The sequence below is a fragment of the Pelobates fuscus genome, chromosome 4 (genome assembly GCF_036172605.1).
Source record: "Pelobates fuscus isolate aPelFus1 chromosome 4, aPelFus1.pri, whole genome shotgun sequence".
NCBI lineage: Eukaryota > Metazoa > Chordata > Amphibia > Anura > Pelobatidae > Pelobates > Pelobates fuscus.
Genome location: NC_086320.1, coordinates 113,048,738 through 113,175,687, shown reverse-complemented (window position 1 = coordinate 113,175,687; position 126,950 = coordinate 113,048,738). Strand labels below are relative to the sequence as shown.

General features: G+C 44.3%; 1 protein-coding gene across 2 annotated transcripts; it reads right to left on the bottom strand.

The window, feature by feature from the left end:
* Positions 1–28,401: 28,401 nt before the first annotated feature.
* Positions 28,402–95,063, bottom strand: ABHD3 (abhydrolase domain containing 3, phospholipase). Of its 2 annotated transcripts, XM_063451488.1 has the most exons (9): positions 94,781–95,063; positions 88,411–88,574; positions 72,988–73,170; positions 62,639–62,684; positions 41,207–41,319; positions 39,070–39,243; positions 37,458–37,506; positions 34,291–34,456; positions 28,402–28,951 (listed from the first exon to the last, which is right to left on the bottom strand). In XM_063451488.1, the coding sequence occupies exons 1-9, from the start codon at positions 94,937–94,939 to the stop codon at positions 28,773–28,775; spliced, it is 1,233 nt and encodes a 410-aa protein (XP_063307558.1). In that variant the 5' UTR covers positions 94,940–95,063; the 3' UTR covers positions 28,402–28,772. The 2 variants fall into 2 exon arrangements, with proteins under 2 accessions (XP_063307558.1, XP_063307559.1); XM_063451489.1 differs by lacking the exon at positions 39,070–39,243.
* Between the last annotated feature and the right edge of the window lie 31,887 nt (positions 95,064–126,950).

Below are 126,950 nucleotides of genomic sequence, written 5' to 3'. Positions count from 1 at the left end.
AACAGACACAGAAACAAACACTAACACACACACACACACTAACAGACACACACACACACTAACAGACACAAACACACACTAACAGACACAAACACACACTAACAGACACACACACTGACACACACACACACACACTAACAGACACAAACACTGACACACACACACACACACACACACACTAACAGACACAGACACACACTCACCCACCCACATTAACACATTTTTTTAAATTTATTTTTAACACATTTGTTTTAATTTTTTTTTTAATTTTTTTTAACACTTTTTTTTTTATTTATTTTTTTAACACATTTTTTTTAAATTTATTTGTAACACTTTTTTTTAAAATTTATTTTTAACACATTTTTTTTTTTTTAATTTAACACCCCCCCCCCCAGCCTCCTTACCTTTGGGAATGCTGGGGAGGGGGGGTGTCTCTTCCTCCCTGGTGGTCCAGTGGCTGCTGGGCGATCGGGCGGTACTACCTGGCGGGCGGGCGGCCGGCGAGGGAGCACTTCCCCTGAGCTGTCTGCTCAGCTCCCTCGCGCGCCTCAGAGTGAGGCTGGGAGACGGAATATGACGTCATATTCCGGCTCCGCCTCCCAGCCTCACTCTGCGGCTGGCGAGGGAGCTGAGCAGACAGCTCAGGGGAAGTGCTCCCTCGCCGGCCGCCCGCCCGCCCGCCAGGCAGTTCCGCCCGATCGCCCAGCAGCAGCCCAGCAGGTCTGTTAGCCGCAAGGCTAACAAGACATTTGCCTTGGGCATTTGGGGGCGGCTTTTTTTGCCGCCCCCTGGAAAATGCCGCCCAAGGCAAATGCCTTGTTTGCCTCGCGGCTAATACGCCCCTGTATATATATATATATATATATGTATACCTTACCCCCCTCTGTAAATTCATATTAAATAAGTTGTAAGCTTACCTGCAATCCAGCACCAGGCAAAGATCTCTGTTTTTCACGCCCCCGTCAGATGTCACAGCCTCACCCACAATGTTTAGTCAAATGCTTCTCACAGCATTATCAACTCACAGCATATGTGTGCGTGCTCTGAGCTGGGGAGGGAGTCGTGGAGTGGACAATAGAGAGAGGGAGCATTAACTATTGCAGGAAGGGCTAAACTAAAGATGGGAGTGCATAGTGAGGCTTCCCCTTCCAGGCACTTACTGCAAACGTCTGTCGCCAGTGTGCAGTGCAAGGTGATGAGAGATATTTTATATTTTTTGTGCACTGAATTGATATACAAAGTTCTGGGGTGCAACTAGTACAAAAGTGCAAATATCTCTGTATGCGCAGAGTTTCATGCACATACAGATCCCTACCACCATTACCACTTCTAAAAACAGTAACTGTTCCAGTAAAAGATACACGTCTCCAGAATAGGATTCTGGAAAGGAGCATTTCCTATCCCTTCTTAGGAAGATGATGGGTCATCTTCAGAAGGCACCACTGCAGATTCACCAGACTAGTAATACAAGCTATAAGAAATGCTCTTTGTATGCATGAACCCACCAGGACCTTCCACATTTTTTCAGAGACCTAAAGAAAGAATATCTTCCCTTTCATGGATTAATTGAATGGTGTTGTCTTCTTGGAAGACTACTTTGAGGGTAGTCTCCTCTGATGCTTTGCCACAACATCTAGAATACCAAAAGTTGCCTGCACCTGCTTTATCTGATTCCAAACACCAAGGAGCAGTGCAGCCAGGCAACAGGCCCTTAGAATCTGTGACTGGGGTCCTAGAAAGGACCAACATTTAGACACTGTTCCAAAAGGATCATCTGGATCATCCCTTTATTTTTAAACTGGGACCAACCTTCAACAGTGAAACTTTTAACTTATTGTGAGGTATTTAAAAAACAGTATAAAAAAACACAGATGATTCATAAAGACAACAATAAAATATATAACTGTCACACAAGGAGGCATTCAAATCACAGAGCATTCTACCTGAATTTCACACATGCAAATCAGTCAATGCACATAACCAATCTTTAACCAACAGATGGAGCTTTAGAATGTGTTTTGTAAGTTATATTATTATTTATAAAGTGGGAACAAATTCCGTAGCACTGTAGAACTGTTATATGGTTACAACAATATTATTTAAAAAAGCTGTGAAGAGGGGAAAGATGTATTTCTTCCACAAGAACGTCACCCAAGATGCAGACAAGGAACAGATACTTTAAGAAATCCGCTTCCTAACTGCCCTGGTAAGGAATATTCCGTACTTCAGGCATGAAGAGGGGAACAGACTTGTTCAGTGAAATCAAGAGGCAAGACTTCCTCCTCCTTTCATTGGTTAGTATGTGAATTCTGAAGGCGGTTCTACTCAGGGAGCTCATGTGGGAGCAAGGTTGTCTCTATTTTTAGATACCTGGGCAAATCTCATGGAGGACCAATTGGTTCTATTAGTCCTAACAGAAGAATATTAGCTGAATTTCCTATTTTCCCCCTCACAGAAATGTTTTTAAATACCCAGAATCTGGCTTATTCAGACAAAAGAGAACACCCAGTTCTAGCTGAAAAACCCTTTTCCGGAATCCATTCCTCGTTCCAAGTGCAACATGAGGTTGATATCCTGTTTTACACCATTCCAATTTAAACAAATGTCTAACACTTAAGACATATCACATGGAATGCCTGGCTTCTAGATTGTCAGTAGTAACTCCAAACTTCTAGCTCCTGACTCAACACCTATTTCCATATCCATATTTTTCAGTTTCATCAAAGATTCTTTAGGTTTGTCATAACTGGCCTACACTTCCAGTTCAGGGCGATGCCGGTTTGGGAAACTGAACATGTAATATGAAGTGCCTTTCGTGTGTACATTTGGTTATATACAAGCATACTGAAATGAAAGGCTTCCAAATGGAACAAACAATTTTCCCACTTTGTTTTATAATTATTTTCCTCTATATAAAATATATTTGCCAATAATGTCATCTGTTGTAATCCTGGTTTTGCAACATGTCATTGTTTAATTGCACCTTATGAAGCACAATTTTACATTTTAACAATGTATTAACTATAATGTCACTATTCCAGTTGTTTTTTTTTTTTTCTTGTAAACTCTTTTATAGCATTAGTTTTTACACAAAACTATATAAAAACAGTGCAATGCAGTAAATTATGTTATAGCATAGACCATACCCAAAGTGTAGTGGAAATAAAGGAAACTAATATACTAGAGGTCAAATTTCATGCCACTAAATCAATAACATAATAATAAATAATTCCTACCAAAGGCCGATGAAAAAAAAAAAAATAGGAAATTATAAAAAGAAACACGTATTTTCTTTTTATGATGGCTGTTAAAAAATGTATATTCTAGATCCTGTTGATTACAGGATAGAGGTTAGGAACCATGTTTTACAGTAAAACCATTGCGATGCCTGTTTTTGTTTGTGCATTCTAACATTTTGTAAAGGGGTTACTCCCACTTCCAAAGTTTCCCTATGAGAAGCATTTGATTGGACCACTGAGAGGGAAGAAGTGACCTCAGACTTTTACTTTAAAAAAAAAAGTGGTTGGCAGTGGCGGATCCAGAACCAAATCTCGGGAGGGGCACTGGTGGTGAGATCTAGCGGGAGGACAGGGGATTCTAGCGGGAGGACAGGGGGCTCTAGCGGGGAGCAGAGTACTGTAGTGTAATGGTTTAGGGGCTTAAGTAGGGGGTTTGGGCCTGTAACTAGCAGGTTTGGGGGCTGTAGTGGAGCATAGAGGGATATGTTGGGTGGTAGGGGATTATAGTGGAGGGATGGGGCTCTAATTAAATGAAATGGCATTCACAGACACATACACTGGCATACACACGCACACAGATACAAACATGAACCTACACAGACACACACATACCTACACATACGCACAACAGCACATACAGATACACATACACACACACACATTTACAACACACACACTGACACATATACCTTTACATACACACATTGACACACACACAAACACACACACAGGCACACAGATACACACATCTACACATAAACACACTGGCACATGCACACACAAACACATACCTACACACACACTGGCACACACAGATACACACACATACACTGGCATACACAGATACACATACGCAGTTTACACATAGGTACAGATTACACACAGATACACACACACACACACAGATACACACTGACACTCACAACTACACACACCGATACACATACCTACCCATACACACATACCTACACAGATACACACATACGCTTACTGGCACACAAATACAGACACACATACATACACATTGGCATACACACACAGATACACATACCTAAACATACACACTGAATTGCCCCACCCCCCTCACCAGATCCGCCACTGGTGGATGAAGTAACCCTTTAAATATGATCTTCTAAAAAGTATAACGAGAAGAGAGCAAATATATTTCCTTTTTTTTATATAAATATAGTGGCAATTCACATGCAATTAACTGGCTAACAGGATAGGTAAAAAAATAAATGTATATCTGATTCATTAAAGTGTCTCTGCCACACCTTAACCCCTCCCACACCCCAAAAAAAGATTGTGTTTTAAAGATCAAATCATCATGGAATTATCAGAAAGACTATGTTCGAATATAAAGCAGAGACTGCTTTGTCCTATGTATTTTTCCTACGCTAGACAAAAGCTGCCTTTTATCAAGCCCTCGGCCGCCACTAGTGATGGCTGAGGGGAAAAGGAAGATCGCACATTGTCCTACATAGATATATCTGTGTTTTGATTCTTGCACATGCACGACAACGCAGCATTGATGTTCACTTCTGGAAGATGAAATGCCAGAAGCTGAAGAGTATCTCCCGGAAGAAGATGGCAGCGGCCACAAAGGACAAGTTTATGTACGTTTAAAAATTACTACGCACCCTGCGGCCATCAGAATGCAACAGGAGCGGGGGGTGTGGCTTGACCGGGTATCGAGCTGGACGTGCAAGCCTAGAGCTCCGCACCAACCTCCTAATATAAAGCTAACTTTAGCTTACATCCAGCTTCTCCACACCAGTTTAACAGTTCCTGAGGCAACATGGACAAATGCACTCCCCGGAGACCACACAAAAACCTTCAGAGATGGTGGCGAAAACAACTTTTTCACACCGGACTCCCCTGCAGGTTCCGAGGTCTCCTAACCCCCAGGTACCCTATCTGAGAATGCACCGCAGATATTAGCTACATTGGCAGAGGTGAGAACTTTCCTAGCCCGGGAGATCGAGCGGTCCTTCAGGGCTGTGATTGTGGAGATACACTCCCTGGGCACACGGACAGCGGCCCTGGAGCAACGCCTGGAAACTGCGGCTGCGGCACACAATATGGTCGTGGACCATGTTACCAACCTTACCACCCGGCTGGAGTCCACATAGGCAGCACTGGAGGACCAAGCAAACCGATCACGACGCAACAACCTTCGCATCCGCGGCCTACCCAAGCAGCGAAATGAAGGCCCAGTAGCTGAGACCATCCTTTCCATATTGCGGCCTTTGCTCCCAGATATGCCTCCTGATCAGTGGGTAGTGGAACGGGTCCATAGGGCTCTCCGGGCATGGAAAATAGATAACCTGCAACCACGCAATATAATCATGTGCTTCCTCCACTTCCAGACCAGGGAGGCAGTGCTAAAGTGGCCTTCTACCAAGACTTAGCCCCTTCCACTCTGCAGAAAAGGAGAGTGGAAGCCCATTACTGACCTTCTACGGGCCAATGCTCTCAAGTACACGTGTGGCCACCCCTTTAAGCTCATGGTTTTTAGGGACGGCCGTCCTCACGTGCTCCTACCGGGCGCCGACCCTCTTCACTTCCTCCAAAGGAAGTCAAGGCCAAAAGATAACCGCAGCACTGCCGACCCTTCCAAGCGACTGGAATACTGTAGTCGACTAACTCGATGATCCATGCGGGAAATTACTAGAGCATGGACAAGCTCCTTGGTAGTATCTGGTGCAAGAAAGGGGCGGATGCGGGCTATGTTTTTAAGATGGAATCTACAGGATTTGGCAACATGCTGGATGTGAGGCTCAAAGGTGAGACCAGAGTCAAGTATGACGCCAAGACAGCGCGCTTGGCATAGTTCTATCCCTTGACGCCGAAAAGGCGTTCGATCATGTGAGGTGGCTATATATGTTCGAATTCCTAAACCATCTAGGTTTCCCACCCCCCTCCATTACGGCAATACGAGCCTTATACACTAATGTCAGAACACACATCAATATAGCAGGAGCCCCCCACAACCCTTCTCCCTCATGAATGGCAGCCCCTATCCCCCTTGCTATTCATCCTTACATTTGAACCCTTACTCCTTCGTGGCGATACGTGAACATCCCCAGATCCAGGATGCAGACATAGGGAACCAGCAGTTCCTTGTATCAGAATATGCAGACAATGTACTCTTCACGTTGATCAACCTGGTCACATCCATGCAAGCCCTCATCCCCCTCCTAACCTCCTTCGGGGCCATCTCAAGCTACAAAGTGAATGTGAGTAAATCCAGTGCTCTCCCCCTAACCCTCGCCGTGGCGGATATTGCACAAACAGCAAGTTCCTATCATATCCAAATATCGTACACCTCCATAAAATATCTCGGGATCAACCTCCCGGCCAACCCTTCCCAACTCCACCAACTGAATTATATTCCCATGATCAACTCATTGATCTCAGACATGGAGAACTGGGCAGACAAACCTATATTTTGGATGGGTAGGATTCATTCCATTAAGATGAATATCCTCCCTCGAATACTCTTCCTTTTTCAGGCCTTGCCTCTCATTATTACGAAAAACGAACTGGCCCCCTTCAAAAAGCCACAGGCCATATTCAAATAGACATAGAATCTCTCACAATATCCTCTATAGACCAAAGGACAGAGGGGGACTGGGTCTACCCCACCTCCATTTTTACGACCTAGCGGCGCAACTAATGCAAATAGCCCTCTGGCATTCCCCCCCTGACAGCAGATGCTGGGTAGAGCTGGGATCCCTATTGATGGGATCTGACCTCCCACAATTCTATATCTGGACTCCCAGAGACCAACGAGGGCACCTGAGGACTGCATGCCCTTCTGTGACTTACTTTGCACAGATATGTGATAAATTTGCACGTAAATATGGGCTGATCTCTTCCCCTTCGTCACTTACCCCTACTTCCCAAAACAGGGCTTTTGTCTGGCATGAGGGACAGAGACTTTTGGGGCATGGAAATAGCGGGGCTGCAGAGGGTATGTCACCTATACCAAGGGGGAACCGTAGTCCCCTTTTCAAAACTGCAAACTAGAACTACTCTGAATCTATCAGATTTCTTTAGATATCTCCAAATTTGTGACTTTGCAAGCCAATCTGCTGTCAGAACGGCTGCACTCATCCAATCTACATTTTTTGAACGCATATGTAATACTGAATCCTACCAAAAAGGCATGATCACTAGACTCTACTCCAACCTCAGCGCTAATACCAAATTTTGGGGTGACCGCCACTACATAGGTAAATGGGAATGCGTACTTGGTGACTCCCAGGAGGGGGTAGACTGGCAGGACATATGTGAAGCGAACTCAAAAACCTCTATATAGGTCACAATGCAAGAACAATCTTATAAAACTATGTTTAGATGGTACACCACTTCAGTGAAACTTTATCACATGAAAAAAAATCCCACGGATCTCTGCTGGAGAAACTGCGAGTCTAAAGGAACCTATGTTCATATATGGTGGGACTTCCCAAACCTTTGGCTGGAGGTCAACTCACTCATCTCCCAAATCCTACCTAAGCATATCGACCTGAATCCATGGGTATTCCTACTCACTAAGCCGCATGACATTTGGACCAGAGCGGAACAACTACTTTTTAACAAAATTACACTAACGACTAGGCGGGCCTTAGCACAAGACTGGTTGAAACCCACTACACCTCCCATGAATGCAGTTTTTTTTTTTTTTTGTCAATCTGTATTTTATTGAGGCATGGTAATTGGGATACAGAATAGAGAGAGGGAAATGTGCATTTAGAATACAGTATAGGGTTCAATAACAATGGTAGCTAACATTTCCTTAGTATTCGTACCTCTTTTTTATATGTTATGGTTTAACTTTGACAGGTAAGCAAAACAGAAAATAATATTAGCAGAATCAGGCTGGGTCCTGGCTAGTCAGTAATAGTGAGCATTTCAGTCGTTTAGTTTCAGTAGCTGAAGGGTAATATATGTGTTGAATTTGTCGCTTTAACATTTGTCGCTTTAACATTTGTCGCTTTAACAAGTGTCGCTGTAACATGCGTCGCTTTAACATGTGTCGCTTTAACATGTGTCGCTTTAATATGTGTCGCTTTAATATGTGTCGCTTTAATATGTGTCGCTTTAATATTTGTCGCTTTATCGTCAGATTTTTCAGTAGTATCAGAGCTTTAAGTAAAATAATAACATAAAGTCATACGAGTAGGCAACATGGGAGGCATATGCACAAGTGGGAGTCCAGCAAGGAGAGTCCATGGGGGTCATTCAGGCTAGATCACTGCAGCCATCAGCTGAAAGTGGTGGTGGTGGGGCCGCCAGTTAGTGGGGCCTGTTCAGCCAATACCTCTGCTGGGCAGGGTGGGGAAGTTGGCACCGTCGTTCAGTACGAGCCACCGGGGTACGGTATGGTGCGAGTTGGCGTCCCCAGGTCATTATGAAGGCCTTCAGCTGTGGTCCACCGACTCGGTTGCTCGGAGAGGCCGGGTCGTCCCTTAGTCGGGCGCCATGTGGGGCTCGGATGTTCTGCCGCCGCCAGCGGCGGGCAAGCCTCCGGCGGTGTGGTCGGTGTCTTGGAGTCGGACTCCATGCGGTCTTCGGCCTGGGAAGGCGTTGTAGACGGCCTATGGTAGGGGCTTCTGGTAAGTGAGTGAGTCGTCGGGCAGTCCGTCGTAGTGTGTTAGTACCTCGCCCCTGCTGCTGTGGGTGAAGCTGTGGGCCTTGAGGTAGGACTTTGAGCCTGGCTGGGACACTACTGACTGCTCCAGTCGGTTCTGTGGTAGCCCTCGGGCTCTCTTTCTTTGGTAGAGGTTTCATTTGAGACTTTGTGTAGGTGTCAGGGTACCTGTGGTCTCTACCTCCGAAAGAGGTAGAGACTTAGCTGTTCCTCCATCCAGACGGTCTGATGGCTCCCTTCCCCGCGGTCTATCCGGTCATGCTAGGCCGGCCGCGAGGGAGTGACTGCCTTTTACAGCATCTAGGCAGGAAGTAGTCATCAGGACACTCCCCCGGAACAACCTGTCAGTCAATGGCTGCAGGACCAATCAGGACGCCTTGGAGGCGTGGTTACTGCTCTGAACAGGGTATTTAACAGAGCTTCTTTCATTAGCTCATTGCCCTGTCGTGGTTCTAGCTTGTTCTAGTCACTCAGTGCTTGTGTATTCTATTATCCCTTTTGGTTTTGACCCGGCTTGTTTACCTTACTCTGCTTATCTCTGTTACCCTTGATTCGGCTTGTCTCTCACTTACCTGTCTTCTGTTACCCTCGACCTCGGCTTGTCTTTGACCATTCTATACTGTACTACGTACGTTAGTCCGGCCATTCTAAGGTCCGGTATACGTATCTGGCTACTGTTTGTACTCTGCGTGTTGGATCCCTGTCCCGATCCTGACATTACGACAGGGCCAATGGATCCTGCAAGTACAAACAGTCAGCTGGCTGCTCCTGATCCTAGGTTTGAAGCCATGGATCACAGAATGGATCAGATGGCGCTTGCGCTACAGGCTCTATTAGCTTGTGCCAATAACCCACCAGAGGAGATACGTAATACCCCTGTTTCTCCTGTCGGTTCAGGTCTAGAGGTAGCCACAGTGGGTGCTTCTTCTCACATTACCCCCCCAGTACGCTATGGTGGGGCTCCTGAGAAGTGTCGTGGTTTTTTAAACCAAATTAGTATCCACTTTGAATTGCAACCTCGCTCTTATCCTACAGATAGGGCAAAAGTAGGATTTATTATCACCCTACTCATTGAGAAAGCTCTGAGATGGGCCAACCCACTATGGGAGAACGATAATCCATTAGTTTATAACTATAACGCATTTGTAGCTGCTTTTAGAAGAACATTTGACCCTCCAGGTAGAAAGGTTAATGCAGCCAGATTACTGTTGCGCCTGAGACAGGAGAACCAAACACTGGTGGATTATGCACTAGAGTTCAGGTCTCTGGCGGCAGAGATCAAGTGGAATGAGCAGGCGTATATGGATGTATTTTTGAATGGTCTATCTGATGTAATCCTTGATGAGGTTGCTACCAGAGAACTCCCTGAGAATTTAGAGGATTTAATTTCGTTCATCTCTCGTATAGATGAACGTCTAAGAGAGAGACAGAACACTCGAGAGAGGAACCAGAGACCTTCTTTTAGGTTAGCTCCCGCTGTTCCAAGTCCTGACTCCACGATATCTTTGCTTACTGAACCTATGCAGATAGGGTATACCCGCCTCTCTGAGGAGGAAAGACAGCACAGGAGAAGAGAGGGTTTGTGTATGTATTGTGGAGCCAAGGGTCATTTACTCTCGAACTGTTCTAACCGCCCGGGAAACGCTCGCACCTAAGTCTCTCTAGAGGACAGGCCTTGGGTGTTTCTATTTTGTCCTCTACTTCTGATTATAAAGATCACAGGCTTCTGCTACCAGTTTCCTTAACTTGGGGGAAGGAAGTAGTAAGGGCTATGGCATTGATAGATTCCGGTGCTGCTGAGAATTTTATCGACCAAGCCTTTGCTAGTAAGAACAATTTCCCATCCCAGCTAAGGGAGACACCTTTGGCCGTTGAGGCCATAGATGGTAGACCACTACTAGACCCTGTTATCTTTCGTGAGACCATACCCATTAATTTAAATGTGGGTATCCTACACGTGGAGAATTTATCTCTTCTGCTCATTTCGTCTCCTTCCATTCCCATAGTTCTGGGGTACCCATGGTTGAAAAAACATAACCCTATTATCGATTGGGAGTTAGGGCTGCCAGGATCGGTGTTTGTGCAAGGTTTCTCCATTAGCTAATATTAACATACCGGAGAATCCTACTCAGTCCACAGAAAGACAAATACCAGACCTTTACCTAGACTTAAGGGCAGTGTTTGACAAGAAGAATGCCGATTCTTTGCCTCCACACAGGTCATTTGACTGTAAGATTAAGCTTCTACCCGGCACTATGCCTCCGAGGGGCCATGTATATCCTTTGTCTGTTCAGGAAAACTCGGTTCTAGAGGAGTATATTCGGGAGAATTTAGAAAAGGGATTCATCAGGAGGTCTTCTTCTCCGGCCGGGGCTGGGTTCTTTTTCATTAAGAAGAAGGATGGCACGCTGAGACCTTGTATCGATTACCGAGGCTTGAATAAAATAACTGTCAGAAATGCCTATCCTATCCCACTGATTACCGAGTTATTTGATCGTCTTAAGGGCTCCAAAATCTTCACCAAGTTAGATCTCAGAGGGGCTTACAATTTGGTTAGAATCCAGCAAGGTCACGAGTGGATGACGGCATTCAATACCCGGTATGGCCATTACGAATACACTGTTATGCCATTTGGACTATGCAATGCTCCTGCAGTATTTCAAGATTTGATTAATGAGGTACTTAGGGAGTTTCAGCATGATTGTGTTATTGTTTACCTGGACGACATACTAATACACTCTAAGGAGATTGAGACTCACCATAGACAGGTCAGAAAGGTATTACACAAGCTGCTGCAACATGGTCTATATTGCAAATTGGAGAAGTGCAGTTTTGATCAGTCTCAGGTAGACTTTCTTGGATACGTGATTTCTGGGGAGGGTTTTAAAATGGATCCTGTAAAACTTCAATCTATTTTAGACTGGCCCTTGCCCAAAGGACTCAAGGCTATCCAAAGGTTTATTGGTTTTTCCAACTACTATAGGCGCTTCATTAAAGGATACTCCTCTATCATTGCGCCTATTACCAATATGACCAAACAAGGGGCTGATACTAAGTTCTGGTCTAAGGAAGCTCTGGGTGCTTTCAAGACTCTCAAGGAACTTTTTGCCTCGGCTCCCATTCTAGTCCATCCTGATACGACTCTGCCTTTCTTGCTCGAGGTCGATGCCTCTGAGACAGCAGTTGGGGCTGTTCTGTCTCAAAGGTTAGGGGTGGATAAACCGTTACACCCTTGTGGTTTCTTCTCTAAGAAATTTTCTGGGCCTGAGAGCAGATATGACATCGGGGAAAGGGAACTGTTAGCAGGAGTGGAGACATTTGTTGGAGGGGAGGAGTGGAGACATTTGTTGGAGTTAGCAGGAGTGGAGACATTTGTTGGAGTGGAGACATTTGTTGGAGGGGACCCTACACCCTATTACGATTTTGACGGACCACAAAAACTTGTCCTATATTGGGGAGGCTAAGCGCTTATCCTCTAGACAAGCTCGTTGGTCCTTATTCCTGACTCACTTCAATTATGTACTGACTTACAGACCTGGTTCTAAAAACTCTAAAGCCGATGCATTATCTCGCCAATATGAACCTTCTACTGTACCTGAACCAGTTCTTTCTTCTATAGTTCCGAAATGCAATATCATTGCTAATACGAATCTCAGGATTCATTCTCCATTACTGGCCGAGATCATTAAGTTGCAACATCTAGCACCTAAACAGACTCCTGCGGGCCGTCATTTCGTTCCTCCTGCTCTTCAACTGGAACTTTTACAGTGTTTACATAATAGCAAGATGGCGGGACATCCTGGTATTCGCAAAACTTACGCGTTGATCTCTAAGGACTTCTGGTGGCCTGCTTTACGGAGGGATATTGAGGAGTTCATCGCTGCATGTGAAGTTTGTACTAAAACCAAACAACCCCATACGCTTCCATGTGGATTCCTGCAACCCTTGGAGGTTCCAGAAAAACCATGGTCCTGTTTGGCCATGGACTTTATTGTCGATCTACCTATCTCTAAAAGACAGACTGTTATCCTCACCGTGGTTGACAGGTTTACTAAGATGGCACACTTCATTCCCCTGCCTAAACTCCTGTCTTCTCCCGAATTGGCAGAGATATTCGCTAAGGAGATTTTTCGCCTACATGGGATACCCTCTCAAATTGTATCGGACAGAGGCTCCCAATTTGTTTCCCGCTTTTGGAGGTCCTTCTGCTCTCAACTTGGTATTAAATTAAACTTTTCTTCTGCCTATCATCCTCAGTCTAACGGAGCTGCTGAACGTACCAACCAGAAAATTGAACAATATTTACGATGCTTTGTTTCTGAACACCAGGATGATTGGGTCGGTTTGATTCCTTGGGCGGAGTTTGCACACAACAATCTCGTTTGCGATTCTACTCATTCAAGCCCCTTCTTCATGAATTATGGTTTTCATCCGTCTATTCTTCCTTCGGATTCCCCTTCCCAGGGGGTGCCGTCGGTTGATGTTCATGTTGCCAATTTGAGGAAGTTGTGGGATCAAACTCGACAAATCCTTGTGCACAACTCTATGTTGGTCAAGAAACACGCTGATAAACGTAGAAGGGCGGCTCCGGTCTTTGTTCCAGGTGATAGGGTATGGCTGAGCACGAGGAACATCCGTTTAAAAGTGCCCTCCATGAAGTTCGCTCCTCGTTATATTGGACCCTACAGGGTGCTGACCCGTATCAATCCGGTTGCGTATCGTTTAGCTCTTCCTAATACCTTACGCATCCCGAACTCGTTTCATTGCTGAAACCACTCATATGTAACAGATTTTCCTCCACAATAGCCCCTCCTCGCCCCGTTCAGGTGGAGGGTCAGGAGGAGTATGAGGTTAACTCTATTATTGATTCTCGAATCTCCCGGGGGAGAGTACAATATCTGGTTGATTGGAAGGGATATGGTCCTGAGGAGAGGAGTTGGGTACCTCAGGAGGATGTTCATGCTCCCCGTCTCCGCAGGGCGTATCACTCTCGCTTCCCATCTCGTCCCGGTTCATTCCGCCCGGTGGGCGTATCTGAGAGGGGGGGTACTGTCAGGGTACCTGTGGTCTCTACCTCCGAAAGAGGTAGAGACTTAGCTGTTCCTCCATCCAGACGGTCTGATGGCTCCCTTCCCCGCGGTCTATCCGGTCATGCTAGGCCGGCCGCGAGGGAGTGACTGCCTTTTACAGCATCTAGGCAGGAAGTAGTCATCAGGACACTCCCCCGGAACAACCTGTCAGTCAATGGCTGCAGGACCAATCAGGACGCCTTGGAGGCGTGGTTACTGCTCTGAACAGGGTATTTAACAGAGCTTCTTTCATTAGCTCATTGCCCTGTCGTGGTTCTAGCTTGTTCTAGTCACTCAGTGCTTGTGTATTCTATTATCCCTTTTGGTTTTGACCCGGCTTGTTTACCTTACTCTGCTTATCTCTGTTACCCTTGATTCGGCTTGTCTCTCACTTACCTGTCTTCTGTTACCCTCGACCTCGGCTTGTCTTTGACCATTCTATACTGTACTACGTACGTTAGTCCGGCCATTCTAAGGTCCGGTATACGTATCTGGCTACTGTTTGTACTCTGCGTGTTGGATCCCTGTCCCGATCCTGACAGTAGGTACTTCTTGGTGGTTTCTTCGTTGTCGCTTTGAGTGAGGAGCGCTGCTTGATCCGTCGCCATATTGGGGCTCTCTCCGCCAACTGGGCTGGGAGCTTGGTAGGTGGACTCCGCGGCTTGCGGCAAGTGTCACTGCCTCTTGGGGGTTGTTCTGCAGCATGACTGCTTTTGTTAAGTCTGCGCTTCTGTCTGTGTGGGGGCTGCTGTGGGTGAGGGATCTCGCTAGCTCGCTGCCTGGATGGGCTGAGCGTGTGTGGCTGAAGTGCTTGGTCAGGGACTGCGCCCGGCGGGGCCTCTTGAACCCTATCACGTTTGTGCCTCTGATTGCCGCTCTGACTCCCCTCCGCTGCGTGTGTACATACCTCCAATTTCTGCCATAGCTTGGCAAAGAACTCATTGAGATGCTGTGTCATGAGGTCCACCGCTGCACACCCGTTTTGCTTGCCTCGTGGAGAGGATGCGTCCGCCATTTTGAGTGTAAGAGTTATTTTGCGGTCTCACTCTATGTCCGCAGCCCCCGATAGCAGGGTGAGTCCCATGAATGCAGTTTTAATCAATATTAAAAAACAATACCTCACCCTGTCTGGGGGACTACGAAGTCCTTCACCAAGATTTGGCACCCATGGGAGACATACGCAGACTCCTAATGGGTGTTAACCCCTGCGCTCTTCCCTCCACCCCCCCCCCCCCCTGTGATGCTCCAGATGCTAGCCCGAACCAGAAACCCCTACCCTCTTCTTCTCTATATTCTCTTCTTTCCTTTTTTCTCTTCCTTCTCCTGTCACCTCGACTCTCTTCTTATATTCCATTCATTGGGATTCTTTATTTTGTTCTAAAAAAACTTGAATCTCGGGATAGATCGTAGTTTTTTGTTTGCATTCAGACATGACTACATACCTGGTGAAGACAAGCTCTTGTACTTGGAGATATCAGTCTGCATTCAGGTAATCTACAACATAGACATTACGCTGCTCCCTCATCCGGAGCAATCGTAATGCAGCCTCATCTCTGTCACACTTGTATCATTAGTGATCAATGTATAACCTCCTCAGATGCCTATGGTAGTACACCTCTGTTCTATTATAATGCAATCCTGTTTGTGTCATTTTGTATATGCTGAGATGTATACCCCCTGTAATGTCTCCTGTGTTTTTTCAGAGTAAAATAAAGAATTAAAAAAGAATGTAACAGGAGCAGTCGGCATTGGGGCTTTGCAAATATGCACACCCCAGAAGGTGATAGAGCTGCTTTCAACTGGAAAAATAAGTGCTCATAAGATATCTGATACACACAACTATTTTATTTTCCACAAACAATGGTTTAGTCTGCTACAATTCAGTATTTAGTCATTAAACACTGAATTGTAGCAAATTGTAAATTAAATTGTGTTTTTTTTGGCTTTATTTATTTGCTTCTTCAAAATCCAGATGTTTTTGCCTACATCCTCAGTTTAATTTACTGCATTTAAATCCTGTCATTTCCATCTCAAAAACATTGCGCGCATCCGCCCCTACTTAACGCCAGATGCGACTAAGGTGTTGGTCCATTCCACTGTCCTTTCTCGCCTTGACTACTGTAATCCGCTTCTCAGTGGTCTTACGTGCTCCCAACTTGCGCCGTTACAGTCCATAATGAATGCGGCGGCGAGGCTCATCTTCCTGTCCACCCGCACCTCCCATGCCTCACCCTTCTGTCAGTCCCTAGATTGGCTTCCTATAAAATATAGAGCTCAATTTAAAATTCTGGTTCTTGTGGAACTCGCTTCCCTCCTCCGTTAGATGCTCCGTTAGATGCTCCTCCTTCAAAAAATCGTTAAAAATCCACTTCTTCATAAAAGCGTATCAATTAAACTGTTAATAGCTCCCAACTGATTCCTCTTCTGCAACTGTCACTAGTCTAATACTATACTTTCCTTTTGTGTCATTTTACCCCACTCCCTCTAGCATGTAAGCTCATTGAGCAGGGCCCTCAACCCCTCTGTTCCTGTGTGTCCAACTTGTCTGTGTAACCCCTTCTTTGCCTACCCTCCCCACTGTAACCCCTTCTTTACCTACCCTCTCCACTGTAACCCCTTCTCTGCCTACCCCCAACTGTAACCCCTTCTCTGCCTACCCCCCACTGTAACCCCTTCTCTGCCTACCCCCCACTGTAACCCCTTCTCTGCCTACCCCCCCACTGTAACCCCTTCTCTGCCTCCCCCCCTCCCCCTCACTGTAACCCCTTCTCTGCCTGCCCTCATCCCCCCCACTGTAACCCCTTCTCTCCCTGCCCCTTCCCCCACTGTAACCCCTTCTCTGCCTACCCCCCCACTGTAACCCCATCTCTCCCTGCCCCCCTCCCCCACTGTAACCACTTCTCTGCCTACCCCCACTGTAACCCCTTCTCTCCCTGCCCCTCTCCCCACACTGTAACCCTTTCTACCCCTGCCTGCCCACTGTAACCCTTTCTCCCCCTGCCCACCCACTGTAACCCTTTCTCACACTGCCCCCCACAGTGTTATCAGTACACACACTCCCTCCCACACTGTCACCCTCACCTCCTGTCTCTGCGTGTCAGTGTGTGTATCTGTGTACATGAGTGTCTGTGTATCTGTAAGTGGGAAACTAAGTGTCATTGTGTGTATCGCTGTGTCAATGCATCCACTACACACACTGCAATCAAACGCAAACATTACATACAAACACACCCCTGCATTAAAACACTAAAATGATCTACAAACACCCCTTCATTCACACACCAACACTACACACAAAAAGCACACCTGCATTTAAAGTCCTACACTACATATACAAACTCCCCTGCATTCAGACGCAAACATTACAAACAAGTACACCACTACATTCCAATAGCAACAGTACATACAAATACACCCATACATGCACACATATACTTAATACAAAAACATGCTTACATTCAAACACTGCTCACAAATATAACCCTGCAATGATGTGCAAATGGTAGATCTCCATCTGGCATATTATTGTTAAAGTTCTCCGACAGATGGAGATCTACCTTTTGGCCACACTTTCACTAGATGGGGGCCCAGAAAACATACTTCCACCAGGGTCCTCTCTACATTAGTTCCACCACTAGGATAATCAACGTGAGGTGCCTGGATGAAAGAGCAGGACAACAGCATTTCTGATTCTGAGTCTGTGAGTAAGCAGCTGTATGTCTCTAAAACCGATTGCCATGATGTGTAAAGTTTCTGCCTCTAAAACTGCCATGATATTTCAAAATTATGCCTCTAAAACTGCCGTCATGCCAATTTTATGCATCTAAAGCTGATTGCCATGGTGTGCCAATTTTATGCATCTGACTGTTTGCCATGATGTGCCAATTGTATGCTTCTGAAGCTGATTGCCATTATGTGCCAAGTTTATGCATCTAAAAGTGATTGCCATGATATGCCAAGTTTATGCATCTAAAGCGGATTGCCATGGTGTGCCAATTGTATGCATCTAAAGCGGATTGCCATGGTGTGCCAATTGTATGCATCTAAAGCGGATTGCTATAGTTTGCCAATTGTATGCCTCTAAAGCGGTTTGCCATGGTGTGCCAATTGTATGCCTCTGAAGCTGATTGCCATGGTGTTCACTATTTAAAATACGCATTAAAAGCAAGTGGGTCGTTTGAACTCGAACCTGAACGGACGCCATATTCCAGAGCTCTCCCTAAGTGATCCTTAATCTGCCCGATATCGGCCAAATTACTACCGATCCGACTTTGTAACCCAAAGAACCTGAGCAAGCAAGCGAGGCTGAACCGGCTGATGCCTTTTTTCCAGCCGCAGAAGCTACAGAAGCGGCGCCGCCGAATTGAGTCCTACCGCCCGCTGACAACCTCGGACCTTGAGGCACTCCTGAGGAGCAGCTACGCAGGCCACCCGGAGGAGGCAGAGCCGGCACACGACACGGCTATGGGCCGACGGTCACAGAAACCGACTGCAGGTCCCGACACCAGGGATATCGGGTCCTTGTTCCAACGACCGGCACAACACCAGACCCATGCACCCTCGGAGGAACCACAAAACGAGGCCGAAACCGAGCCATGCGGCCGAGAGTCAGAAGCGCTGCCAGCCACACGGGCACCAATGATACCAAACGCAGACGCCTCAGACGACTCCGCTCCGTCCACTAAGGGCGACCTGAAAATTCTCCTTGCAAACATACATAAGCTGCTAGAGGCGGACTCAGCAAAACTGAAAACCGAACTCAAAGAGGTCAGAGAGAAGGTGGGAGAGATGGAGGAGGGGGTAACGGAGGCACACAACAAGATCTACGCGGTGCAAGACACGGTCCTCCAGCTACAACAGTCCCAAAGAATCCTGATGGGCAGGCTCGCAATTATGGAGGACCGACACCGCCGGCTAAACATAAAAATCAGGGGAGTCCCGACCACAGCGTCAGCAGAAGAACTGCCCCACTATACAAGACGCCTCCTCGCAACCATATTGCCTCCAGCAGCAGCCCGCAAAATGACCCCTGAGGGGGTATACCGTCTCCCCTCGACGACCCACACGAAACCTTACCTGACCCGGGATGTCATCCTGAGATGCCGCAACGTCCAGGAAAAGATTCAGATCATGCAAGCCGTGAGGGACAAGACGCCACTTACCTTTGAAAATGCAGCACTGCTGTTCTTCCAGGATCTATCCAAGGCGACGCTGCTGTGGAGAAAATCCTGCAGCCCCGTCACCGCTCAACTACGAACCGCAGGCATTTCATACCGATGGGGAGCAGACAACTGTATTCAGGTCACACGAGCAGAGACCACGCATATCCTGCAAGCCATGGGAGAAGCCACATCATTCCTCCGGAACCTGGGACTGCCTGATAAGACCATAACCCCTGGACTACCTACAGACACCTGATCACAGCGACACCTGTCGTGCAGCGCTCCAGAGCCGCACTGACACCAGACCGGTGAGATGCCGTACTGAGAGCTGTTACTGGGCCATATTGGCAGGACCCAGCTACCCACACCGTATAAACACGGTTAGAACTTTGGACGATCACTCTCTGGACTGGCTCACATAGACCGAGCTGTAAACGTTTCATGTTTCTTTTCACATGTTTTTCTCATGTTTTCACACTTGTTAGGCCTACATACCCCTCCGGCTATGAGGACACCCTCCCCCCCCCCCCTCACCCCACACACAGAGGCACTTACCCTACATGAACATGGAAGGGGAACAGGAGGAACACACAAAAACCCAAGGCCTAACGACTACACGACCACCCTTACAAGGGTCTGACCGAGGGCCCAGTCCTTAAAGAACGTCAGCACCTTCCCCCCGTAGCCCCCCTAGGTTAGGGGCATTGAACTAGCCCGCATTGGTAACCTTTTCTGTCAAGAAAATCTAGATAGTCACCACATCGGATTAGCACACACACAATGGCTATACCCCACGTCACTCTAATCCCGGCTTCAAGAAGCTGAAAAGTACCTAGCGGCTACTAACCTTCAGAAGCAACATTAATATAACCCCTTAGCATGTGACAAACAGTTTTTCCCACGTTGTAATTATTGTCAGCCTATATGCTTGATTTCTAATGTACATATTTCCCTCTCATTGTCTGACATAATATGTTCCTACTTGTATGCTACCTTTTCAAAAAAAAAAAAGTGCAGTTTTATTTTTCTATATGCTACTAAGATATCTCATGTGAAACACTTGTACTCTATAATGCATAATGACGTACCGATAACTCTGCTTGTTAAACCACTGCACGACGAAAATAAAGAATTTTCAAAAAAAAAAAGCAAGTGGGTCTCGAAAAATTACCGTTTTGAAAAGTGGGTCTCGGCCCATAAAAGTTTGGGAAGCCCTGATCTATAAGATTTGGTAGAAGAGGCTAAGCAAGTTATAAGAGCTTCCAAATCACACACAGAATAGCACAGTAAAAAAAAAGAGGGGGGGGGACAAAACATTTTTAGATACATAAATGAGAAAAGGAAAGTAAAACAAGGATTAGTTAGATTAAAAAAAACAAAAGAAGGAAGGAATGTAGAAGAGGATAAAGGTCTAGCTGACTGCCTCGATTAGTATTTTTGTTCAGTATTTACAGATGAAAATGAAGGAAAGGGGCCTCAGTTATGAAAAAGGACAAATTAGTAATTTGTTACATGTGAGTTTACAGAGGAAGAGGTTCTATTTCAACTGTCAAAAGACAAATAAGTCAATGGGACCTGATGGAATACACCCAAAGTTATTAAAACTTTATGTCCGTGTCTGCACGGGGGATGTTCCGACTTTACAGACGGCTCGTCCGATGAGGGGGACGGGTGCTTCATACCGACCAGAGCCCCACCACCGCCAGACAGGCCGCGGGTGCCCGCACCAGCTACCACACCGGTGACCATGGAGGCCATCAAAGAGCTCATGGCCGCCCATCATGGCAAAATCTCTGCAGAAGTGGCCACAATAAGGGATGACCTGAAAGGCCTCTCAGCACGGCTCGGGACTGTGGAATGCACCTCTAACGGACATACGCACCAGATAGAGGAGCTCAAAGCGGCAGTCCACGACCTGAAACAACTAACTTCACTTCATGAACAGCAACTGGCTACTCAAGAGGATAAACGACGCCAAAATAATCTAAAGCTCAGGGGGGTCGCTGACTCCGTACCAGAGGCCGAACTTCCACATTATATCAGGCGGTTGCTAACCACACTCTTGACCCCGAAAGTGGCCAAATCCATAATATTGGACAGCATCTTCCGTTTACCGCGGCCAGCTACAGCACCTCCAGCAGCCACAGGGGACATAATCCTTCGTTTTCAAAACATGAGGGACAAGAGGGCCGTTCTAGAAGCCACCAAAGGCCTAACAACTTACCCCTTTGAGGACATGACTCGGTCCTTTTATGCAGATCTTTCAAGTGGCACGCTGAACTGGAGAAGATCTCTCAAACAGCTCACAACCTTCTTGATGCAACAAAAAAACAGGTACCGATGGGGCCCAGGCCGCGCCCTACATATAGAAGGCGCAAGCGGCCCTCTGGTGGTGCGGAACCTGCAGGAGGCCAGAAGGACACTGGAGGACCTGAGACTGCCACAGCTGGCAATGGCTGCCACAACTCCACCGGCCAGCACTACAAGTAGCCTGGGGAAGAAAGCGGCAGGAGCACCGATCTTTGTGCCATGACAACAGCCCGCAGGGCCGCATACAGCCGCCGCAACCTGAAATAGGGCAAGACCTACCGGGACGTTTCTCCGCACTCCTTTTTACCGGGCAGCAGCCTAGCCCGCTACCCAACGGCTGAGAACATTCATACGCAGAGAGAGTAATCAAAACTGTCCGTTGACACTGTCTCTCGTGCGCTTTTCCTATTTTTTCTTTTTTGTTCCCTTATCTGTTGTATTGTTTTACTTGTGTTTTGATGCCGATTTGTTTAAAATGTCTCGACACGACAGTATAGGCGCGCACAATTACAACGAGTACCCTGACAACCAGATCAGACAAAAGTTTAATAACTACTTAGCTTAATTGCCTCCCCAGCTGCCTCAAGAGAGGAAGCCCACTCAGACGACTAATCAAAGCCTGTAACAACCCTCATCTACGTGGCATGTAACACTCCAACTTCTAAACATTAATATACAGTGGTACCCGCAATAACTTCTCGGCTACCGCTTAACACACCGCCTGTAACCACTTAAAAACACCCCAGCCTGCACTTATAGAGCTCTCAGCCTATACATACACGAAAAGTACCCTCCTGATTTGACTGACGAGTACTACACGTGAAACCCTACTAACCTTAACTTATATAAAATGGTTTATTTCCACCCAATATGGTAAAGCAATAACTCTCAAGTTACAACGTTTATAAAGTTTGATATATACCCTAACTGGAACATACATGCAAAGCCGTAGCTATACCAATATTTACTTTTTATTTCGTTACCAATGGGCAAAGTCTTAGTCACGACAAAGCTTATCCTTTTTAACCACACATATGCAAAGTTTTAGTTATGTCGAAGAATGTTACCACTGTTACCTAAACTGTGCAGTCTTAGCCATGACAAAGCCTATCCATGTAACTAACGATTACCGAGCCTGTTACTCACACGTCATGAATATGTCATACTTCCCCAATAACAGGCACCCAGCCAGTTTACTACACGATGCAAGCTGTTCACTTATTACTGCTAACATCTCCTTAACCTGACTACTGCAAGATACAATCTTGTAATACACTAGTACTGACACATGCTCAGCCTGGTAAACACGAGACACTAGTAGGAACTTCGCTACGGCTTCTTGTTTAGATTAAACCACTTAATCAAATGCAACAGTCATATTAAGCCTGTTTTAAGCAAATATAATAATAATGTGCAAATACTCCCGCCACAGTCTATCCTGTATGCTTCTATGTACGCTGTTGTGGCGTGTTGACTATGCTCTGTAATCACCTGCACAACAAAAATAAAGAATAATAAAAAAAAAAGCTTAGTGGTGTACTAGCAAAACCATTAACAGATTTATTTAACCAATCATTGATAACAGGAGTAATCCCAGAAGATTGGAAGTTAGCAAATGTTGTGCCCATTCACAAGAAAGGTAGTAGGGAGTAGTCAGGCAACTATAGGCCAGTATATCTTACATCAGTAGTGGGAAAAGTAATGAAAACCATGTTAAAGGATAGGATTGTTGAACATCTAAAAACACATGGATTTCAAGATCAGAGGCAACGTGGGTTTACTTCAGGGAGATCATGCCAAACTAATCTTATTGATTTTTTTGATTGGGTAACTAAAATAATAGATCAGGGTGGTGCAGTAGACATTGTTACCTAGATCAGTGTTTCCCAACCCAGTCCTCAAGGCACACCTACCAGTCCAGGATTTAAGGATTACCCAGTTTTGTCTAAGGTGTTTTTTCTTTTTTTTCTAAAAACACCTTAGATAAAACTGGGTAATCCTTAAATCCTGGACTGGTAGGTGTGCCTTGAGGACTGGGTTGGGATTTAAGGGTGATTATTTCTGATGACTTAAAGGTAGGCAGACAATGTAATAGAGCAGCAGGAAATGCTACCAGAATGCTTGGTTGTATAGGGAGAGGTATTAGTAGAAAGAGGGAAGTGCTCATGCCATTGTACTGAATACTGGTGAGACCTCACTTGGAGACCGTATCTCCAGAAGGATATTGATACTTTAGAGAGAGTTCAGAAAAATGCTACTAAACTGGTTCATGGGTTGCAGGATAAAACTTACAAGGAAAGGTTAAAGGATCTTAACATGTATAGCTTGGAGGAAAGACGAGACAGCGGGGCTATGACAGAAACATTTAAATACATAAAAGGAATAAACACAGTAAAGGAGGAGACTATACTTAAAAGAAGAAAAACTACCACAACAAGAGGACATAGTCTTACATTAGAGGGGCAAAGGTTTAAAAATAATATCAGAAAGTATTACTTTACTGAGAGGGTAGTGGATGCATGGAGTAGCCTTCCAACTGAAGTGGTAGAGGTTAACACAGTAAAGGAGTTTAAGCATGTGTGGCATAGGCATAAGGCTATCCTAACTATAAAATAAGGCCAGGGACTAATTAAAGTATTTATAAAATTAGGCAGCCTAGATGGGCCGAATGTTTCTTATCTGCTGTCACATTCTATGTTTCTATGTTCCTATGTATTAACCGGCAGAATGATTCTCTAGTGCTTTGCCTATTAATAATCTACACACCTTAATGAGAAGCTACATCTTCAAAATAAGCCAAGTGTAAATTGGATTACATGCTGTAAATATAGCCTATTGACAATCTTTGTATGAATGCTGTTAAAAGTGCTCGATTGTATTATTAAAATCAACTCAGTAGACTCAATTAAGACAAATTCAAAATATATTACACACTCAGCAAGTTTAAAAGTGCATTATTTATTTTAATGTAATAAACCAAAAATAGATATATTATAGTACATTCTAAAGTAGCTGGTTATAAAATAAATCTGTAAATAAACGTGATTTAGTAGGACATAAAATAGGTTATCCCCTCTACGTCAGAGGATATAATAAATTAGTGAGGAACAATTTGAATAACGCTATACTCCATGCTTTCTAGTCAAATGCATCGAATTAATATATGCAGTTTTATCTTCTTCATTTCAATATTTTATTGTTTTTTTTTTTTCCCACATTGCCCTCATGAGCTTGCATTACATTAAAACAAATCAGGATTTGCTAACCCTTCAAACTGTCATGTGGTAATGCTTGCATTTCTAGGCAAAGCAGAAGTTAGTCTGTATGAAAACCCTGAGGAATGTAGTTCTGTGTATTATGGTTTTGGTTGAGTGCAATACAGTATATGTAGAGCCTTTTTTCCCATTAAAGGGACACTATAGTCACCTGAACAACTTCAGCTTAATGAGGTTGTTTAGGTGAGTGCTACAGCTACCCGGAGCCTTTTTCTTGTAAGCACTGTATTTTCTGAGAAAATGCAGTGTTTACATTGGAAGCTTGGAACACCTCTTGTTGCAGTCAATCAGACGGCCACCAGAGGGACTTCCGAGTTCAGAGGCCCTAAAAAGGCCTCTCGTCCGATGCATTCTGGGTGAATGCATCAGACGGGCTATCAGCACACAAAGCACTGTGAACGCGCTTTGTGTGCTGACAGCCTGTCAGCACTGCTGTGGGCGTGGCTTCAGCTGACAGCTGAAGCCCGAACCCACAGGGATGCTGTCTGGCCACAATAGTGGTTGAAGGGGGGGGGGGGGGGGGGGGGGACGGACCTACTCTCCTCCCCCCCCCCCCCCGGCCCCCACCCCTGAGCGGTGAGTGGGGGCCCTAAAAATAAGGGTGGCACATACTGCCCCCCCGGCCCCCACCCCTGTGCGGCCGGTGGGGGCACTAAAATTATCAATAAGGGGGGACCTATTGTCCCCCCCCCGGCCCCCACCCCTGTGCGGTGGGTGGGGGCCTTAAAATAAAAAATAAGGGGGGGACATACTGCCCCCCCCCCGGCCCCCACCCCTGTGCGGCGGGTGGGGGCCCTAAAATTCACAATAAGGGGGGGACCTACTGTCCCCCCCGGCCCCCACCCCTGTGCGGCGGGTGGGGGCCCTAAAATTCACAATAAGGGGGGGGACCTACTGCCCCCCCCCCGGCCCCCACCCCTGAGCGGTGGGTGGGGGCCCTAAAATTCACAATAGGGGGGGACCTACTGTCCCCCCCCGGCCCCCACCCCTGTGCGGCGGGTGGGGGCCCTAAAATTCACAATAAGGGGGGGACCTACTGTCCCCCCCCGGCCCCCACCCCTGTGCGGCGGGTGGGGGCCCTAAAATTCACAATAAGGGGGGGGACCTACTGCCCCCCCCCGGCCCCCACCCCTGAGCGGTGGGTGGGGGCCCTAAAATTCACAATAGGGGGGGGACCTACTGTCCCCCCCCGGCCCCCACCCCTGTGCGGCGGGTGGGGGCCCTAAAATTCACAATAAGGGGGGGGACCTACTGCCCCCCCCCCGGCCCCCACCCCTGAGCGGTGGGTGGGGGCCCTAAAATTCACAATAGGGGGGGGACCTACTGTCCCCCCCCGGCCCCCACCCCTGTGCGGCGGGTGGGGGCCCTAAATACAAAGGGGGTGGGGACCCTAGTTAACCCCCCCCCCCCCCCCCACAAAAAAAAAAAACTTATCTCCCTACCTACCCCCCTCACCCTAAAAATAATGAGGGGGGACCATTAACTAAAAACCTGTAAAAAAATGAGATAAAATCAACTTACCATTTGATGTTTTCTTTCTTCTAAAATCTTCTTTCTTCAGCCCCAAAAAAGGCCAAATAAAAATCCATAATAACCGACGCAATAAAAAAAAAAAAAAAAAAACCCGAGCGCAAAAAAAATAATCCATCTTCACCCATGGAGGGCTCCGCGCAGACTGAGCTCCGCAGGGCGGGGGAAGGCTTATAAAGCCTTGCCCCGCCCTGCAATTAGGCTAAGAACACTCTGATTGGTGGGTTTAAGCCAATCAGAGTGCTCTTTGTCATTTTACAAGCGTGGGAAAGTTCTTTGGAATTTTCCCACGCTTGTAAAATGACACAGAGCAATGTGATTGGATGGCTTGAAATCCATCCAATCACAGTGCTCTTTGTCATTTTACAAGCGTGGGAAAGTTCTTTGGAATTTTCCCACGCTTGTAAAATGACACAGAGCACTGTGATTGGATGGATTTCAAGCCATCCAATCACATTGCTCTGTGTCATTTTACAAGCGTGGGAAAATTCCAAAGAACTTTCCCACGCTTGTAAAATGACACAGAGCACTGTGATTGGATGGCTTGAAATCCATCCAATCACAGTGCTCTGTGTCATTTTACAAGCGTGGGAAAATTCCAAAGAACTTTCCCACGCTTGTAAAATGACAAAGAGCACTCTGATTGGCTTAAACCCACCAATCAGAGTGTTCTTAGCATAATTGCAGGGCGGGGCAAGGCTTTATAAGCCTTCCCCCGCCCTGCGGAGCTCAGTCTGCGCGGAGCCCTCCATGGGTGAAGATGGATTATTTTTTTTTGCGCTCGGTTTTTTTTTTTTTTTTTTTTAATTGCGTCGGTTATTATGGATTTTTATTTGGCCTTTTTTGGGGCTGAAGAAAGAAGATTTTAGAAGAAAGAAAACATCGAATGGTAAGTTGATTTTATCTCATTTTTTTACAGGTTTTTAGTTAATGGTCCCCCCTCATTATTTTTAGGGTGAGGGGGGTAGGTAGGGAGATATTTTTTTTTGGGGGGGGGAGGGTTAACTAGGGTCCCCCCCCCCCTTTGTATTTAGGGCCCCCACCCACCGCTCAGGGGTGGGGGCCGGGGGGGGACAATAGGTCCCCCCCCCTTATTGATAATTTTAGGGCCCCCACCCGCCGCTCAGGGGTGGGGGCCGGGGGGGGGACAGTAGGTCCCCCCCTTATTGATCATTTTAGGGCCCCCACCCGCCGCTCAGGGGTGGGGGCCGGGGGGGGGACAGTAGGTCCCCCCCCTTATTGATCATTTTAGGGCCCCCACCCGCCGCTCAGGGGTGGGGGCCGGGGGGGGGGACAGTAGGTCCCCCCCCTATTGATCATTTTAGGGCCCCCACCCGCCGCTCAGGGGTGGGGGCCGGGGGGGGGGACAGTAGGTCCCCCCCCTTATTGATCATTTTAGGGCCCCCACCCGCCGCACAGGGGTGGGGGCCGGGGGGGGACAGTAGGTCCCCCCCCCTTACTGATCATTTTAGGGCCCCCACCCGCCGCTCAGGGGTGGGGGCCGGGGGGGGGCAGTAGGTCCCCCCCCTTATTGATAATTGTAGGGCCCCCACCCGCCGCTCAGGGGTGGGGGCCGGGGGGGGGACAGTAGGTCCCCCCCCTCATTGATAATTTTAGGGCCCCCACCCGCCGCACAGGGGTGGGGGCCGGGGGGGGGACAGTAGGTCCCCCCCCTCATTGATAATTTTAGGGCCCCCACCCGCCGCACAGGGGTGGGGGCCGGGGGGGGACAGTAGGTCCCCCCCTCATTGATAATTTTAGGGCCCCCACCCGCCGCACAGGGCGGGTGGGGGCCCTAAATTATTATTGATAATTTTAGAAAGCGAGCTGAGCTGTCAGTCAGACAGCTCAGCTCGCGAACGCGCATTCCGCGCACATGCGCGGTAAAGCGCTCAGGTTCTTCATAGGGCGGCATTCAATGCCGCTCTATGAAGAACGCGATTGGTCCAGCGCGAAGCCGTCCCATTGGGCCCCGCGATTTCGTCATTTTGACGAAAAAGGGGGCGCGGCCTAGCGGGGAGCTCGGCGCTGGAACGGAGGTAAGTTTTTAATATAAAAACACCGATTTTTTTTTTTTTAATGAATGAAAGTTCATATAAAAGCAAGAAGGAAGGCTGGGGGACCTGTCTTTCTTGCTTTTATATGGTGACTATAGAGTCCCTTTAAGGTCTTTCTTGGTAGAACATACAAATAATAATAATAATAATTACAAAAGGCTAACCTTCCTACATGTAAGGTCTGGCTACAAAACAGTATGTGCAAGTTTTTGAATGCCAGATGCTTACACCTAGTTCACTGGCATTTTGGCTTTTTTGTTAACCCCAATGCATCTGTAGACGCTTAACCTGTTAAATATCAGAGGGTTGTGTTTTGCCGTTAGGCAACTCTCTCACGTTCAGAAGGGTTAATCCCAGACTCATCAACAACTCGTGGGTTAACTTGTGCATAAGCTGATTTGCTAGAGCAGAACCTGATGCTATACATTAATGAACTTGACAAATAAAAACAATTAAAAAAACAACAACCTTATGTTACATATTGTAGATTTCATTGCCATGCTCAAATATAGCTTGGACAAACTGCTTAAAGACTCTATCCATGTATGTTTGTTGACGTGGCCAGATTCCTTCAAGAAAACCAATATGGCCTCCATACGATGTAAGGACGAGTGCTACATTTGGATTTTGTTTGGCACTTTCCACAGGGATTGCTGGAAAATAAACAGATATTTACATTTAAGGTAACATTAAACACTAAAATGTGTTAATTATCCAAACTAGGTTCTTGTTTTACAGAGTGTGACTTTTAAATTAATTACTTTTTTTTCCGAATAATTCCAGTCATATCATTTCAAAATATGGAACATTATTTTGAAATGTTTTTTTATCCATAACCTGTTAGTTCTAAATTGCAATACAGATAAAGCTACAAATATACATATATACACATATTCCTATAGCAGGGAGATCATCATTTGTATTGGTGTATTATAGCAATGATGACAATGTAACACCAGGTTAAATACATTATTGTGAAGATGACATCATCACTGTGAATTACGTTTGAAAACTAGTTTTAATTACCATATTCCCTTTTCCTTGGTATTGTTGGCAGTATTCACAAGTGAGTATTCACCTTCACAAGTGGACAGGCACTAATCTGCTCAATCTGGAAAATTCATAATCCTAGGTCCAACACCTCACCTTTAGCCATAAAACCACCAAACTCCTAAATTAAATAATATCTGCCTGTTGGTGTAGAACAAATAATACAGTATTATTTAGTGCCTATTGGCCATCCCACTCAGAAGCTATGTCTAGTGTCCCACCACCATCCTTCTCTAAGGAAAGGTTCTTCTTGACTCTTTGAAATCTATTTTTTTTTTTTTACAATCTTTATTGTAGGTTTTTCATTATTCAATGATATGTAATCAATGCAAACCTCATGGTAGAAAAGCAAGAACAGTATACAGCATGGTTTCTGACTCTACATGCATATGGGGGAAGTGTCAACATTACAACATGTATGTTAAATAAACTGGCAGTAGACCGTTTTGTAAGTCCTAAATATTGTACACTTTTAGTTCTCATAACTCGAACATAATGTAAATCTCTGTTCTAGTATTCCTTAATTTTATAATGTATTAGTGTAACAGTGCCAACCAATAACACAGTAGCACGCTTGTATAACTTGCACTATGTAAAAGGAGTAGTTATATTAGGGCATGGTAGCGGCCCACCTGCCCATCTAGTTGGATCTGAGATACAGGACTGATAAGCGCTGTACCTCTGGGTGTCAGGGCAGGGGGACCAGAAGGTGACAGAGTGCCAAGGGGGATGGGGGAGGGGGGTGTGAGAAGAAATATCAAGAGTGAGAGAGAAAGAAAGAGAAAAAAGGGGGAAGAGAGGGGAAGAGCAGGTACGTTTGTTCCTTGTGCCGTCAGCGGACAGGAAAATCAACCATGTGGTCTATGTCTATGTGCATTTGTCCGAGGGACCCTTGAAATCTATTTTAAATTTTTTTGGATTAAGTAAGTATTTCTAATGTTTGTATAGATATATCTCATCTGATATGACAGGTGAGAGGGTTAAGGATATTTCTAAATCCAAACACCTGGCATGTGCACTCCTAGATGGCTGCAACAAGAAACATTACAAATAAATTTTCAAGAGGAGTGTTGGCAAAATCTCAGCAGTAGATGTCCTTGCTCATGTCTTGAAATCAGCTGCTATCCAATCCGCAGATTGTTACCAGCCTGTGTGCCGACAGCCTAGAAAAAATTCTAAGAGGGCACAAATTCCATCTGAAGCTGAGCTACTGTAAGATGATTGTTCTGTATCTACAGATGAGAATTTCTCAACTTCAAGTGTACCGATTGATGAATCCTTGGAATTTTCCTCGGAGGAAATTTACAAGTTGATTAAAAAAGTGACGAGGGTAATAGATGAAGATAAAGGCGTTTGGAAACCAAAGAGGCCTAAAGAATTCACTTCCCAACCTATTTTTGTTCCTATGATGCAGAGAGAAAAGAGTATACATTTCAAAACATTTTAAGAACCTTTTTACATTGCAAGATGAAGAGTTAACAGAAAAGGTACCCAATTCTGAACTTTTAAAGAAATCATCCATTCCTATGGAAAAAAACAAAACCTTTTAGAAGGATTGTTTAGGTCACTGCATGTCATTGCATGTCTTTGCTTACAAGCAGCTAAAAATGTACATATATTGCTACAGTTGATGGAAAATGCCTCATCTGGAAAGTCATCTAAGAATCAATTTTGTAGCTTTACTACAAAAAAAGAGCAAGTGGATAAATGTATTTGTGATTCGGCTGATGAGAGACTCTTAAATGATCTGCCACATAGATGAGGTTGGCATCTGTAAACCATCGGGCCATCTGGATAAAATCCTGGTCCACTGATGCAGCATTTTAAAAAAATCTTTAGATTGTAAGCTCGTTTAAGCAGAGTCCTCTTTCTTCTGTGTTGAGCTTATTTGTGTGTCTCGTGAACGCCATTGTATAATGCTGCCTAAATGTTGGCAGTTTATAAATAATAAGAATTTATGAAAAGTAGCCTTTGAGACGGATAGATTGATTGTTGATTTCTGTGTTAAATGACCTAAAAGAGATATCAGAATGGTGAGAAGCTCTTCCCCAAGAAAAGAGCCTTCAGAAACCTTTTCTTTCACTAGAAAAGGTGGAGATGGAGTCAAATTGAAAAGGAACAAGGCTTTCAAATGTTCTTGAGGGCAACAAGCAGGTTTGGAATGCCTGTCATAGTTTTAATTTCAGCAAGGAAGAATCAAAAGGTCAATCAAAAAGTTGTATGCCATACTTTCTCAATTGGAAAAAGTTCTGCGAAATCAGCCAGTATCAGAAAAAGTCCTCTGAACGCTCAATCATATCCCTTAGTATTGTTGGCAGTACTCACAAGTAGGTATTTGCCTTCACAAGTGGACAGGCACTAATCTGCTCAATCTGGAAAATTCATAATCCTAGGTCCAACACCTCACCTTTAGCCATAAAACCACCAAACACCTAAATTAAATCATTTCTGTCTGTTGTTGTATAACACAAGTTGTATGCAACACTTTTTTGGACACTTTCTCTATTGGACAAAGTTCATCGAAATCAGCCAGTATCAGAAAAAGTTTTCAGAACTCTCAATTGTTTACTCCAAATGCCTTGATGAGGATGTGGTTGACATCCTTCTGCAGTTTACTCTGACCTCTATGTGCAAGATATATAACAGAATATGGAAAAAAAAATATTGGCAAGAAAAAGTCATTAATTAAAAATTAAGAGAAGGTTTTGAGACCCTGTAGTTCACAGGGATGATGACATCTTCGTGATTAATATAAAAATAATTTAACCAGGAAAAGTGCATGGTATTATTGCCTGACTTAACGGCATTCATGTTCGCATACTATAGAAAGGTGCAAATTAAATATGGAAGTACATTTAATTTTTGTTTATACAAGCAAAGTTTAAAATATATAAACTCACAAACTCAGGCATTTACATATAAGCTAGAGTGAATCACAAACGGCATAGGGCTGGGTTGAAATATTAATTGCATTAAGCTTCAATTTAGCTGCACTGGAAAATCCTAGCACAGGATTCGGCATTCCTAAATTTATGTAGATTGTCGTCGTCCCCCACCCCCGCCCAAGGGAGACAGGATGGGAGCAGTCAGACGGTGCTACATTTAGAAGTTGATGGGCCTTGATGTGAAAGATTTGGTGAGTCTAATGAGATAAGTTTCCATTTCCACTGTCATAGTAGTTATGACCCATATGTGTACATAGAGCAAACCTACCTTTCCTGGTAAAATATTTTATAAATAAAAAAAAAACAAAAAAACTGCTGGTCTATATGGCCTCCGAACTCTCCCCCCAGGGTTATTGCAATGCCATTTATTTGAGGCTGCACAAGGCATGAATCTCAACCTTATTGCACACTACAGGCACAGGACTAGAAAGCAATAAATAAATAATGACGCCATGAGTGGATTGCCACTGTAATGACAAAAGCAAATTTCATTAGAAAATAAAACACCTGAAAATTCACATTGTGGCTGCATTTGCTCTATTTAAAAGCATGAGCCTGAATATTTTAAAGGGACACTATATTCACCAAAACAACTTTAGCTTAATGAAGCAGTTATAGTGTATAAATTATACCCAACGCAATCTCACTGCTCAATTCTCTGCCATTTAGGGGTTAAATCACTTTAGTTTCTGTTTATGCAGCCCTAGCCACACTTTCACTGGCTGTGACTGACACAGACTGCATGGAAACAAATGGTTTCACTTTTTAGCAAATTAGATGTAACTTACTTTCAAAGTTTGTATCTCCTGCTCTGTAAATTGAACATTAATTACGTACAGGAGACTTGTGCAGGGTCTAGCAAGCTATTAACAGAGCAGGGCATAAGAAATTTTAAATTAAACATAATTTTTAATAAAGGAAGTGTCAACGTTAGGTGACTCTTTACAGGAAGTGTTTAGGAAGGCTGTGTAAGTCACATGCAGGGAGGTGTGACTAGGTCTGAGTAAACAAAGTGATTTAACTATTAAATGGCGGATAATAGAGTAGTGAGACTGCAGTAGCATGATATATATCCCAAAACTGTTTCATTTAGCTAAAGTGGTTTTGGTGACTAAAGTTTCCTTTAATCTGACCCTGCACTCAATTTTTTTCCCCTTACATATACTTTTAGTTTTAAAAACATATTATCCTATGATCTTTGTTTTTTGAGTTTGTTTTACATATTTGCATAGCCCTGAGGGGTGATCCACGCCAGTGGCGTAAAAATTGTGAGTGTGGATTTGCTACCCCATTTTCTTCACGTGTTGCACATTGCACATGCACTTTTAACAATAATATTGAGAATTATTATTGTATTGGACACTATTAAGTTATTTAAAGTCATAGCGCACCTTATTTTTCCTGCAATGTATGTATAGTGGTGTTTTTTGAGCTATTTTACACTTTAAGGTGCAGCTTTTTAATATTGCTTCACTTGTAATAAGTAAATATTTGTGTTCACTATCACTAAATATATAGCGCCTACTGTTTGCCTGTAGATATTTCTTTTATACTGACCCTGCACTCAATGCCAATCATGCAGCCAGCGATTGGGTGCATATTATTTACATACGTCATGGTGCTTAGGGTTGTGTGTGAGTTTGATAGTTTCTTTGGATACTATCGGTGAGCTATTGGAGTATTTCAGAGTAAGAACCCTTGGTGTAGAGATTACAGAGTCAGACAGGAGATGAAAAACAGACACATTTGACACACTGTGGTAAGCTCAATTGCAAGTGTGAGCAGGGATGGGAATACACTTTATTTAATGTTTTTGGGTTGTTTTTTCATGATCCTTCACCTGGTAACAACTGCATCCCTGACATATATTTCAATAGCAAATTTAAGTGATGCTTTGGTGGTTTTGCTTTATCTCAACTGAGTAGGTATGACCACTAAGCCCTAATACTCCTGCTTTATTTTAGGCCTGGCTGCATGGTTTACATTCCTCTACTCACCATGCCCAGGTGAAAACACATCATCCACAGCATTTAGGCACAATACTGGTATCTCAATTGATTTCACTCGATGGCACGGACTTGCATCTTTATAGTAGTGATCATTTGTAGGATACCCAAACATCACAGACGTGAATCTTGTGTCAAATTCTCTGATCGATTTTGCCTTTGAATCAAATGTCAACAGAAATAAGTCAGATTTATTATTTTTATTCTGTATTTTTGTTGTAGAATTATACAAGCTAGTCAGGCATGGTCAAATCTAACACATTGTTTGGCATTAAACTAAATCATATAACCTTGCAACACATAACAATATTTTGTATCCTAGAAAATTTAGCATTGATGGACTCAATGAGAAACAACAGACCAAAAGACACCAACTCACACGCATTTGGATTCATACTCTCTTTCGTTCACACTCTCGCAATATATACACTTGTGCTTTTACATCTTAATTACGTCTTTATCGCGATCACAGGCTATGTATCAAGGCTAACTGGCATAGAATGTGTGTAGTTGTAACGATACCTTACTTTCCCCGCCGGACCCACGTAGCGCAGCGTCCTCTTCTCACATCCGGGAGGCGGCTCAGTCTTTCTGACGCCGCCGCTCGCAACACGCCCACTTTTATGACGCGCGCATGCGCGCCGACGTCAGCAAAATAGTGCCGCCAAAATTCAAACGTGACATTGGCCACACTCCCAGACCTTTTGGGGGCGTGGTTTTAAAGCAAAAATCCCACACTATAAAAAGGCACCCATGGCATTTGTTAGGCGTTCTTGTTTGAGTCCTCAAACGCTCTTTATATTCTGACTGATTTTTTGGTATCTAACTCTTAGCTTCCCTTCGGACTATTCTGTTCTCTGGCTTCCCATTATTTTGGCTTGGATTATCGTGTGACCGTCTTCTGTACTCCCTTGACCTCTGGCTATTCCTTTGACAACTCTCAGACGCAAGTCCGGCCACTCTAAGGTCCGTTAAACGTCTTCCTCTGGGTTTCACTCTGTGTGAAGGGGTCACCGTTCACTTACACACATAGAGTCACCCTCTGTCGCACTCACAGTCCCATGAGTCATACATGTGCATACTTAATGCAAAGCTGTAAAACAGACGTAACTGGCATGGACTGTTTGTAGGTATCAGGCATGTGTGGCTGAGATAGGAACACTAAAATTACTCAAAACATGAAACATGAGCAAGGGCCCCGTCATAAAGCTATCATGCATAGAGTCTCGATGGGCCGTGTAGAGTTTTTTTTGTGTTTTTTTGTAAATGCTATGTTTTCATCTAACTTTTACAAATAAATACAATACACAGGTGGTGATGGTAAAGTAGGATAGGACCATATTGTTTTATATTATTTTTTAAAACATTGCCATAATAAAAGTTGTCAAAGTTACCTACTATTTGGAGTTTTGACTGGTTCCTAAATAACAGTGGTGACTACTAAACCAAGAAGGAGGTTAAAGCCCCCCCCCCCCCCCCCCCTCTACGTCGGGGGAGCACCATTGGAGCGGTATTCATTTCACATGCTTGTGAGTGCCATCTATCGTAGTGTGTATTTTTTTTATTTAATTGTATAACACTATGTTTTGTTTATTTATTTATTTTTAGATGATAATCTAGGGAATTAAGCATTTCCCAATATTGTGCTAGCCGGCAGCCATACCGAACGGACTACATTCCATAGAAGGACTGAGGGAGCTAAGTGACACCACTTTGGTGAATTTTAAATTATGAAGATTTGCTGAAATTAAAGAGTTTTTTCGACCTGCTGCCGTCTTGTGATCCTTGGCTTAAAGCATATAAAAAGCGGATACAGTTAGAGCAGACTCATCTGCTCTCCACTTGTGAGTGCAATTATATATACTGTCTCCATATTATATTTGTAGTACTGTATTACACTATGTAATTCCTTTTGTTTTTCATATATATGTACATATAATTCGGAGCAACTTGATCTAAGGTATATACAGCTGGACATTGTAAGTGCTCCGTTTACTTTATTTATTCTATTTCTCTTTTATTTTCACTATAGCACTGGTATATTAGTGGAATTTGCACCTTCACACTTTTTTGTACTGACACCAGTGTATGTAATATCAACACACTTTTATATGACAGAGGTTGTGAATTGATATAAGCACCAGAGTGTTTTTAAAGGAATATTGAAATTTTTTGTCTTAACCCCTTAAGGACCAAACTTCTGAAATAAAAGGGAATCATGACATGTCACACATGTCATGTGTCCTTAAGGGGTTAAAGACACAGCGCACCCTTTTTCTGTATTATTGTATTGTATTTTTAGTGTTTTAAGAGCTATTGCACTTTATAAGGGAGCTGCTTCTTATGTTTTAAGTTTTTTTTTGTATATTTATTCACGATTTTAGACGTGTATTGAGCGCCATCTGCTACTTGTTTTTTTCTTTGGTGTACATATATCTATATCTATCACACACACACACTCATACAGGCTGTCACTTCCTCCCAGCCGGCTGACATTACAGGGGCGCGGTCGCGGTCTTAAAGGCACCCGACCAGCCCCTGCTCAGCAGTTATGTTTCCCGCTGCTATAATCATAGTACCGGGGAAACATTCCGCGGCGCCCCTGTGTGAGCCCCTGGGGCGCCGTGGCACACAGTTTGGGAACCGCTAGGATATACTACAATATATGGTCATTTTGTGTTTCTGTTTCAGAAACCACAGACTGCCAACTGGAACCAAGGGACACAATAATCCTTGTACCACAAGGATTGTACCGCATCTATGCCTAGAAGTGGAGCTCTTGATAGCTCCATCAATCTGTAAGTAAATTTCTTTCTTCATTTTTTTTTGTTCCACATACCACCTGAGAACACGGTAAGGCGCTACTCCCACCTTCTTACACAAGCACACAATATGTTAAAATTAGCAAAACAACCTGATGAGACAATTGTAGACTGGCCCAATCTAACTTGTGTTCCCACACTCAGTCTGCAATACTTACATACATTTCAAAACAAAAACCAACATTGACTCACATAATTCGAGTCATACATACATTTTATCTACTGAAGACTGAGGGATACTGTTATAAAATAATATTTTACCGTTTCTTTTCACAGCTGCAAGTCTAAACATGTGAAAGTAATGTGTTTTTATTTAAAAAAAAATAAAAATCATACCTTCATAATGTTATCAATATCAAATTGTTTCTCCAAAATGGCACGATGTCTAAAAAAATTGAGATATGTTCAATTTCAATAAGTGCATCAAACGTTTTACATAGTGTTTTTACAAATCTGGTTAAGAGGACAATAAAGTTAAATAACATGTATACTGTGCACTAGTTAAAGGGATACTGTAGGTACTGTAACTGCTCTTCTCTCTACAGTGGTTATAGTGTCTGGAGTCAAATTACACCATCCTTCTGTTCAGTGTTAAACCATTTTTAATGTTTTAAAGCTAATCGGGAGTTCCCAGCAGCTCAACCCCTCCGTGCAGCTTGGGCTGATGAGGAAGCTTTTCCTGAGCAACAGTGGGCAGTGGTGATTGGCTGAAAGTATCAGCTGATCACTTTTAGCCTATTACAGATGCCATTGCTGGTATGAATTGGTATGGCTAGAAAGAAGTGTATAAACACTGCTTTAACCATAACTTCACTGGTGTCGGAGCTATTGGTGGCTACGGTTCCTTAGTCATTTAACTGCCCAAAGATGGTTTAACACTTAGTGGACGGACAATGCCGGGGGACTCCAGGTACTAAAACCAATTTAATGAGGAGAATTGTGACTACAATGTCCCTTTAAGAGTGCATATATGTAATTCAAATCACACTGATCTATCATATAGGACTTTTTATAGCTATCTATCTATATATTAATTATTTTCTCAACACTAATCTGGAACTGAACAAATAGATTTTTTTCACTCCATTTGGCATAATTAAAGAGCTTATTTCTTCTATTTATTTTTTATTTAGTGATAAGTGATAACATACATAAAATCATACACACATACATTATATTAATTTAATAGCCACATTTGAATACACGAGTAAACTGGGGTTCCAAGATAAATGTACCCTGGAAAAGGCAAATCATTACCTTGGGTGAAACCTGTAGTTTACTTGTGCTGCATTTCAGCAGTTTTTGTACAGCCAAACTTAGCATAGAGGCATACAGCCTACATTTCTGTACTTAACTAGGCTGAGCCTAGTCTGTTGCCCACTATTCAATCGATACATCAGCAGAAACCCCACAATTGGAATGACCAGCTTTAAGCAAGTTAGCTCTTCTTAATATTATGCCCCATGAAAGAGTAAAAAAATTACAAATATTTCAAAATCTCCTCTCCTTGGCATCGGGGAAACGATCGTAAGGTAATGCGTGTCTTGGGTATTGTAATTCTATGCCAACGAATTCTGTTAGGTAAATGCAATTTTTGTTGTGTGTTTGTGAACTACTGTATAAATGTTAATGATAAAAATAAAATAAATATTATAAGAAAAAATAAATTCTAATTCTTTACATCCAATCAGATAGATGCCTATATTCAGCACAGAAGCAAAAGAAAAGCAATTAAACAAATATGGCAAAAAAAACGGCAAAAATAGAAGCATAAAAGCTTGATTAGATGTCCTGTACTAGAATTATTGCACCATTGGAAAATGTACCACTCTTTCTCTTTCAGCTCCCCTATAGTTTCTAGTAGCAGTTAGGGAGGTAAAAATCATTAGCGCAAGTAAATCTAATAGCTATAAATTATGTGATGCTGCTTTAAGAACTGCAGTCTCACCTGATAATTGAAGCCTGGAGACAGGTTGTTAAATAGTAATTGAAAAGTATCCAATTAATAGGTTTCTCTAGGACAATAGCAGATTCAAAAACTTCCCAGCCAGCTGAGAACACTGCAGCACCCCTTAGTGGCGTCTGTCGCCCAGTTTTACCTAGGTAATTCAGCAGCAGCATTCTAAACAAAGTAAATTAAAGCAAAGCAGAATGTTAGAACTATGCAAAAAAAATAATATATATCTACATATTTTTTTTTTTTTTTTTTTTTTTAAATACTGGGTTTTTTTCTCATTAAAGCAGCAAATAAAATCTAGCTAGAAAGTCATGCTCAAGAGATCATGCATATTGGAACTAGCCATAGCAAATTTCTAATGCATGGTTATTCATTGAAGTGTGAATTTTGTGAACTCAATGTGAATTTTTTAAATTTTAGGCCAATAAAACCAACCTGAAAGCCTGGGTTATTTGGAGATTAATACCAATTCTGCTGCTATACTCTAAATATGAAATTCTGTTTGAATTCACATTGAATTCCTGACAATTCACACTATTGTGAGTAACCCTAACTAAATGTAAATGCTAGCACTATCCATCTTATCTTATGTCATCTGAAAACATAGCCAGGGTATTAACCCCTATTCAGCTTACACATACATTAATAGACAGTACAGTGCCTGTCTGTATTTCAAAAAGCCGAACTAGTAATCTGAATGAATGAATGGCACATTCATTCGGTACACATTCGTTAGTTCGACTCACTCCCCTTAGATTTGATGGGAGTGAGCAGAACTAACGAATGGGCACAGAATGAATGTGCCATTTTTTCATTCGGATTACTAGTTTGGCTCTTTGAATTACAGACAATGTAATTTATTTATTTATAAAATATTTTACCAGGAAGAATACATTACGATTTCTCTCCTTTTTATATATGTCCTGGGTAATGCAAAAGAACGAACGGATAAATGAATCGCTCATGGAAGAATTACGTTGGGCGTCCATTCATTTGTTCGACGAAAATGCAGATATTTGTCAGAAAATCCATTTGTCCGTATACAAATGCCCAAATCTACCTTACATATCCCATAAGACTTCAAGGTAAACTCCCAAACAAATTATATTTAAAAAAAAAAATCAAATAAGCTCCTCACAGACACATCTTTCTGTAACAGATGAAATTGTGGGAAAAGTCAGATTTGAATAGAGGGCGAAAATGTAAACATTAACATTTGAATTTAGTGGTGTTAATTACACGATCTGAAGTTGATTGTACTCACATTTCAATGTTTTGAGAAAACTATATACATTATATACCATATTTATTGTAGCCTAAAGACATATGACAGCAAGTATTATTTTGAAAATGTCTTTTTATACAACTCAGAAATATGGGCTCCTACCAAACAGGAATATTATAAAAGAGGGTAAACACAAAGTTTGAAGTGGCCAGGGGCGTCGTTGGTCTGAGTAATTTCAGGTGATAACAATTCATGAAACAAAAATTTAATGCCATGTGTCTTAGTCACACAGACTCATACATGTTTTCTAAAGACATATTACTATGAGTCCTGTTGTATACAGGTAAAAGATAAATCCAAAAATATATAGCTGCTAGAAAAGAGGGACATTATGAGAAAAAAGATGGATTGTGGGATTTGGGTCAAAAATAGGGACATATGGTACTAAATAGAGATACATGAAAGGTGTGGACTTGAGGGCAACGTTCTAAATATCAAATGTTGTGCACTAAAGAGGGAGACCTGGGATTTTCCTTTTTTAGAGCAAGTTTGTCATCACAGCAAGGCACTTCACTGGAATATATACCCATATTTTTAATTTGTTTGAAGGTTTAGTCATTTTGTATTTTAACTAATGCATGAGGAATGCATACACTTGAACTTTAGTATAAAATACTGTTATATTCATGTATTATGCTAGACTACCAATTGAATCAACCATTTTTCACATGTACAATATACAATATACATAAAGTGTTTTGAAGTACTTTCATACTACTATGTATTAAAAATAAAAATAGTAAAATACGTAAGCCATGTTTTCTATTATTATTTTAATTATTGATTTTACAATGTGTGGTTTTGTTTCCAACAAATAAAAAAAAAAAAAGGAGACCTACTTACCCTCCCATTGAAACCCCAGCAGCCATAAGTGGGGCATCAGGATACATATTGTGTACATGCTGGATGACCGTCTCCAGGTCCTCCGTGTTTGCCGCACAGTATGTCCTTGGGGTCTGCAGAGGGAATTTACAGCAATAAGTCATGGTAAGCACAATGCAGTTCATGAAGGAGCAAATTACATTACAGGTGCACCTGCAGAACTATCTGGACATACATTCTTTCAAAAACCAAGTTGTAATATTCTCAAGATATCACAATTCATTGTCAACAACAGGATCTCCGTAAGAGGGAATTACACAATTTTAAGATCAAGGTTACTGAATCTAAAATTCAGATTTTAATTTGCTGATGAGTTATTGACTCATGTTGTAGTTGTGTTTAGACACATTTAATTTGCAGCCTTTGTTTTTAAATTTTTATAAATGTAAAAAGTATTTTTTTTTTGTGCATTTGGCAGACATATTTGCTCTGACTGTACACTGTTCCTAATAAAAAGTTCATCTGTTAAAAATTTTTTTTTTAAATTGCACCATAATTAATATGTGAATATTCTCTATACATTTGTTACATTGTATCATTATACAAGACATATGTATCCGGGAGGCAGGCAGAAGAGGGGCGGCACAGCCAGTGGGGAGATCAAAGACCTCACTCACTGGCCAGTCCTGTGTGGCCTGCATGGCCAGCGCTCAGATTGAGAAACCGTAATAGGTCTCCATCACATGCACTGTATTAGAGCTTTGCCGCAGCAAATAGAAAACTCAGATTGAGAAACCGTAATAGGTCTCCATCACATGCACTGTATTAGAGCTTTGCCGCAGCAAATAGAAAAGATTGACACTGGCCGGAAGGTGGTGTCTGCAGACATGCTCATCTCTCACCAGACAACCAGGGCTCATGATTCCTGCCCTCTCTCGCCCAAGGTAAGGCTCAAAAAGGGGAGGGAGTATATGGAAAAGTGGAAAACATTCAAGACAGTTGCCAATCTTGGAGTTGCCAAAAATGCAGTGGACATCACAGCAAAATGGAACCCATGGTAAGGCCTTCCAATTCTCAGAAAAATTGCAAACAAATCCCAAGAGTTACATCTTAGACTCTACAAGCCTCAGTTAGCATGTTGAATGTTAAAATGTATGACAATACAATTAGAAAAAGACTGAACAAGTATGGTTTGTATGGAAGGGTTGCCAGGAGAAAGCCTCTTCTCTCTAAAAACAACATGGCAGCACAGCTTAAGTTTGCAAAGTTGCATCTGAACAAACCACAGGACTTGTATAACAATTTAATTTGGACAGATGAGACCAAAGTGGATATGTTTTACCATAATGCACAGCGCCACGTTTGGTGAAAACCAAACACAGAATATATGGTGGCGGAAGGGGTGATGATTTGGGCTTGTTTTGCATCAACAGGACCATGGAATCTTGCAGTCATTAATTCCACCATGAACTCCTCTGTATAGCAAAATATTCTAGAGTCAAATGAGAGACCACCTGTTCAACAGCTAAAGCCTGGCTGAATTTGGATTATGCAACAGGACAATGACCCCAAGCACAAACTGAGAAAGTGTTGCAATGGCCCAGTCAAAGACCAGACCTCAACCCGAGTGAAATGCTGTGGAAGGATCTTAAAAAAAACAAATACCAGCAAACCTCAATAAACTGAGGCAACATTGTAAATAAGAGTGGGCAAAAATTCCTCCACAATGATGTAAGAGGCTAATAAAGTAGTACAGAAAACGATTACTTCAAGTTATTGCTGCTAAAGGTGGTTCTACAATCTATTGAATCATAAGGTGTGCTTAGTTCTCCATTTTGGCTTCATTTGTGTTAAAATCAGGGATGTCGAACATGCGGCTCCCCAGATGTTGCTGAACTACAACTCCCATGATTCTTTCAATGAAACAGATAGCCAGGGAATCATGGGAGTTGTAGTTCAGCAACATCTGGGGGGCCGCATGTTCGACATCCCTGTGTTAAATAAATCAAGACAGGGTGTAATAGGTCATGTGTTGTTGTTCATTTGAGGTTGTATTTACCTAATTTTAAGATATACTAAGAAACAGATGTAAAACCATATTATTCAAAGTGGGTGTACTTTCTTTTGCCCATGACTAAGGTTTTTTATTTTTTTGGGGCAGCCTTTTTTATCTTGCTATACTAATATGATGCTTAACTGCACCAGTCCACTTATAGATATGCCAAGATCTCATTACTGAAGGAGAGTGCCATGTTCAACTGAGAATACAGCAAAGATAGTTTGTTTACAGGGAAACTTCGCAGTAAAACTTTGTTTTCTCCAAACGCAGTACTAGAGCTAGCTATGCTTGGTATACTGTGGTGGAATCTCGGTAAAAATAAATTTAGTAGGCCGAGATTACCACGTGGCATGTGTACGTGCATATGCTGACGTATCGATCAGTTGGTTGCACGAGGCAAGATACGATCAGTAGTGTACGGAGCATGTGCAAGAATACAGGATGTAGTATTCCCCTCCTCCATTGTGCTGGACAAGCAATGCGGTCAAGCAGGAAGTTAATTCTTATTTGTATTGATTGGTCAAGAGAATGTGCGGGTGGAGCTTAATATGGGAGGAGTTATGTGCCTATATAAGGAGCCTGCACTATTGTCCGGGGCTCAGAACTTGTGGTATTTTGGTGACGTTAGTCCCTCTGAGTCCCGATCGGTGATCCAATAAAGAATCTCTTCCTTCCTGAAGAAAGCTGTGTCCATCTCTCTGTGCTTCGCTTCCGTCAGTTTCTCCGGTATCATTTGGTGCATTGGCCGGGAAGCTCATCGTTCAACGGTAGCTGAGAGGCAGAGGCGTGAGACGGTCTATCTTTGCCCACGTTCTCTACGGCTGCACCCCTGAACTTCTGCGTGGACCTCCCTTCGTCTCGGCGCCACTGGTCTGTTGTCCAGGAGATCATCGGCCTCTACGTGAGAAGTGCTGGGGTGTCCCCGTCGATGAGTGTGAACTCAGGTTCAGGAACGAGGAGGTAAGACAACTGCTGTTTTAGACGGCAGACCCACTAGGGGTATACCGATTGTGCGGTAGGCCCATCAGGGGTTTGAATTGTGTATGGAATCTGCCCCCTCTGTCGGAGGGAAGGAGCGAAGGCGCACCGCTCGATCGAACGCTCTTTAGTCAGACCGTTTGATTTTGTTAGTCAGGCGGGGCTCTGGTGTAAATAGCCCTAGCCGGACACCGGTGTCTTATCTAGACTAGCGTTCTAGGGTGTATATTTTGTTCGCTAGGTCGGAGGGACCGGGAGACTAAGCGGCGTCTGTGTAAATTCGGTTCGCTAGCTCTCAACCTATCTTGGCTAAGTGGGAAGGCGTGTAAATTTGGAACCCACTAGATTTTTGATAGTAATCGACTAAGGCGTCTGTGTAAATTCGGTCCTCTAGCTCGCTATATGTGGTGCTTGGGCAGTGTGGCTAACCAAAACGTATGTAGATTGTTTTTAGGTAGTCCATTCAAGGTACTGGCCAATAGTTTAGTTGGGAATTGTAAATGTGATAAAGATTGTTTAGTAAAGTGTATATCTTGTTAGATAGCGCAAGCTCAGCCGTCTAGCGAGAGTGTTAATAGTGTGTTGCTGTATTATAGTGCACGGTACCATAACCCTGTATATTTACTGACACTGTATATAAGTACTAATCATTGTCGTCCATTGCATGTTTAACACCATAACCACTAATAATTGTATTGTGACCTTAACTTGTGCTTTGACCTATGCTAACCGTACTGTAACCGCTATTTGTAAAAGACGATGTTACTGGGGTGTGTTATAGACGGGTAATTCGTATATAGAGAATTATAGCGTGGGTGACTGTATAGTTTCGCCAAAGGGCATAATATTGATTATCTAGTGACTGGTGTAACAGCTGTGTGTGTACGGGAATTCCCTGAGTGTTTATTGTGTTATTGTATACGTTTCACTTGGTAACTGTACCACGTGGTGCTGTTGCCAGAGGAAACGGGTGTGATTGTTGAATAGTACGCGTGCATAGTATTCGTTGTCAACGACGTTCCATTGATAAGTATGGGCGCGTCGCAGTCAACGATTCCGGATCCCTTAGGTTGTATGGTGAAGAATTTTAAAAAGGGATTCAAGACTTGTGATTTTGGGGTTAAAATGTCTCCTGTACGTTTGGTCACTTTGTGTACTAGGGAGTGGCCTACTTTGGTTGCGACATGGCCGCCACGTGGCAGTTTGGATCCAACTCTGGTACAGCGCTTACACGTGGCTGTATCGGGTAGGCCTGAACTTTACGGCCAGTTTCCTTATATTGATTGTTGGAGACAGGCCGTAAATGACTCGCCAAAATGGCTTCAGACATGCCATGAGGAGCAATGTCGCCTCATGGTAGCTAGGACTTGTTTGTCCACTAGGACTGGTGTTAGGCCCATTTTGGACACGCCCCCTGAGTCCGAGATCCCTTTGCCGCCCCCTTACTTTCCGTTAAGAGGAAGTGACGCAAATGCAGGAAGTCCTGCAACCCTACCCTCATTACCCTCATCCACTTCCGCTTCCTCCTCCAGTACAGAATCCACCCCCTCTCGTACTAAATCTCCCCTTCCGGAATCGGAACCAACCCCCATTAGATCCGAATATCCTGATTTGGCGCCACTGCAGACTTCCGGTCAAGCTTCTTCTAGCTCGACTCGAAGTGTTTTATTTACAACCTTTTCCCAAAACCAAGCTCCCACATCCCCATACCCTATTTCTCCCCGACTGGAACCCATAACTGACGCCCCTCCACGTAGCCCCATACAGACCCGACAACTGACCGGTACCCAACAATTAAAACACTATCAGATGCCTCTTCGTCTGAATCCTGGGTCAGCCTATATCGATGCCGCAGGCCAAATGGCACATGCTGACCCAGTCTTCGTATATGTCCCGTTCACGACAACCGATCTCTTAAATTGGAAGACCCACAATTCCTCGTATACTGAGAAACCACAAGCTATGACTGATCTGTTCACCTCAATAGTACAGACACATAACCCGACATGGGCTGATTGCCAGCAGTTATTAATGACTTTATTCAACAATGAGGAAAGGACAAGAATTAATCAAGCGGCCATTAAAGCACTAGAGGATAAAGCCCGTACTTTAAACCAAGCCAATCCATCAGCATGGGCCGCAACACATTATCCCAACACCGATCCCGATTGGAATGTAAATGGTGCTGATATGGTTCAACTCAGAGCCTATAGAGACGCTATAATTGCTGGCATGAAAGCCGGAGGAAAGAAAGCTATTAATATGTCGAAGACAGTTGAGGTGATTCAGAAAAGTGATGAAGCGCCCAGTGTCTTTTATGACCGATTATTGGAGGCATACCGCTTGTATACCCCCTTTAATCCGGAAGACGCAGATAATTCCCGAATGGTGAACTCCGCCTTTGTCAGCCAAGCTTACGGAGATATTAAGCGCAAGCTACAGAAGTTAGAAGGGTTTGCAGGTATGTCCATCACCCAACTAATGGAGGTAGCGAATAAAGTATACATGAACAGGGAAACAGAAAGTAAGAAAGAGGAAGAGCGCAAGATGCGTAGAAAGGCAGATATGTTAGCGGTAGCGATCGCAGGCGTAGATAGACGGGGCCCAGATAGAGGCGATAGTAAGTGGAATGAGGAACCTCTAAGTAGAAATCAGTGCGCATACTGTAGGGAAGAAGGGCATTGGAGAAATGAGTGTCCTCGAAGAGAACAGTGTGAGAGAGACAGACCTAGGACAGGTTATGGAAACTTTAGAGGCAGAGCGAGAGGTAGAGGAGGCCCCGGAGGGAGTAATGGTAATAGAGGGAGCAATGGGAACAGAGGAAGTGTTAGGGAAGATAGGTATTTCCCAGCAGCGCAAAGGTCCCGCGATAGAGAAGGCAGGGACTTTGTAGGATTGGCTGACACGGTCATGGAGGACTATTGATACCGACCGGGCTCCATCCCCCTTGGTCGAGCGGAGCCTATGGTCGATGTATCAATAGGGGGAAAAAGGAGTGCGTTCATGATCGACACTGGTGCTGAACATTCAGTGGTGACTAATCTAGTTGCTCCTCCATCTGGAAGGACTATTACTGTAATAGGAGCAACTGGAAGAAGTGCTGAAAAACCGGTTCTTAAAAGTCGACTCTGTACATTGGGAGGCCACGTAGTAAAACATCAATTCCTTTATATGCCTGAATGTCCAGTCCAATTGCTGGGACGTGATATGCTATCAAAACTACAAGCGCAGATTACGTTCCTACCAAATGGAACAACATCCTTAAAGTTTAATGGACCTTCAGGTATTATGACATTATCCGTACCAAAGGAAGAAGAGTGGCGACTTTATACAGCGTTGATTAGCCAAAACCCTAGGAGTGATGAGTCATTATTCAACATACCAGGAGTTTGGGCAGAGAACAACCCACCAGGACTGGCCCGCAATATTCCACCTATTAAAATTGAATTAAAACTTGGGGTTTATCCAGTAAGCCTAAGACAATACCACATCCCGCAGAAGGCTAAGAAGAACATCCAATCTTATCTGGATAAGTTCATACGGTATGGTATCCTAAAATTCTGTACTTCCCCCTGGAACACCCCATTGCTGCCTGTTCAAAAGCCCGGTACAGATGAGTATCGACCTGTGCAGGACTTGAGAGCAGTCAATGATGCGGTTGTTAGTATACATCCAGTTGTACCCAATCCATATAACCTGCTTGCTTTAATTCCGGGCGGGGCTACTTACTTTACAGTCTTAGACCTCAAAGATGCCTTCTTTTGCCTCCGAATTGCCGCAGAAAGTCAATGTATTTTCGCTTTCCAATGGGAGAACGCTGTAACGGGCTCAAAACGCCAAATGACCTGGACAAGACTGCCCCAAGGGTTTAAAAATTCACCTACCCTATTTGGTTCAGCTCTAAGTCAAGATCTACTGGATTTCGAGTCCATCCCAGGAGAGTGTGTATTGTTACAGTATGTAGATGACTTGTTGATAGCAGCAGTTACAAAAGAAATCTGTCAGCAAGCAACGCACGATCTACTACACATTCTCTGGAAGGCAGGATACAAGGTGTCTAGAAAGAAGGCTCAGTTGTGTTTGCCAACTGTCAAATATCTGGGATTCCATATCTCTGAAGGTCAAAGAATTATGGGGCCAGAGAGAAAAGAAGCTGTGTGCCAAATACCGATACCCAAGAATAGAAGACAAGTGCGAGAATTCTTGGGGGCAGCAGGCTTCTGTAGGATATGGATTCCCAGCTACGCGATACTGGCAAAACCTCTGTATGCAGCTATCAAAGGTACAGAGCACGACCCCTTCTTATGGACCCAAGAACAGCAAACGGCATTTGAAGATGTGAAGAAGGCTTTGATGAGTGCCCCAGCATTAGGTCTACCTGATCACACACGACCATTCTACCTGTATGTACATGAGCAAAGAAGAATGGCTGTGGGAGTATTGACACAGTACTTGGGAGCATGGCAAAGACCTGTTGCCTACATGTCTAAGCAATTGGATGCAGTGGCCAGCGGACTTCCACCTTGTCTAAGAGCCGTAGCTGCAGCCGCCCTGCTAGTAGCTGAAGCCGATAAACTCACTCTGGGTCAAGAACTTTATGTACGAGTCCCACATGCAGTACAGACGTTGTTGGATTACAAAGGAAATCATTGGTTTAGTAACAGCCGCATGACCAAGTATCAAGCAATGTTGTGTGAAAACCCAAGAGTGCATTTAGAGACTGTAAACACCTTAAATCCAGCTACCCTTTTGCCACAACCTACTGAAAGTCAACATGATTGTTTGGAAGTAATGGATGAAGTATTCTCAAGTAGACCAGATCTTCGTGATTTTCCCATCCAGAACCCCGATGTTCAATATTATACCGACGGCAGTAGTTATGTGAAAGAAGGGATCCGCTATGCAGGATATGCAGTAACAACAATAGACAAGGTGATAGAAGCTCGGCCACTGGCGAAAGGAACATCAGCACAAAAGGCAGAATTGATAGCACTGACACGAGCGTTACAATTGGCTGAAGGTTTAAGAGTGAACATCTACACGGACTCCAAATATGCGTTTTTAACCACTCATGCCCACGGAGCTTTGTATAAAGAAAGAGGACTACTGAATTCAGAAGGCAAAGAAATCAAGTACGCAGCTGAAATCCTACAACTATTGGAAGCAGTGTGGGAGCCGAAAGAAGTCGGTATCATACATTGTCGAGCGCATCTGAGAGGAGATGGTGATGTAACCAAAGGAAATCGGATGGCAGATAGTGCAGCTAAGCGTGCTGCTGAATCAGGAAGACAGGAATATGTGGGGCATATAGCTGCTCTTATACCAACTCCACTGTCCCAATGGACTCCAGTTTATACAGCTCAAGAAGAGGAGTGGTTAAAGACTGAACAATGAAAGTATTTGGAGAACAAGTGGTATCAGCTAGAAGATGGAAGAATAGTCATACCAGCATCACTAGCAGTAGAAATTGTCCAAAATTATCACAACGGGACACATTCTGGGAGAGACAGCACAGAAGAATCTCTCAGAAAACATTTCTACATACCAAGATTGTCCAACTTGACTCAGGCCATTGTACGAAGATGTGTAACGTGTGCTAAAAATAATGCAAGACAAGGACCAGTAAAGCCACCAGGAGTCCAGTTTATGGGGGGACTCCCCATGTCCGATTTACAAATTGACTTTACAGTGATGTCGGGTGGACATCGTTACCTGCTGGTAATTGTGTGCACCTATTCAGGCTGGGTAGAAGCATGTCCTACTCGTACAGAGAAAGCAGGAGAAGTTGTGAGATTCCTGCTACGAGAAATAATACCCCGATATGGACTACCCTGTTCTATAGGATCGGACAATGGTCCAGCTTTTGTTCATCAGTGCCTACAACAACTGACTCATATGCTTGGTATAAAGTGGAGGCTTCATACAGCATATAGACCCCAGAGTTCTGGTAAGGTAGAGAGAATGAATAGAACTATTAAGAATCAGTTGGCTAAAATGTGTCAGGAAACCCAACTTAAGTGGAACGTTCTCTTACCCATAGCTCTATTGCGAATCCACAGTACCCCTACCAGAAGGATGGGCCTCTCTCCTTTTGAAATCATGTATGGGCGACCACCTCCCGTACTCGGTAACTTAAGGGGGGACTTAAGTCAGTTGGGAGAAGGAATTACCCGGCAGCAGGTTGTAGAGTTGGGTAAGACTATGGAGGAGGTACAGAAATGGGTAAAAGATAGATTACCTGTGAATATTTATCCCCCAGTTCATAGTTATCATCCAGGAGATCAAGTGTGGATTAAAGAGTGGAATAATGTACCGTTAGGGCCCAAGTGGAGAGGTCCTTATGTTGTTCTTTTGTCTACCCCTACAGCAATAAAAGTAGCCGAAGTGACTCCGTGGATACATCACTCCAGGGTTAAACCAGCAGCAGTCGATTCTTGGCAAGTTACAGCAGATCCAGAGAATCCCTGCAAGATCCGGTTAAAACGCACGACTCAGTCGGAGTAACGAGGAACTATTGTGGATTACAAATTTTATTATTTTTGGGATTTGGTGCGTGAGTGAGAAGGCCATAATAAAGCCTGTCCGCCCACCGACGTATAGTATATAAGCCAGGGAAAGTCTCGAAGGGACTCCTGTGAAGACGAGCAGAACTCCATTCCCTGCAGCCCTTACATCCTGGAAGCTGAGGTGCCTTCGCACGGACGAAGACTGAGGATGACGGCGAAAGATGTGTTGATGATAATGTTTATTTATGTGTATTTTTATATTCAGGAAGGTAGAGGTACCGACACTCCTAGCTGTGAGGTATGCATTAAGACTACAAGAACAGGTAACCATATTTCCCAAACCCTAATTTGGCATTCACAATACGAGTGTAAAGGAGATGTATCGAGATGTAGATACCTAAATATAGACTATAGTGTGTGCCATTTAGGAATAGGAGAACCTAAGTGCTTCAGTCCAGAGTATCAACCCCGTACAATTTGGTTGACTCTCAGGAATGGAGATCCTCAGGGGACCCTAATTAATAAGACAGTATTAGAATCCGTACATTCTTCGGGTGTTCTGCTATTTGATGCGTGTAAGGCGATATCAAGTGGTAGAAAGCCGTGGAATGTATGTGGGGATCTTAGATGGGAGAGGACGTATGGGTCTAATGATAAATATATTTGTCCCAGTAGTAAAAATAAATATGTGAGTCCTAGATGCCCAAATAAAGACTATAACTTTTGCCCATATTGGTCTTGTGTGGGGTGGGCAACTTGGGGACAGACAGTAGACAAAGACATGATAGTGACTAAGTTGCCTACCAGCCCATATTGTAAGTCTATGGAATGCAATCCCATACATATACTTATAAATAACCCCGATAAGTTCTTAGACAAATATGGTAATTTATTTGGGTTTCAAATATACGGGACGGGTTTAGATCCTGGGACAGTATTGTTTATAGGGATAGAGACTGATACGGTATCCTCCCAAACTCATCAAGTATACCATTCCTTTTATGAAGAGATGAGCATAGATAATAAGATCCCCCATAATGCTAAAAACCTGTTCATTGACTTAGCTGAAAGTATTGCCGGTAGTCTTAATGTTACCAACTGCTATGTGTGTGGAGGTACTAACATGGGAGACCAATGGCCTTGGGAAGCAAAGGAGGTAATATCCGGTTCTGAGGCAGTTGACCAACTAATATCTACACAAGCCGATTATCATAGGAGTGTTAGAGGTAAATCTGAGTGGAGATTAAAGACCTCCATCATAGGTTATGTTTGCATAGCAAGGAAAGGAATAATGTATAATACTTCTGTAGGAGAATTAACTTGTCTAGGGCAAAAAGCTTATGATGATGATACAAAGAATACAACTTGGTGGTCGGCTTCAAATGTCTCAGAACCATCTAACCCGTTTGCTAGATACGCCAATTTAAAGGATGTGTGGTTTGATTTATCCATCACATCTACCTGGAGAGCCCCAGCAAATTTGTACTGGATCTGTGGTAAGAAAGCCTATTCGGAGTTGCCACAGGACTGGGAAGGGGCATGTGTGTTGGGTATGCTCAAACCATCCTTCTTCTTGTTACCTATTGAAACAGGTGAGACTTTAGGTGTTAAAGTGTATGATGTGAATCATAGGAAGAAAAGGGGACCCATAGAGATAGGCGCCTGGGAAGATGATGAATGGCCTCCCCAGCGTATCATAGATTATTATGGGCCAGCCACGTGGGCAGAAGATGGTACCTTTGGTTATAGAACCCCTATTTATATGCTCAACCGTATTATAAGATTACAGGCGGTGGTTGAGATTATTACTAACGAGACATCACAAGCGCTCAATCTTCTAGCGAAGCATAATACCAGGATGAGGACAGCAGTCTACCAAAATAGATTAGCCTTGGATTACCTTTTGGCAGTAGAGGGAGGTGTATGTGGGAAGTTTAACCTGAGCAATTGCTGTCTTCAAATAGATGACGAAGGGCAAGCAATAGCTGAGCTTACTAGCCATATGGTTAAACTAGCGCATGTGCCTACTCAGGTATGGAAAGGGTATAATCCAAGTAGTTCGTTTGGTAGCTGGTATGAGTGGTTTGGAGGGCTTAAGGCAGTGGTAGGTGGAGTCCTACTGATTTTAATGTTGTGTCTACTCCTGCCGTGTCTTATACCCTTAGTAGTTAGGTCTGTGCAAAGCCTGATAGAAAATATAGCAGAGAGGAAGGCTGCTGCACAGATAATGGCAATTTATAAGTATAAGGCTCTAGATCAGGGAGAACCAATGCAGGAAGATGAGTGTTGAAGATTCACATCATAAGTTAAGTCTGGTCTGGTTCAAGGTAACTTGCGGTGTATGCAAACTAAGGTTAAGTGATGCCTCAAGTAATTGTGAAATATCAAGAGGCATCAAAGGGGGGAATGTGGTGGAATCTCGGTAAAAATAAATTTAGTAGGCCGAGATTACCACGTGGCATGTGTACGTGCATATGCTGACGTATCGATCAGTTGGTTGCACGAGGCAAGATACGATCAGTAGTGTACGGAGCATGTGCAAGAATACAGGATGTAGTATTCCCCTCCTCCATTGTGCTGGACAAGCCATGCGGTCAAGCAGGAAGTTAATTCTTATTTGTATTGATTGGTCAAGAGAATGTGCGGGTGGAGCTTAATATGGGAGGAGTTATGTGCCTATATAAGGAGCCTGCACTATTGTCCGGGGCTCAGAACTTGTGGTATTTTGGTGACGTTAGTCCCTCTGAGTCCCGATCGGTGATCCAATAAAGAATCTCTTCCTTCCTGAAGAAACCTGTGTCCATCTCTCTGTGCTTCGCTTCCGTCAGTTTCTCCGGTATCAATACGATGAATTCACCTAGTGTTGGTAATTACATTTTATTATATCCTAACACTATGATGCATGGTTCAGTTCTGTATAAAGGAACATCATTGGGATAGGCAAGGAGTTCAGGATGCAAGTAACAAAACACATTTTTCTTTACAGGAAACAGTCACTTCTCAGGATATCTAACATTTTGTTTTATACATTGTTTGTTTCTCTGTCTTTAATGTAATGTGTGCCCTGTTGTGCCAGGACTGAACAGGATTGTGATACTAGTTGTTTAAAAGAAAAGGGATCACTACATGAAAATCATGTTAATACAAGTTATAAGTGATTTTTCATGTTTTAGTCAGGGGTATAAATTCCTGAGAAGTGAACGTTCTTCTTCAAAATGATTCGACCATCTTTAAAACTTGGGTCTCTACAATTTTACCTTCATAGTACTTTTTTTAAATCTGTGCAATGCTTTTGTAGATATTAAAGGATTAAGGATTTAACATTACACTGAGGATCAAAAGTAAGATGCTAATGTTCTAGCTAAATTCGGATTAGTCAATGCTGCGGTACCAGAAAATTGAAATTCAAGATTACACATCGTCACTTCAAATGATTTAAGAAAGAAAGAAAATAATTAAATAAATAAAATCCAAATTTAATAGAAGATTAGCACCTTGGAACAGTACAAAATTAAATGCCAACCAGGAGCTTAGCATACCAATATAGTTTAAGCTGATTATACAAACATAAAGTCTCACACTGGAGATGTATTTAGTTAATGGACCCGAGCAGTATTTGTAAGGATTTTGTGTAGTTTTCCACAAAACGACATTGTGGTCAGTGCCACAAGGAAACAGAGTTAATGGTTTTCATTGACAGACATTAAATTAAATTTGCATTTCAATGGATAGCTAAAGAATAGAGTGATTTAGGGACAGTGTCCAATCACATACCTCCTATTTTGTACATAAATAAGGTTTTTCTTTTAGTTTGATGTGTTTTGGACTTCAGACAAGTAACGATTACTGTAACCAAACATGCCCAGGCTGCTTTTTACACTTTATAAGATGGATTCACAAACGCACAAAGCTATTCTACATCATAAAGTGAATATTATGTTACATTAAATGTTATGTAGCATTTAATCTGCAGATCAGAAACAGGTCTCCTTGTTGGGAACATGTTTCTATTAAGCATATTTAATTGCTGTCCATTTCATCGGTATGGCAAAATGTATTATATATCTGTGAAGCAGGAGTGTTCGTATAACAGAAAGGAATTTCTACCTGAGATTTAAAAATGATCTATACTTGCCATTTTTAGAAAAAAAACTGTCAAGGATGGTCCAACCACCACATGAAGCCTTTAACCCCTTAAGGACACATGACATGTGTGACACGTCATGATTCCATTTTATTCCAGAAGTTTGGTCCTTAAGGGGTTAAGGGAAATTTTTCAGGTATACAATGAAATAATCTGTGCAAACCAAGAAATAGGAATATATATTTTATGCAGCTAATCTTCCCAGGCAAGTGTATCCCTACGGATAATTCTATAGCCTTGGATGAGACAGAAAAACATCTGACAAATTAAACTTTGTCTGTCGTCAATGATATGGGTATGTGCTACAACAACCCATCTCAGAGTGAAGCAGGAAAAGACATGGTAGAACAGAAATAAATACATAAGTCTCAAATATATGGTCTTATTGCATTTATGATAGCTGTCTGGACTGTCTGATGTGCTTTGTGCAGCTACTGTCCTTCAGACCTACCATCCACACCAGATGTGTCATGTGGGAACTTTGGTCTAGGATGTGAGTGTGGGGCTGCTTCAGATATATGTCACCTTAAGGCATCTTCTTCTGTGACATTAACATAGTCTCCCAGCATGGGAATCACCACCCGCATTATATTCAGGCATGAGTCGAATAGAAGCACCTTAACTTCCTCTTTAGATATGTAGAATATTTATCTTCCACTGAGGACACGTTATATAGCCTGAACTTTGCCATAAATCTGCCATGAGCATCCTCTTCCTCTTCAGGTCCTTCTGAATAGGCAGACTTAGCAACCTACACAGCCATAATATTAGAAAGGGGCATCTCGGAGCACATGTTAGAAAACCTCTGACATGTTGGCAAATGTCATCGTTTCTAAGACAATCTACCTATTATGTAGTGAGCATTTGCAGATCTGTTTTGTTTTGTTTGTTTTTTCTGGATTTTTAAAGCATTTTTTAAAACATTTGCATTACAAAGAAAAATGAAAGCTTGAAAAAAATACTCGTTTGGAGACAATATGTTTCCTTTTATTGTCCAATAAATCTGCCTTGGACTTCTATAACGTTCCCAGTCTGACGTTTTTTTTTTTTTTTTTAAAAACATCATAATGGTTACAGTGCAAGAGTTGCACCATTCCGAGGCAATTAGGCTCACCACTCATACTTATCCATGTGCTATGTAAAAGGCTGCTTGCCACCCAAAACACAACACAGAAGGGAGACAAGATGTGCATCAGTGCAGTGCTTACAAGTTTGTGCATACAACCTGGACGACATTGAAAGGAGTACACATACGGTAAACTGCCACTTGGACATCTACGTCTCACAGGTGGAGTTTGGCTAGTGCATTTTTTAAGAAAACAGGGGCACTTATCAGGTCATTGTAAAATAAGAGTTTATAGAAGGACTTTATAGGAACTCCCTGGGCCTGGTTGATAAATCATGAAACGAAATGCTTAGCTCCAGATTATCACAGCTGGCTTTATTTCATTTCAATATCGTTAAAGCCTACCTTTAAAACTAACTGCCACACAGGAGCAGTTGGTTTTACTGTTCATCCAATGAGGTACACTGGTAAATATGTGTCCAGTAGTGATGTCGCGAACATAAAATTTTCCATTCGCGAATGGCGAACGCGAACTTCCGCAAATGTTCGCGAACGGGCGAACCGCCATAGACTTCAATAGGCAGGCGAATTTCAAAACCCACAGGGACTCTTTCTGGCCACAATAGTGATGGAAAAGTTGTTTCAAGGGGACTAACACCTGGACTGTGGCATGCCGGAGGGGGATCCATGGCAAAACTCCCATGGAAAATTACATAGTTGATGCAGAGTCTGGTTTTAATCCATAAAGGGCATAAGTCACCTAACATTCCTAAATTGTTTGGAATAACGTGCTTTAAAACATCAGGTATGATGTTGTATCGATCAGGTAGTGTAAGGGTTACGCCCGCTTCACAGTGACAGACCAAACTCCCCGTTTAACGCACCGCAAACAGTCCATTTGCACAACCGCAAACTCCCCATTTGCACAAGGTTGGATACCAAGCTAGCCATGTCCCGTTCCTTGTCCTCACTGATGTCATTGAAGGTCTCTTCCTCCACCCAGCCACGTACAACACCAAGGGTCCCCGAAAGGTGACAACAAGCCCCATGTTTTTTTTTTTTTAAATGTACACTACTGTTACACCAGATATGAGTTGCTCTGGTGTGACACTGTGCCTTGGCAGGCCCTGAAACGCACAGGTGTGAAGGAAACTGACTGCTATTATATTACAGTCAAAAAAGGGTTGTTGTTTTTTTTAAATGTAAGCTATTGTGACACCAGATATGAGTGGTGGCACTGGGACCACCTTAAAAATATTGGATATCGCTAAAAATCATGATCACTATATACTTTCTCTACAAACCTCTAAAACGAACCAAACTACTCATCCATCCGCTATACCACTTTATCCCACCTAGAACTAGTGCCCAGTTAAAATACTTGACTCTTACTTACCCACGCTCAGTCACGCCACACACATTTCACCACTACTCTCATTGAATCCCTCTGACTACGGCTAAATTCATCTTCTACATCAGAACACTACTCCTAAGATTGGGTTGTATCCATGTCTCGGGTCTTTCATTTAGAATAGGGGCAGCTTCGGTCTCCTTCAACACGGACACTCCAGTGCATATTATTAAAAGATTGGGCAGATGGAAATCCTCAGTCTACACATCCTCAGTGTACAAAAAGACTGGCTGCTTCCCAGCAACATCTAGTGAGGCAGCACATTTTTGCTTAAATTGCGTATTTTAAAACTATAGATCTTTTCCATCTCGCTCCATGAAATATCTTCACTAAGCTGTTCTGTAAACCACACCAGCCATTTAACAGCGGTCACTTAGGAATGCTCGAGCTGGGGGTCAGAATATGCTTTTTAGAGCTGGGGGTCTGAATATGCTTTTTAGAGCTGGGGGTCTGCTTTTTAATAGTCATGAGTGGCTGGGAACAATGGAGTGAATTAATGATATAATTATGATAAAGTCTTCTAGGCACTTATATTATTATTTTATGTTTGTTTGAATATTTTTATTGTTTCACATAGAAATGCATGTTGCGAACTGGTTCGAAAAAGGCAAGCGGTTGCCCACGCAGGGGCTTAAGCAGTAGTTTATACCAAACATTAAGGTGAACAGTCGTCTTCGTAGAGGCTTAATTGTTAGCGTATAAGAATAGATGCAGATTATCGCCTGTGCAGAGGCGTATTGATCAAAACATATACTTAAACACATACTAAACTTTGTAAGGATACGCTTGTAGGCATTACAACATGAGCTGTATAGACTGAGCTAATGCGCTATTTGTTTTGATTTAGGCGACATGGTAATATGCTAATTAATAAGGTCTGTAGCTAGGTTTTAAGTTAAATCTGTGAGGTCACGTATTCATTTATTAGCAATACCTCGCTGCATTATAATCGGAGTAAGGCCCGGGAGGTAACGTAAGCTTAGGTATGAATAGGCACTTTAAGCGTCTACTCAGAGTGTCTGGGAATTAATGTAAAGTACAGAACGCACGCATTTCCAGGCTGAGGCGCAGCCATGTATATAACCTTTGTATAAAGCAGCCATCCGGCTATTAGGTAAGCAAGAAAGGGATATACTCCTTCTACTATAAGCTCATAAGTTGGCTGATATCTATCTACCAGGTCGGCTTAGTTAGAGGCTGGCAGGTAGAAACCTGCAATAATGCCATAACCAGAAGTTAAGGTTTTTGTTACGTGATCCAAGTTTGTCAGTAATAAAAAAGGTGTGTCCCTTCTCTGGAGGTGGTTGATCAGCTCCGCTGTGGGGGGGAATCCCTCATCCCTTGCTTCTCGGGTGGTCTCTTGCGCTTGAACTGGTTGCTCACAGCTTGGGCCCCCCAGCGTCCCACATATAGCAGACCCCCTCAGTTCCACCCAGGGCTTGCCCCCGCTGTGCACCAGAGAGTCTTTCAGCGTTGTGGGCACTCAGGGTCGGGAGCAGTCCGGCAGCCTCCCACCCCTGAAAAGTCCGCGGGCCCCCCGTCCCCTGCACCTCCCCAACTCCTGCTGACCTCTGTTGGAGCTCCAGTCTTTTGACGCCTCACCCTTCTCCGGCCACATGCTCGGCTCCGGTGCGCACCTCCCCAGCCACCGGTCCGCCGGGGGTCAGCACACCCCGGTGCCGCAGGGCTCGCAGAGTTGAGGGCGACAGCCCCTGGACCACCACCAAATCCTGGGGCCCAGACCGGCTCCTCGCCAGGCAGGTCTCCGCCTCGAGTGGTCCCTCCATAGGATCTGGTATCCTGGGGGTCTAGGTGGCCCAGCGTGGCTCTCAGCCGTGTGTGTGCATCCGCCATCTTGGTTCCTCATTGAGGAGGGGCCCCGCGCCGTGCGGGCCTTCGCCCCCAGCCTCTGAAGGTCTGACTCACGGGCCGGGATTACCCCCACCGGCCGGGTGGGGGGAGCGGGACCGGGCCGGCGTCTATCTCTCTCCTTTGCCTCACAAGCTCCGCTGCCTCCACATATGTGTAGGCCCTGTGTCGGTCATTCAGGCTTCACGGTTGCAGCGTGTGGAGCGGCTGCTTGTACATCTCTTGGGCTCTTCTCTTATGCTGCCCCGGCTCCCGGTGCTCGTAAAAGGTAATATTTCCTATGTTTTTTGGGCTTTTTTACAGCTTGTATGCCGTTTAAGATTGGAGCTAGCGCGGGTGGCTGCCGCTCTGCTCGGCGGCCCGGCCCCGCCCCCATTTAATGAGGTGTTTAGAATGCATGGTCAGATTTATTTTTGGTATTAAAAAGTCAATGACTGCTTAATATTTTCTTTTCCCTTATTTATTATAAATAAGCACCTTGGGGTTCGAAAACACAAAACACATGATTAATTTACCTCCGGGCAACATGTTTGCATCCTCTTTTATACACTGAATTTTAATCAATGAAAACAAAAGTCACATTGCACATGCCTTTGCCCTGAGAATCTATTTGTAAACTTTTTTTTTTTTATATAAACACATGTGTAATTTAATTAATGATGGATTCCCTTTTATTTCTTGTTGTAAATATGATAATTTGGTGGCCAAGCCCATGGGGGAAATACATAATTTTCCCAAGTGAAATTAATGAGATTTTACCTAGTAAACAACATGTAAATGCAAACATAATTTTTACATGTCACCCAGCATAGTAATGAAATACTCTGATTATTCCCAAAATATCTATCTACTAGATAGATCGATATTATTCTTCCATAGTTAATTACCACAAGAATCATTTATACCCTCTGAAAAAATGTTTAGCTGCGAGATTCTTGAAATGTGTAGCTGCTGTCTGACTAAAGGAAAATCTGGTACAAAACTAGCAAAACCCAACAAAGGACTGAAAAGGTGTTTTGCTGCCAAGTGCTCAGCGTCTAAGAAGTTCTTAAGTTCTGAAAATAAATTCCTGGAAGTTCTTGAATGATAAACTAGCTTTAATGCAGTATTAAGAGTTGCCAAAAAATAATAATGATAGTTGAAAATAAATTGAGCAAATAAATGGAATGTATTATCTGTCTCAAGAAAGGATATATAATCTGGACTGTGAAAACCCCTAACAGATTTATTCACTAAACAGTAAATTGTAGCGAATTTAAAAACAAATTGCAACATTTTGGTTGAAATAGTCAACCTTTGACCAAAGCAGAATTTGAGATTTTTTCCACGTCAGCTGTTTTGACAGTTTACACGCTGATATGTCTCTTGAAAAATTTCTCTGCCTCTTTGTCCCCTGTCTATCATGATTTTGGTCTTTTATAGGAGATTCAATGAAATCATTGCAGATATTCCTTTGTTCAAATTCCAGAGAAGCACATCTTTGACACCTGTGTGCACCATTGGACCCAGCATCTAAATCCTGCTCCTTCACAATGTCTACCTACTTCTTATCACATCCTGGATATTTCACGCTCGTGACCAGGTTATCGTTTTTACCTGTATTTGTTATATTTGTGAATGTACATGATTGAGGATACACTAATCGCCATTAGAGGAAGTAGTTCTTTATAACTGGACACCCCCAGGACAAGCAAGGAAGTCTATACAGGCAAAAACAGGATGAATCTGCTTAAATACAGAAACACCTCCTCTGGTTGAGGTATAGAAGGAATCCCACAACTACTTACCTTCTCTACTTCTGCCAGAGTCTAAAGTTCCTGCTTAGGAGCTTCCGTTAACTCTCCTGAGCTAAGCCCCGCTCAATAGAGATAAGCCCACTAGCTCAGAGTGTCCATTACGTACTCCACAATAGCAAAATACAAACAATTGTTTATTACTGAGCACTTGCTTATACAAGATCATGGATTTGTGTGGGCTTATAAGCACTTTTGTGCTACTTTGGTGTTAGGTTTGAGAACAGCTGCTGCTCCTGGTGACAATAGAGTCATTGAGTACCCTGTATCTGAGTCTGTTTGGTGTGTGAAGTCTACTCTCTCAGTTTTGGGAATTTACCAGTGACCTGTCCTGCACATACAATTCAGAGATACCCATACAGTACAAACACCCAATGCAATATGGAGATATCAATACAATACATGGAGCTGAGCATAATACAGAGATACCCATAGAGTACGCAGAGCTGCACACAATAAGACAATAACCATAACTATCCCACAGTGTGATGGATTACACTGAGCTGCAGTACAGAGACCCCCACACAATACAATAGCTCTGTATAATGCTCCAGCTCTTTCTGTCCAACTCTAGCTCTCTAGCCCTCTCTACGTCTCTAAATCTTTATTTTTTGTTTGCATCTCTACTAGTGATCCTGCTACGACAACTTTAGCTTTCTAGTAAATGTTGCTGCTGCTGTTAAACATGACGGCCAGTCCTGATTCACTATTAGCTCTCAGCACACAGTGTGCACATGGTTAAAGCAGTAGGTTACTGATAGACTCATTATTTGCAGCTGACAATATGATCATACGAATATGACCCTATGGACATATCTCCACTGACTGGGAGATGGTCCCAACTAAAGCACTTTTGCCTACAATATAGTGGCTGTCTGAAAACAGCTGAAAAAACTGTTTGCTTCTCAGAGGACAAAATGTAATTATTATTATTATAACTATTATAAAGTTCAATTAAAAAATTCATGATAAAGAAAATCAAAAAATTAGGAATCAGATCAATGAAAAAAAAAAACATTTTCCTGCAGAAGGTGGATTTGCTCAGTACTTTCAAGATCCATAGATAAAAATTCAGAAACAATTTGTGTATTTGTATTAAAAATGTTATTCAGATAAAAAGGCTTTCTTCCACGTGGACTGTTATTTCAGTCCCCCCCCATCCCAGTCTCCATTCTTGCAAAAAAAAAAATCTAATAATTTACTAATTCAAGAAGGCATATGAAACTGTTAATACCTTCTCTTTCCTCTCCCCACAGTACACTAACCAGCATCTCTTCCCTCCCTCCAGTTACATTATTTAACATTAATTGCGCTTATTTTTGTAAGCTCAGATTGCAACCATTTTTTGCAATGAATGAATGCATTTTACATTCAGCTTATGAAATCTAGTTTAGCAAAAAGCTTTTACAAATAGCTTTTCTGTCTCACATGGAAATACAGAAACTGCAATGTGTGTGTTGTTGTTGTTGTTATGGCTCCAAACACAGGTTTTATATATTTTTGTTTTGTTCTGTAAAAGTGGTCATGTAATCAGAGCGTTCATTCATACCAACACATGTCAGTTACAAAAATAAACATGCATATTCAGAAATATATTCAAAATCTATGTAGCTTTATGAAGACTTACCAAAAGATCTTCACCAGCGACCCCTCGATTGTTGAACACAACACACCTAGAGGAAATTAATTTGTTTGTGAATGATCATTTACACATCCAACATGTGACAAACAAATTAGCGATCTGCATTATTGCTTATAAGTGTAATGTCCCCAAATACATACAATCTTGAATGGGTGTAAATAAATATATACTACAAAATAAATTAGTCCCTTATATGTACAGTATCAACATTTAGTACTATATAGCTTGACGAATTTTGACACTTTCCAAGATTTTGAATGTTTTGTATTCTTTTCTCCTATATTTACAACAGTAAGGGATTAATGTAGAGAGTCCCAGGTGCAAAAAAACAAACCAAAGCAACTAAAACCATTTTGAGCCCCCTTGTAGAGAAGGAGAGGTCAAAAGGTAGATCCTCAACTGTTGTACAACTCTCACAACGCTTTGCCAGCTGTTTATCTATTATCTACCACTTGCTTCTGTAGGAATAAAGGTGTGCTTTGTTTCTTTATTTTTGTTGTTCATAATATAACAAAAACGCTTGCGCTGCCACGACAGCAGGAGCAAGCACAATAAGATCAACAGAGCAAGACATAATCATGGCATTAAAATAACAGCACCATTTTTAAAAATAAGTTTTTAAAGAAACATCAAAATTTAGGCTAGAATACTGAACAACTGTAGTAAATGATGTTATACTGCATATTATAGTCACAATGTATTAGTACACAAGAGTCAAGCTATACTGAACTGGCAAGTGTGTTATCACAGCTGGTTAATAGTATATAAGAAAGGTGCAACATAAACTATGCATTGATAAACAAGATGAGGGAATCCACCAAGTAGACATCTAAAATATATGCCAGTGTTAAATGGCAGGCCACCGTGAGACTACAAAAATATGGTGTGTTAGCCAAGTGATAAAAAAAAATAAAAAATGTAGGCATCTGATAGCAAACGGTAAAAGAAAACGAACACTCTAGCATAGAAACACTGCCAGGTACATGCTTAATGTTAAATAACGTCAACCGTTCATCCGATGCCACAAGCGTCCTTCAACTGGGAACTGGTACAGCAGTTCTCTACAAGGCGCCCGGTGTCACTGCTCCAGTATCCTCTCGGATGTAAGACCACGGAGATCTAAGAAGCAGCGTTTCAACCCCTCTGCTTTCCATGCCCAGGCAGATTGATGAGCCGATGTCTGGTAGCCACTGGACCCTCCAGCTCTTGTAGCAGGGTTGGCTTCCCAATGGTTCTCCATTGTGCAGGTAGTGTACTTCCCTCAGGGCGTGGACGGCTTATGGGTGTTGTGTCCATCATGGCTCTGAGCCCAGAAAGGTAGCGTTGGGCTGGAACGCTGGCAGGGGCCTTCTCTGCCAAAGATAAGTTGAGTAACTGTGCTTCCTGACAGGACTCCAGTCAGCTCCAGAAAGCAGCACAAACCACATCAAAAGTTGCTTCGAATCTGGCTACCCAGTCGCCCGTGGGGAGATTAGTCATTGTGGCGGCCATTTTAACTGCGCCACAAGGTTTTGCAGAATACATCTGCACAAGTTGTAGCAATTCAGAGTCCACAGTGATTGCACCCTTGGTGGGGACAGGGATAACCCCCACCGGTCCAGAGAGGGGGCAAGCAGGGCAGGCAATTCAAGCTTCGTATTCGCCAGCAGGTCTAGGCTGGGAGATCGGCCGTTTCTCCCCTCCAGGAACCACTTTAGGCTTGTAGTTATAGTTTTGAGCGGTTTATATCTGGAAGTGAGGCTCCAAACAAGCACATCAAAGCTCCATTGCATACAGGTTTGAACGTGTTTAGGAGTTGTTTGGAAAGTTAATCCCACTTCAAAAGTTGATTTTGCAGGCCTTTAGTGTGGAGCTCACATTCAGCATGTCTGGCTGCCATGCTGGAGGACTGGCAGCCTTAGGCCTGGGGGGCAAATCCAGTCAAGTGGCCCATTGCACCAAGAGTAGAGTGAAAACACCTTTCCCATGTGAATGAAAGGGGGCGGGGGGCCCCCCTTCCTCAGCCCCTGTCACCCTTCCTCAGCCCCTGTCCCCCCCTCCTCAGCCCCTGTCCCCCCCTCCTCAGCCCCTGTCCCCTTAGTCAGCCCTTGTCCCCCCTCCTCAGCCCTTGTCCCCTTAGTCAGCCCTGTCCACCTTCCTCAGCCCTGTCCCCTTAGCCAGGCCCTGTTCCCCTCCTCAGCCCTGTCCCCTACCTCAGCCCCTGTCCCCTACCTCAGCCCCTGTCCCCTTAGTCAGCCCCTGTCACCCTTCCTCAGCCCCTGTCACCCTTCCTCAGCCCCTGTCACCCTTCCTCAGCCCCTGTCACCCTTCCTCAGCCCTGTACCCCCTCCTCAACCCTGTACCCCCTCCTCAGCCCCTTGACCCCCCCTCCTCAGCCCTTGTCCCCCCTCCTCAGCCCTGTCCCCTTAGTCAGCTCCTGTTCCCCCTCCTCAGCCCTGTCCCTTTAGCCAGCCCCTGTTCCCCCTTCTCAGCCCTGTCCCCTACCTCCGCCCCTGTCCCCTACCTCAGCCCCTGTCACCCCTCCTAAGCCCCGGTCCCCCCTCCTAAGCCCTGTCCCCTTAGTCAGCCCCTTTCACTCTTCCTCAGCCCTTGTCTCCCCTTCTCAGCCCTGTCCCCCTAAGTCAGCCCCTTTCCCCCCACTACAGCCCTGTCCCCTTACTCCTGTCTACTCCTGTCTACTGGTTTTAAAAGTGTAAGGTTTGGTTGTATGTGTGTGTATGTATGTCTCTGTGTGTGTCTCAGTATGTCTGTGTGTGTGTGCACCAGTATGTCTGTGTGTGTGTGCACCAGTATGTCTGTGTGTGTGAGCGCCAGTTTGTCTGTGTGTGTGAGCGCCAGTTTGTCTGTCTGTGTGAGCGCCAGTTTGTCTGTCTGTGTGAGCGCCAGTTTGTCTGTCTGTGTGAGCGCCAGTTTGTCTGTCTGTGTGAGCGCCAGTTTGTCTGTCTGTGTGAGCGCCAGTTTGTCTGTCTGTGTGAGCGCCAGTTTGTCTCTGTGTGAGCGCCAGTTTGTCTCTGTGTGAGCGCCAGTTTGTCTCTGTGTGTGTGCCCCAGTATGTATGTCTGTGTGTGTGCAAGTATGTCTCTGTGTGTGTGTGCCCCAGTATGTCTGTCTGTATGTGCGCCAGTATGTGTGTGTGTGTGTGTGCGCGCCAGTATGTCAGTATGTCTGAGTCAGTATGCCTGTAAGAGTGTGTCTTTCTGTGTGTGTCTGTGTGCCTGTCAGTGAGTGTGTGTTTTTTAGTTTGTGCCAAATCAGCAAGTGTGTGTGTGCGCCTGTCATTGAGTGTCTGTTAACGTGACTGCCCCCCCCCCCCCTTCCAATCACATGGGAAAGGTGTTTTTACTCTACTCTTGGTGCAATGGGCCACTTGACTGGATTTGCCCCCCGGGCCTAAGGCTGCCAGCCCTCCCCTGCGGCTGCTGGTCAGGCCCCGCCTCCATAAAAGGTGTGTTTTTTTTTTAATGTATAAATGTATATGTGAATTTTTGTGTAGAATGGTGACGTTTGCATGCTGGAGTGTATTTGTATGTAGTATTGGTGCTTTAATGCAGGGGTATGCCTGTGCATAATGCTCGTGTTTAAATGCATGTTTGTTTGTAGTGTTAGTGCTTGCATAAAGAGAGGGGTGTTTATGTGTGTATACATGCATGGCTGTTTTTGTGTACAGTGTTAGCATTTGAATGCAGGGGTGGATTTGTGTGTTGTGTTAGCATTTTAATGCATAGGTGTGTTTTTGTAGTGTTAGTATTTAGTGGTGTATTTCTTTGTAGTGTTTGTGTATGAATGCAGTAGTGCAACGGTATCCAACCCGCGGCCCGAGGACTACATATGGCCCGGGACTGCTCGCAGTGCGGCCCGGTTGCTGTCTACACTCAGGGCTGTCTTTCTCCATATGCTGGGGCCGACAGGGGAGATAATTTGATCTCCACTGCTGGCCTGTGAAGAACAGTCTATGCTCACTTGCTTTGACGCCCACCCTCCTTCACCAAAGGTAGGAAGAAGGGGCGAGGAGGGGAGAACATGAAGGTTTTAAGAAAAAAAAAAATCCCATATCCCTATGCACCCCACTCACACACACACACTGAAGCCTTTAAACACTGAACCCCTCAAACACTCAGAGCACCCCCCTCACACACCACCCTGTGTATATTTTTGATTGTGTGGATAGATCAGTGACTATGTGTGTGTGTGGGTCTGTGTATGCAATTTTGTGTATAGGTCTGCGATTGTATGTATGTGTGGGTCTGTGATTGTGTGTGTATAGGTCTGTGATCATATATGTGTGGGGGGGGTCTGTGATCATGTGTGTGTGGTTATGTGTGCATATGTATGTGTGTATATATGTGTGTGTGTGTTTAGTAGATAGCTCCCTAAATTTGTGTCCTTAAATATGGAAATCTCATGTAATGATAACAAGTAAGGGAGTCATCTACTAAACAAATTTAAGAAACAGGCTTTTGGAGTTTATTATATACACATTATAGATTTTATGTGCAGCTCAAGGCAATTCCTCTGTGCTCAATTCGGCCCATGGAAGCCATAAGGTTGGACAATGGACATCCATACAGTAGTGCATTTGTATGAAATGTCGGTGTTTGCATGCAAGAGCGTATTCCCATAAATACATACATTATCACGCACATACAGACTGCAACACACAGAGATGCACATAGACACATATTCTCAGATATACTCGAAGACACAAATAGACACTGTCATACACACATGCAAAAATCCACAAACTCAGATTCTCAAACGCTGACAAACATGCACAGATTCACACACTGGCACACATGCACAGATCGACACGCACATGCAGACATCCACACGCATATTTACAGACATGCAAAGATCCACACACTACACACCTGCACCAATTCACACACACAGATTGGCACACACGCACAGAAACACACAGATTCTCCTTGTACAAATGTGCCGTGCCAGAAATGAACAATAATGTCAATTGCTTAATATACATGTAAAAGAATATGAAGCATCACATGAATAAAGGTTAACACAAGCTATAGGTTATTTTTAATTTTTATTGAAAAGTGTAATTTCTCCTTTAAAGAGGGAGTGATACATGTGTCCTTCCTTGATAAAAAGTCTGGTAATATTCAAAATGGGAAATTTGTATTCAAATAAAGCTAGAAAGTAACACTTTGCTTGGAATGGATGTAGTTTTTGCATTATTCTTACACAACAAATAAGTGGGAGTAACACAAAGCAGTTTATTCGCTAAACTGTGAATTGTGGTGAAAAAGTAACATTCCAGACAAATAAAGCACGTCTGCTTGTTGAAGTGCTTTATGTGTATGGATTCGGTCATATTTGTGACCGTTTTTAAAAGTGCTGATTTCTATACTGTAAAAATCAACTCTTTTTTTAAAACTTTGCTAAAACACCTTCCCAGCTGTCAGACAGCCAGGAAGATTTTATTCCATGTTCTTTAGCCCCATAGAAGTGTCAGGTGCACTGGGCTAGCACATAGCTGCTTCTCCTTTTTCTCAGTGGCCTGTGCTTTAGCATATTAAGAAGCATAGGAAATCCACGAGCATGTATGCACTTGTGGCTCCAACAGAGAGGCTTCAAAAAGGAACACTCCGGACACCATAACAACTTAATGTTACTTATGTTGTTATGGTGCCAAGAGATCCCAGCCGCTGGCATACCTTTAGGAGTTAAATCTTTAAGCTGACGCTCTTAGTCCATCAGTGGCATTACTGGATTCCTCTTTCAAGTTTCTGAGTAGTGTAAGGACAATTCATGCATTGTTTAACCTCTAAAGGTAAGCTAGTGCCAGGAACCTCCTGGTGAAGTTGTTATGGTGCCAAGAGTATTTCTGCAATGAGAAACCTCTAATTTGAGTATTCCCCAAGCTGCATATTTTATTTGGGGGTACAGTTACTAAATTGTTTGAAAAATAAAATTTATAATACAATTTTCCATTGAGGCCATATCTATTTAAGTGCAGAGAATTCACTAGATTAGCAGATATTGCACAAAGATCTGGATTACCACATTATCTAAAAAAGATTACTTATGAGCAAGGAAACATGGTGTTCATTTATCAGGCACTTTACAGTATCACGGCTAATTGCTTAGCAAGCATTCTTCCAAATGTGGCAGGTGTAAGCAGAATATACTGCAGTAGCAGCTGGTCAGGGGGTAATGGCTTTATAAAGCTTGTATTAACCATGGCCTTGTGCAAAAACATAATTCACAATGTCACATTAAACAAAGATAACTATATGTGAAGAAAATGGACTTTTATTTGACATTTTCTTCTTTATTCGTTTGTTTCCTCCATTCACTGCATGGATATTGAATATTAGTTCGGTAGTTTGAAACTACCGAACACCGACCACCCTCCTGGCTCATTAAGTTCAAAAGAACCGACTATTAAGTGCTCCCTGGGCGGCCGCTGTTCATATAGCCGAACGCCACGTGGAATAGAAAACGGTGGCCATCTTGTTTGTTAGCACGAGGGTAGTCAGCGGGACTTGGTCGTCGAGTGTCTGGAACTAAAATCGGACACTCGACCTCATGAACCACCGCTGAAACTACCGAACGCCGGCATCTCTTAATTACTGAACAGCCAGAAGAGCGCCATTCGGTAGTTTTGTTCATACAGACAAGGGGAGCAATCGCTCCTATGAGCCAGTAGGATCCATTCGGTACTTTGTTAGTTTTTTACCTTTTTCTTAATTGACCGACCGCACACGCTGAATTTGTGGAACTGTTTTGGGCAGGAGCCTCGTGTGTGGTCGGTAAAACATGACTTCCATACTTTTTAAGAACCCCTGAACCGATCTGGGTGAAATTTGGATATGTTTGTCCCCCAGATCGGGGCTATCAGGGGATATGTAATTTGTGGGGATACCTTGTGGGGAAAGGGGTGTTCCAACTTTTGGGGAAATTGTGTGCCCTCTGCCTGGAGATAATTGATTTATTCCTTAACTTATCTCAATATCTCCCAGGCAGAGGGAAGGCGTGTATTACTGTAACACTGTATGATGATTGGCTAATGTCTTTGTTTGCTGTGGGAGGTCCTCTTGCAGGAGGATTTCTCATAAAAGCCAGTGTGTTTTCAATAAAGATCATTCCTGTTACACCCTTCATGAAGTCTAGGCTCATGTTTGGGGAATATTCTATTTGCTGGGGAGAATCGTCTTGGAAGCTGCATTCATCTACACTATTCCTCTACTCCCTGCTGCAGCTATAATCACTTATGCTCAGCTGTTGGGAAAGGAATAGAAGACCGCAGTACCATAACCACTGCAGGTCTTAACACTATACAATATTATTTGGACTAGAATTAAAAGGGGCCTTTTTTACTTATTTCCTTTTTAAATAAATACGTGAATGTAAAAAATATATTTAGTTAGTGTTAGTATAGATTCAGAGCTCCCACTTTGTGGTGTAGTAAAATTTTTCTTGAAAAATCCACCAAGAGACTCATTACAGCAGGCCGATCCACCAGTCTAAATGATCTTTGGTCCAACCTGATGCTTCTCATTAAGAAGCATGGAACCCAATGCTTCTCTGTGAGGAAGTGTTTTTTAGCAGTGCTCTGTATGAAAGCAACTAGAGGTGTGCTTTTGGTCAAAGTGATCATTGTCGTTTTACGTTGTCCAAGTAAAGGTACAGCGTCTGACCTAAAACCACTACAATAAGGTGCTTAGAGTGTCCGTTTAAGATCTAAGATAAATAATAATATGTTTCACTTTCCACATAGTAAGATCGTGGTCCTTGTAAAAAAGAAAGGTTAATGTGCAAAAGTTGTCATTAAATGACTATAAATGTTCGCTTATTTTGTGATCTTCTCAGCAAGAATGTACATTTCAATAAATTACTTTTCTTTTTTAACAATATTTCAGTTTTTGTATAGGATTTTTTTGGGTTTTTTTTTTATGTTTGCTTGCTTTTTGTATTAAGAATCATAAACTAATAGCAGTTGGCTAAATGAGACAGAGGAAAGCACAAGGGGACATTGCAAAATGTTTTCAATGACTTTTTGGGTTGCTTTACACAAACATTTATTTGCATATTATTTTTAATAATAAATTAAATAATATAGGAGAATTTTCACTGCAACACTATCTTTTAATATAAAAATCTTTTAATACAGTCTTGAAATAAAAAGCATGCTTTGTTAAATTAAGTTTATGTTAAAAAAATAAATAAAAATTTAAAAACTCATCTCTACCATTAGTATATGGTAGTACCCTTCAGCCATATACATACCCAGTCGGCCAGACAATGTTTGAAAACCATAAGTACCATTTCCTTTCAAAACCTACTGAAAGTATTAGTACATTAAAAAAGAATGTTGAGGTGAGAGTTGTCCTTTGAGTATCACAGCAAAAAAAAAAAAAGGAAGTACTATTCTGCATAACTGGCTCATAGCCATGCTGAGAAATAAAGCTATTTTTAAAGGTGATTGGTCTCCAAAATAGACTTTATCAGCATACATACCCTCCAGGGGCTTCTACTTTGCTGCATTTTTTCAGTGTTGAAATAGGAGCAAGTCTTCTTGACTTGTTAAATTAACGTTAACATTTGTACACACTTTCATGTTGCCTCACATCCCTTCTCTAAGATTTAATCTTTGTGCTGAGAGCAGTACAGAGACTCGTGTTTTTTAACTGTGACATTCCCCTTTTCCAAGTAAATTTAGAAGACTTTTTCAATGTCAGGATAAATGATCTCACCATTGATTCATTAATTAAATGCATTCAGGTTTAGATGCATTTGAGGTTTGTGGTTTTTTCCCTTAGTTTTTGAGCAATTTTGTTTTTCCTTTTTTCCCTAATTTTCTCTTCTTCTTCAAATACATAATTATATTTATGGAGTTAGAGGTACCATTTGTCATATTTGTTTATTAAAAGGACTCTAAGCACAGAAATCACTTAAAGGGACACTCCAGGCAACCTGACTTATTTTGCCCATTGGAGTGGTCTGGGTGCAAACTCCCATCACCCTTAACCCTGCAAGTGTAATTATCACAGTTTTTATAAACTGCAATAATTACCTTGCAGGGTTAAGTCCTCCTCTAGTTGCCGTCTATCAGATAGCCACTAGAGGGACTATCAGGTTCTTAAAACACGAAAAGTGTTTTAAACGAAGCTGGGCTACCTCACGCTATGCATGAGGTCCTCCAGCATCGCCAGAATCCCCATAGTAAAGCACTGAATAATGCTTTCCTATGGAGAGGTCTAATGCGTGCGCAGCCATTGCTGCGCGTGTGCCCTACGTCTCCCCCGCAGGCTGACGTCGGCGGGGGAGGAGTGTGGGCGGAGCCTGACTCAGTGCCGTGGGACAGCGGCGCTGGATTCAGGTAAGTCACTGAAGGGGTTTTAATCCCTTCAGCAACATGGGGGGTGGGAGGGAGAGGGGCGCTGCAGGATTCTGCAGTGCCAGGAAACGGGTTTGTTTTCCTGGCACTGGAGAGTCCCTTTAATGGAATGAATTTGGGGCATAGATGTTGCCTCTTCAGCCTTGCTGTTTTTTCTGAGAACAAGCACTGTTTATATGTTGCAATAGCCATGTCTCTAGTACCTGTCAGACAGCTACTGCACTCTTGGGACTAAAATAGATTCAGTAAATTAATGTATTTTATGTCCGGCGGTGTCGATGCAAAGTATGCGGACACTGGGTGAGCATCCAGTGCTGGATTCAGTGCCTCTCCTACAGACTCATTGGACTGTCGAATAGAAACCACTACGGTGCAGGTGTCGTACGTCGGTAATTCTTATATATAAAAGCATTTGATTGGACAAATATAATTCATATTGATGACTTCAGCGAGGGAGGTTTGAGCTGCAGTGAGGAGTTTGTCTAGGTGTTGGATTATAGGAAATTTTAGGGTTATTTCTTAACTTTTTTTTTTTTTTTTTAAGTGGAAAGGATCTCATTAATTGAAAGTAATTATTTATTGCTCCTATGAAATCTTTCAAGCACTCCATCAAATGTTCACTTGTCAAAGCTCAGCAATGACTGAGAAACACACAGAGGGTTGTACACTAAAGCAAGAATTGCCAGGAATTCAAAGTGAATTTCAAATTTAAGATCAAAATAGCCAAATTGAAAACAGAATTTACTTTTTTTCTAGTTTGGCTATTTAGCAATTCTCACTTTATTGAATAACCCTGACAGTTTATTACAAGATAATTAGCAGTAATGGGGTGAAGCATTTAATATGGCAATGCCCCCCTTGCTTCAGCTTTTTTGAGTATATCACCAGTGAGATATATGAATGATTTCACTTTGTGTCCTTGTGAATTTATGATGCTATAAATAAATATTTTTATCTCAGCAAAGAACTGTACCTGTATCCGAGTCCTTCACTATGTGTAACCATGTGGAGTATATAGGATTCTCGACTTGTTCCCGTGAGACCAGGCAGAAGAAGGATTGTAGGTCTCATACTGGCGTCTGGATAAATTGCATTACCATCATTATTAAACCAGTCCAGAGAAATCTGCCCTCCATCTGCTGTTTTAATAAGCTCGCTGCAAGACACAATGAGCAAGAAAAATATATAGAGAAAGATTAGCAAGACTGCTGGAGAGAACATTTTTTTAATTAATGATAATCTCATCAAATATGGTTTAGTAAGTAAAAACGAAAAATATTTTTTTTTTGGAAAGTAATACATCTGGTTACTAATAACAGAAATTATAATAATTGTTTTGTAAAATAAATCCCATTATCTACACTATTGTATTAATAGATCATTGGACGTATTGCATCAATCAGACCCAAGACACTGAGAAACATGTGGCAAGCCAGCTGGACTCCTGACTGTCAATCCAACAACATATCTCACACGTCAATGTTAGAAGATAGCAGGTGCATGTACTGAATGATCTACAAATGGCAAGAAACAAGTGTGTATGTTCCAGGCCTGGATGGCCATTGGGCACACCTGGCAAATACCCGGTGAGCCGCGATGTCCATGGGACGAGGCTGGCAGGAGGAGATCACTGGATCTTACCGGCCGGTCCATGCAGGGCCAGTGCTATCGGAGCGCCTACCCTGCTGTGTGCCTTCATGAGCCAGTGGGGAGATCAAAGATCTCCCTCACCAGCCCACAGGCAGTTACATGATGCTGCCGTCTGGCAGAAAGGGAGGCAAGAGAGGACCCGGTGGAGCGCTGTCATGGCAACGCTCGGGGTCTCACGAGAGTGAACTATAGTCCCACAGGCTAGAGTTCACTCACCACTAGGACCACCAGGGATGGCAGCAGCACAGTCCCCCCTCTCAGGCATTAGGTAAGAAAGGAGGGGGGATACAATCAATGCAAATTTTTAAAATGTATTAATATATATTAATAATAATCTGCTCCCCAAACACACAAGCCCTCCAAACATATTCACACACCAGCACCCTCACTCACATACACACACGGCACCCCTGAAACACACACACACAGCACCCTCACACACACACACACACACAATGCACCCCTGACAATTACAGCACCCTCACTTACATACACTGCACCCCTTTTGCACACACACACTACACCCCTCACACACACACATACACACTGCACAATACTCTTGCCTGGCATTTTTGTCTCCTGGTATCCCATCTATGGAGACAGAGATACATTTCTAGCAAACACGGTGCAAGAATGTTATTAAAGGGACACTAAAGTCACCAAAACAACTACAGTTTATTGAATTTGTTTTGGTGAGTAGAATCATTACATTCAGGCTTTTTGCTGTAAATACTGTCTTTTCAGAGAAAATGCAGTGTTTACATTACAGCCTAGTGATAACTTCACTGGCCACTACTCAGATGGCTGTTAGAGATCCTACCTGGGTCATGGTTGCCTAAAATACATCCATTCAGTATCTCCTCCCTCTGCATGCAGAAACTGAACTTTCCTCATAGAGATTCATTGATTCAATTCATCTCTATGAGGAGATGCTGATTGACCAGGGCTGTGTTTGAATTGTGCTGGCTCTGCCCCTGATCTGCCTCCCCTGATCTGCCTCGTTGTCAGTCTCAGCCAATCCTATGGTGAAGCATTGTGATTGGATCAAGCTACCACTTCTGATGATGTCAGCAGGCAGTTCTAAAGGAAACAGTGACAAAGCCAGCAGCTCAAGACTTGAATACAAGTAAGATTTTACAATGTTTAGGGAGGCATGAGGGGACCAGGGTGGCTAGATGGTGGTTTTAACCCTATAGGGTCAGGAATACATGTTTGTGTTCCTGACCCTATAGTGCTCCTTTAACCCCTTAAGGACCAAACTTCTGGAAAAAAAGGGAATCATGACATGCCACACATGTCATGTGTCCTTAAGGGGTTAAATTTGCTTGTGATGTGCAGAACAAATACAAGGCCTTTTACTCATGCTAGAGGTCTTCAGCAGAGCTCTGCGCATAGTCTGCCATGGAAGAGCATTGAACCAACATGCTCACTTTGTGATGAGGCGTGCTTGTCATTGGTGATAACAAAACACACCCTATCTGGCCCCGCCCCCTTTTCAGTGGCAGCTGTAATTAAAAAATGCCCGGGCCGACTTTTCTTCCCAATCCGACCCTGGTGTGTTCAATTATAATAATTATTTGACCTCCAATACATTAGGCGTTATGGACAAGCACTGCCAGCAATCCTGATGAATAACTGATTAGTCAGTTTCAAATAAGAACCCTTTATCCACTGAACAGATTGTGGGGTGGGAGAAATTTCTTAATTTTGCCTGAGAATGAAGACAGGATAGAGAGAGATGATATCAAGGGCACGGCCAGAATTCCCATTAGGCAGAGGAGGCACCTGCCGGCAGGCACATGTTTTATAGGAGAGCAGAGCACCTTTAATGTGCCTTTAGAGCTTAGGTGGGCTGGAGACATACAGTACCAGAGGCCAGTTTCCTCAGTGGTTTAGTCAGCCTCTTATGCAGGGCCGGTGCTTCCATTAGGCATCGGACCCTCAAATGCTGCAGCAGCCTTAGCCTCTATAGAGAGCCTCAGGTGGCTGCAGCACTGCCTGGGACAGGAGGACAAAAGGGAAGAGAACTACGGGAAAGGGGGCGGGGAGATCACTAAGGGACAGGGGGGCAGGGGAGAACACCAAGGGACAGGAGGGGAGAGCTCTAAGGGACAGGAGGGGACAGTAGTAAGGGACAAGAGGGGAGCAGGGCCGGCGCTTTCTATAGGCGACTTAGGCAGCACCGGCCCCTCAAATGCTGCAGCCTCAGGCGGCTGCAGCACTGCCTGGGCTGGCGCGTCCATGAGGGAGCACCAGCCCAGGCACGCAAGAAAAGAGGGAACGGCAGGAGGGAAGCGCACAGCGCTCCCTTCTGTCAGTCCCTCAGTGTAGCGTGGCCGAGCTCCGGTCCGCGGTACAGGAACATCAGTTTCCTGTACTTAGCCAGACTGACAGGAAGTACTCACTCAGCACTGAGCACTTCCTGGCAGTCCGGCCAGGTACAGAAAACAGAAGCTCCTGTACCACAGACCGGAACTCAGCCATGCTATAACAGAGGTAGGAGAGAATGAGGAGGGGGGGGGGGGGGGGACAGACCACTGAAGGAGGGGAGGTGGGGGGAGAGACCACCATGTGGAGAAGAGACTACTAATGAGGGGAGAGGGATGGAGGAGAGACCACTAGTGTAGGGGTGAGGGGTGAGGAGAGACCACTAAGGGTGATGGGGGATAAGAGACAATGAGAGGGGAGGGAAGAGACCACTAGGGCAGGAGGGGCGGTAGGAGGGGAGAGACCACTAATAGAAAGGGTGGGAGGTGAGCAGAGATCACTAAGGGGGAGAGGGGTGAGGAGAGATCACTAATGGAAAGGGAGGGAGAAGATATGCTTCCCTATACATACACAAAAACACACAATGCATCCCTACACACACAGAAACACACCATGCTTCCCTTACATACAGAGAAACATACAATGCATCCATTACACACACACACAATGCAACACTTACACACAAATCACAATGCATCCCTTGCACACATACACACGCACACTGCTTCTCTCAGAAACACAATGCATATATTACACACACACTGCATCCCTTACATACACAGAAACATACCTTGCGTCCCTTAAACATACAAACACAGATTCACACAATGAATCCCTTAAACACAACCAGAAACACACAATACATGCCCTACACACAAACACACACTGCTTTCTATCCCTTACACAAAAACTGGCATCCCTGTACACTACATTCCATACGCACACACTTTAGATCCTCTATACTAACACGTAACACATCCCCTACACACTCCACTCCCTGTGAGCGAACTCGTGGGTTTAACATGTAGGTGGACTAATGGGTGGGCCTTAGGGCATACTCACCGTCAGGCCCTGGGGGCCCAGACATTGAGCTATGTAAGGGGCCCAAAAAATGGAGCTGCTTCCCATTCTCTCAGAATATTGATTTTTGTGACCATAGTTACAAACAGCCTCCAGGGATCCTGTTCTACACCAGACCAGTGGAGCCAGACTGCAGCTAGAGACCATCATCATCCTCATCTGGTTTTAAGTAGGGAATCTAGCATATTATTCGTGGCACTAATCTCTAATTTACCTCACATTAAAGAAACACTATAGTCCCCAGAACCACTGCAGCTTAATGTAGTGGTTCTGGTGTCTATAGCCTGTCCCTGCAGGCTTTTTAATGTAAACACACACTGTGTGCAGCAGTGGCGTTAGTTCATATGACAGATCATATGCGTGGGGCATTGTGATGTCACATGGGGGGGGGGCAAGTTTTTCTTTTGCCTACGGTGGAAAAAACCTTGCACCGGCCCTGCTCTTATGTTTTATGGCAGAAAGCTGCAGGGACTGTTACAGAGGGTGTAAAACTCAGAGCTGTCCCAGCTCTTCTAGCATCTGTTTGTGAAGCTGGACAGGCAGTGCAAGAACCACTTCCCATCACCCTTTTACACAGAAAATGAGCTGCAGGAGGAGTGGTGAGAGTACTGAATGATGCACACTGTAATATCTACTGCATCTCACAAACCGTAGCAGGCTGACTGGACTACAGAAAAAATACAAACAAATAGCCCTTCGGGGGCGGAGCCAACAGCCGAACAGAGCGGTCGCAACTCCAGCGAGCTCCGTACATTTACAAGCTTAAATCCACAAAACTACGATATATTACCCCCAAAATCGCAAGAAACAAGCAGATAGCCCCAACACCCTAGACAGCATGGGGAAGAAGAGCAAAAAACTTAAATCGGACGGAACACGCCCGGGCGCAACCATCGGGGACCTGTGGCGGAGAGCGCAGGGAGCCCTGGAGCCCAACATGGCGGACTATGCTGGCTATGTGGACGACTTCACAAACTCTGACGACCCATTTTCGGACCAGGAAGAGGTGACCTTACCTGCCGCGAAACAGCCGACACTGCCCAAGGCACAGGCAGATGCAACACCGGTCACGAAAGTGGAGATGAGGGAACTGTTGGCGGAACTCAGACGGGGCATCCAGGCCGACATGGCGGACATGAAGAGAGACATCCAAGGCCTGTCGGACCGTGTGGATGTCATCGAACGAGATACAAGGAGCCACGCACAACAACTTACCGCTATCCAGAAGGATGTCGCTACTCTACGGCAGCAGCACATGCAAGCAGAACACAAAATGGCGGCAATGGAGGACACGCGGCGAGCCCAAAACCTCAAGATTCGGGGCGTAGCAGACTCAGTCTCAGATGCCGAGATGCCTCACCTCATTCGGCGACTGGTAAGCACAATTCTCCCTGCGAGGCAAGCCAAGGGCATAAGCATAGACGGTGCATTCCGTCTACCCAAACCCACGACAGCCCCAAAAGCAGCACCCAGGGACATCATCGTGAAATTCCATAAACGCCAAGATAAAATGGCAATAATGGCAGCCACCAGGGGAAACACACCTTATGCCTTTGAGGACATGTCCCTTTCGTTCTATACGGACTTATCTAGGGGAACAATGCAATGGCGCGCAACCCTCAGGCCACTTACCACCTTACTCCGCGCACATAACATACAATACCAATGGCGCCCACCCCGCAAACTACAAGTGCTACACGGAACTGACACATATCTAATTACTGACCTACCAGAGGCAAAAAAGCACCTGGCCGCATGGGGCCTCCCTCAAGACGCCTTACAGCAGCCTGACAAGCCCTCCAACTCCCATACGTGGAATCCGGCCACCTCCGAGACATTTGTCCCGAGAACCTCCCACCAAACAGCAATATCGATGAACTCTCGTTGAGACCACAGACGAACTTTAAAACCATCACCCCTCACTTTGCTGTGGTCCTCTGGACTGAGTGGTCTAAGGCGAACACAGCCCTAATCGGAGATCGCCTCATAAAGCCCACATGGAACATCGACTACACGACATCTATGGCCCTCACCTCGGATACCTACCTACCGGGTTGCGCAACGAGACACATGAAGCTATGGGGGAAACGTAACTGAATGCCCACCCAGAGACTTACACTCTCTTGATATTTGTTTTATTATTGCTATTTGCTTTGTTGCACGTTTGTTTTTCAGAATCTACCCGACACCACATTGCATATGTTTAATTATTGAGCCTTCTCTCCCGACCATTCATCAGCAGGTCGGATACCTCTTAGGCAGTTTACCAGAGAGCAGGCCTGTTGTGTTGGCCCGTTGACTTAAGGGAACTCACAGTACCTTCTCCCAGACCTCTAATTAAGCTTTGCGCCCCACTGCAGGTACATATGCTAACATTTCAGTCCATAATTCACAGGCCTCCCAATTTGAAAGACAGCCTCTAGTTAACCCTTGTATCGCAATGGCTTTAGAGCAGTTCCGAGGCTGCGTAGCCAGGTAATCCCACAATCAGCGATGGTACCGCAAGCTCCCCACCCACTTGCTAAGCCCTCGACCCACTACAACCTCGGCACGGCGCTTGACCGTTAGTCACCGGCATAGATAGTTTGCTGGATCGAAACACCCCCCTCAAGCCCTTAGCGTAACTTACAAGCCCTGGCAGACAAAGCAAAGTCTGTGCTCTCTCGCTTCCCTATCTGGTAAAGCAGTTTTCAGACATATAACACATTGTTTAAAAACCTAGCACTACTCTTCTGGTCGTTTAAATTGTTATTATTGTTGTATATTCATGATTCATGGTCAAGCCTGTATTCCTCTTATTCAGCTGAACTGAAAAGAACGAACAACCTGTTAAGTAACGTTCATTTAAAAAAAAAAAAAAAAAAAAAGGTGCAGAAACCTCTGAACGCCTCACTATGGCAACACTACGACATACTGTTTATGCATACATGCTGTTGTGGCAATGTAATTATGTTATGGTTTTCCATGCACAAATAAAATAAAGAATTTAAAAAAAACAAATAGCCCTTCAAACTTAACCGTTTCCAAAACCTTTCATTAGTCCCAAATTTAACCACTAAACATGCAAAACCCTTTACTTTTATCCTAGGTTTAGCTCCTCTTAAAAACTAAACACCCCCTGTGGCAAAACACTATTTTTTCCCCCCACTCGAACAATAAAAGGCAGTTATCAAATATGGATATATGTTTTTTTTGTTTTTTTTTAATTTTCAAGCCTGTCTCGGTTTGTTTTTTGTGTGTGTGTGGTTTTTGTTTTTTTGCCATTTAAATCTGACCCTGGAATGAGAACAGGTCACAGACTTATGGATACTGAAAGAGTTGGGGATCTAGGTGGAAATACATTCCAATATTGAGTAAGAGAAATTACCTGCAATGAGAGAGTCTGTATAAATATATCACAGAGTTCCAGAACAATAAAACTCACAGTAATGTACAGTGTGTGTGTATCACAGAGCTCCGCAGCAACGTGCTGTGTTTATGATTGTGTTACAGAGCTCTAGATTGTATCACAGAGCACCACTGCAATGTGCTGTGTGTATAATTGTGTTACAGAGCTCTAGATTGTATCACAGAGCTCCACTGCAACGTGCTGTGTTTATGATTGTGTTACAGAGCTCTAGATTGTATCACAGAGCTCCACTGCAATGTGCTGTGTGTATAATTGTGTTACAGAGCACCACTGCAATGTGATGTGTGTATAATTGTGTTACAGAGCTCTAGATTGTATCACAGAGCTCCACTGCAACGTGCTGTGTTTATGATTGTGTTACAGAGCTCTAGATTGTATCACAGAGCTCCACTGCAATGTGCTGTGTGTATAATTGTGTTACAGAGCACCACTGCAATGTGCTGTGTGTATAATTGTGTTACAGAGCTGTAGATTGTATCACAGAGCTCCACTGCAATGTGCTGTGATTGCATCACAAAGCTCCAGATTGTATCACAGAGTGATACCAATGATCAATAGAATGCACTTTTAACTGGTCCCCGTAAAGAAGAGATCTCAAATGGTGATACCCTACAGCTCCCATAATTCTTCGACTTCGATAGATGGCCAGAAAATCATGACAGTTGTAGTTCGAAAACATCTTGGGGGAATAAAGGCTGGCTGAGTATTAATGAAAGGCAGTTGGTTAAATAGTTTATAGAAAGGACTCAAGCGGCACTATCTCAGAGTGCCTGTTTTTTTTCTACACCAGGGTTCTGCGTGACTCAGACTTTCATCTTTCTAAAATCAATACAATGTGTTTACCTGAATATCTAGACTTCGGGATGTATTGGGAATCTAGCAAAGAGCTAAATGTATGGTTTCTGTTTAAAAATAATTTGACATTATTCTTAAATGGAGTTAACAAACGTCTGTCTGCTCAAGCAGAGTCATTGCACTCTTCTATTGATGTAAACAGATTGTTAACATACTTTGTATCTGGGGTAGCATATTTGCTCTTTCTTATTAATGCATAGTTCATATTCTCCTGGGTTAGGAGCTATTTAGTGGTTTATTTTTATTTAAAATGTTCAGTCATTTATCATTGTTATTCTTTAGATCCATGTACAGGAAGGCTGTAGAGCAAGTTAAATGAGCTATCCCTGTTATGTTTTAATGTTCAGAAAGATTAGGCCACAACTCTTGTTTTGCAATCTACACAAGTAAGTGTTTCACTAGAAGGAAGTTGTAACTGGTACAATACAACTTATTTTAATGCTGAAGGTTCTATATGTCTACATGTCCCTGGATACCTCTTATGTGTTTTCTATTTTTGCCTTTTCTGTAAAAACTGATAATATTTAGGGAATCACAGCTTCCCTGTTCAGTTGTCCAAGAACCTGTTTAGCATGAGCACACACTGCCTGCAGCAAGTGCACTATTTGTGAACACACACAACACTGTTCTCTGCATGGCTTATTAGAACATAGCTCTGTGATCTGCTACTATATCTCCGAGTCAGGTAGAGAAAATTGTATACAGAGCAGAAATGGAAGAAAAGGGAAACTTGGTTGGGTGGAAGGAAGAGGAAAAACAGAGAAAGGGGAAACAGATTAGGGGACAAATCTAGGAAGAGAGAGATAAAATGAAAGGATGAATTCAGAACTATGTAAAGGCAGAAGATATAATAGTAAGGGGAATTTATAATCTGTGAACAAATAATCGTCACCTACCAAACATCTCTCCAGGAACATGCACTCTGACCATTAGCGGGCTAATGTTATAACAGTATGATGGCATCACTTTCCTGTAATAAGAGTCACAGTGCTGCCGCCCACCCTATGTGTTTTCTATTAAGTGTTAATAAGTGTGTAGGGGTTTAGAAAAATACCCCTTTCTGTCTCATTAGAGATTTTTACTTGTTAGCTAAAGACACCAAGGTGAAGTGTCAGCGTGAGACTCACCTAAGACGTTTTGCCTTCACGTGGCAGGAGATCTGACACTTGAATGGTCATAGTGATACTAAAAAACTTCCAGTTATTTACATATGGATCGGTATTTGGGATAGTGCGCAAATAACTTTTTTAATGTGACCTGTATGGTCTCTGCCTTTTTTTTTTTTTTAGGATAACTATAGATGACTGGCCATCTCCAGTGTAAAGTTCGAACCAATAAACATATTGAAGCACATGAGAACCAACTCCAAACAGCCATTGTAATCTGTTTACAATATACAACAATTGTAAGGGTATTATATAAAATATATTCCAAGACACGCAAGGATAAAATATCTATATATAACGGTTGTAAAAAAAAAAAATGTATTGGTCACAACTGTAAGACTATTGCAACAGCTGATACGCTTTAAGAGCTACTCATGTGACAAAATAAACCTCAAACATTTTGGACACAATGTCAGCAGTAGCTACACTTTGGAAGGAAGAAAGTTAAATGATGTCTGGTGGGTTTTGCAAACACAAATAAGGAGAAAATAAGAAAAAAAAATTAAAGGCACACACAGGTAAAATGCAAAAAAGACATTAGCAGTCAATAAAAATAAATTTTTAAGATGCTTACTTCGTTATGAAGAGCTTACTAATGCTGGATGAATTGGAAATGGTCCTGCTAAATAGCTAGGATTCCTCTGCAGTACAAGCCAATACTATAGATGTCTTATTTGATAACTGAGAAGGGTAGACTCTTATGAACAGCTGGTGGGTAGATTAGCATGTGCATGGTGATTGCACTGTAAAAGTATAATTTCTACATCTTGAACAGTCTCCAACAATAATTAAAAACCATTTGTTCGAAAGAATGCCAGCTTGTTTCTACAATAGAATAATGCTGACCTTGAAAAGCAGCTCGCATGGAGGCAGCATATTAACTGGACTACACTCCTTGTCTTCTGGCATGCATGAGTTATCCCACGAAAGCAATGACCTTGATGAATCTAAATAGTCATCCTGACCATGCGAAAACCTACATAGTGTTTTTTCTAATCACATTAGTATTTTACAAATCTGGGATGGTGTGACTGACAATGTGCAGAGCAAGGAAAGAATCTGCTCCAGAACATCATGCAATCTCCTGGTCTTGTGTTTTTTTTTTTCCCATAATGTCTTCAATGACATTCTCATCATGTTATAAATATATTACATGATGCTGTGCTCCTCAAGACACACCTAACGGTCCAGGATTTAGGGATTACCCATGTGAGTCTAAAGTGTTTTTTTTTTTTTCTAAACACCTCAGACACACCAGGGTAATCCCTAAATCCTGGACCGTTAGGTGTGTCTTGGGGAGAGGGTTGAGGAGCACTCACACGATGTTCCTGTTATTTCAACGGGTACACCTATTTTCTATCCAAGTAATGCACATATAGTGAAGTAATCCATTTTTACTTGTAATGAATGGATAATAATGCTCTGATCACCTGTGCAGTCCAGGGCTCTAATCTCAGGCAGAACCGGGACATACATGTCCTGGTCTGTCTAAGTTTAGTGTGAGTTACACTACTGAGGGGTAACTGCCACAATTCTAACTCAGCTTGTTCCTTAAAGGGACACTATAGTCACTAGAACAATTACAGCTTATTGTATTTGTTTTAGTGAGTATAGTCATTCCCTTCAGGCTTTTTGCAGTAAACACAGTTTTGTTTTAGATAAAAGGCAGTAGTTACATTACAAAATGATAAAAACACACAAGTAATATTATGGCACTGAATTATAAAACAGTAATTTGTTATAAGCAGCACTACATACAGTGGAAAAAAGCTCAATCACCTATAATAACACAATATAAACAAAGTGTGCTGTGCCTTTAAGACCCCAAATTTTGTATAAGTGGGATCAATTAGTGCAATATTATATAAATAAAGTGACCAAGTGCATCTGTGTAAAACACACTTATAGATGTATATGAATATCAAAATTATGTTGAATAAAAATCTGTGCAAAAAGTTTTTTTTTGCATATAGCATTACACACATTCAACAAATTAATCACTCCTCGCTCACTGCAGGCTGTACCTGACTCTTAAAAGGCCGATCCCCCCTCAAGTGTCAATCTATCAAAATGTCTGCCTTGTGTTAATGGAAAAGCATAGGATTATAGATAGAACGATCAAGATTTAAAACTTACATAGAAAACAAATGAACATAGAGCTTCCCACAATTTAAAAAATAATTTACAGCAAGAAGTGCGGAAACTCAGTTCCCTCTTTAAGTGTTTTAATAGAACTGTGTTCCCATTGATCTCTGCTGCGCTGCAGCTATGGCTTTATACAAATCAAATTACTAACATTCACACTCTAAGCCTATGTTTTGCGATTTTAATTCACTACAATTCTGTGAGTTATGAACAGGGCTCGAGTCCTGCAGGAACGCATGGGAACGGCGTTCCTGCACTTTTTCCAAAGCAGGAACGCCGTTCCCGTTACCAGTCCTGCAGGACCGGCTCTGCTACCTGCACACAGGGGCCATCACACGCTGTGTTTCCTCGCCAGCTCTAACTCTCGCGAGACCCGCGGCTGTCAGAGCGTTGCCACGGGTTACCATGGCAACGCTCCGCACAGGCGAGTCTCGCGAGAGTTAGAGCTGGAGAGGAAACACAGCGTTTGATGGCCCCTGTGTGCAGCGGCTGCCTCCCTCCACCGGACCACCAGGCGATCTCCCCCCTCCCTGACAAGGTAAGAAGCAGGTAGGGGGAATAAAAAAAAAAAACCTAAACACATAAAGTTTAAAAAAAAATGCTCCCCCCTATCATCCAGCACACACACATCATGCAGCAACATCATCCAGCACACACACATCATGCAGCAACATCATGCAGCACACACACACATCATGCAGCACACACACACACACACATCATGCAGCACACACACACACATCATGCAGCACACACACACACACACACACACACACACACACTTCATCCAGCACACACACACACACACTTCATCCAGCACACACACACACTTCATCCAGCACACACACACACACACTTCATCCAGCACACACACACTTCATCCAGCACACACACACACTGCGTTCATTATACACAATCTGCACTAATTACAAACACACTACATTCATTATACACACTCTGCATTCCTTATACACACTCTGCATTCCTTATACACACTCTGCATTCCTTATACACACTCTGCACTCACTACAAACACACTACATTCATTATACACACTCTGCACTCACTACAAACACACTACATTCACTATACACACTGCACTCACTACACACACGGAATTCACTATACACACTCTGCATTCATTATACACACTCTGCACTCACTACAAATACACTGCATTCATTATACACACTCTGCACTCACTACAAACACACTACATTAAATTATACACACTCTGCACTCACGACAAACACACTGCATTCATTAGATACACTCTGACCTCACTACAAACACACTACATTCCTTATACACACTCTGCACTCACTACAAACACACTACATTCCTTATACACACTCTGCACTCACTACAAACACTACATTCATTATACACACTCTGCACTTACTACAAACACACTACATTCACTATACACACTTTGCACTCACTGCAAACACACTACATTCATTATACACACTGCACTTACTACACACACTACATTCATTATACACATTCTGCAATCACTACAAACACACTGCACTCACTACAAATACACTACATTCATTATACACACTCTGCACTCACTACAAACACACTACATTTATTATACACAATCTGCACGCACTACAAACACACTGCATTCATTATACACAATCTGCACTCACTACAAACACACTGCATTCATTATACACACACTGCACTCACAACAACACACTACATTCATTATACACACTCTGCACTCACTACAAACACACTACATTCATTATACACACTCTGCACTCACTACAAACACACTACATTTATTACACACAGCACTCACTACAAACACACTACATGTATTATTCATACTCTGCATTCACTACAAACACTACATTCATTATACACACCCTGCACTGCACTATATGCATAGGAGTGTAAAACATTTTTTTTTTAAGGGGGAGGGGCGGGAATCTTGGGTGAGTTCCCACACTTTTTTCCCCAGGACTTGACCCCTGGTTATGAATAAACCCCAAACTGTATGAAATGAAGCCAAGATACCCTTTCCTTACTGTATCAAGTGCAGCAGTGTACAAACCATTCTCATTTGTTAAGGGAATGTCTCCCTGTCTGTGCATTAACAAAGACCCTTAACACTTAAATATGCCGGTCTGCGTTTTACAGAACACAGTGCCATTTGTTCAGCTTTACCCCCTTTTATTTTTTCATTAGAGCCAATGAAAGAATGAAAGACCCTTTGCCTTGGAAATGCATATGCACAAGCAGTAAATCTGTTTTTCAATAGCCATACTGATCTGTTTCGTACTATCATGGCATTCTTTATTCATAGACAATTGTAAAGATTGGTGATGGAAAATGTCAGCATATGAGTTCATGTGAAAGAGAACTGAATAGTTAACCATAACCACTTCAGCTTGTATGAAAGATACTCCAAGATACCGGTTTGTTTGTCAGTATGTAAATCCATCTCCAGCTACTTTCAATCAGCTCAGAAAAAGAGTTCCAGGAGGGCTGGATTAGCTTTATCCAAGTTTTGCACGAGGCGTCAGCACATTGCGCAAGCAACTTGGTCTGAGTGAACCACGATATCTGTAAACTGAAAACCATGGTACGGCTGCCATCAGTTTGCTAAGCAGTTCAACTCACCCTAAGGAATGTGTAGCATGGCACTTGTTGGATAAACTACTTATCCTAGTGGCCCATGCTTTCAGAAAAGAATTAAGATCCTAAAGGGCCGAAGGCAAGTTATCATTTGAGCTTCCCCCTTTCATTTTTCACATAGGGATGGCTAAAAGGGCCAACAAAATGAATAGTTTTTGGCGATATTACTACAAGAATCTACCTATGAGGTTTATATAATATATATATAATATATATATATATATATATATATTACTACAAGGATTGCCTTCTGAACCAGTGCTACACCATATCCCTAGGCAGGGTTCATATTGCCCAGATGCTTGCTGCTGGATTTTAGCTCCTAAAAAGTGTAAGTGCACATCTTACTTACCTCAAAGTTTATTTTAACTTACCACACTAAAAGTCTATTCTTGTCATTGCATATATCTCCTAAGGTCAGCCAAAGCGCTACACCAACTCCGCTGTTTTATATGACCTTTATCAGACCTTAAAGAGCATTTGCCCTTTTCTAACTTAAGACACAACTATGGCACTTGTTCATGCACTCATCATTTCCCAACTTCACTGTTGCAACTCACTACTCATAAGCCTTCCAAATACATCACCACTCTTCAGCCTGTAATAAATGCTGCCGCCAGGCTCATTTTCCTGACTGACTGCTACTCCCAAAACCTCAGCCCTTTGGCAATCATTACACTGGCTTCCTGTACCCTTCATGAGCTAATTTAAACTAACACTAACCTACAAAGCCCTCAATAATTACTTGACTCCATCTTCTTTCGTACTTTACCATCTTATGTCTTCATGAACTTTAAAACTGTTCCAGGGAGATGTCCTTGAGATGTCCTTGAAGATAGCTCTGAGTGAAAAGAAGGCCTTAGGGCATGGGAAGGCTAATGTTGTGCACTACATCTCCCATAATGCTTTTACAACCATAATTCTGGGAAAGCATTATTGGATATGTAGTCCATAACATCTGGAGTTACCCTTATCCCACAGGAGGTCCCTCTACTATCCAACCATAGAAACCACAGTACATGCACTGTTATTGTTATGGAAACTCCCTAACTGAAGAGTCTAGTTCAGGGAGGGTGAACTAGGTCATGTCAATTTCTAGTTTTAATTACCTGGTTGTAATTAACATGATTGATTGCCATGCTGCATGGCAGACCTAGCAGCAGATACTCACTTGTTGTAATGAACCAGTGGTTTGACAGTGATGAAGGGTCTCAGCAATGTCTGTACTCTGCCTTCCCAGCACCACAATGTGGGGTAGTATGTTTCAGTCAGCGTAGGGCAGTGTTGCTTCAGGAAACGGCAGAAAGCTTCTCCTCCAATCACCAGCTGAGGCTTCTGCCATGTGAGAAAAAAAAAAAAAGGTGAAGTTGAGAAAACAAAGTGTGTCCTGAGACAAGAGCAGAGCACTGAGTGTGCTCACATTGTAATTTCAATGAATCAATGCATCTCAATGAGGAACATTCAGCATCTCCATGGAGACCTTGGAGACGCTGACATTAGTGCTGCACATTGTGCAGCACTAGCCCAGAAAACACATCTAGTGGCCGTTTGAGTGAAGGCGTATTCCTAGGAAAAAATGTATACATTGTTAATGTTAACATTAAAATGCCTGCAGGGACAGACTATACACATCAGTACAACTACATTAGGCTGTAGTTGTTCTTGTGACTACAGCGTCCTTTGAAGAATTTTTGACGTGCTTGAGGACTGATTTGGGAACTAGTACCATTACTCTTACATTTAGCAGCCAAAACAGAATACTGACACGAGTGTCTAGTTGTCATACCTCCATCCGGCCCACAAAGCCATCATTTCCTCACTTCCTTCCCCTATTGTGGTCTCAGTAGCCAAAGAGTACATTCTGGTATTTAGTGTTTTTTCTAGTTTTGACTTGGCTCTGTATATTGACTATTCTTATCTCTGAAATCCTAAACTCCATCTCAGTGTACTCCTTATCCTACTCTCTCCAAACCTTGACCTTGGCTTGTTTCACATATTCTATACTCCCTACATTAAGCCCGGCCACTCTAAGGTCCAGTAATACGCACTCTTAGTATAGGATACCACTGCCTCTTTGTTTGCTTGTTTAGATAGTACTTCGACAATAGTGGAGACCGCTTGAAAGCAGGCATCTACTTACATTATCCTTTTATTGCCTTTAGCCCTAAACAGTTTCTGAATCAATGGGAAGTTGCGGAACTTGCAACTACAGGTCACCTTAAAATAAATAAAGTGGCATTTATTGATCTACTAAAAAAATAAAGCAAATGTACACAATTTCCTTCAGAGGGCCATAGCAGAGCCATGACAGTAGTTTGTTGTGTGAAAAGCACAACGGGAAAGGTGAGTAGGCTTTTTGGTATATATTAGTCTTGGTGGAAAAACAACTATTGTCCATCAAGTTCAACCTGTTATGCAAAGAATACTAAACATTACTGTATGTCTATATTGCTGTGTGGGAAGGAAGTTAACATGTTGACTTCTAAAATTAAGATATATCCCAGAATGTACGCTATTAGTATCTTTACAGAGAAAAAAAAAAAAAGAAGGAAAAAAAAAAAAAAACAACACATTTATCCCCAACCATAGAAAAATGGAATGAGAATTAGACTCTGACCTCTCATTTCGATTTATTGATGAACTGTCATCTAAACCAGGAATCTCAAACTGCCAGAAGTGGGATATTCCCTGCCTCCTAATTACCTTCCTGCAGTCTGGGGGTTGGTTACTGGTATTTTAGGTTCCAGGAGTTCCCCACCCTTAAAGGGACACTATAGTCACCAGAACAATTACAGCTCATTGTTCTGGTGAATATAATCATCATTCCCTTCAGGCTTTTTAATGTAAATACTGTCTTTTCATTAAAAAAAAAAAAACAGTGTTTACATTACAGCCTAAGGATACCTCCAGTGGCCACTCCTCAGATGGCCACTGAATGTGCTTCCTGTGGCAGTGCTGCACAGTGTGTAGCACTGCCATTCTGCAGTTCCACGCTGTGCATGGAGACACTGAACAGTCACTGCATCTCTACGAGGAGACGCTGATTAGACAGGGCAGCATTTGTCCCTGCCCCTGTCCCGCCTCCTTGGTGATCTCCGCCAATTCAATGCTTTTCCTGTGGGAAAATTATGGATTGGCTGTCATCATCAGTCAAAGAGGTGGATTGGGGGTGGGACCAGTGCCTGCAGACCTGTGAAAAGCTAGAAATAAGGTAAGTTTTAACCCTTTCTAATGGGGCAAGCCACCTAAATGGTGTTTTTAACACTATAGGATCAGGAATACATGTTCGTGATCCTGACCCTATAGGGTTCCTTTAATATAGCTCAGCAGGACTATCCAATGAGGTTTAATCACACACCAGTTGTACTTATGTGTGAAGGGGATCTGACAAAGCTCCCCACTCTCCTTTGACACATTGTGCAATGAATGCATAGTGCAGTTATTAGTAGTGTCATAAGAAAGAGCTCTCCCTCTCAGGAAGCCATTTGGCTACACTCCATTAGGGGTAGGAGGGATGGAAGAAGGAGCAGAAGTAGCTTGCACATCATACTGGTGTGTGTGTGTGTATATATATATATATATGTACAGATCTGTGTGTCTTTGTGTATGTATATCTGGGAGTACAGATCTGTTTGTATGTATATCTGGGAGTACATATCTGTGTGTATGTATGTATGTATGTATGTATGTATGTATGTATATCTGGGAGTACAGATCTGTGTGTATTAAACGTGGAATTCATTTGGAAAATCCAAACAAGCCAAAAGTTAGTGAATAATTATATGGAACTCACAGGTCTCAATCCACAATAACCTGAGTGCTACTAATTAAAACGGATGTGTATAACATATAGTTTGATATATTAAGAGAACCAAAACAGCTAATGATAAAAATCTATCATACCCTTATATCTAATACATTGTTTATAACCTATATCCGCTTTCCACGGCCTCTATGTATTTGATGTCCACTTCCAGCCCCTAACACCACATTACAAAATGGACATGGATTCTGCAGTCCTCTCACACAGAGCTCTGCAACTCTAAGATAATCCACCAAATATTGCACAAGCAAGCAATCTCTGAAAGGGACTATCTGCCTCTCTCCCCACTTAATTCTGTGTAAACTGTGGCAAATTTTTAATGTTTGAGTGTCCCTGAACATGCTTGAAAAATCTCAATGGATTTTTCCTGATATAACACTTTCTAAATAAATAGTAGAAATATATCTATACCTATTATCTTTAAAGGGACAATGTACTTCAAGCAACCTGTGATCCTTGCAAGGGGTTCAGCCATGTCACAAATAGCTCTATGCCCCTATGACATTTACATCAACATTCAAGGAAAAATTAATTGGGCACAGATTCATGCACGCTCTTTCAATGTGTTGGGTAAGGGATCTAAAGCAAAGGATCAGCACTCCAGTAGAATAAAATGAGAACACCGGCGTTGGTTGAGAGTTTCCAGCATTGTTCTTGTGTGGAATGAACTCACTGCATAAGCGGTGATAGAGTCTCGTTAACAGAATCTCTTTTAATTTAAATCCTATTTGATTTATGTTTGCTCTCGGATTACACAATTGTGCAGTTGGGCCTGTCAAGGTGGATAACACATTTCCAAACATTAACTCATGAGCATTTAACCATCAAGCTGTTTAGACTGCTCCCAACAGCTACCTGCCAAGAAATTCACTTGGCAAGCAGCTTTTGTGCATCATGCATATTATTCCCCTCATAAACAATTCTCCCTAAAACTTAGAGACTCGGAGAGTTGAATAGAATGTGGGACAGACCATTGCTCCTGGAGATGTGTGGGAATCGAAGCATTCTGGAGACAGGTAGTACACATTATATAACATAATTACTAGGTAAAGTATCTCCCCACTATTGGCAGTGCTGGAGGTAACGACAGAGCACTCAGACCTGGTTACAAAATGAACCCATATGGTCTTAGCTGCAGATCGCTAAACTATACTGTGTCAATGGATAGATCCCCCCTCACTAGCACTACTACACACAAAAATTACTTTCCTATTCCACATGCACTGGGTAGGAACCTTGTTAACCCCTTAAGGATACACGACGTGTGACATGTCAGGATTCCCTTTGATTCCAGAAGTTTGGTCCTTAAGGGGTTAAATAAAAAGTACCCTAACAAAGAAATTCCTTTGGACATGGCAACCATAAATCAGCACGTTAGACAGAACTACCTAATCAAAACTTAAATCCACCTTTGAATTTACAGACTGGTATTTGACCAGACTTGGGGCGGGCCAGTTACCCCCATAGTTCAATAACATCAACTTCCCGAAACAAGACACATCAAGCTAGTTATCCCTGATATCGAACCAACTCTGAGCTCCAATGCCCAGGGCGCTTGGAAGAGCGCATGTTTAGATTAGTTCTGTTGTATCATCTAATTTTCTTTTCCACATCTTGTAAACAAAATGTAATGGATAAAGCCAAGTACATAACTTCTAACTTATTTTACAAAATTTCTGTCTACATTATACTAAATGTATCAGATTGCTTCATGTCAATAACTAAAGTTTGAAACTCATTTATGTTATATTTTATACCGTGCAATATTTATGTTATAATTTATCCTGTGCAATATTTATGTTATATTTTATCCCATGCAATATTTATGTGATGCATTAAAAGTTAGGGTCAGCTCCAGCCCAGAGTGTACTCTTAAAGCTTGTATTTGATCATATAGTAATACAAATCAATAATGCATTTGCTAACATAATCCATATGCTGACAAGTGAATCTTTGTTCTAGCTGACTACACTTCAAAAAATACATGCTGTCCTTTTTAAACACCATTTCTTGCACGTGATATTTTGTTTGCAATACTTCCTGATTTTTCCTGCAGCAGTAGGACATACTCATTATGTTCATGTAAAGTGCTGAATGCACGAATATGAAGAAATGGGTGGAATGATGCTTGCTGCACATTTCTCGTTCACAGGCGGATCTTATCCATTTGTGTTTCCATGTTTCCATTTGTAGCTGGTTAGAACTTGCCTCCCACATTGCGAGCTCGTATGCTGTAATATGTACATTGGAGAGAAAATGTGGGCAGAACACAGCAATGACAGGCTTACAGTGACATTGGAGAACCCAGAGGAAGACATATCATGGTATGTCAGGTGCTGTTCTGGTGCCACCTGCAGAATGAAACGCAGTCACCATGGAAACCAATAGAATTTAGAAGTTTGCCACACAATAGCTGCTGTTTTCCTTGATACATTGTCGTGACAGGGATAGAGAATCATACACAGATTACGGCTGGGGCTGTCGGTGTGATTCATCCATGAGTTAATGTACTCACCTGACCCAGCTTGGAACCACTCACCCTCCACCCTGGCACCAATCACCCTCCACCCTGGCACAACTCACACCCCAAATTGATCCCACTCAATCTCCAGCCTGGTCCCACTCATCCTCCAGCCTGATTCCCACTGTCTCCTCCAGCCTGAGTCCCACTCATCCAGTCTGATCCTCACTCATCCTCCAGTCCAGTCTGATCCTCACTCATCCTCCAGTCCAGTCTGATCCTCACTCATCCTCCAGTCCAGTCTGATCCTCACTCATCCTCCAGTCCAGTCTGATCCTCACTCATCCTCCAGTCCAGTCTGATCCTCACTCAGCCTCCAGTCCAGTCTGATCCTCACTCAGCCTCCAGTCTGATCCTCACTCAGCCTCCAGTCTGATCCTCACTCAGCCTCCAGTCTGATCCTCACTCAGCCTCCAGTCTGATCCTCACTCAGCCTCCAGTCTGATCCTCACTCAGCCTCCAGTCTGATCCTCACTCAGCCTCCAGTCTGATCCTCACTCAGCCTCCAGTCTGATCCTCACTCAGCCTCCAGCCTGATCCCCACTCAGCCTCCAGCCTGATCCCCACTCAGCCTCCAGCCTGATCCCCACTCAGCCTCCAGCCTGATCCCCACTCAGCCTCCAGCCTGATCCCCACTCAGCCTCCAGCCTGATCCCCACTCAGCCTCCAGCCTGATCCCCACTCAGCCTCCAGCCTGATCCCCACTCACACTCCAGCCTGATCCCCACTCACACTCCAGCCTGATCCCCACTCACACTCCAGCCTGATCCCCACTCACACTCCAGCCTGATCCCCACTCACACTCCAGCCTGATCCCCACTCACACTCCAGCCTGATCCCCACTCACACTCCAGCCTGATCCCCACTCACACTCCAGCCTGATCCCCACTCACACTCCAGCCTGATCCTCATTCATCCACCAGTCTGATCCTCACTCACCCTCCAGTCTGATCCCCACTCACACTCCAGCCTGATCCCCACTCACACTCCAGCCTGATCCCCACTCACACTCCAGCCTGATCCCCACTCACACTCCAGCCTGATCCCCACTCACACTCCGGCCTGATCCCCACTCACACTCCGGCCTGATCCCCACTCACACTCCGGCCTGATCCCCACTCACACTCCGGCCTGATCCCCACTCATACTCCAGCCTTGCAGAGTATCGGTGACCAGTACCCCCCACCCCAGGCTTACCTTGGCAATGACACTCAGGTAATAGCAGGCATAGGCTGCACCGAAGCCCAGCACCAATGACAGTCCCACCCCGGAGCCGAACAGCCCCACTCGGACTTGGTTCTCCAGGTAGAGGGACAGGTCCCTGGTGAGCCCCTGCAGGCTGATGATCCCCAGCATTGTCACACCCGGTGTTCGCCTCGGCGACCTTCAGCCGCTGCTACATGGAGAGGAGAACACCGGCCGCCCCGGCAGCAGTGAACTCGGATCAGCCCAGGAACCGGCGCTGCACAGGGATGGGGAGACTGGCCGTGCTCCATCGGCAGCCAATCACAGCACAGATAAGCGGGGAGACCCGCCCTCTGTCCGTCTACAACCAATCAGAGGAAGGCAGTGTTCCCACGGGCAACCCCATTAATAAGAGCAGGGAGCCAATGCCTGGCCGCTTGTAGACTGTATCCTGAGACAAAGCAGCTTCTCCTCCACAGCCGCCCTCACTGCTCACTACCATTGCCACTACTTACTGCTCACTGCTTACTTCTCCCTTCTCACTGTCACTGCTACAGCTCACTACTCACTATCAATGCCACTACCACTGCTACTGCTCACTGTCACTGTCACTACTTAATGCTCACTGTCACTGTCACTACTTACTGCTCGCTGCTCACTGTCACTGCTACAGCTCACTACTCACTGTCACTACTTACTGCTCACTACCACTGCCACTACTTACTGCTCACTGTCACTACTTAATGCTCACTGTCACTACTTACTGCTACTGCTCCCTGCTCACTGTCACTGCTACAGCTCACTACTTACTGCTACTGCTCACTGTCACTGCTACAGCTCACTACTTACTGCCACTACTTACTGCTCACTGTCACTGCTCACTGCTACTGCTTATCACTGTCACTGCTACAGCTCACTACTTACTGCTCACTGTCACTACTTACTGCTACTGCTCTCTATCACTGTCACTGCTTATCACTGCCACTACTTACTGCCACTGCTCTCTGTCACTGCCACTGCTCACTACTTACTGCCACTGCTCTCTATCACTGTCACTGCTTATCACTGCTACTGCTCACTACTTACTGCTCCCGGCCACTCTATCACTGCTCACTGCCAATGCCCTCTATCACTGCTTACTGCTCACTGCCACTACTTACTGCCACTGCTCTCTATCACTGCCCTCTATCACTGCTTACTACTCCCTGCTCAGGGCTTTCTATCACTGCTCACTGCCACTGCCCTCTATCACTACTTACTGCTACTGCTCACTGTCACTGCTACAGCTCACTACTTACTGCCACTACTTACTGCTCACTGTCACTGCTCACTGCTACTGCTTATCACTGTCACTGCTACAGCTCACTACTTACTGCTCACTGTCACTACTTACTGCTACTGCTCTCTATCACTGCCACTACTTACTGCCACTGCTCTCTGTCACTGCCACTGCTCACTACTTACTGCCACTGCTCTCTATCACTGTCACTGCTTATCACTGCTACTGCTCACTACTTACTGCTCCCGGCCACTCTATCACTGCTCACTGCCAATGCCCTCTATCACTGCTTACTGCTCACTGCCACTACTTACTGCCACTGCTCTCTATCACTGCCCTCTATCACTGCTTACTACTCCCTGCTCAGGGCTTTCTATCACTGCTCACTGCCACTGCCCTCTATCACTGCTTACTGCTCACTGCCACTGCTCTCTATCACTGCTCACTGCCACTGCTCTCTATCACTGCTCACTGCCACTACTTACTGCTCACTGCCACTACTTACTGCCACTGCTTACTGCTCCCTGCTCAGTGCTCTCTATCACTGCTCACTGCTTACTGCTCACTGCCACTACTTACTGCCACTGCTCTCTCTGCTTACTGCTCCCTGCCACTGCTCTCTATCACTGCTTACTGCTCCCTGCTCAGTTCCCTCTATCACTGCTTACTGCTCACTGCCACTACTTACTGCCACTGCTCTCTCTCTGCTTACTGCTCTATGCCACTGCTCTCTATCACTGCTTACTGCTCCCTGCTCAGTGCTCTCTCACTGCTTACTGCTCACTTCCACTGCTCTCTATCACTGCTCACTGCTACTATTTACTGCCACTGCCACCTCTATCACTGCTTACTGCTCCCTGCTCAGTGCTTTCTATCACTGCTTACTGCTCACTGCCACTACTTACTGCCACTGCTCTCTATCACTGCTTACTGCTCACTGCCACTGCCCTCTCACTGCCTACTTCTCCCTGCTCAGTGCTCTCTATCACTGCTTACAGCTCGCTGCTCTCTATCACTGCTCACTGCTTCCTGCCACTGCTCTCTATCACTGCTCCCTGCCACTGCTCTCTATCACTGCTTACTGTTCACTGCCACTGCTCTCTATCACTGCTCACTGCCCTCTATCACTGCTTACTACTGCCTGCTCAGTGCTCTCTATCACTGCTCACTGTCACTGCTCTCTATCACTGCTCACTGCTTGCTGCTCACTGTCACTACTTACTGCCACTGCTCTCTATCACTGCTTACTGCTCCCTACCACTGCTTTCTATCACTGCTTACTGCTCCCTGCTCAGTGCCCTCTATCACTGCTTACTGCTCCCTGCTCAGTGCTCTCTATCACTGCTCACTGCCACTACTTACTGCCACTGCCCTCTATCACTGCTTACTGCCCCCTGCCACTGCTCTCTATCACTGCTTACTGCCCCCTGCCACTGCTCTCTATCACTGCTCACTGCTTACTGCTCACTGCCCTCTATCACGGCTTACTGCTCCCTGCTCAGTGCTCTCTATCACTGCTCACTGCTTACTGCTCACTGCCACTGCTCTCTATCACTGCTTACTGCTCCCTGCCACTGCTCTCTATCACTGCTCCCTGCCACTGCTCTCTATCACTGCTTACTGTTCACTGCCACTGCTCTCTATCACTGCTCACTGCCCTCTATCACTGCTTACTACTGCCTGCTCAGTGCTCTCTATCACTGCTCACTGTCACTGCTCTCTATCACTGCTCACTGCTTGCTGCTCACTGTCACTACTTACTGCCACTGCTCTCTATCACTGCTCCCTGCCACTGCTCTCTATCACTGCTTACTGTTCACTGCCACTGCTCTCTATCACTGCTCACTGCCCTCTATCACTGCTTACTACTGCCTGCTCAGTGCTCTCTATCACTGCTCACTGTCACTGCTCTCTATCACTGCTCACTGCTTGCTGCTCACTGTCACTACTTACTGCCACTGCTCTCTATCACTGCTTACTGCTCCCTACCACTGCTTTCTATCACTGCTTACTGCTCCCTGCTCAGTGCCCTCTATCACTGCTTACTGCTCCCTGCTCAGTGCTCTCTATCACTGCTCACTGCCACTACTTACTGCCACTGCCCTCTATCACTGCTTACTGCCCCCTGCCACTGCTCTCTATCACTGCTTACTGCCCCCTGCCACTGCTCTCTATCACTGCTCACTGCTTACTGCTCACTGCCCTCTATCACGGCTTACTGCTCCCTGCTCAGTGCTCTCTATCACTGCTCACTGCTTACTGCTCACTGCCACTGCTCTCTATCACTGCTTACTGCTCCCTGCCACTGCTCTCTCACTGCTTACTGCTCCCTGTTGAATGCCCTCTATCACTGCTTACTGCTCCCTGCCACTGCTCTCTATCACTGATTACTGCTCCCTGTTCAATGCCCTCTTTTACTGCTTACTGCTCCCTGCTCAGTGCTCTCTATCACTGATTACTGCTCCCGGCCACTGCTCTGTATCACTGCTCACTACTTACTGCTCACTGCCACTACTTACTGCCACAGCTCTCTATCACTGCTTACTGCTCACTGCCACTATTAACTGCCACTGCTCTCTATCACTGCTTACTGCTCACTGCCACTGCTCTCTATCACTGCTTACTGCCACTGCTCTCTATCAATGCTCACTGCTTACTGTCACTGCTCTCTATCACTGCTCTCTGCCACTGCTCACTGCCCTCTATCACTGCTTACTGCTCCCTGCTCAGTGCTCTCTATCACTGCTCACTGCCACTGCTCTCTATCACTGCTTGCTGCTCACTGCCACTGCTCTCTATCACTGCTTACTGCTCCCTGCCACTGCTTACTGCTCCCTGCTCAGTGCCCTCTATCACTGCTTACTGCTCCCTGCTCAGTGCTCTCTATCACTGCTCACTGCCACTACTTACTGCCATTGCCCTCTATCACTGCTTACTGCCCCCTGCCACTGCTCTCTATCACTGCTTACTGCCCCCTGCCACTGCTCTCTATCACTGCTTACTGCTCACTGCCACTGCTCTCTATCACTGCTCACTGCTTACTGCCACTGCCCTCTATCACTGCTTACTGCTCCCTGCTCCCTGCTCAGTGCTCTCTATCACTGCTCACTGCCACTGCTCTCTATCACTGCTCACTGCTTACTGCTCACTGCCACTACTTACTGCCACTGCTCTCTATCACTGCTTACTGCTCCCTGTTAAATGCCCTCTATCACTGCTTACTGCACACTGCCACTGCTCTGTATCACTGCTCACTACTTACTGCCACTGCTCTCTATCACTGCTCACTGCCACTACTTACTGCCACTGCTCTCTATCACTGCTTACTGCTCCCGGCCACTGCCCTCTATCACTGCTTACTGCACACTGCCACTGCTCTGTATCACTGCTCACTACTTACTGCCACAGCTCTCTATCACTGCTTACTGCTCACTGCCACTACTTACTGCCACTGCTTACTGCTCACTGCCACTGCTCTCTATCACTGCTCTCTATCAATGCTCACTGCTTCCTGCCACTGCTCTCTATCACTGCTCCCTGCCACTGCTCTCTATCACTGCTCACTGCTTATTGCTCACTGCCACTGCTCTCTATCACTGCTTACTGCTCACTGCCCTCTATCACTGCTTACTGCTCCCTGCTCAGTGCTCTCTATCACTGCTCACTGCCACTGCTCTCTATCACTGCTCTCTATCACTGCTTACTGCTCCCTGCCACTGCTTTCTATCACTGCTTACTGCTCCCTGCTCAGTGCCCTCTATCACTGCTTACTGCTCCCTGCTCAGTGCTCTCTATCACTGCTCACTGCCACTACTTACTGTCACTGCCCTCTATCACTGCTTACTGCCCCCTGCCACTGCTCCCTATCACTGCTCACTGCTTACTGCTCCCTGCTCAGTGCTCTCTATCACTGCTCACTGCCACTGCTCTCTCTCACTGCTCACTGCTTACTGCTCACTGCCACTACTTACTGCCACAGCTCTCTATCACTGCTTACTGCTCACTGCCACTATTTACTGCCACTGCTCTCTATCACTGCTTACTGCTCTCTATCACTGCTTACTGCTCACTGCCACTGACCTTTCACTGCTTACTGCTCACTGCCACTGCTCTCTATCACTGCTTACTGCCACTGCTCTCTATCAATGCTCACTGCTTACTGTCACTGCTCTCTATCACTGCTCCCTGCCACTGCTCCCTGCCCTCTATCACTGCTTACTGCTCCCTGCTCAGTGCTCTCTATCACTGCTCACTGCCACTGCTCTCTATCACTGCTTGCTGCTCACTGCCACTGCTCTCTATCACTGCTTACTGCTCCCTGCCACTGCTTTCTATCACTGCTTACTGCTCCCTGCTCAGTGCCCTCTATCACTGCTTACTGCTCCCTGCTCAGTGCTCTCTATCACTGCTCAGTGCTCTCTATCACTGCTCACTGCCACTACTTACTGCCATTGCCCTCTATCACTGCTTACTGCCCCCTGCCACTGCTCTCTATCACTGCTTACTGCCCCCTGCCACTTCTCTCTATCACTGCTTACTGCTCTCTATCACTGCTCACTGCTTACTCCTCACTGCCACTGCCCTCTATCACTGCTTACTGATCCCTGCTCCCTGCTCAGTGCTCTCTATCACTGCCATTGCTCTCTATCACTGCTCACTGCTTACTGCTCACTGCCACTACTTACTGCCACTGCTCTCTAGCACTGCTTACGGCTCCCTGCCACTGCTTCCTGTTAAATGCCCTCTATCACTGCTTACTGCTCCCTGCTCAGTGCTCTCTATCACTGCTTACTTCTCCCTGCTCAGTGCTCTCTATCACTGCTTACTGCTCACTGCCACTGCTCACTGCTTACTGCTCACTACCACTACTTACTGCCACTGCTCTCTATCACTGCTTACTGTTCCCGGCCACTGCCCTCTATCACTGCTTACTGCACACTGCCACTGCTCTGTATCACTGCTCACTACTTACTGCTCACTGCCACTACTTACTGCCACAGCTCTCTATCACTGCTTACTGCTCACTGCCACTACTTACTGCCACTGCTCTCTATCAATGCTCACTGCTCCCTGCCACTGCTCTCTATCACTGCTCCCTGCCACTGCTCTCTATCACTGCTCCCTGCCACTGCTCTCTATCACTGCTCCCTGCCACTGCTCTCTATCACTGCCCACTGCTTACTGCTCACTGCCACTGCTCTCTATCACTGCTTACTGCTCACTGCTCACTGCCCTCTATCACTGCTTACTGCTCCCTGCTCAGTGCTCTCTATCACTGCTTGCTGCTCACTGCCACTGCTCTCTATCACTGCTTACTGCTCCCTGCCACTGCTTTCTATCACTGCTTACTGCTCCCTGCTCAGTGCCCTTGATCACTGCTTACTGCTCCCTGCTCTCTATCACTGCTCACTGCCACTACTTACTGTCACTGCCCTCTATCACTGCTTACTGCCCCCTGCCACTGCTCCCTGCTTACTGCTCCCTGCTCAGTGCTCTCTCTCACTGCTCACTGCTTACTGCTCACTGCCACTACTTACTGCCACTGCCCTCTATCACTGCTTACTGCACACTGCCACTGCTCTGTATCACTGCTCACTACTTACTGCTCACTGCCACTACTTACTGCCACAGCTCTCTATCACTGCTTACTGCTCACTGCCACTACTTACTGCCACTGCTCTCTATCACTGCTTACTGCTCACTGCCACTGACCTCTTTCACTGCTTACTGCTCACTGCCACTGCTCTCTATCACTGCTTACTGCCACTGCTCTCTATCACTGCTTACTGCTCACTGCCACTGCTCTCTCTCTGCTTACTGCTCCCTGCCACTGCTCTCTATCACTGCTTACTGCTCCCTGCTCAGTTCCCTCTATCACTGCTTACTGCCACTACTTACTGCCATTGCCCTCTATCACTGCTTACTGCCCCCTGCCACTGCTCTCTATCACTGCTTACTGCCCCCTGCCACTTCTCTCTATCACTGCTTACTGCTCTCTATCACTGCTCACTGCTTACTCCTCACTGCCACTGCCCTCTATCACTGCTTACTGATCCCTGCTCCCTGCTCAGTGCTCTCTATCACTGCCATTGCTCTCTATCACTGCTCACTGCTTACTGCTCACTGCCACTACTTACTGCCACTGCTCTCTAGCACTGCTTACGGCTCCCTGCCACTGCTTCCTGTTAAATGCCCTCTATCACTGCTTACTGCTCCCTGCTCAGTGCTCTCTATCACTGCTTACTTCTCCCTGCTCAGTGCTCTCTATCACTGCTTACTGCTCACTGCCACTGCTCACTGCTTACTGCTCACTACCACTACTTACTGCCACTGCTCTCTATCACTGCTTACTGTTCCCGGCCACTGCCCTCTATCACTGCTTACTGCACACTGCCACTGCTCTGTATCACTGCTCACTACTTACTGCTCACTGCCACTACTTACTGCCACAGCTCTCTATCACTGCTTACTGCTCACTGCCACTACTTACTGCCACTGCTCTCTATCAATGCTCACTGCTCCCTGCCACTGCTCTCTATCACTGCTCCCTGCCACTGCTCTCTATCACTGCTCCCTGCCACTGCTCTCTATCACTGCTCCCTGCCACTGCTCTCTATCACTGCCCACTGCTTACTGCTCACTGCCACTGCTCTCTATCACTGCTTACTGCTCACTGCTCACTGCCCTCTATCACTGCTTACTGCTCCCTGCTCAGTGCTCTCTATCACTGCTTGCTGCTCACTGCCACTGCTCTCTATCACTGCTTACTGCTCCCTGCCACTGCTTTCTATCACTGCTTACTGCTCCCTGCTCAGTGCCCTTGATCACTGCTTACTGCTCCCTGCTCTCTATCACTGCTCACTGCCACTACTTACTGTCACTGCCCTCTATCACTGCTTACTGCCCCCTGCCACTGCTCCCTGCTTACTGCTCCCTGCTCAGTGCTCTCTCTCACTGCTCACTGCTTACTGCTCACTGCCACTACTTACTGCCACTGCCCTCTATCACTGCTTACTGCACACTGCCACTGCTCTGTATCACTGCTCACTACTTACTGCTCACTGCCACTACTTACTGCCACAGCTCTCTATCACTGCTTACTGCTCACTGCCACTACTTACTGCCACTGCTCTCTATCACTGCTTACTGCTCACTGCCACTGACCTCTTTCACTGCTTACTGCTCACTGCCACTGCTCTCTATCACTGCTTACTGCCACTGCTCTCTATCACTGCTTACTGCTCACTGCCACTGCTCTCTCTCTGCTTACTGCTCCCTGCCACTGCTCTCTATCACTGCTTACTGCTCCCTGCTCAGTTCCCTCTATCACTGCTTACTGCCACTACTTACTGCCACTGCTCTCTATCTCTGCTTACTGCTCCATTCCACTGCTCTCTATCACTGCTTACTGCTCCCTGCTCAGTGCTCTCTATCACTGCTTACTTCCACTGCTCTCTATCACTGCTCACTGCTCATTGCCACTATTTACTGCCACTGCCCTCTATCACTGCTTACTGCTCCCTGCTCTGTGCTCTCTATCACTGCTTACTGCTCACTGCCACTGCCCTCTATCACTGCTTACTGCTCCCTGCTCAGTGCTTTCTATCACTGCTTACTGCTCACTGCCACTGCTCTCTATCACTGCTTACTGCTCACTTCCACTGCCCTATCACTGCTTACTGCTCACTGCTTACTGCTCCCTGCTCAGTGCTCTCTATCACTGCTTACTGATCACTGCCACTGCTCTCTATCACTGCTCACTGCTTACTGCCACTACTTACTGCCACTGCTCTCTATCACTGCTTACTGCTCCCTGCCACTGCCCTCTATCACTGCTTACTGCTCCCTGTTCAATGCCCTCTTTTACTGCTTACTGCTCCCTGCTCTCTATCACTGCTTACTGCTCCCGGCCACTGCCCTCTATCACTGCTTACTGCACACTGCCACTGCTCTGTATCACTGCTCACTACTTACTGCTCACTGCCACTACTTACTGCCACTGCTCTCTATCACTGCTTACTGCTCACTGCCACTACTTACTGCCACTGCTCTCTATCACTGCTTACTGCTCCCTGCCACTGCTCTCTATCACTGCTCACTGCTTACTGCTTTCTATCATAGCATGAGGACGTCCAGCGTTGCTTAAAACACTTTTCGTGTACTATGAACACGGAAGTCCCTCTAGTGGCTGTCTGATAGACAGATTGACAGCCACTAGAGGAGGACTTAACCCTGCAAGGTAAATATTGCAGTTTATAAAAACTGCAATAATTACAGTTGCAGGGTTAAGGGTAGTGGGAGTTTGCACCCAGACCACTCCAATGGGCAGAAGTGGTCTGGGTGCCTGGAGAATCCCTTTAAATTGGTGTCTGTAAACGTGCAGGTTCTTAATTTACCTATTAAGAGGATAACGTGTGTTGAACCATGTAAGAGAAGTACATGCAGGTATATGCTTTCTCCAGGAGACTCACTGGCGAGTGAAAGACAATCGACAATGGAATCTAAAGGGGTTTTCCTTTGGTAATTCATGCCTCAAGAACAGATAAAAAAAAAGGCGGAGTAGCTACAATCTCCTCTAGTGCTATCCAAGTAGAGATCTTATATGAATTCTTAGACAAAGATGGACGAAACATGATATTGGTAACTAAAGTAAACAATATTAAGTATACTTGGGTAAATATATACCAACCGAATGTCGCACCAATTACTTTACAGTATTTAAGAACATTTTGGAAAGAGTGGAGGAGGTAAAGGAAGGTATCCTTGGGATAGCAGGGGATTTTAACTCTATTTTAGATCCAATACAGGATAAAAAAAAAATCCAGTAGGAGCTTCTATCAGTAGACATTCTGTAAAAAAGCTAAATCATTAACGAATATTCTTAATTTGAACAATTTATTTGATACATGGAGGGTGTTCCATCTGGAGGATAGGGAATATACTTACCTTTCCAGGGTCCATCATTCTTTATCAAGGATAGATATGATATGGGGTAACCATATGTTAATAGAAAAGGTCAAAAGGATAGAAATGATTGATAATGCATGGTCCGACCACAGTATAATGGAAATGGAGATGACCAGTGATTATCCCTTTTTTTTTTTTTAAATTCTTTATTTTTGTTTCAACACCGAATGCGGCTCAAAAACAGTAGAAGGCCCACGCAGGGGCCGATCAATGACATATAGTACATTTCTTTTTACAGAAACAAGTAAGTGTGTATAGCATATATCAGTTCCTTAGTGCCGTTCGGTGTTGTTTTTAAATTTTAGGGCATGTCGGGCCCTTAGTTCGAACATGAACATAAATTGAGTCCACTCACTGCAATACATGGCAATTTCACTTTTTTTAAAACCTTTCAAGTTTTGTGCGGTTCTAAAGTCCGCAAGTCAGGGTCAACATCGTTGTGGTCGTGTGTGTCTCACTCAGAGCGGTTCTTATTGGTGTGTACAGGTTGTGTTCGCTAAAGCGTCTAGCTTGGCTTCGATCTGTCTTGGCAGCGGACGCCTCGTGGGTCAGACCCCTTTGGTCATGTATAGCTATATCCTCGTCAGGCGATCTCCCCAATGGGGGCGATCACCTTGGAGGTGTCAGCAGCCTGGTTATGGTGTTCGTCTCTGACGTGGGGTGGGTCCCTGGAGGAGCGCCTGTCGGGTCGTGTGCTTGTGTTTGTCTAAGTGCCATCATGAGCTGTCATAGCCTTAAGTGTTCTGCGCTGAATAACCTTATTTTATTACCCAAGTGGATTGCTCTGGGTGATTCCCTCAAGCATTCAGGTAGTCGTGAAGGTCGGTTTGGTTGTCTGTTCTGGTGTATCGCGTATCTGGTGAGATAGGAGTTGGGGGGGGGGTGTTGGACGGGACTGTGGGATGAAGTGAGGGGGGGAAGGGGGATAGGGTTATGAATCGTCGGGGCGCCCGGCGGGTATTGGTCTCAGCACTCGTCTGATCCCCTGATCAGTCTGAGTGGATTCAGTCTGTAGTGTATGCCTCCCATGGTTGCCAGATTTTTTGGAATGTTTTTTCTGTGTTTCGTATTTGGGCTGTAAGTTTGTCCATCAGGTATGTGTCTTTGATTTTAACTATTACGTCATTGTCAGTGGGGACCGTGGGTTTTCAGCCATACCTGTGCAAGGGCTCTTCTTGCTGCCAGGGTGAGTTTGTTCAGCAGTTGCTGTTCTTTCCTAGGGAGGCCGTCCGTTGGTCGGGACAATAAGTCAATGGGACGTGTGAGAACATCTGTCATTAGTGACTGGATTCTCTTCCAGTAATTGGCTACTTCAGGGCATTCCCACCACATGTGGAGGAAGGTACCTTTGCCTCCGCATCCCTTCCAGCATGTGTCTGTCGAGGTTTTCCCCATTTTTTGCAGCTGAACAGGTGTGGTGTACCATCTCATAAGCATTTTGTAAGATTGTTCTTGTTGTATTACACAGATCAACGTTTTAGCTGTCGCCTCCCATATATCTACCCAGTCCTCTCCCTCTATGCCCCCCCCCAGGTCTGCTTCCCATTGGTGTATGTAACTAGGGTCTATAGCTCCCTTTTCCGGTGCGCTGAGTTGCGCATAGATGGCCGTGATCAGCCCCTTTTGAATCGTTTCTGTGTTACATAGCTGTTCGTAAAATGTCATTGGGGTCCGGGCTGCTTTTTTTACTATAGGGTTTTTGCGAAGTCACGTAGTTGTACGTATCGGAAGAAGTCCTTGGTTGTTAAGGGTGCCATGGTTTTTAGAGTGTCAAAGGTTTTAAAGGAGTCACCGTCATACATGTGCCCGTATCTTTGTATGCCTGTGTTTTCTATCCCCCTAAAGTCTCGCGCGCTCAGCCCGGGCTCAAATGCTTTGTTCCGTAGATACGGAGTTAGCGGTGAGGGTGTGTGTTTTAATGCATATTTAATGGCCGTGAGATCCCAGATCCTTATGGAGTTAAGGATTGCCGGGCAAGTGGTGCATAGTGGAGGTCTGTCTTTTTTGGGTACCCATATCCAGAATTGTGGGAGGTCTGTACTCATTAGTTTCGTCTCTAGGTCTACCCACCTGTGTGAGCCCTCCGGTGTGTGCCATGCTATTATTTGGGCAAGTTGAGCCGCCAGGTAGTATTGGTATAGGTTTGGGAGTCCCAGCCCGCCCCTCGTTTTTGGTCTGTACAGGACTAGTCGAGCGATCCTGTGCCTTTTCCGTGCCCAGATAAAGTCATCTATATGCCTCTGGAGCGTCTGTAGGTCTTGTTTAGTCACTTTAATCGGTAGGGCCTGGAGTAGAAACAACAGTCGTGGGAGAGTGTCATTTTGATTGCGTGCAATCTTCCAATCCACGATATGGGCTTTTCATGGCATTTGTCCAGATCACGGCTAAGTGCCTGGATAGTGGGCGTGTAATTGGCGCTATATAGTTTCTCCGGGTCCGCGGTGAGTTTGACGCCGAGGTATTTAATGTCAGTTCTAGTGAATCTGAGGGGGTGGGTGTTTTTGATGTAGTTAATCCCCTCCGTGTCCATTTCTTTTGGCCACAGATTTGTCCAGGTTAATTTTGTAACCCGAGACACTCCCGTAATCCTCCAGGAGGGTCACCAGTCGGGGCAGGGACTCCCTTGGATTGGTGAGAGTGACCAGGACATCGTCCGCGTATGCGGAGACTTTGAATTCTTCCCCCCCTGCTTGTATGCCTGATATGTTCCTGTCTTCCCTTATTCTCTGCAGGAGAGGTTCCAACGAGAGGACGAACAACAGGGGGAGAGGGGGCAACCTTGTCTGGTGCCGTTAGCGGGCGTAAATGGGGCCGGGGCCGTTCCCGGTACATTAGTCTGTGCCCTCGGTTTAGTGTACAGGGCTTTCACTCCTTTAACGAATGTTTCTGGCATGTGTAGTCGGTCGAGCAATGCGAAGAGGTAGTGCCATTGCACCCTGTCGAACGCCTTCTCTGCGTCCAGAGACAGGATCAGAGAAGGCGTCCGGATCCTCACCGCCCACCATATGATGTCCGCCCCTCTCCTGGTGTTTTCATACAGCTGTCGTGACGGCACAAAACCAACCTGGTCCGGGTGGACCAGAGTGCCCAGTAGGGGGTTAAATCGCGTCGCCAGTATTTTTGCGAAGATTTTTACGTCAAAGTTGATTAGGGAGATGGGTCTGTAATTTGCCGCTTCTGTCGGGTCCCTACCTGGTTTGGGTATCAGTGCAATATCTGCTGTGAGCATTTCCGGGTTGGGGTGTCCACCTTCCATCCATTCGGTGTACACCTTCGCCAGTTTTGGCGTCAGCGTGTCTCTGAACAATTTATAATAGGAGCCGTCGAAGCCGTCCGTTCCTGGGGCTTTGTTACCTTTAAGGGCCGTGATCGCCTTGTCTATCTCCTCCTCCTCAATAGGTGCACCCAAGGTGTAGTCCCGGCATGTTTGTTTTTGCTACGTAATCGGCTACCGCTTGTGTGTAATCCCTATTGTTGCTGTTTTGGTCTGGGGAGTGGTTGTAGATGTGCGCGAGGAATTCCGTGAAGATCTGGTTGATCTCCGTGGGGTTTTGGGTGATCTGCCCCCGTTTGTCTCGAATCGCTGTTATGGTTTGGAAGTGGGGCTTGGGGTTTAGTGCCCTGGCTAGTAGGGTGTCCATCTTGTTGGAGCGTTCGTAGTAGAGGCGTTTCTTACGGACTAGGTCTCGCCCCAGGTCCTCTACTGCTGCGGCTCTGATTTGATGTCGGAGATCCCTAAGGTCCTGTAGTCCCTGTGTCGTAGGGGTTTGTTTATGTCTGGCTTCAGCCCTTCTCAGCTCCTTTTGGAGCTTAAAGAGGGTTTCTGCCCTTTGCTTTTTCCGTCGGGTTGCGAGTTTGATGAAGATGCCCCTTAGCACCGCCTTATGAGCGGCCCATATCGTGGATTGCGTCAAGTCCGGGTCGTCGTTGTCGTCAAAATAGGTCAAGAATTCGGCCTGTATAAGTGTCTCAATCTCTGGGTCTTTTATGAGCGAGCTATTCAGTCGCCATTTCCATGGAGGTTTAGGACCTGGGAGTCTGAGAGTAATTTCTACGTCTGCGTGGTCCGACCATGTAATAAGATTGATGCGCGCAGACTGTACCCATGGTATCCCGGTCTGATTGACCAGGAACATGTCAATACGGGAGTATGTGGAATGCGCTGCTGAGAAGAAGGTGTAGTCCCTCTGTCCCGGGTTGCGCAGCCTCCAGGAGTCGAGTAATTTCGTATTCTGTATAAATTGGGTGAGGAGTTTGTCTTGGTCCCTCGTGTTCTGCGACCTTTGTCCGCCGGTCGGGGTACTACGGTCTACCGTGGGGCAGGGTGTAGCGTTTAGGTCGCCCCCCATGACTATGATTCCGTACGGTAAAGTGTGGATTATCATGTGAAGTCGCTCCCAAAAGTCTGGGTCTGGCTGGTTGGGTGCATACACGTTGATCAGGTGGTATGTGGTGGCGTGTATCGTCCCCGTGAGGATGATGTACCTGCCCATAGTGTCTGTGCTCATCGTCTGGGTGACGAAGGGGCATTTTTTATGCAAGAGTATTTCTACTCCGTTTTTCTTTACCAATGCCCTGGAGGAGTGTGCCCTAGTGTATAGGTGGTCCGTTAGTTGGATCCGGGCTGAGCGCAGGAGGTGTGACTCTTGAACAAATGCTATATCAGTTTTTTGTCTTTTTAATTCCCTCATTAACAGACGTCTTTTAGTTGGTGTGTTTAGGCCATTAACGTTTAGGGAGGTAATTTTCAGTGTCGCCATGTTATGTGTCTCTTTTAGGTCTCTATTGGCCTTGATGCTTTGGTTCCGGAACCCTCCCGCCGTGCGCCCCTTCGAGCCTTGATGTTAGGGTGGCCTCTTGGAGGTCCCTTGGGTTTCTAGGGCCTTGGGCTTTGTGCCGGGCTGGGCCGGTGAGGGGGGGGAGGGGGGGAGAGGGATTGGTGGGAAAAGAGGGGGGGGGCGGTGGAGAGGTGTGGTCGGGGGGGGGAGGTAGTAGGGAGAACTACCTTAGTTAGGGGTTGCGGGGGAAATTCCCCGGTCTTATCTAACTTTGCCGGGTATCTCGGGGGATGGCCACCCGCTCCGCGGCAAAATATTTGGGCACGGAGGGGGCGGTCAGTCGCCGAGCACCCTGACATCGGTACGGTGAGCAGGGTTATCTTTACCCTTGATTCAAATCCCAAGAAAGTCTGTGGGTCAGGTCGTGTGTGTGTGTGCTTCGTCACGTACATATTTATACAACAACATTATATACAATAGATATCCAGACATAGAGTAAAACATAGGTGCCATAAAAACATTTCTTAAAACCTTTTTCTGTCTACAGAGTCTGCAGTTTCCCAGCTATCTCCACTGTGTCATTTACATGAAGGATTGGGTTCCTGTCCTAGCCTTCCATCTAGCTGCCAAGTGGGCCCTAGGTCCCGTGCGTTCCCGTATTCCCCTAAGGAGTGACGGGGTGATTCGTTTGGTCTATCGTGTGCCTACTAGTGCCAACTTCCTCTGTCCCTCTCTCAGTGAGGCAGTAGTGTCGTGTTGCCTAATGTGTGTGATGGTGTCAGAGTCCCTTTTTGGTTCGGTCATGAGGTGAGAGCTGTATGCCTGTGTGCTCCCCTCTTTGTACTTTCTAACCTTATCTAAATTCCGATCAGCCCATTATGCCCCACAACAGTGTAATCTGCAGTATACGACATGAGGTATAAAACTTGCGTATCTGGTCGGGTAGATGGTGGGTACCGCATTCCAGGTTCTGCCCCGGCGGTGTAACAGGTAACCTTAGTCCATAAGACTGGTGGAAAAGTTCTGTCGAGTATATGGATTGTGTCAGGGACCAGGAACCAGACAGAGACGGAACTAGATGCAAACACACCTTTATTGATAAATAACAAATAAATAACAAAAGCAAAGTCCAGGAATCAAGCAGGGGTCAGTCACCAGAGCGGATAGTCAGACAAGCCAGGGATCAGGAGCACGGAGAGCAGCGGAGTCAGGAACAAGGTCGGAGTCAGGAACCAGGAACAAACAGGAAACACAGGAACAAGGAGACTTCTGGGAAACAGGAAACCACGCAAGGGCAAGGAGGTTCTGGGCTTAGCTGCTTAAATAGGCAGAACTGATTAGCAGCAGGGTTGATTACTACTCACAGGTGAGTAACCGTGGCAACAAGCAGAAGGAGCTCATAGTAATTGCAGCTGAAAACTCAATCACTGAAACAGAAAGGGTTGCTGTTTAAAACAGCAATGAAACCCTGACAGATTGTACAGCGGTTATGTTCACTCTCCGGCGTTGGGTCTCTTCTGGTACGTCAGCCGTCCTCTTCTGCCTTTCGCCGTTAAATCAGCTTTTGGTACTCCTTATCTTTCGGTCTGGCTGTCGGGTTTTTGTGCTTTTGTCGTAGCCGGTCGCGCTTGTCCATTCTGTGATTGTTTTTATGCCTTGGCATTGTATAACTTGGATCTTCCCCGAGATTTGTTTCATTGTGTTGGGTGGCGTTGTCATTTATAATTGTTGTTTTTGTTCTTTTTTTTTTTTTTTTTTTTTCGTTTTTTGCGTTTCTTTCGTTTTTTGTTTGTTTCGTTTAAGGGACGTCAGGTGCAGTGTCTATCTATTCTTGTCTGGGTCTTGGTGTGGCAGTGTGGAATGTCCAGGACAGTTGTTTTGTCATTTTACTTTGGCAGTTGATTCTCAAAGATTTTCTGTGTTAGGGGTTTTGTTTTTCCCATTATTGTACGGTGGTGTCGCACAGTGGAAAGAGGGTCGAGCTGCGCGTCTGTTAGGGTGTGTTGCCTTCTAGTGCTGCGCCGTCTCTGGGTATCAAACCCATTGCTTGGGTGCCCCTATGGGGGATGTGGAAGTCCACCGGGACCTCGATGCCTATCTCCCGAAGGAAGGCCCTGGGGTCCACCGTGGGTAGTAGAACGGCCGGCCGCGGCCCGTTGAATACAAGCATCTTAAAGGGGTGTCCCCAGGTGAAATTGAGGCCTTTGGCTCGGACGAGGTCTGCAATGGGCCTCCATTCCCTGCGCCTGGCTAGCGTGGCAGGCGTTATGTCTTGGTATAATTGTAGCGTGGCGCCTTCGAAAGAGTATGTGTGGTGTCTGGCACTCTTAATGATGGCTTCCTTGGTGGAGAAGAAGTGCCACCGCATGATTACATCTCTGGGTGGGCCATTGGGGGGACCCCGGGCTCTGTCTATAGTCCACAGGTGATCAGGTATAGCTGGTAGGTGTTCCCTGAACAGATCTGTGAGCACCTTTTTTTTTTTTTTTTCAATTCTTTATTTTTGGTATGCAAATAGGTACAGCAGTGCCTGTATCGCCACAACAGCGTCAGCAGGCTCGTTTTACTCAGTCATAGTAGAACAATAATGTGGCATGGTTGGTATGCATACATTTTTTTATATATATAGGAAGACAAGAAAAATTATGATTATAACGAAAACAAGCTTTGATCAATATGGCTTTAACTAAGGTAGTGTAGCTCGCTTGAGGTGACGTTTTTGTCGCTGCTAATGTCAGACATATAAAGATCTATAAGTCACATAAGTAAAAGTAATTGCTGGCATAAAACAGGTTAAACAATGAAAAACTTCGCTTTACTGGCGTTAACCTGGCATACTGTAATCTCTCGCTGTATTACTGTTATCGCTCGCTTTAATAATACACGTATTATGCATGGTATACGCTTGTACATGTAAGTTAAACAAATAGCAATTAGCAAATAGCAATTATCGTCTAAACATGTTGGCTAGTCATAAGCTTAGTTTAGTTAGGACCACTGGAGCTTAGCACATCTTTGCCATATAACATAGGTTAGCAATTATGCATAACAATTATGCTGTAGATGTATATAGCAAGGGATATTGGATTTTAGGCGGCTAGATGTTAAAACTGCAGTCCCTTGTAAAGCCCGCATAACGGTGGGCTGTAGTTGTCTCTGAGTAGGCAGATAAGATGGAGTACCTAAACAGGGAGACCCAGTAGTCCTGCTTCATTATATGTGCTTTGCAAGCGTGTGTTTGACGGTTATCGTGGGGTCAAGCTAGAGCTGGCTTAGGTCCAGGCTGGCAGGGTAGGTTATTGCTGGATGGGTACAGGGTGGGTGGCTTGATGTTCCGGTCCCCGTGGGGCAGGTTATGCCAAGGTCTGCTCACACCTGTGGGATTGCTTGTCATATTGTCCTCCATAGGATCTCTTCACCCTATTGCCCCCCTGCGTGATGCCCCTGGCTTGTACCTTCATTTGCTCAGTGCAGTCTGCCAGCATAGTCCTGGGGCAGTCTGTCATGGTTGTTGCGCCGGCTGTTCGTGCACATGGCTGTCGTGCGGCGGCCATCTTGAGAAGCGCCATGCGGTGGTCACCTCGCGCCCGGGTGGGTACTTGAGCCTGGTTTGGCGAGCTGTTCAGCACCCTTATGGACCGGGATGACCCCCCCGGTCCAGGGGGGGGGTGCCGGACACCGGCCGGAGACCCGGGCGAGCGGCCGTCTCGTCCCGGCTCAAGCTCCTCACGCCTCGGGCCAGCTTCGGATCGCTTCATGAAGGGTATCCCCTCGTACCTCAGGATCTGGGGATCCGGGTGAGTGTCGTTGCGGGCGATTGTGAAGATTTTTTCCTCCAGTTTGTGCCGTTTTCCCGGTCCCAAGGCGGGAGCTCAGACAAAGCGTGTCTGATCCCGTCGGCGGTCCGGCCCCGCCCCCTGTGAGCACCTTTTGGATGTCTGTGTCTCTTACCCTTTCTGGCAGGCCCTTGATTCTCAGGTTGTTTCTGCGTGACCTGTTGGAGGCGTCTTCTAATTCTGCTTCTAGTTCAGCCACTTTTGTAATTAGGGTGTTGGTGGCAGAGGCAGTTTCGTTGTGGGCCGCAACCACGTGATCCATCCTCCATTCTAGTGCCTCTGTACGCAGCCCCACTGTCTGGATTTCAGCTTTAACTTCTCTCGCCGACCTTTCTATCTCTCCAGTGAGGTAATGTTTCACTTCAGCTAGTGAGTGCATAATATCTGCAGTAGTGGCCTGTAGTGGCTGGGCAGCTCGGTCTCTGTTACCCGGGGAGCTCGGGGAGTCCGCGCTCACGTGTCCGCCGCCATCTTTAGGCCTGGGCGTCGTGAGGAGGTCGGCCACAGATGGGGTGCTTTCCCGTTGTTTTTTGCCGGGCTTTTTTTGATGTGCCATCTCCGGATCGGTCCCGCTGGTGCCCCAGGTAGGTTTTGGGGGATTTGGTCGGGTTTGCTGCGTCTGGCGTGTCGTTTTGTACCGGTCAGGGTGCAGAGCTCTCTGCTTTAGCGGCCATCTCTCGCCGCGGTCAGGCCACGCCCCCGATTATCCCTTTTTTAAGAGAACAACTTGGAGACTGAGGGAATCTTTATTAGAAAATACAGACAATTGCAATTTTATAGAACAAAAAATATTTGATTTTTTTAATGGAAAATAACGTGGCAGACACTACTTCGGGCACCCTTTGGTGCGCCTTTAAGGCCGTAATTTGCGGCCATTGTATAAAAATGCAAAGTAGATTAGAGAAGCAAGCCGGACAACCGCTATCAAATCTATATCAGGAACATTATCAACTGACTAGAGAGTATAAAAGAAATCTATCACAAGATATTCTAGACAAACTTATTAAAAATAAAGCGCTAATTAGAGATAAAATTACAGAAAGAATAACAGCAAATCTCTAAATAATTGAAAATAAACTACTATTATAGAGGAAATAGGGCAGATAAAATGCTCACTAGAAAATTGAAGAAAAAACAGATAATAGAGTACACAAATTAATGATTAACTCAAGAACATATGTTAACCCTGAAGAAATTGGCCGAGCATTTAATGATTATTATTTTAAACTATATAATGTAGACTCTAAACCTGGAATAGAACTAATAAAGAAGTATCTCTCTAGGACCTCTCTCCCCGCCCTTAAAAAATTACAAATAGACCAATTAAATAGACCTATCACAAAGGATGAGATGGGAAGTGTCATAAAGGATCTGAAAAAATATAAGTTCCAAGGTCCCAATGAAGTTTTTTTACAAGATATACGTTTCAAGGATCTCTGAGGCCCTGACTAGGGTATTTAATGACATATTAGAGGGGGATGGATTCCCGGAAGAGATGACAAGAGTAAACATTATACCATTATTAAAGTACAATCCAACAGAGATCACCAATTATCACCCAATATCACTGATTAATGTTGATATGAAAATATATGCTACAGTGCTCTCCGCTCGAATGAAAACTATCATTAGAGAGCTGATCCATCCAGCTCAAGTGGGCTTTGTCCCGGAAAGAACTTCAACATCAAATTTTAGGAGGATTATTGACATTTTAGATTATGTGAATAAGAAGGGGATCCCCCACCTGACTCTGTCAGAGTCAGGTGGGATTTCCTCGCTTTGGTACTGGAGAAGTTTGGTAAACCAGGGAAATTTTTACAAGCAATAATGGCTTTATATGATAAGCCTTCAGCTAGAATAATAAGCCCTAATATCTGCTCCCCCTTGGTTCGGCCTCACTAATGGAACGAGACAGGGGTGTCCTCTCTCTCCTCTTCTTTTTATCTTGTCCATAGAGCCATTAGCAACTAATATGTGAAATTGTAATTATATAAAGGGACTTAGGATCAACAGCGTGGAGACTAAAATTAGCCTTTACGCTGATGATATCTTAATTAACATGACATCACCGAAAGAATCAATGGTAGCACTAATGAGAGAAATGAAGGAATACAGTCTAGTATCTAATTTCAAGTTAAATAATAATAAATCCGTAATAATGGCCTCTAATGTTACAACAACAGATATAGATCAAATTCAAAATGAATTCATTTGGGCTAAACAGAGTATAGAATACTCAGGTCTTAAAGAGGTGAGAGAGGTCCAGAGGACTATGGAGGTGAACTTTTTAAGGCTTTTGAGACAGACAAATAAAATGTTAAAAGAATGGAGAATGCACAAAATATCTTGGTGGGGAAGAGTAAATACTATCAGAAACTATGTTCTGTCAAAATGGTCTTACCTCTTCCAGATGATCCCTTTAAAGGTAACATCCCCATGGATAACAATGATCCAGAGAAGTTTAGATGGCTTTGTATGGAAAGGCAGACCCCGGAGAATAAGTAGAAATAACTTAGCATTGAAAACTAAAAAGGTGGAATTAATATGCCTTTAGTAGAAGATCTGTATAAAGCTAATATCTTAACACATATATATAGATCTCAATTACAAAATAATAATAAAGAATTCTGGTATCGAGTTCAATGTGATATGACTAGTATGAATAATTGGGAAACCGCTATATATAGAACATTAAAAACCCTAACAACCTAAAACAGAGTTGGGAAAAAAACCTTATTGTAAATAATCTAATGGAAGAGTGGGAAAGGTTAAAGAATAAGCTGAAGCTAGAACAAATATTTTTTTTATTATTTTTAAATTTAGATAATCGAAGAGAACATAGAAAATATTATGTTAAGAGACTGGATAAGACATGGCATAAAAAAGATAAACCAACATATGGATGGTATTAATATCAAATCATTCCCCTGACTGCAAATATAATTTTCTCTCCCAAATAGTGAATTATTCTCATATTTGAGAATTAAAAACTTTATAGATCCTTATAAAAAGGATCTTACAGCAGAGCATGCTTCTAGGATATCTAGCCTATTAAGTGGAGATATCATAAATAGACCCCTGTCAAGATCAATGGAACATGTGTCATCTATGTCTCCCTTAAATATATATGTATCGCCAGATGGGAAAAAATACTGGGCTATCAAATTAATACAACTGAAAGGGGGAAAAGTTTCCACATGGTAACAAACAATATACATTGTTTAAACTATGTAGAGACCCATGTTAAAGTTATTTATAAATGGTATCCATATATGGTGGTACTGCCCAAAGATTCTCAGAGTTTGGAATAAAATATTTGAATGTCTTGCACACATGGATGCCCCTAGACTTATTAGGTCACCTACAGTTGCTCTTCTAGATTTAAAATGGCCAAATTTAACTAAAATAGATACATTTTTGTTACCCACTGCTTTGTTGCAGTTAAAATTGTGATTGCAAGTAGGTGGAGAGAATTAGAACCTCCTACCTGGAGTAAATTAAAAAACAAATAAACCAAAAATTGGTAATGGAGTGAAGCCTCATTCATTTAAAGGGACTCTCCAGGCAGAGTATTTTACTCACCTGGTTCCAGCGCCGGGAACCTCATGAAGCCACGCCCCCTATTTCGTTCAAAATAACGAAATAGGCGGGCGCGAGCAGGGAAGCGTAATTGCTCCCTTGTGCATATGCGCGGCTTCGCCACACATGCGCACATACTTCATGAATGCCGCCCTCTTAAGTCCTGAGCGCACTACCGCGCATGCGCGCGGTGTGCGCGCCCGCGAGCTAAGCTGACTGACAGCTCAGCTTGCGGTCTTTGCCTGCCCCCTCTCCTCTGCTGACAGGCTGGAGAGAGAAGGCGCGCACACAGTGCCTTCTCTCTCCTGCATACGTCAGATGTATCTTAATATGTCTGACGTGTACAGGGCCTTTTTAGGGCCCTACATGATAGGAAGTCCCTCTGGTGGCCGTCTGAGTGACTGCCACTGGAGGTATTCCTATCAATCAATGTAAACACTGTATTTTCTCTGAAAATACAGTGTTTACATTAGATTGCTTGCAGGGAGCTATAGATCTCACCTAAACAAATACATTAAGCTGTAGTTGTTCAGGTGACTATAGTGTCCCTTTAAATAATTTTAGTACAAAAGCATATCGGGAGGGAATTAGTGAGAGTCATAAAAAAAGAAAAAAATGCCATTCTACCTGTGTATGATTTACTGAGTAGATTATAGGCTTAAAAAGTAACTTTTAATAAATAAATCTAAAATAAAAATATGTTAAAGAAAAATCATATGAACAACAGGAGTGGGTGGAGACTATACAGTGAGTAAAACTCCTGAGTCTTGTGCCTTCGAGGGCACCCCTTAATAAAATGCCTGGTCTTATCAATCTCCCCCCATAAACATAATAAAGGAAAAAGAAAGAGAAATAAAGTATGTACAGAGCACTTAAATTAGTGTTAAGAGTCTCCAATATGCACTCCTGAGATGCTCGACATGAAAGAACTTGATGTCGGTAATTTAGCAATTGCCCCTCTGATGAGCTTCACTGGCGAAACGTGCACGTCAGGGGCTCTGGACACATACTGACACATTATTGATGTCGGCACGGCACCTAACTCTCTGCTTATCAATTGCTAAATTACCAACATCAAGTCGGAGATTGATAAGACCAGGCATTTTATTAAGGGGTGCCCTCGAAGGCACAAGACTCAGGAATCTTTATTCTATACGCCTTCCTCTGTCACTGTCTGTATATTTTCTACTACCTAGGCAACCTGTTCAAAACTGTTTGCAAACCCTCTCTTTATACTTTGACCTACTATTTAGATGCAGCTAGCACTTGGGCAACTTGTGTGACTTTTAACCGGTTAACTGCTGCCTGTCAGCAGTCCTTCACAGGTGAGCTACTACTTTGTGCTCCACTGTGGTAAAGCATAAGATAACTCAGTGCAGGCAGCCGTTGTTACACTAAAATATACTGCTAGGTATCTTGGAGAAAAAACAGAGCCAGGTCAGCAACCCCTTATTTTACACTTTACTGCTTGACAGCAACCTTAATTTATTATCAATACGCTGCTATGATCTAGGCAGCTTTTGTGATATTTAACTGGCTAATCGCCGTCTATCATGTAGGGATTTACTTATCCATAAATCTTTTAACTATTGACAGCACTGGTTTAGCAGTCGTCTTATCTCCCCCCTCTTGTTACTGTCATGTTACATGATATTGTTTTATTATAATGTACTGTTTCTTTAATGTGCATCTTAAGTTTGTCTCTTGGGCCACTCCATAGTTTGCATGATGCTTCAGATTCTCCCCTCCCCCTTTCCTGTTCCAGTGTATTCTATGCTGTACATCTATATGTGACTTGTGATATCTCTCCTACCTGTATGGAAGAATCGTTCTTTTACCTGTTGTAACTGCACATTCTACAGATCATACGACGAATAAACAGCGCCAGATCTTCTTACATGTGAGTTGTGACTGAGTAAACTATCTGGGAAGGTGATTTGGTATGGATAATCTCATCAGGGCAATGAGCGCCATGTGCTCCTGAAAACCACATTCATAGCCTTTGCAGCCGTTCCAGAATAGTAAAAGAACGTATCCAGCAGCTTGTACAGAGATTGCTGTGTCACAGGAAAGATCATAGTGAAGTGTAACTGTGTGTATTGTATGAGAAGTCTGCATTCAACCCCAGCACAGCTTGTTACAGCCCCAGAACAGCTTGTTACAGCCCCAGCACAGCTTGTTACAGCCCCAGCACAGCTTGTTACAGCCCCAGCACAGCTTGTTACAGCCCCAGCACAGCTTGTTACAGCCCCAGCACAGCTTGTTACAGCCCCAGCACAGCTTGTTACAGCCTCAGCACAGCTTGTTACTGATACCGGAGAAACTGACGGAAGCCAAGCACAGAGAGATGGACACAGGTTTCTTCAGGAAGGAAGAGATTCTTTATTGGATCACCGATCGGGACTCAGAGGGACTAGCGTCACCAAAATACAGCAAAGTCTGAGTCCTGAATACATAGAGTACATTCCTTATATAGCACTGTAGCTCCTCCCACAATTAACTACACCCACACATACCCTTAACCTATTTAATAAATAGAGTCTAAACTCATCCATCCGGTCTAACCACGTGGCTCATCTGATACAAAGGAGAGGGACGCGTAATTCCAGTTCTTACATTCCTGCACCTGGTCAGTACAGTGATGACAGTATCTTAGCTACGTGTAATTAACCAACTGATACTACAAACACATATACATACATATGCCTTGTGGCAATCTTAGCCTGCTAAACTTGTATTTTACTGGAATTACATCACATTCCCCCCTTTGATGCCTCTGATATTTCACAATTACTTGAGGCATCACTTAACCTTGGTTTGCATATACCTCAGGTTACCATGAACCAGACCAGACTTATCTTATGATGTGAATCTTCAACATTCATCTTCTTGCATTGGTTCTCCCTGATCTAGAGCCTTATACTTATATATCGCCATTATCTGTGCAGCAGCCTTCCTCTCTGCTATACTTCCTATCAGGCTTTGCACAGACCTAACTACTAAGGGTATAAGACACGGTAGGAGTAGACACAACAGTAAAATCAGTAGGACTCCACCTACCACTGCCTTAAGCCCTCCAAACCACTCATACCAGCTACCAAACCAACTACTTGGATTGTACCCTTTCCATACCTGAGTAGGCACATGCGCTAGTTTAACCATATGGCTAGTAAGCTCAGCTATTGCTTGCCCTTCGTCATCTATTTGAAGACAGCAATTACTTAGGTTAAACTTCCCACATACACCTCCCTCTACTGCCAAAAGGTAATCCAAGGCTAATCTATTTTGGTAGACTGCTGTCCTCATCCTGGTGTTATGCTTCGCTAGAAGATTGAGCGCTTGTGATGTCTCATTTGTGATAATCTCAACCACCGCCTGTAATCTTATAATACGGTTGAGCATATAAATAGGGGTTCTATAACCAAAGGTACCATCCTCAGCCCACGTGGCTGGCCCATAGTAATCTATAATACGCTGGGGAGGCCATTCATCATCTTCCCAGGCGCCTATCTCTATGGGTCCCCTTTTCTTCCTATGATTCACATCATACACTTTAACACCTAAAGTCTCACCTGTTTCAATCGGTAACAAGAAGAAGGATGGTTTGAGCATACCCAACACACATGCCCCTTCCCAGTCCTGTGGCAGCTCCGAATAGGCTTTCTTACCACAGATCCAGTACAAATTTGCTGGGGCTCTCCAGGTAGATGTGATGGATAGATCAAACCACACATCCTTTAAATTGGCATATCTAGCAAACGGGTTAGATGGTTCTGAGACATTTGAAGCCGACCACCAAGTTGTATTCTTTGTATCATCATCATAAGCTTTTTGCCCTAGACAAGTTAACTCTCCTACAGAAGTATTATACATTATTCCTTTCCTTGCTATGCAAACATAACCTATGATGGAGGTCTTTAATCTCCACTCAGATTTACCTCTAACACTCATATGATAATCGGCTTGTGTAGATATTAATTGGTCAACTGCCTCAGAACCGGACATTACCTCCTTTGCTTCCCAAGGCCATTGGTCTCCCATGTTAGTACCTCCACACACATAGCAGTTGGTAACATTAAGACTACCGGCAATACTTTCAGCTAAATCGATGAACAGGTTTTTAGCATTATGGGGGATCTTATTATCTATACTCATCTCTTCGTAAAAGGAATGGTATACTTGATGAGTCTGGGAGGATACCGTATCAGTCTCTATTCCTATAAACAATAATGTCCCAGGATCTAAACCCGTCCCGTATATTTGAAACCCAAATAAATTTCCATACTTATCTAAGAACTTGTCGGGGTTATTAATGAGTATATGGACTGGGTTGCATTCCATAGACTTACAATAAGGGCTAGTCGGCAACTTAGTCACTATCATGTCTTTGTCTACTGTCTGTCCCCAAGTTGCCCACCCCACACAAGACCAATATGGACAAAAGTTATAGTCTTTATTTGGGCATCTAGGACTCACATATTTATTTTTACTACTGGGACAAATATATTTATCATTAGACCCATACGTCCTCTCCCATCTAAGATCCCCACATACATTCCACGGTTTTCTACCACTTGATATCGCCTTACATGCATCAAATAGCAGAACACCCGAAGAATGTACGGATTCTAACACCGTCTTATTAATTAGGGTCCCCTGAGGATCTCCATTCCTGAGAGTCAACCAAATTGTACGAGGTTGATACTCTGGACTGAAGCACTTAGGTTCTCCTACTCCTAAATGGCACACACTATAATCTATATTTAAGTATCTACATCTCGATACATCTCCTTTACATTCGTATTGTGAATGCCAAATTAGGGTTTGGGAAATATGGTTACCTGTTCTCGTAGTCTTAATGCATACCTCACAGCTAGGAGTGTCGGTACCTCTACCTTCCTGAATATAAAAACACATATAAATAAACACTATCAAAAGCACATCTTTCGCCGTCATCCTCAGTCTTCGTCCGTGCGATGGCGCCTCAGCTTCCAGGATGTGAGGGGCTGCAGGGAATGGAGTTCTGCTCATCTTCACAGGTGTCCCTTCGAGACTTTCCTGGCTTATACACTATGTGATGGTAAGCGGACAGGCTTTATTATGGCCTTCTCACTCACACCTGTAACAATAAAATTTGTAATCCACAATAATTCCTCGTTACTCCGACTGAGTAGTGCGTTTTAACCGGATCTTGCAGGGATTCTCTGGATCTGCTGTAACTTGCCAAGAATCGACTGCTGCTGGTTTAACCCTGGAGTGATGTATCCACGGAGTTACTTCGGCTACTTTTATCGCGTATGAACTTATCCAGATAGGATTGGATGTTCTTCTTAGCCTTCTGATTGTCTTAGGCTCACTGGATAAACCCCATGTTTCAGTTCAATTTTTATTGGTGGAATATTGCGGGCCAGTCCTGGTGGGTTGTTCTCTGCCCAAACTCCTGGTATGTTAAACAATGTCTCATCACTCCTAGGGTTTTGGCTAGTCAACACTGTATAAAGTCGCCACTCTTCTTCCTTTGGTACGGATAAAGTCATAATACCTGAAGGTCCATTAAACTTTAAAGATGTTGTTCCATCTGGTAGGAACGTAATCTGCGCTTGTAATTTGGATAGCATATCACGTCCCAGCAATTGGACTGGACATTCAGGCATATAAAGGAATTGGTGTTTTACTACGTGGCCTCCCAATGTACAGAGTCGACTTTTAAGAACCGGTCTTTCAGCACTTCTTCCAGTTGCTCCTATCACAGTAATAGTCCTTCCAGATGGAGGAGCAACTAGATTAGTCACCACTGAATGTTCAGCACCAGTGTCGATCATGAACGCACTCCTTTTCCCCCCTATTGATACATCGACCATAGGCTCCGCTCGACCAAGGGGGATGGAGCCCGGTCGGTATCAATAGTCCTCCATGACCGTGTCAGCCAATCCTACGAAGTCCCTACCTTCTCTATCGCGGGACCTTTGCGCTGCTGGAATATATCTGTCTTCCCTAACACTTCCTCTGTTCCCATTACTCCCTCTATAACCATTACTCCCTCCGGGACCTCCTCTACCTCTCGCTCTGCCTCTAAAGTTTCCGTAGCCTGCCCTGGGTTGGTCTCTCTCGTACTGCTCTCTTTGCGGACATTCGTTCCTCCAATGCCCTTCTTCCTTGCAATATGCACACTGATCCCTACTCAAAGGCTCCCTACTCCATCTATTATTGCCTCTATCTGGGCCCCGTTTATCTACGCCTGCGATCGCTACCGCTAGCATATCAGCCTTTTTACGCATCTTGCGCTCCTCCTCTTTCTTGCTTTCTGTTTCCCTATTCATATAGACCTTATTAGCTACCTCCATTAGTTGGGAGATTGACATACCTGCAAACCCTTCTAACTTTTGTAGCTTGCGCTTAATATCTCCGTAAGTTTGGCTGACAAAGGCGGAGTTAACCATTCGGGAATTGTCTGCGTCTTCCGGATTAAAGGGGGTGTACAAGCGGTACGCCTCCAATAATCGGTCATAAAAGACACTGGGCGCTTCATCGCTTTTCTGGATCACCTCAACTGTCTTCGACATGTTAATGGCTTTCTTTCCTCCGGCTTTCATGCCAGCAATTATAGCGTCTCTATAGGCTCTGAGTTGAACCATATCAGCACCATTTACGTTCCAATCGGGATCAGTGTTGGGATAATGTGTTGCGGCCCATGCTGCTGGATTAGCTTGGTTCAAAGCACGGGCTCTATCTTCTAATGCTTTAATGGCTGCTTGATTTATTCTTGTCCTTTCCTCATTGTTAAATAAAGTCATTAGTAACTGCTGGCAATCAGCCCATGTCGGATTATGCGTCTGTACTATTGAGGTGAACAGATCAGTCATAGCTTGTGGTTTCTCAGTATACGAGGAATTATGGGTCTTCCAGTTTAAAAGATCGGTTGTGGTAAATGGGACATATACGAAGACTGGGTCAGCGTGTGCCATTTGACCTGCGGCATCGATATAAGCTGACCCGGGATTTAAGCGAAGAGGCATCTGATAGTGCTTTAATTGTTGGGCACCAGTCAACTGTCGGGTTTGGATGGGGCTACGTAGGGAAGCGTCAGTCATGGGTTCCGGTCGGGGAGAGATAGGGTATGGGGATGTGGGAGGTTGGTTTTGGGAAAAGGTAGTGAATAGAACACTTCGGGCCGAGCTAGATGAAGCTTGACCGGAAGTCTGAAGTGGCGCCAAATCAGGATATTCGTTTCTAATGGGGGTGGGTTCTGGTTCCGGAAGGGGAGATTTAGTACGAGGGGGGTGGATCCTGTACTGGAGGAGGAAGCGGAAGTGGATGAGGGTAATGAGGGAAGGGTTACAGGACTTCCTGTATTTGCGTCACTTCCTCTTACCGGAAAGTAAGGGGGCGGCAAAGGGATCTCGGACTCAGGGGGCGTGTCCAAAATGGGCCTAACACCAGCCCTAGTGGACGAACAAGTCCTAGCTACCATGAGGCGACACTGTTCCTCGTGGCATGTCCGGAGCCATTTTGGCGAGTCATTTACGGCCTGTCTCCAACAATCAATATAAGGAAACTGGCCGTAAAGTTCAGGCCTACCTGATACAGCCACGTGTAAGCGCTGTACCAGAGTTGGATCCAAACTGCCACGTGGCGGCCATGCCGCAACCAAAGTAGGCCACTCCCTAGTGCACAAAGTGACCAAACGTACAGGGGACATCTTAACCCCAAAATCACAAACTTTGAATCCCTTTTTAAAATTCTTAACCATACATCCTAAGGGATCCGGAATCGTTGACTGCGACGCACCCATATTTAACAGTGGAACGTTGTCGACAACGATTACTATACACGCGTACTATTCAACAGTCACACCCGTTTCCTCTGGCAACAGCACCACGTGGTACGGTTATCAAGTGAAACGTACACAATAACAATAAACACTCAGGGAATTCCCGTACACACACAGCTGCTACACCAGTCACTATATAATCAATATTATGCCCTTTGGCGTAACTACACAGTCACCCACGCTATAATTCTCTATATACGAATTACCCGTCTATAACACACCCCAGTAACATCGTCTTTTACAAATAGCGGTTACAGTACGGTTAGCATAGGTCAAAGCACAAGTTAAGGTCACAATACAATTATTAGTGGTTATGGTGTTAAACATGCAATGGACGACAATGATTAGTACTTATTATATAATGTCAGTAAATATACAGGGTTATGGTACCGTGCACTATAATACAGCAACACACTATTAACACTCTCGCTAGACGGCTGAGCTCGCGCTATCTAACAAGATATACACTTTACTAAAACAATCGTTAACACATTTACAATTCCCAACTAAACTATTGGCCAGTACCTTGAATGGACTACCTAAAACTATATACACCCGTTTTGGTTAGCCACACTGCCCAATCACCACATATACATAGCGAGCTAGAGAACCGAATTTACACAGGCGCCTCTTAGTCGCACTATACAACGAGCTAGAGATCCGAATTTACACAGGCGCCTCTTAGTCGTACTATCAAAAGTCTAGTGGGTTCCAAATTTACACGCCTTCCCACTTAGCCCAGATAGGATGAGAACTAGCGAACCGAATTTACACAGGCGCCGCTTAGTCTCCCGGTCCCTCCGACCTAGCGAACGTAATATACACCCTAGAACGCTAGTCTAGACAAGACACCGGTGTCCGGCTAGGGCTATCTTACACCAGGACCCCGCCTGACTAACCAAATCAAACGGTCTGACTAAAGAGCGTTCGATCGAGCGGTGCGCCTTCGCTCCTTCCCTCCGACAGAGGGGGCAGATACAGATTCAAAAACCCCTTTGGGCCTACCGCACAATCGGTATACCCCTAGCGGGTCCTGCCGTCTAAAACAGCAGTTATCTTACCTCCTCGTTCCTGAACCTGAGTTCACACTCATCGACGGGGACACCCCAGCACTTCTCACGTAGAGGCCGATGATCTCCTGGACAACAGACCAGTGGCGCCGAGACGAAGGGAGGTCCACGCAGAAGTTCAGGGGTGCAGCCGTAGAGAACGTGGGCAAAGATAGACCGTCTCACGCCTCTGCCTCTCAGCTACCGTTGAACGATGAGCTTCCCGGCCAATGCACCAAATGATACCGGAGAAACTGACGGAAGCCAAGCACAGAGAGATGGACACAGGTTTCTTCAGGAAGGAAGAGATTCTTTATTGGATCACCGATCGGGACTCAGAGGGACTAGCGTCACCAAAATACAGCAAAGTCTGAGTCCTGAATACATAGAGTACATTCCTTATATAGCACTGTAGCTCCTCCCACAATTAACTACACCCACACATACCCTTAACCTATTTAATAAATAGAGTCTAAACTCATCCATCCGGTCTAACCACGTGGCTCATCTGATACAAAGGAGAGGGACGCGTAATTCCAGTTCTTACATTCCTGCACCTGGTCAGTACAGTGATGACAGTATCTTAGCTACGTGTAATTAACCAACTGATACTACAAACACATATACATACATATGCCTTGTGGCAATCTTAGCCTGCTAAACTTGTATTTTACTGGAATTACATCACATTACAGCCCCACACAGTATACAGACACTCTTCACTGCTACAGCCAAGCCTGTGTACTTCAGGCCATCATGAGTGGAAAAGGCTCAGTATGTGATGAAACACCACAGCATGCACCACATGGAGAAAGCCAGGATGAGGACCCAGAGCCCAGTGCATTGCCTAAACGCTCTGTGAA

Bases quoted from the DNA above. Each gene is read 5' to 3' on its own strand.
- ABHD3 (XM_063451488.1), bottom strand. From the start codon at position 94,939: ATGCTGGGGATCATCAGCCTGCAGGGGCTCACCAGGGACCTGTCCCTC. The intron at 73,171-88,410 runs GTGAGTATCTGC...TGTGTCTTGCAG, and splicing joins CCACTGGTTCATTACAACAA to CGAGCTTATTAAAACAGCAG. The intron at 37,507-39,069 runs GTGAGACTGCAG...CAATTTTTTTAG, and splicing joins CTCCAGGCTTCAATTATCAG to ACATCGTGCCATTTTGGAGA.